This window comes from Lutjanus erythropterus, chromosome 6, assembly GCF_056507025.1.
Source record: "Lutjanus erythropterus isolate fLutEry1 chromosome 6, fLutEry1.hap2, whole genome shotgun sequence".
NCBI lineage: Eukaryota > Metazoa > Chordata > Actinopteri > Lutjaniformes > Lutjanidae > Lutjanus > Lutjanus erythropterus.
The window spans coordinates 9,856,647-9,972,258 of NC_139322.1; the positions used below are offsets into that span (position 1 = coordinate 9,856,647).

General features: G+C 39.2%; 7 protein-coding genes and 1 long non-coding RNA gene across 11 annotated transcripts; 3 read left to right on the forward strand and 5 right to left on the reverse strand.

The window, feature by feature from the left end:
* Positions 1-5,454: 5,454 nt before the first annotated feature.
* LOC146324870 (uncharacterized) lies at positions 5,455-28,369 on the reverse strand. The gene is made up of 3 exons (XR_014770691.1): positions 28,300-28,369; positions 24,739-24,802; positions 5,455-5,767 (listed from the first exon to the last, which is right to left on the reverse strand). It is a non-coding gene; the product is annotated as an uncharacterized LOC146324870 (long non-coding RNA).
* Positions 13,723-19,374, forward strand: opn7d (opsin 7, group member d). The gene is made up of 5 exons (XM_084722020.1): positions 13,723-13,813; positions 13,924-14,086; positions 15,941-16,068; positions 16,193-16,527; positions 18,140-19,374. The coding sequence occupies exons 1-5, from the start codon at positions 13,723-13,725 to the stop codon at positions 18,620-18,622; spliced, it is 1,200 nt and encodes a 399-aa protein (XP_084578146.1). The 3' UTR covers positions 18,623-19,374.
* Positions 28,370-28,789: 420 nt separating the features above from the next.
* On the forward strand, positions 28,790-39,682 carry rad21l1 (RAD21 cohesin complex component like 1). The gene is made up of 13 exons (XM_084720482.1): positions 28,790-28,960; positions 29,088-29,217; positions 30,361-30,460; positions 31,655-31,758; positions 32,444-32,551; positions 33,426-33,527; positions 33,680-33,775; positions 35,076-35,305; positions 35,426-35,507; positions 35,640-35,779; positions 36,985-37,095; positions 37,354-37,440; positions 39,426-39,682. Exons 1-13 carry the CDS (start codon positions 28,814-28,816, stop codon positions 39,600-39,602), a joined length of 1,614 nt encoding a protein of 537 aa, XP_084576608.1. The 5' UTR covers positions 28,790-28,813; the 3' UTR covers positions 39,603-39,682.
* Positions 39,683-42,883: 3,201 nt separating this feature from the next.
* snpha (syntaphilin a) lies at positions 42,884-49,954 on the forward strand. 2 transcript variants are annotated; one of them, XM_084720485.1, is made up of 5 exons: positions 43,037-43,118; positions 45,949-46,064; positions 46,178-46,309; positions 47,398-47,547; positions 48,168-49,954. In XM_084720485.1, the coding sequence occupies exons 2-5, from the start codon at positions 46,021-46,023 to the stop codon at positions 49,411-49,413; spliced, it is 1,572 nt and encodes a 523-aa protein (XP_084576611.1). In that variant the 5' UTR covers positions 43,037-43,118; positions 45,949-46,020; the 3' UTR covers positions 49,414-49,954. The 2 variants fall into 2 exon arrangements, with proteins under 2 accessions (XP_084576610.1, XP_084576611.1); XM_084720484.1 differs by lacking the exon at positions 45,949-46,064 and having other exon boundaries at positions 42,884-43,118.
* A 3,324-nt stretch (positions 49,955-53,278) lies between these two features.
* fkbp1aa (FKBP prolyl isomerase 1Aa) lies at positions 53,279-59,560 on the reverse strand. Its single transcript, XM_084720486.1, has 5 exons — positions 59,410-59,560; positions 59,272-59,319; positions 56,464-56,576; positions 54,995-55,169; positions 53,279-54,193 (listed from the first exon to the last, which is right to left on the reverse strand). The coding sequence occupies exons 1-4, from the start codon at positions 59,444-59,446 to the stop codon at positions 55,038-55,040; spliced, it is 330 nt and encodes a 109-aa protein (XP_084576612.1). The 5' UTR covers positions 59,447-59,560; the 3' UTR covers positions 53,279-54,193; positions 54,995-55,037.
* An 858-nt stretch (positions 59,561-60,418) lies between these two features.
* mfsd2al2 (major facilitator superfamily domain containing 2a-like 2) lies at positions 60,419-69,095 on the reverse strand. The gene is made up of 14 exons (XM_084720487.1): positions 67,762-69,095; positions 67,139-67,258; positions 66,926-67,050; positions 66,696-66,828; positions 65,926-66,004; positions 65,661-65,818; positions 63,865-63,955; positions 63,583-63,704; positions 63,336-63,419; positions 62,262-62,345; positions 62,058-62,170; positions 61,676-61,819; positions 61,424-61,600; positions 60,419-61,029 (listed from the first exon to the last, which is right to left on the reverse strand). Exons 1-14 carry the CDS (start codon positions 67,861-67,863, stop codon positions 60,639-60,641), a joined length of 1,923 nt encoding a protein of 640 aa, XP_084576613.1. The 5' UTR covers positions 67,864-69,095; the 3' UTR covers positions 60,419-60,638.
* A 456-nt stretch (positions 69,096-69,551) lies between these two features.
* fam110a (family with sequence similarity 110 member A) lies at positions 69,552-76,203 on the reverse strand. Of its 3 annotated transcripts, none has more exons than XM_084720488.1 (2): positions 76,042-76,203; positions 69,552-71,386 (listed from the first exon to the last, which is right to left on the reverse strand). In XM_084720488.1, exon 2 carries the CDS (start codon positions 71,196-71,198, stop codon positions 69,918-69,920), a length of 1,281 nt encoding a protein of 426 aa, XP_084576614.1. In that variant the 5' UTR covers positions 71,199-71,386; positions 76,042-76,203; the 3' UTR covers positions 69,552-69,917. The 3 variants fall into 3 exon arrangements, with proteins under 3 accessions (XP_084576614.1, XP_084576616.1, XP_084576615.1); XM_084720490.1 differs by lacking the exon at positions 76,042-76,203 and adding an exon at positions 75,643-75,830; XM_084720489.1 differs by lacking the exon at positions 76,042-76,203 and adding an exon at positions 72,740-72,838.
* Positions 76,204-79,686: 3,483 nt separating this feature from the next.
* Positions 79,687-114,089, reverse strand: prickle3 (prickle homolog 3). The gene is made up of 11 exons (XM_084720492.1): positions 113,901-114,089; positions 104,506-104,588; positions 90,341-90,524; positions 89,958-90,071; positions 88,559-88,696; positions 88,038-88,241; positions 86,729-86,915; positions 84,166-84,504; positions 82,305-82,610; positions 81,516-81,908; positions 79,687-80,433 (listed from the first exon to the last, which is right to left on the reverse strand). The coding sequence occupies exons 1-11, from the start codon at positions 113,940-113,942 to the stop codon at positions 79,973-79,975; spliced, it is 2,451 nt and encodes an 816-aa protein (XP_084576618.1). The 5' UTR covers positions 113,943-114,089; the 3' UTR covers positions 79,687-79,972.
* Positions 114,090-115,612: the final 1,523 nt, after the last annotated feature.

Consider the following 115,612-nt stretch of genomic DNA (forward strand, 5'->3'; position numbering starts at 1 on the left):
GTACGAAGAGTGTGTGAAGCTGCGCGCTGCAGAAGCCCCAGCTGCAAGCCATCCACAACCCGAAAAAGCTCCAGCCCCGAAACAAAGCCCACTGCGAGCCTCATTTCCCGCAGTGTGCCTTATGAAAAGAAAAGTGACAAGTGGTGTACTATAACGAAAGCGGTGTCCTATCACATTGCAAAAGATATGGTCCCTGTTGCAACTGTGGAACAAGTCGGATTCAATTTCAATAAGCCATTTATTGTTGTCAAACTAAAAAAAATGTTTATTGTACTTTTCTCATGAATAGATTTATTTCAGAATAAATTTTATTTGGCCAATTTTATTTTATAGGCTATTTTTATTTAAGATATATTTTTATTTAAATGTGCACGGAGCTTTAATTTCAAAAAAGGTACAGTATTTATGTTTAAATTTTATTATTTGAACAACTGAGCATTTTTTTTCATGAACCAGGTGAAGAAACCTGTTTATTATTTATTCATTTGATTTTGCCACTGTTCACTGAAATAGCCAGTTTCAATAAAACTACTTGTGACATGTCATATTTAGCTTTGACCTTGACTGAACATTTGCTCTCACTTTGCGGAAAAAATATCGGGATATATATCGTATATCGATATTCAGCCTAAATATATCGGGATATGACTTTTGGTCCATATCGCCCAGCCCTATTCGCACCTCTCCTCCCACCCTGCAAAACAGACAGGCAAAGCAAATTTCAAGAGCTGAAAAAGACTTGGTTGTTGTGCCGCCACAAAAATAGAACTTGAAGAGACTTCGTGCCAGCAGCTCTGTGAGGCTGTTATGGTCAGCCTCACAGCCTACCAATATTTAGCGTCTATAATGTTTACCATGTAAAAAGAAAAGCATTCTAGCATCTTAAACTTTGCAGTAAACACAAAGTACAGCTGATGGGAATGTAGTTAGCTATGCGGGTATTTGGTCGTAAAGCCGGGGTTTCCAGCAGATATTTTGTTAGGCCCGGTGTGGGATTTCTAACATTGGGGCTGAACGCCTTTTTAAGTAAGCCACACATGGGATTTTGGCTTTGAGCTTGAGGAGTTGTAACATTAATTCAACATTTATTCATTTATTCACTGCTACTTCACAGCTATCACACACTCGAATTATCTCGACTTCACACTAACACTTATGAGTTATTCCTCAACGGAGTTTAATACTCTATAGCATGATTTAGTTTTAGTCCCCGATGCTTAGGCCCGGTGGGCTGCTGGGTTCACAATACACCGGTGGAAATCTTGTAAGCCAAAGTATATTTTATAGAAATTTGAATTGGTGATGGCGCTAGACAAAAAATGAGGTGATCGCCAGAGTCCTTACAATTCATCTTGACACGAAGGTCTCTACAAAATTACATAGCGATCCATTCAACAGACAATTTTACTCAAAACCATTAATGTCAACCTCAAGGTGCCACTGGAAAGTCAGGGGAAGATGCAAGTTAGGGATTGACTGTCTGGGTTCCACTGATGTCTGTAAACAATGTTATGATAATCCTCCCAGCAGATGTTGAAATATTTCACAGGTTAAAGGGACACTTCATCAAAATCGTATGTAGATATTTTTCCTCTGGCCTATAGTCTTATATATCTGTTTAGATGTTTTTGGTGTGAGTTGTTTTCAAGTGCCATTTGGGTCCATTACACTGGACAGAGGGCAGACATTTCTATGGTGACTCACACCAAATGAACTGCCCCTTTAAGTGAAAATTCTCCTTTTATCCTCTGGGGACTGTGAATATTTTTATAAAATTTTATAGCAATTCATCAAATAGTTGTTGAGATATTTCAGTCTGGGCCAAACTGACTGACGGACTGATGCCATGTCCCAGAGCCAAACTGCAGCATCAAGAAAAATTAACTCACTTATTGACATCCACCGTGTCCTTCTCATCTGATGGAAAGTGATTGGACTCATGTTCAACATGGTCTCTCATAATTTCCTCTCGTTCTGATCATTTCCTGCTTACTGTCATCTCCAATAAGTCACGAAGGGACTCCGTACTACAGCGGACCAGTGGCTGTGACACTAAGTTCATCGAGACTTGTCAGAGCGAGCAGCCTGAGAAGGACCAGGACCCTGCGCCTAAGTATTAATATGACAGCACTGCTCTTTGCAGCTTTCTGACAGCCCTGCAGCCTCGGCACAGCTCAGCGAGCGAACCCACGCTCCCTTAAGCAGCTTTCCATGACAGTCGGTCTGGGAGCAGCACTGCTCCTGGCAAACTGCATGGGAGGGTATGATAAAGTAGGGTGACACAGCGCTTCAGGTACGGTTCAAATGCTGCCTAACAGGACTGGATTTACTGTGTGACCGAGGATGACGCTTTATTTTCTTAAGTGGTTATCGCCTTCATTTTGAATTAAGCACAATCAAGAAATCTCATTCCAGATGCAAATTATGCAGCAAACATTTTGTAATTCTCAATGCATATTAACATAATCATTAATTACCAGTATCCCAACAGGCATTCACGGAGCACAATCACAAACTGTTGACACAGCTTAATTTATTCTCTGAGATCTATTAGGACCATGATGAATGATGGTCATAAACTGTCTAATATCCTCGTCACATGATTAGAAATTACAATCATACTTTTTCTCACTCTGGCTTTGAGCTTAAATTACCAATTCACAAGCACATCCTGCAATATTAATATTCGATTAAAAATCATACTCTATTTTATATTCAGAGTGAAAATCATTCAAATGTTAAACAGGATTTAAATCCACCTCATCGTTATTGTATCCGCACATATAAATTTATTTTCCAGAGCCGGTTTCCTCTTCTCCGGTTTTTGATTACCACCTTTAGAATCACTGGCAGGGTTTCTGCACCTTTTCCAAAGACAAATTCAAGCAGTTTCAAGGTGCATTTTCAAGCTTTATACACTCCAAATGATTATTCCTTCTTCTGCATCACATTAAGTCAGATGTTGCTGTGCAATAATCAACCAAAATTATGTTTCTTGATAGCATTTCACATGTTTCAAAATGGGTTGTCTGTCTGTGAGTATTCCTGGCATCCTATATGTCCTGACTGAATGGATATAAAACAATGATGCTGACAGGACAACAAATAAAGTAAATGAAGCAGAGTTTACATTTCCAAACTTTCTGTAAAGCGAACTCAAAGTTAGCCGCTAGTTGGCTACATATGCTTTGCTACATTTTCTTTTGTGGGAGCTAAAGTTGATGTTAACATTACTAGCTGTGTCATTTAAAGGTGCCATAAATGAAGTACAAAACTAGTACCACCATACTGCATCACCCTTCCTGAAAGTCAACTATCATTTAGCCTACAAACTTTGGTGTAGCCTTAGCCTAACTGGAAATTCTGGCATGGGTCAAGTCAAACTGTGCCACACAAGAAGTGGACTTTCTCCAGAGTAGAGCCAAACTGTGCCCGACAAGCATGTGTTGCAAGACTCAACTCGTGTGTGCAGGAGCGCAGTTCACGTCTCAATACCTTTGTAACTTCTAACTAAATCTCTGTGGCTTGAAGATGTTTCTTTCCTGTTTCGCTGTTTGTAGTTTCATGTATCTGCTTTTTTTTTTTTTTACTGTTTCATGTTCACTTTCAGCTGATAGGTATTGTGTCAAGTTGCTGCTGATGAAAACTGAACATATGCTGATATTGCCGTTTCATCGTAAATCCTTTTAAATAACAAAATAACAAGAGACTTATTTTACAGTCCTGTCCTGTCTTCAGTTAAAAGACGGCCTTCAAGCCGGTAGCCCTGTTATAATGGAGATGCAAATCCCTGCTGGGCTGACATGCCGAGTCAAACCAGGTCTAGCCAAGCCGTCACGTGTACAGAAAAGGGATATAAGGTTTCCCCTTTATGTGGCTCAAATGTGCTTGTTGAAAAGCTGCATGTCCTTTTTGCAGAATTTCCAAGAGGCTGCTCAAGGATTTAGGCCTTGTTTCAACCATGATTTGATTTTTCAATCTCCCGGGACATTATCAAAAAAGACTGATGGATAACACTAAATGTAGCTACACTCACAGACAGAATGACGAGCGAGGCATCTTCATTTTGTGTGAAAGGCAAAAGCAGTTAGGCTCTCTCTCTCTCTTAGACTTATTTTACTTTTTTTTCTAAAAAGCAAACTATTCAGTCAGATAGCAATTTGTTATGAAAGTGATGCAATTACATTTTCAAGCAGTCGGAAGCATTTTATCCAAAGTCCAGCAATTTTCAACCTCTGAAAACATCCCATTAGAATTCAACTCTTGCACTATACTAAATCCTCTACATTTATTTCGTCTTGTTACATATTTTGTTGTTTTTGTCTGGTTATGTCTTTTATGTCATTTTTGTCTCATGTCTTTTATGACAGTTGTCTCTTATTAGATATTTTTCATTATTTTTTTGTTACATCTTTTATGTCATTTTCATCTCGTTAAGTCTGTTGTGCGTGATATACACTGATGGATAGACCAAGGAATTGTCTTTTCTACAGTATGTGTTATTGTCCTGTCCATTTATTTTGACATCAGTCTTGATGTAAAGAAGGCAGCGTGTCTGAAACCAAATCTTTGCCACCGCAGCTGTAAGATCAAATTCACCTCTATGTCTCCTTCCCTGTTTTCATTGCTCTTATGTCACTGAATGGTGAGATAGGAGCAACGAGAAGAAGAAAAGAGAAAAAATCCTCTAAACAGTTTATTTCTGTCAACAAAACTCTTGAATGTTAAAGAGATAAGTTGGACAATTTCATTTTGTTGCATCTTTGTCATTGTTTTTGTTTTGTTACGTCTGTTGTGCTTGATTATGCAGTGAAGGATACACCAAGGAATCGTCTTTTCTATATGTTTTTGTCCCATCCTTTTATTTTGAAATTAGTCTTGATGTTGAGAAAGCAGTGCAAAATGATGCAAAATAAAAAATAATCTATAATTTCCCCCCAAATACATTAAAACTAGGGTCATGAGCCTGTTTTGAAAGTGCAAGGAGTATAAAATAGGGAGTAAATGTAGGGAGTAAAATTTTTAAAAAGTTTTAAATAAATACTCAAGTAAAATACAGATAACTGAAAACGCTACTTAAGTGCAGTAACAAAGTATTTGTACACACTGTGCAGAAATGAGTAGCTGTATGTGTGAATACACTGTGCAGATTGAGGTTGGAAAATCCACCTTACATGCATTATTCAAAAACATGATTCACACGTGTAAAAAGGTGAATAATCTCAACAAAGTGTTGGGAATAAGTAGTGAGTAAGGACGGATGGAGGAAACGGGGTGGGGAGTGGTACTTTGAGTCATCAGTGACACTTAGAGCCTGCCAGTATTATGCTGATCCCTCTCTCCTCTCCCCTCCTCTCCCCTCCTCTCCTCTCCCCTCCTCTCCCTCCTCTCCCTCTCTCTCTCTCTGGCTGACCTGCCGTCACTGTGGGCTTTTCGTTCTACATCAGTGGGGCTCAATGCATCTCCACACTGATGATGATGATGAGCGCACACGCTGTATGAGAGAGTGGGTGCGAATCCGTCCACCTGGCTGTGTGTGTGAAAGTCTTTGTCATTGAAGAGAAGGAAAATACCTTAACCGGACTCCCCTCAGAGTGAGGCTGAAACAGATCCAGGTCCACTCCTCTCTCTGTCTCCGTCTGTCTATCTGTCTGTCTGATTGTCCCTCCTCTCTGTCTCCCCGTCGGTGGCTGGACGAGCTCCTCTCCTCTGTGTCCTGCTCTCCACCTGGCCTCCATGAGTTTAACTGAGGACAAGCCATCCCTCCCTGGAAGGTAAGCAGCAGAGCGTTCAGGGTGTCTTTTCTCTTTATTGGACAAAACAAAAAACAGGAACATTGATGATGACGCACTTGTTTGATCATACAAATTTTGCTGATTCTCTCCTAAATCTTTACCTGCAGTGGACACTCAGAGATATAGAAGCTGACATGCGGTATCTTTCTTTACTTTTATTTTGTCTGCAATGTGACTGTTGGTTTATTCAGACTCTCAGTGGTTGTTATCTCACAGCTCTCCTTCTAAAACGATAACATCTGGTTGTTAGGGGGGCATTTACTGAAGGACGTCCAGTCAAGTTTTAAATACTGTCTCACAACAGATTGTTCTGGCTGTAATTCTGGTGAAATGAAGGCACAGGCGTGACGGCCAATTTGTGGGATCTCCAGCAGGATTAGTGATGAGATCACTGATCATCCCCTCTGTTTAAAAAACGTCTGCTTTTCCTTTATCTTTTAGTCAAAGTTGCTGCAACACTGAACACTTTCGACTTCAGCTGAGGCTTATTTTTCTGAACATGTTTCCCTGCATGCATTGGCTGCCTGTTGTTGTTTCCTGCACATACGTGTGCGAGCGACGATTCATTTGTTTGTGAGGTCTCACTCAGAAAATCAATATGTGCTGACAATGACCGATGATGATGCCACAGTATGATGTCTTTCTTTTGGACATAACATAATGTAATAAAGTGAATGACCTTCAACTGAGGATCAGAGAGTCAAAGGCAAATGACAGATGAAACCAGCTGTCAAGGCAAGATATTTACCCATCATCGACACAGAAATATTTGCTTTCCCATACTGCGGTTATGTAATGTTTGTGTCATGAAGAGGAAGCAGTTGTGGTAGAGTGATGATGACTTAGTAGGGTGGCAGAATTGTACTTATTTATTTATTTCACATTCTTTGCGGCTGATGTCCTTCCCGTAGGCACGGGGAGCTCAGAGTTTCAAAGCCAGATTAACATTAGAAATACTTTATAGCATCTTAGGATATTTCATATTAGAAATTCTGATTGTTTAATGTGAACCCACGTGTGAGATGTAATCAAATTAGGGTTAACGACATGTCAAATTACCAGTGTGTGCATTGTTTGCATCAGACTTTTCATGACAAATTGCCTCTGTACTGATCAGATGATGAAAGTCTCTTTTCTCTCAGACCAAATCTTTGCCACCACAGATCAAATCCTCCTCTAGCTCCATTGCTCTATTTTCCTTGCTCCTATCTCTCTGGCTATAAGAGAGTAAAAGAACAGAGAAAAAAGATCAAATCTGACATTACATACAGTAGGCTATTTAATCCTCATCTCTACATAAATTTGATATATATATGTCTATATATATCAATATATAAATTTGTAAATTGTTTATTTCTGTCAACAAATCTATTGAATGTTAAAGGGATATTTTGGATTAAATGATGTGGGGGTGTATGAGGTTGTACAAACCAATAGTCAGTGTGTTAGACACAGTCGATGCCGATTGATACACCCCCAGTTTGGAGAATATTTTGGCCCCTTTACTTTGCCGTCAGACAGCCTTTTCAACTGGAAACCGCTGTTATATAATCCAGATATTGCTTTTGTTTTACCTCGCAGAACACTGGAGTTGCTGGTCTACTGCTGCCTCCAAACGGTTGGTTTGTTTGGGTAATTGTGTGACTTTACCCGGTCATTTTAAAGCACAATAACACAAACTAACTAACAAATTGAGGCAGTGGCAACCTGTGCTCTGAAAGGTAAAATGACTGATTTTGCCCATAGAATCTGGTTGTTTTGGAGAGAGTGACATTTGGTGTCAATGTCAATCAAACGTGTCCAAACCTCAACACGTCTACCGTCATCAGGTGACAACAGATTCATGGTCAGATGATGCCATGCTGGGGATCCTAAACACATTATGTTCACATCATGTGATCTTGTTTCCACAGTCATTACATAATATATGTCACAGCCTGCCCTGCAAAGTCTGACAGAGTTGCCTCCAACCACTTTTTGTCATGCTGCTAAAACGCTGTGTAAATATTGTACTGTGATGGCATCCGCTTGTCACTGTCAGTCACTCTCAGATGAGGAGGCATTTACACACAGCGAGGGTGAATACAGCCCACTTCAATCTTACAAAGGTCTCACCAGGCCCTCGGGATGTGCCTCACAGCACACCGTGTGCCATATATGCTGAAGTAAATATTGCACAATGAATCACTAGCTCAATAAAATACTAATGATACAAAGAGTTTGCAGACAAAAATGAGGACTGCAGCTGCAAGGATTAATCAATTAAAGGATGACTCCATCTGCATTCTTTTCTGGGGGTTTTAAACGCAAAAGCTGATTCAGCCGTTAGCAAAAAGTGGTGACATAGATTCTCAAAGAAGGCTTGACTTAGACACGGAGAAGGACATTATAAACAATAGGGGGTTTGTATGTACCAACGTCATGCAGAAACCAATGTCAGATCACTGAGGAAAATGTTTTTAGAGAGGATTGAGAAATTAGCATTTTGACAGTAAATCATTAGTTGCAGCTCCTCTGGACATTTGTATTTACTCGTGCTATAAAACAAGTTCTGCCCTGAGAATTTTTAAAAGCCTTCCCAAAAAAAAAAAAAAAAAAGCTTCATGTTGCAAACCAGTAATTGCTAAATCAAAGTGTTCAACATCCACTAAAAAATGAGTAGCTGGGCATTTTATGACCAAAAAAATCTTTGCCTCCAATACGGGCTTGAAATGCACCATTGGAAACATGAATGCACAAGGGACAGGGCAGGTCAATCAAGCATACAAGATACGATGTGACACTTTACATTCACAAACACACAAATAATTCATGATTCATAATGTCAAAGGCACAAACACTGAAGGCTGTGTGCGAGTGTAACATCCTAAAGATGACGCCAAGATAAATTCACTCATACCAATGCCGTAAATATTTTATGTACAAGGTGAAAAAAAGTCTGGGCAAAGGAAATGTCAGGTAATAATGAAGGGAACCATTAAAGGGATAGTTCAGATTATTTTTGAAGTGAGGTTGCATGAGGTACTTTTAGCCATCTAAAAAAACGGGATCAGTTTGAGTTATATTGACATTATATTTAATATTTTCACATCACGTTTTCATCAGTGAGCCTTTTCCAATGGGAAGTGGCTGTTATATGAGCCAAATATCACTCTATCCAACACCATCAGACTCCTCTGGAAAAAAAAAACAGTAGTTTCATCTTGCAGAGCACAGGAGTTTCTCGTTTGTTTGTTTTTGGCAGCTTTACCTGCCATCAAACCGCCTGTTCCAACAGTGAACTGCAATATGTAGACTATTGCCCTCTTTTGCTCGACCGTACTCCTTTGGCAAAATCGGTTATTTTGCCTCACAGAACACAGGAGTTGCTGCTACTGTTGCCTCCATTGGTTAGTTTCTTTGAGTTATTATGCAACTTTTGTGAATCTGAACTAACCTTTAAAACAAAAAGTCACACAATAACACAAAATACCTGATCAAATGGCAACTCCTGTGTTCTGTGAGGTAGAATTATTGATTTTGCCAAAGGAATCTAGTTGGTTTGGAGAGAGTGATATTAAGTAGTGAAAATATTCTAAATATAGCACAAACTTAAACTGATACAGAGCTGATTTCTTTAGGATTTCTTTTTTAAGGTGGCTAAAATACACTTTCCTACAGACCCTCCAAACTGGGGACACGGCAACCGCCTGACTAAGAACCGCATGCAACCCCACTTCAAATAACCCTATCTATCCCTTTAAGATGAAAGAGTATGGCTTAATTCTACTTCCATTATAGCAACAAGTGTCTATTTTCACAGAGTAAGAACCTCAGGAGTTTTGGAAATACTCGTGGTTTCAGTATACTGATGGGTCAGATTTAAACACACGTCAAAGATTCAGCTCTGCCACTGGCTGCCAATCTCTGCAAACCGTGCAGACACAGTGACACTGTAACTGTCGCTGCTCGTGAGCTCATGCATGCGGTCTGTCTTTAGACACCGCGACACGCCTGTCAGCCTTTAAATGGCTGCTTATCTCTGCTATGAGTGACAGTCCTGTTTTCAGCGGCATCGCTTGAATCTCCTAGTTTTGATGACATGCAGCAGTGAAACTTGTCACAAACTTAGAGATTACTTGTCATGCTGACAGCAGCAGTAAACTGCAGACAGATAAAGTCAAATCTTCTCCTGAGTAAATTGCACAGTCAAAATGTCTCCACGGAGACGGCAGACTAGGGCAAATGGGTCAGGGCTGGTGAAGGCGAGGTGCAAATGTGCATCAACTATTAAATAATGGGGTGCATAAAGCCAGGTCAGCTGGCGGAATATGGTTTACACCCTACATCATCATCTGGAGGTCAGAGTCCCCGTCCCCGTCTCAAAGGCGTCCAATTAATCACAGCTGAACAGAGGAGTTATTCAGTCAGGCTCACAGACATGATAACAGTAGTGTCACAGCTCAGCCAGTCTCAAAATACTCAATCTGTCACAGCAGACCAAAGGCACAGTTCAGCTGGTTAAGCTCTCCCCGGCTCTTTCACACTCACGTGGCTGAGGGGCGTCTTTGTTTGTTTTTTTTTCCTCTGGTTACATAAACATGTTCAGATACAGAGATATACTTGATATTAATCTCACATATACCGTCTGTCTGTTATTATTAAAGAGAGGCACTTTAACGCATTCATGTGTTAAATTAAACAATGCAGATTCAACTCAATACTTATTTAAAAAGCTACTCTGCTCTCTAAATTATACAGTATGGGATTTGTTGAAATAAAATCAAAGCAAACACTGCTCACTCAGGCTTGGTGGAGGTGCTGGAGCTTAAAGGCCAGCACACTTGAGAGAGAAGCATCCACGCGCCCAGAAAGTTTACCTGATTAATGCAAGCTTTAAATCCTCCTGACGTGACGGTTCTGTCTAAGGGCTTGCATGAGATAGAGCATCTTTTGCACAGATCCGAGTGTGCAGACGTTTCGCTCTCAAACCTACTTGTACAGGATTGTTAACATCCAGGAAAGATGCACCCACAAGCTGCTTGAGGGAGGTGAACTGTCTCTTGGCATCATTTTAACTACACTTTTGTGACAGAAAAGTGGCTGATAATGTATAAAATCTGAGAGGAGGAACCCACTGTTGAGTGCCATCAATTTTAACTGAGATTTAATAACACAAAATATGGTACTGTTATACACTCTGCTGCCAGTTTATTAGTTAGGTTGTGTGTGTGTGTGTCTCCAGGACTGGAGCTTTTCTGCAGCTAATCTCACATACTACTGGTTCCATCAACCTAAACTTTTTTGTGCTTATTTATGAAAGTTTGCTGACGGACCTCTCATGGTTGCAGTGAATCCCAGTTTTGAAAGAACCTTGAAAAACCTATATAAAACCTATGTATAATCTACACTGAGTCAGCATTAATGACTGCTGACGCTGCAGTCCCTTTAACTTGTCTGTAGGGGCCACAAGTCATCGACACCTGCTGCGCTAAAAACAAGGCTTACTGTTTCTGTTGCAGGTCACATTCTGGCCTTTGTTGTGGCTCAAAAACTGATATCCAGAGAAAAGTTTCATTTCATCAAAAACTGTAGCATCTGCAGATTAATTCCATTCCCGGTATGTTATGATCCACTGAAGTTAGACACGATACAGCATGAATAAATCCCTGAGCGTTTGCGGTCTGCCAGTAAACAAAGGAGAGATGCAGACTTCACTGCAAAAATTGACTGTAACTCATTTAATTCTGAACTGACTTTCATTTAATTTGGTGTATTACAAACATGACAAATCTTGTTGGAATTAAAATCAAATTACTTAGGGAAATATAATCAGTTATATGCCAAAACATTAACCTTCTGAATAAACACAACTTCCACTGGGACATGCAGACTCAAATCTTTAGGTAACAAGTATAAATTATTTAGAATTTCAACTTTTGAGAGTTTCCTCAAAAGTTGATGTAAGCCATACTTGTTGCTTGTTCTAAATAACTAACAATATTTAAAGCTACTACAATAAGTCCAGTTTATTATTGCCTTATTTAGTTTATACAGTCAGATGAACCCAGGACGGCAGGACCATTAAACTACTCTGCACCTTAAACAAAACTGAGACAAAACTATAAAAAAAACACTTACATCAAAGCTTTGCACAAGTCTATATAAGAAAATGTATTCTATACTAAACATAAAATTTATTCAGAACTTTGTAAATCTTCGCTGCTTGCATGTGGCAGTTGTGGTGGCATTGCAGTAGGTGCTTCACCATCTGTCGCCTGTAGGAGAACTACATCCTTCTCCTTGTTTTAGAGAGATGTTGTTTCAAGACTGCAGCTTGTGATGCTGTTCAGTTGTGCTGCATTATGCAGAGAGGTATTTCCAAGTTTATTTCTACCTTCATTAAGGTGAAAGGGGTTGACAAAATAAAAGAAACAGCTGTCAGTACAACCCAGTACAATTTAACATCTCTCTGAAACAGTTTCAACAAAAACATAACATTATAGCCTTCATGACTGAAGGATTTATTGTAGGACTGATGCATTAGACTGCATTAGATTTAGCTAGGTGTACCTAATAAACTGACAACTGAGTGTACACTGGCAGATATTTGTTTTTTTTAACAATATTAAATATTAGAAATAGCAACATAAAAACACAAATTATGCAGTATATACACACACACAGAGCCTACAAAATCTTGTAATCTAGTTTCTTTTTGAATATCTGCCAACTTGATAAATTCCCTTCCTTTGTTGTGCTGACATGACAGTGGACTTCTGGGATTTGAGTGGCACTGAAAGTGGCCATAACTATTTAACTCTGCTGTGTCTCCTCCACTCAGACTGACTGGACATTTCATCATCGACTGGTGTGCTGACTTGCATAGTAATGAGGCTTCATTCTTTACCTCCCCTGTGATTGCCTAAGTCCTTGAGAAGCAATGTTGCCTCTGCATCATCTCCGAGAGCACTCCAAGTATTACTCCAGAATCATCCCCTACACGGTGCTTTCCTCCCCGATTTCCATTTTTATTTTCCATTCTTCTATCGAGCAAAGTGATGCACTGAATAGCAATCATCGTCTTGTTCTCAGATATGTGGGCAACAGGATACTGATCGTCTAGATTAAGAGTCTGACTCATAACGGAGAGCATGAGTGCCTCTGACGTGCTTCAACTGATGCTGAGAAGACGCCATTAAGATTCTTCTAACAATCTATTAGGTTCATTTATTATCTCTGAGCATCTGTCAGCTCTGTGCCGTAGCTGAATGAATACCCACTTACATTTGCTCATTATGTAACTATTTCATCACTTCATGTGTCTGTGTTTGCGTCTGTGACTTATTGAATCATGGGTAAACATGTGTCAGCTTGGGACAACACTGCAAATCTCTTCTCTGTTAAATTTGTGCACGTTATCTTAACTGTGATTGTTTTGTTCTCCAGCTTGCAATCTTGCATCCTCCTGCTGTAAATCCTGAAAGGCACAATCTTTCTAATTCTTTCCATCTGTCAATCCTGCTTTGTATATTTCTGTTCAGTACGAATTGTCCTCATCTTTTGCGCAGGATTATTTTTTATTAAAAAAAAGCTTTTTCATCTATTCCTACATCTGGTCCTGCAGGCTGGAGGTATTGTGCAACACAGACAGTAAGAAAGCACAGCCAGCGTTTAATAAAGAGCATTTTAGATGCATTAGAAACAGAAGCGGAGAAAGGTTTATTGGTTTGAAATACTGACACCAGGCAGTGAGGAAATAGCTTTTAGCTGCGGTTCTTGAACACTTTTTCAACAATACATTTGCTCTCTTTTGGGTGTTTTCAGCCTACAACAACACAACTGGAGTATCAAGTTTGAGTAAATTCTTCAATTATTGCATTATTCACAATTAACTTGTGTGTGTGTGTGTGTGTGTGTGTGTGTGTTAATATTACAAACATTTTAGATGGGAAATGCTTCAGACACATCTCCTGTGTTTGTCTCCACCATCTCCAAGGAGCACGACATCTTCATGGGATCAATCTACAGCGCATTTTGTAAGTTCACGTAAAAAGCAAATCTCTGCTGCAATGATCCATCACAGACTTCATGCATGTATGATGAAAACCCCACAGGCGCTCAGTCTCTTTGTTTATCTTTCTTACAGGTATTTTGTCCCTCTTGGGCAACTGCATTCTGCTACTTGTTGCATATCACAAGCGGTCAACCTTGAAGCCAGCAGAGTTCTTCATCATCAATCTCTCCATCAGTGACCTTGGGATGACAATCTCTTTATTCCCACTGGCAATACCATCAGCTTTTTCACACGGGTATCTCGTATTCCCCCTCGTAGCTCTTTATTTTATTCCTGCCGTCTTGAGAGACATCAAATTAATTTCTTAGTGAAAAATCAATTGACTGTAAATGGCTGCTGGCGATCTGCAACTGTTCTGATAATGAACTAATGATTAAGTCGTTTTTTTGGCGGCAGAAGTGCCAGACATTCCCTGGTTCCAGTCTCTCACTTGTGAGAATTTTCTGCTTTTCGGTTTTAGATCATTATAAACTGAACATCTTTCTGTTTTGACCTGCTGTTCCAACAAAAAAAAACACCTTGGGCTTCACAAGTTGTGACAGGCATTTTACACTATAACCATTTTATCAGAAATGTATGCTACAACTGGCCAATATATCAATATTAAATCAATGTAGTGATATGAGGCTTGATACAGCTCAACCAGAACAAAACCGAGGTCTTAAGTATTGGTTCTGAAGCTCAGAGAGAGAAACTTTGGGCAAAACTGCAACCACTGGCACTAAAACCTGTCAACAAGTGAAAAACCTCCAAGTTATCTTCGATTTGAATCTTAGTTTTGAACCACGTGTTAGAAATATAACTAAAACTGCATTTTATCATCTTAAGAACATCATCAGAGAGCAACCATTTCTCTGTCAAGTCAACACAGAGACAGAATTGACTAATGTAAAGCTCTACTCTCTGGTCTTCCTAAGAAAAACATTGCTCAATAACAATTATTACATAACTCAGCTGCACATGTGCAGAAGAGGACCAGAAATAGAGCCCACATTACACCAACTTTAAAGTCTCTGCTCTGGCTTCCTGTGTTCTTCAGAATTGATTTTAAGATCCTTTATTGGTTTATAAAGCTCTTAATAAATAAATGTCTTAGTCCTAGCAATTTATCAGATTTGCTCTGTGGCTTTTTAAAACAAACATCCTTTCATGACTGTGGTCCACGTCTGTGGACGCCTGCCTGAAGACCTGAGGGCAGCAGAAAGTGTTGGTATTTTTAAAAGCAAACACAAGACCCACCCTTTTAATCTGGCGTTCAATTAAACTTCATCTATTTATTCATTAGATATTATTTACAAGTCATATCAGCCAGCCCTCTATGCTAATATTTTTTAGCACTGGTCCCATGGGTCCATTGCCCCGGCCATGTTTTTCTTTGCCAAAATATAAACATATGTAAAAATGCTTATTTAGTGATAATAAGTCATCTTTTCAAACTGAGCCGGACCACAAAGTCTGCGGGTAAATGACCCACCACACAGTGTGTTTATTATTAGCAGTGCTAGGAGCAGCAGCAGCCTGCTCTCCTTGCAGGTTAACGTCCACGTGTCCACGCTGAATGTGGTTACACATTATTCCGTGGTGGTTATATGGTGAAACTGTCCACATAAAACATTATTGTTGTTTTCTAGATCCAAATAACGACAAACCATGCTGATTTAAGAGCACAGATCTAATCAGCCAGGTTAACTGAAAACACCTGTGTGACCATACAGAGGCTTTAATAAATGACTGGTATTTCTGGTGGCGACTAGCGATGACTAGCGACCCCCGGTAGAAACATGGCGGAGCAACATGGCAGACTCTGTAGGAGACGACCCGTATCCTCTTTAGAAATAAACTGCTCATTCTAAGGTTACAAAAACACAATAATTCTTATTTTCAGGAGATCGGTTTCTGCCATATTCTACTAATAAATCCCTGTAAATCTTAAGCACTGGACCTTTGTCAAACCTTGTCATACAGACCAAGCAATGAATCCATGAATGATAACAATTATCAGCAGAGTAACTGATAATAATGAAACTGATTGTTATTTGGAGCCCAAGTCTTCATCACATTTCCCTTTTCTTTTTGTCTGTGTATACAGGTGGCTGTTTGGAGAGATCACTTGTCAGCTCTATGCTATGTGTGGAGTTCTGTTTGGTCTGTGCAGCTTGACCAACCTCACAGCTCTCTCCTTAGTGTGCTGCCTTAAAGTCTGCTTCCCCAACCATGGTGAGGAGATATTAAACTATGACGAGCATGATTTTATCACAAAGCTGAACAGCATGATTTTTGAGGGGGAAAAAAATGACCGCAATAACTGCAAAGTAACTTTCTCTATCTCCTGTCTGATCAGGTAACAAGTTCTCCTCGTCTCACGCCCGTCTCCTGGTGGTCGGAGTGTGGTGTTATGCATCTGTGTTTGCTGTAGGGCCCTTGGCACAGTGGGGACATTACAGTCCTGAACCTTATGGCACAGCCTGCTGCATTGACTGGCATGCACCCAACCACGAGCTTTCAGCTTTGTCTTACATCGTCTGCCTTTTCCTCTTTTGCTATGCACTGCCCTGCACCATCATCTTCCTCTCCTACACTTTCATTCTGCTGACAGTGCGGGGGTCACGTCAGGCCGTCCAGCAGCATGTGTCACCACAGACCAAGACCACCAATGCACATGCACTCATTGTCAAGGTCAGAGGAATTGAGTTCAGGTTTTGCAGTTGACAGGGTTTTAGTAGGATATGAGACAATAAATTATTGAAAGGTTATAAGATGCTTGCTGATAACTTCCTTTAACTTTAATCTTCTCATGCATATGTAGATATTTGTGCGCGTGTAGCTACCATAGATAGTGAAATAAGTGGACGGAGCTTCTGAAAAGTGACGCCGTTGCAGAATGCATTCTTTCTAATGGCCTGCAGGAGGCGACTCCATTGCTCCAAAAATAATGACCCTACTTCTCACTGGATTTATGACCTCAGTAAACAGTGAATTTAACTGCTAATTTAAGTCTTCTTCAATACAGCACGAAGTTCAATTAGTAAATCAGTGTCCTCTTTAGAGTAAAACAGATGATAAAGCAAGGTATGTTTTTTGGACATGGCTAATATCTTATTGATTAGTCATTCTCAGTGAGTTTGTTCTGTGCAACACACAGGGCTCACTACACTCTGATCAAACTGTCAAACTAGAGAGTGTTGATCAAATATGGATCAAGATTCTGTTAATATGTTGCTTATGTCTCTCTTAAGAAAGTATCAGAAACTTTACTTCATGTTGCACCAAACTTTTGAAATTTAAACCTTTCTTTAAACCTCAGTTTATTCTAAACAGAGATTAAATGTAATTCTGTTGCACCAATTAAAATGTGATGACTTTGAACTTACACTTCGGGAGGTTTAACTTTTAAAATGGCTGTGTTTTCTAGACGGACTGTGCAAAATAATTCTCTGTTAAGCTATCATGAGTAGGCTAACTAGGCTAACCAACTTTTGAGCTGGCTAGCAAACAATGTGATGTGTTTTCCTTGCAACATGCAACATTTTGTAAAAGAATACAGAGGAACCAAAAGTGTGGGTTTCCCCATCTATAGTACTTACTATGTCCCAACAGCACATTTTTTTAAATTCATTTTTTATTTTAATTTGGGTAAGCAAGCTTCTCCACATTGATCAAAATCTTTTCAATCTCAGATCACATCCTTAAACTTGGATTTACTAAACCAAGATTAGTTTTTAATTGTGCAACAGACTTCCGACTAACTTTAAAATTTAGATGTCCTCAGTTTCGCTAAACTCTGATTAGAACTAATCTTAGATTAAATTAATCTTTGTTGGTGCAGCCCAGTGTCAGTGTACTGTGAACAGCTGGCTGCCAGTTTCTAACAGATCCTCCTGAAACTCAGATCAAACTGTAAACTAGGCAGAGCTGAACAAATATTGATCAAGATTTTGTTTCTGCATTGTCTAGTTTTCACCTGAAATGTTTTCAGAAACATATTTTAGTGACTGTTTAGCTGTAATAAGAGAAAGATCGCAACTAGGCAGGCCACCATTATTTCCTGCCAAACGGTGCAGCCAACACCAAACACCACCCAAGTCACTGTAGTCCACAAACCAACAGGTGACATCACAGCTGCTCCATCCACTTAATCGACCGTCTATGATAACTACACCATTGTTTTGTCTGTTATACTTTGCCAATGATATGACACTAAACAAATCTTCATATCATTTTTTTTCGGTGTGTGTATCCATGTATGAGTGTCTGCATGTGTGTATGTGTGTGTGTTTCTTCTCCACAGCTGTCAGTAGCGGTATGTATAGGCTTCCTGGGTGCCTGGAGCCCATACGCTGCCGTGGCCATGTGGGCTGCTTTTGGAGACGCCACCACAGTTCCTCCCGATGCGTTCGCCCTTGCTGCAGTGTTTGCCAAGTCTTCCACCATCTACAACCCCATGGTCTACCTGCTGTGTAAGCCTAACTTTCGCGAGTGTCTCTACAGAGACACGTCTATGTTACGACAGAGGATCTACAGGGGAAGTCCACAGTCGGATCCCAAGGAACGCTTTGGGTCCACCTCGCAGCGCAACAAGGACACGAGCGTCTCCACTCGCTTCTCGAATGGACAGCAGGAGAGCTACGGGGCGTGTCTGCACTGCACTGAGAATGCAGCAGTGTGTCATGTGACCGCTCCCCAAAGGACTGCCTGCATCCTGACTGGATCCAGCTACAGAGAGGTGACAGTTAGCCGGCTCTCAGCCAAGCCACAGACTGATTTACTCTAGTGATACAACCTCCTTCTGTCATGAAGTAAACAAGACAGGACAGGTGCTCAAAAAGACAGATTACTGGGCACAGACAATAAAACAACAAAGAGCCAGGACAAGTTATAATGAGGGTGTGTCACCAAGACTTAACGGTATGACAACACTGCGGTCTTGCAAAGACTTCTGATAACATCCTTCCTCAAAGTCATTCATAAATGGCTCCTTCATTGTGAAAAGATTTGAAAAATACACAGAGGATCTGCCACAGAACTGTATACTTGTAATCCTGTCTTGATGCCTACTTCTGTATCCGCTTGCTCCCTGTTTCATTTTATGTACAGTAACGTCACTGGATTCTGAACGAGGCAAATCTGTGACATTTTAAAGCTGCTCGTCTTTTGCGTACAGCAGCAACATACTTTTTAATGTGAGGATAAACTGTGTTTAATATCTGGCCTGTGCAAAAAAAAAACAAACAAACCACCTCATAGGAAAATAAGGGTCACACTTTATTTTACAGTTCACTAGTAAGACGTATCAACCTGTTGTCTTTATCAAATTAGAGAAAAACTGGAAATATGTTCTTTATTCGTATTAGAACCTTTATTAGACCCTTATAAGACTTCATTAGAGGGTATTTTCGGACACAGTACAACAGAACTGTACTGTAAACTGAAGTGAAATCACATATTTGCTACTTTAAGTTTAAAGATAATATGTAAACCAGATCTACCAAGTAAAAGCCATGTAATGTAATGTGACTTGATCAAAAAAGTTTTGACGACCTGTCTACTTTGTCTTGATAGTGCACAGTAAAATAAAGTGAAACCAAATAAAAGCTGTGATTCAGTATTATTGAAAAGGATTTTAAAGAACAAAAAAAAATATTTATGGTCCTTCCTGTGATAGCAAGACTAACATTCTCATTCGTAATCAAAGGGCATGCGTAACCTCTGTACGTACGCTGACAGACGGGTGGTGAAGATGTTACTCAGCCCCAAACGATCACATATCCACCCCCCTGTAGGCCTGAATGTTTCTAGGGACGTTTCGTCCTTGTCACCAGTGGAATCCATTGTAACTGAGACATAAACTCAAACTGACAGCTGCTGTTTTCTGCAAGGAATCAAACAACCAACTTTTCGCAGCCACTTCAAGCCTACAGGATGGAGTATCTGTCGTACAGTGGAGTATCATTTCAGTGAAGAGAACTTGGTGAGGCCATGTGGCCTGCGGTCGCTCTCCTACAGAAGACTGATGGATAAAATCGACACACTGTAAACTCCGGGGAAAAAAAAATATTTGGACTAGGGCTGTCGCTATCATGAAAGTTGATGACTAAAAGTCACACAAATAATTGCGATCAACAATTTAATTGTCCTTTTCTGTTCATTTTATGCCACCATTATCGCAAAAAACTAATATATTTTTGTTTGCCTTTTAAACTTGGTAAACAAAAATTGCCCAGTGCAGATATGACATAAATAAAAACATAGGCTTTGTATATAAATATACAAAGGCTATGATCAAAATTAGCAATTTACCATGGCTAAAACTGACCACATCCTTGTCATCCACATCATGCAGCAGAAATTTTAAACAAATTCAATGATAATCTGCAAGAGAAAATAAATGCAAAGTAATGTATGTTTCCATCTGTTTAGTTAAGCGCCTCAGGATAAACTGTGGGTTACTCTAATTCTCCTTTTAGATGCCATTAAACCAGAGCAGAAGAGGATGATGCAAAGTCAAACCTCAAATGGTGGATAGTGATGGAAATATGACATTTCTGTTAGTTGTTTTCACACAAGTAAGTGGAAAGGATTCTGATGATTATGTAAAATAATCACGAAGAAGCGATTATGCAATAACTGTGACAGGCATGATTTGGACACCAACAAAAAAATGTGACAAGAGGTCAGTTTCACCTCATGATGAGGCATTAATCTAGGCATTATCAGTAACAGCTAATTAGCTATCATGCATATCCCCCACCTAGCACCTTGTCCAAACTGCATGCAACCTCTTGCCAATCACTAATGAGAATATAACATTATCAAGTTTACTTGGAGTTACTAGGAGCCCTTTAGCAGCTCGTAGTTCACATGCAGCCGGCCGAGTTACCAACACAAAGAACAGAGAAGCTCAGATTACAACACACACAGACACGGTGTGGCTTCTATCTTTACTTGGACGCCATTACTCCTCTATATCTTTACATAGCAAATAGCTGTTTGCTGCTACATTAATGTTCAAAATCCCATATATAGAACCTTTAAGGCCAGAGACATACTTGATGTTTGACTGTACATTCGCCTACGTGTAGTGTTTATTTTTGAGGACGTGCACAACCCGCGCTCCAAATGGGAGGATATGTGAGGCAGCCATGATGTGTAGTGATGCACAGATGTGCAAATGCATAGTTAAAAGCAAGTATATCTCCAGCCTAACTTAAGACTAGGGGAGATCCATTCTGTAAAGAAAACACAGGACTGACTAACAGGAGAGAAACCTGTAACCTGAGACCATTTCACAGGATTGTTTCAGAGCAAGTCTGTCCAGGAAACATGGAACACACACAAAAGTCCAACAATCTCTAATGAATTTTAGTTTACAGATGCTCTTTGTCTTCTAATAGTTACTCTCTTATACTAATTTACATGCATTCACAGTAGAAATGAAGCCATCGATTAAATTAAATTCCTCTTTGGATTTGAATTATAATGATAACCATTTGCAGACATATATCAAAAGACTGTTGATTCATTTCCCCTAAAACAGAAGAATACAAACTGCACTTTGCTATATTAAATTCTGCTTCCCTGTTTCTACGTGGTACTGTGCTGCGTGGCTTCATGTATGCATATAAAGAAAAGCATACTGTACATGTTGATATCATTATCAAAATCAGTTCTTGTGCAGCCTTATTTACTAAAAAATTAAAAACACTCAATAATTGCCGTGGTCCAATTTCTCTAGAAATAGGAACTTGCATCATCTCAAAGGCTCTCAAGCCTCAAATTGTTGAAAAGTAATAATTCCAGACTAAATCCAAGAATCTTCATAAGTGTAAGAAAATGGTAAATACAAAATTCTTTGACACTATAGAATCGTAGCAGATTATGACACAGGAGCTATTAAAATAAGAAACTTTTGAAGGATATTTTCTAACATTTTTGTCTGCCTGACAAAAATGAAGAAAACACACATAAGGTATGAGTCTTGAATTTTGTCCCTCATTTTAATTAACTGTGAGGAAGTGCTGCTTTGGAAACATTAGCATTATTCATTAACTTGAGAGCACACCGGGTTCAAATTCACTGCCAATCTCATTTTCTGCAAAGGAGTGAACTGACATTATTGGCAGCACCTTGGCATGGTCTCTGCTTAAAATTCCTGTGTTGGTGTGCAGCACTTCCAGAGGCTGACACAAATTTGCCCTCACTTTTTAGACAGCGGCAACAGCGTTTCGCAATACACTACAACTGAAAAATTAAGACAGCACTGCTTGTACGGCTGCAACTAACAACTATTTTGAATATCTATTAATCTCTCTATCATTTTCTTGATTAATCAATTAGATATTTGGTCCATAAATTGTCAGATAATGGAAAAAATGATTACTGGTTCCTAAAGCACAGGGTAATGTCCTAAAATTTCCCCTTTTGTCAACAACCCAAAGATATTGGGCTGTATTTATCGATGATTTATGGTACATGGTCTAATGCATGTGTAAGTGCATGATGCACATACATTTAAGGTGTGTCCAACTCTACTTTGCCATTTAATTGGCACATAATCTTGCACAAAGAGGTTGTATTTAGTCTCTTAATTAATCATAGGTGTGTTTTGGGCGTAACATGAATGAAACCAATCTCATCTCCCAGTCCCTTTAAGAGTCAGGTGCCTCTGCTGCATTACTATTTAAATGACAGATTCAGCGAGTTGTAGAAGCAAACAGAAATGCTAAAAGACTGATCGACTTGTAGTGATGCAGTCACTGCACTCAATCTGCAGGTCACGCACGCTGAATCATAAAAATTAACATTACGATTAACAGTGGACGGAGGATGGAGCGTCTCTCCGTGTCCCAAAGTTGGTGTGTGTGCTTTTTACACATGACACTCAGCAGACTGCTGTGACATGGAAATGAAATGAAAGGAGCCTCTCCGATCCTGAAAGTAAACTGTGAAAGAAAACACATTAATACAATACAGTGAGCTGGAAAGCTTGCGCTGCCTGACATCATTTAAAAGATGATTTATTGATTAGAGAGGCTGCTTTCAGTTACATTTTTATGTGCACAGTAAAGTCACTGCAGCAAATATCGTTAATCTTTAAGCCTCAAAACTAATAACTGTAGTTATAAATTTGACAGGACAGATAAACACTCCAGAGGAAAGAGAGGAAATAATTTTTCCGACAGCTCTGATGGAAGGATTTATGTGGCTTAATTAACATTAGATCCTGAACAACCCTGTCAGATTTAAATAATCAATGAAGTTACAGCTGCTGCACCTCGTGCATAAATGCACACAGAGCTTCATCCTATTTCACCCTCCTGCAATCATTCACTATTAATCAGAATGTTGATTTTCAAGCCGCAGGTTACCTGCATTGTCCTAGAAGGTAGGCACATCTTACTGTCTGAATAATGCGCCTGACCACTCCTCATTTTAAGACCAATCCACCTATGGGTGCACAGATGCAAGTGAATTTGCTGCCAACACAATGCAGGCGCTGAGCCAGAAAATGACTACTGCAAAAACCAAAACCAAGACAAATGTATATTTCCTACTACTTCACTTGCAAAATTGTCTTAATTAAAAAAATCTATCCATCATTCTAATTATTTGTCTGCATAAACCATGCCATAGGTTTGTTGAAGGTACAACAGTCTATCTCTAAAAGAAAAATCATCTTTAACAGTTGATGAGATGTTTAAGTAGACCACACAAGCTTAATCTAGGAAGCCACTCTCTTAGGGAGCTGAAAGACTCCTCATTTAATGGAATTTAATACTTTCAATTTGGTGCAGCTTTATCATATCTCTGTTTGCTGCTGAGGCTGCCTTTTGCAGAGGAGTACTGTTGAGCTCGCTGACCAAAATCATGATGACAGCAAAGCTACTGCTGGGGGGTTTCCAGCCCTTTGAAGATAATGCACATGTGCATCCAAAAGCACAAAGAAGAAAGCACATTAGGGCTTAAATCTTAGAAAAACAAAACAGAGATGTGTATATCCATATCTGCTGGAGTGACTGACTTCTATCAGAGCTGAACTGAACTGGAATAAAATGAAAATGAAACACCTTCATACCAGCAGGAAGCCCAAGAAATATGCATGAAGTCTTGACTTAGATGCAAAGTAATTTATTTTCCTTCAAAAAAAAAAAAAAAAAAAAGAGGATAAGCTTTTCACTCGCAACCAACACAGGCAAGCACTGAGATGTAGCCAGAGGAAGAATTAAAAGAAAAAGAAGTGATATAGCACATTTAGAGAAACTGGCAGATTAATGCCACTTGGGCACACACATGTACGGCAGTTAGATATTTTTCAGAAACCATAAACTAAATCTGAAACAATGATTCAACTCGCACAGATTACTGCGACCATTATGTGCAAGGTCCTAATTTTATAGGCTCTTTAAGCTTCTTTTTTCGAGACAGGTGGAAACCTTATGGTTAACAAGATTATAAATACTACCAAGTACTGTTTTGCCCTTGCAGATGGACTGAATTTATCCAGCAGAGCGTCCAAAAGCTTCAATTAGAAGTCACTTCAAAGATAACGAGTGTCCAGTTCACACAGAGAAAGCTTCAAAACATTGTACTGCAACATCTTTATCTTCATCTGATTTTCCTCCCATTCTCAACCTCCTTAGTTTCTCTGTGTCTCTCTCCTGAAATCCAGACCATGACTTGCCATACCAGCTGTCTGTGTGCCGCAATAATCCCCGGGCAACCAGCTAACGCAAAACACAAACTTATTTTGGCATGTTTAATTCTCAGCCTGAGATTGCTGCCGCGGTCGTGACTTCAGGACAATTTTTGTTCTCAGTAGGTGTGTGAGAGAGAAAGTGAGAGAAAGGCAGAAGGAGGGATCGGCTCTGTGTTGAGTTTTCTTCATCCTACCTCTGGGCTCCTGAACCCACAGTCGTGTCTGACAGGCTCATCATGACGGCAGGCTTTCACATCCCTGTATGAATCAAAATGTATATGGTTATGAAATAATCTGAAATAAATAATCAAATAAATAATGAAGTTATCTGTTTAACTACCACCATAGTAATGGTTTTGTATCCTGCATGTACTCGTGGCTCCAGTTTGATAGAGCTGATACATTTAGACAATTAATTAGTCAGTTGACAGAAAAATAATCAGCCTCTACTTTAATAATTGAATTAAGGAATCTTTTATTAACATTTTCCATTTTCAGCTTCTCTCTATCTTTGGGTTTTAGACTTTTGGTGCGACAAAAAAGCAATTTGAAGATACCATCTTCTGGCCAAACAATGAATCAATTAATCGGTAAAATCAGAAAACAATCTGCCATTTAATCAATGATAAAAAGAGCTTTAGTTGCAGCCCTACAATAATGTTCTAAGAATATTTCCAAAGCAGCTTCAGTAGTATCTGTTAATTCGCCAGAACAGGCTGGTAATGTTTGTTTCCTGCAGTACACATAAATAAAAACTTTTTGTATGTGCATCAGTGGTATTTCCAATTGTTCTGTAGAGTTGTACGCCTGACTAGATACTTGTAATTTGGCCATTATGAAAAAGTCCTTAGATTTGGTTAACATGTGTGATTAATTAACTATTTACCCTTACATGTAAAGTGACAAAACAATTTCTTTTTAAACTTTCAACTGTGCAGCTGTTCTTAACTTTCAGTCTTCCAGCGACAGATATTTGTTTGTATGTAAATGTATTATTTACAATCTGCAGTAAATTACTGTGCAAAATCTAACACCAACATTACATTACTTACTATTTGTACAGCAGTGTTCACTGTGTCTCCTCTGCTGAGCTTCCTGCAGATTTTAACCTCCTAGATTCACTCTTTTTATGACAATGCAGGAGTTGTTTCTTCATACTGCTGCTAGATCTGCATTTCTGCATGTGTCAGTGTGTTTAAGTGACAGTGACAGACTACAGCATGTCCTAATACCCTAACGCCCTCTAGTGCATAAAAATAGAAAAACAACTATCAGCCAAAGTAGATGGCCAACAAAATATTTTTATGTATGGGCTGTTTTTGAAAATTTTTAATAAATCCACAATTCTGGCCCCAAAATCCATTTTTGATCATTTGTTGGGGCGGGACACCGTATACCTTTATCATTCTTGTTATTATTAGTAATTAGGGCTGCAACTAATTATTATTTTTAATAATAATTGTCAATTAATGTGTCCATTATTCAATAGCAGCCAACTTTGTTTGTAAATCATGAAAAAACATGTAATTTCTACACATTGCATTAACCAGTACACGTAGTTAGCAGCCACATCAGTTGGTCACGCATCAGCTAATACATCAGTGAAAGTAAAAGCTACAGTTTGTTTTTTTTTAGTTTTTTTCCTCTTTATTTGTGTGCATATAACAAAATAAAAGAAAAGAAATGCACAATAATATAAAAAAGCAGTTGGGATGAGAAAATGAAGATGAAGGCTTGTAAACAAATTAACACTGAAATTATGTCATCATGCGTACTTGCCACAAATTTACAGACACAAGTGATTTAAAAATATCTAAAGGAGATTTGAAAATTGCAGAAAGCCATACTGCAATTTTGGTAAAATTTCAATTAATTGTGCAGCCCTAACAACCAGTGACACGTGCTCACCAGTATTTCCATGGTAACAATCAGTGACATCTGCTCACCAGTATTTCCATGGTAACAACCAGTGACATGTGCTCACCAGTATTTCCATGGTAACAACTAGTGACACGTGCTCACCAGTATTTCCATGGTAACAATCAGTGACACCTGCTCATCAATATTTCCATGGTGACAATCAGTGATATCTGATGACCAGCATTTCCATGGTAACAACCAGTGACACCTGCTGACCTGTCTTTCCATGGGATCGACTTGTAACACCTGCTGACCAGTATCTCCATGGTGACGATCAGTGACCGCGCTGGTTCACTAGATAGCACAAAAGTTCCAAGAAACTTGAACGAAACTGGTTCAAGAACCAGAGCTAATTTGATGGAAAAGGCCCTTGTGTGGCTTCTTTTGGTGTCTGGTAAGAAATCCTCAGCATTAATCCTTGTTCTAAAAATCCTTGATCTAAAAGAAGGCATTACACGTACTTATCTCCTCTTTGGGAGTTTCCTGTTTTGATTGCAGTTCATTGATCTTAATTTGCTCCTGGATCTGTTCGGTACTCTCTGCCTCTTCTCTGGTCTCATTCACCTTCGGCTGGATTTCCATTTTGCAGTTAAGCCGGAGCAGTGAGGGCTTTATGAAGTGCTCTTCAGACTTGTCTATTCAGCTACAGATACTGAACCTGGTTACAGCTCAGATGATATCTGATGTCTTTTATGACTCACTTCTCATTGATAGGGACAGTAGTATCACATTTTTTTAAGTGAAATGTAATGGTAGAAACCAAAAACTACACTGGCGGGAGACTCCAGAGCGCTGCACATGCACAAGGAAGTGTAAAACTTGACAGCTGGTTTTGTCCATATTTTATGGCCCTGTATGCATTTCTCCTGGGAAAGTCCCATAATTTGCATGGATTTGCATGACCATCAAACGTCATTATGAATATTCAGCATCAACAGGGCCATGTATTTTTGTTATATAATATAATATAATATAATATAATATATATGTCATATATATTTGCCATATGTTTTTCAGACACAGGCCCTGTTTAGAGTGCAAAAATATGCACGGCACCTTTAGTTTAATATTTTGCAGGCTCAGTTGAAATATGAATATTCAAATGCCAGGCCCAGGGTGGTAGCTGTGGCTCATGGACTGTGCATCTCCGAAACAGTAAAACCTGATAACCAGAACTCAGCAAACAGAGACATGTACCTCAGGAAATGTCCAACATGTCTGGATGGAACACGCATCACCACAGATCAGCACACAAAGACATATGTGTATGCTTTTCCACCAGCTAATGACGACTAAAGCCTCTGAAACCTTGGCTTGAAATGGTAAAAATGTATATATGACACCAAAGTTTAGTTTCTGATTAAGCATCCACAAAGATCTGAATGAAAACAAACATTCATCGCCATTAGAAAACCTGCTTGCCTGCTTACCTGAGAGCCTGTTGCCTCGCCAGACTGAATCGGGTCTGGAAGGGAATCCCAGACCCGTGAAATATCTCGCGAGAGTCATACTTTTCGCCAAAACCATGATCTTTCCCTAATCCTACCAAAGTGTTTTGTGTCCGTAAACCTATCCAGATTTACACCACATTCACCACGCATTATAAAACACATTTAGTTTGTACAAAGGGCACAAAGAAGAAACAACGCTAAAAATCTCGCGAGGGTTTCGTAAATCATTGGTTCCCTTAAAGACGCGACCTCCAAACTGAAGGCCTCAGTCTATTAAAGTCGATAAAAAACCCACAGCAAATAAATCAGACTGTCACCTTTAATATGTATTCATTTTCTCAAGTTACTGCCTGATATCTACAGTCATAACTTAAGGTTACTTACCTAGAATCTGATGATCTATCGTTCATCCCTTCAGAGGAAGTCGCTGCTTGGTTACCGCATTGGTTACCGCTCGCGCGGACGTGCACGCTCCAAATGTCAGAACGCGGCACTTTCAAACTTAAGGTAGGCTGCTGATGTCTGTCCGGTTCGGTACTGTGGATAATCAATTAAATCAGCAATTTTATGTTACGTAAATGGTGAACTGTAGTGAAACACAGGCCGCCATGATGTTTAGCTAGCATCATCTGAAAAAGTAGCCTGCAGTCGCAATGTAGCTAGGGAGTGGATTTACCTAACGTTACTAGCTAATGCAGCTAGCTAGCCAACTTTGGCCTTAACTTTGCTAAGGTCAAAAGCTCAATTAGCCTTAACATTGCCTTGACTGGCTAAACAGCTAACAACTCATTCTACTACTCTCAGCTAGAGTGCAATTAATATTGTCGCATTTAGCAGACATATGAAGGACGTTTAAAAAATAACTTGTATTTGTCACAGGTAACAGTTAGCTTCCAACATGATGTTCTACACTCAACTCTTCACGTCCAAGCGGGAGTCTCTCGCCAAAATCTGGTTAGCAGCGCACTGGGAAAGAAAGCTCACAAAGGCCCATGTATTTGAATGCAATTTGGAAACAACCATCAGAGATATCATATCCCCAAAGGTAAAAAAAAAAAAAAAAAAAAAAAAAAAAAAAGAACAGTCAAAATGCATCTTCAAGATCCCATATAATGTTCTAGCTTACACTTAAGATATGAAAGTTGTCTGAGGTGTTTGTGCGGTCTTTGTAGATGAAAATTGGTTTGCGGACATGTGGTCATCTGCTCATCGGTGTGGTCAGGATCTACTCCAGGAAAGCCAAGTATCTCCTTGCAGACTGCAATGATGCCCTAGTTAAAATCAGAATGGCATTCAGGCCAGGTAAGTCATCCTGTCCTCCTGTTTACATTGTAGTGATAAATACAAGCACCACAGGGTTTGACAGGGCTGTAGTGTTACACTGGACTGTCTTAAATATCAGTTATATCTGAACATAGGTCGGGAAAGAAAAAAATATATAAATGCAATGAAATTCTTAGTTCATTATGTCTCTACCTGGTGGTGTCAATTATTCAATGTACAAATATATGAAAATATAAATTTGTAAAATAAAGAAGCAATGATGAGATGATTGAGGTAGACAAAGTGATAAACTGTGCTAAAAAAAACACTATGCACAGTAATGTAAAGTGTAATTTTAACCAGAGTGGCTGGTTTTTTAAAATTTATGCAGCAGCTCTTCTTGCATAAGTTATGCAAAAGCCTGTGCACTAAAAAACATGATTGCAGTTTAACCCTGCACAAACTTGGCTTCTTCCACAATCATATTGCAAGTATTGGATGGAATGAGAAATGGAATCGCTGTCATGCTGAAAATATTGTACTCAAATACACTCAGTTGCCTGTTTCCAATGCACACCTAACAAAATGCAGTACAGTTCATCAGCAGAGCAAACTATAGCTTCCAAAGTCAGCAAGGTTGAATGACCACCTCTCTAAAACACTAATAATAAACTGACAACTGAGTGTTAACACAGGTAAAAACATCCCCTAATTAGGAACAACCACCAGAGGGAGACATAAACTTAATTACTCAACAAACCTATTTTAGTTTGGAAGGTGTTCACAGTAAGAATAGTATATGCATTTGTGATTGGTCTTATATACAGTATATCACAGAGGCTATTTAGTCCCACAGGACAGGGACAGAATGTTAGTACACATTTCTGCAGCTCAAAATCTTTTAACACATCCAACTAGAAAGTTAAAACATTAGCATCTCTGAGTTTGTATACTGCTATATTAGCACAGCTGAAAAATACTGATGTGTACGTCTCTGACAACTTTATTTATAAATCTAGTGTCTGCTTGACATGACCTTTTAGTTCCCGAGGAAGTAACACCACACTGACTGGAATTTATATCTTTCTCTTTTGTTTTTGTTTGTTGTTCCAAATAAATGCCTCTTCATTTAAGACACTGGGTTATTATTTGTTTTTCTCTTCTTGTTTCTCAACACATCAGGTCAGACAGATTTGCCTGAGGAAGGACTGAAGGCCACAGTAAAAGCAATTACCTTGATTGAAGATTTCACTACCTTTGATGTGCAGCTGCCAGACCTGAGGTACAGAGCACTTTTCAAGATACATGAAAACGCTTAATATGACAAAAACATGATCAAAATTCAAATTTTCATGTCTGGATTACAAACATTACTGACATTATAAGTAGTGCTGTGCTGAAGAGATTGAAGCTTCCTTCATAATGTTCAAATTCTAAATCAACACACGGTGTCTATTCATTCTGTTTAATATTTGTGCACAGCTACAGATTAAGGTTTGGTTACAGTAATATTAATAGTATTATTTCATTTCTAGAGTTAGATTCCAGTGGCAGCTGTGTAGCATAGGTTCAGACTTGTGTGATCCAAACATTTACAATAACCCCTGAGCGCTGTGATGTCCAAAAGTCAAAATGTGTTGAAAAATGAGAGATGCAATCATTTCCAAAATTCACAACATCTTCTGCTTCAAACCACATTTGTTGACATTCAAGACCTTCAAAAATAACATTTTCACAGTGGGAAAAAACAATTTGCTGTCATGGTTGCTGCACACAAAGTGATGCACATGCCTGTATTAACATGGTGGTTAAGCCGCAAGCTAACAGCACAATTAATTACATTTATGTTGATGAAACTGATGGGTTATGGTAATTAAAGAAAGCTGGTTTAATAGAAAAGACTGAACTCGTTCAATCTGATAAAACACTTAATTCAAATTGGGGATGTTGTTGGAGGATTCAAAAAAACGTTTGAGTCTGATGTCTTAAAATATTAGAGCTATTGATCATTCAGTTTAAGCAATTATGTAAGAAAAAAGCCAAAATTCTCTGATTTCTGCTTCTTAAACCTGAATATTTTTTGGTTATTTTACTCCTCTATGACAGAGGGCTGAATATTTTTGGGTTGTAGACAAAACAAAACATTTGAGGACATCATCTTGTGCTTTTGGAAACACTGTCATTCTTCACTATTTTATGACATTTTAAGACAAACAACTATTAATCGATTAATAAAAAAAATAACAGACTGATTAATCGACTATGAAAATAATCGTTAGTTGCATGTCATCATATGATAACAGACATTCACAGCTTCAGTTGAAAACCTCCATAGAAGCTTCAAATGAAAAAAAGACATTGGGTACAGCCCTAGTTAAGTTATACTTTTGTATTTTTTAATTACATTTGGATCACCCATTAGTTCTAACGAATAATTATTCTGTCTGCGTTTACACTGTGTTCACTGGGACACTAGTGATGTAGATGTCACCGACCACTTTTCACTGAACCAGTGTCGACCAGAGGACATCACTCTCAAAGAGGATTTCGGAAGTGGCTTTCTGAACTTGGCAGATTTTGGTAAGAACCAGTTTTGTCTATAGTGGTACTTTTTGATTTGATGTGACATTAGTCACTTGCCTTGTTATTGTAGAGCCATTTCAATATTTACTAGTATAATTAGACAAATCTGGTGATATTCTGTATTTTTCTTATTATCAACACATCAAACCAGCAATTAATTTTTTTGTACTTACAAGTATTTTCCTCATAGCTTATATACAGACACAGCTTATTCCTCTGTGCCATAGAGCCCTACTGTAGTCCATAGATTATTAAAACACAAAGTTAGCCACACCTTTGCACCGCTGACATGTTTTTTCATCACAATGAATTTAGGTATCACTGCAGTAAATACTCACTAGAGCACCAGATCCACTGCTGAAAATAGTCTCTAACAAGTATGCTACTTAGATCTGATTGAGTTACATTTTCTAGGAGTCCCAGCTGTTTTATAGACAGGAAATTATATATTTGTGACCCGTTTTTAAAGATTTGCATCTGCAGCAGGATTGACTGTGCTTGAGGCTGAGTTCCACAGACAGGCTGTAAAAGACTGATGCACTGTGGTTTTTGGTCTCTTTTTATGGGATTTTTTGACAAAAATAGACGACATCATCAATCTTTTCCTTTAAGGCATGGTTTTCTGTGCAGAGCTGATATCTCATACTGACTGTTCAAATTTTTTCTGTTCTGGGATGTGCAGGAGATGAGTCCCAGAGCCACCAGACTGGACTGCTGGATATGAGCTTCCAGACCCTGACTCAACATGCAGATACTTTTGGGGATGAGGACAGAGGGGTCAACTTACTCGGTAAAGATTGTGAATTGATCCGTTTTGCTGTATTTTAGGCTAAAGAACATCATGCCCTAAAAAAAAACTATATGTTTTTAACGGGTCTTGCTTCTGTTATTAGTGGGCTTTTCACCAAACTAGTACAACAGTTATGAACATCATTTTTACATAGATTGCATAAATTTGAACAAGAGAAAGCAGGTGGATTTCTCATTGTAGGGTTATTGGCCAAAAGATGTTGCTGTAATGTTTATATACATACACTTATCTGAAACCTTGACAGCAATCACTTAAAAACCCAACACAATATCCCATTTCATGGGCTGGATTCTCTGCAGTCAGCCTTTGTAAATCAATTGTGTCATAAAATGTCAAAAAGGATTTTTCCACAGTTAATTCTTGCTGGAACCTAGATATGAAATGGATCACAAGGCATATAAGGAAAATTAATGTTAAATTTTCCAGTCGTCTATATCAATGAAATGTCACAATTCATACTATCAACCAATAATAATAAGGTATCCTGGAATTAGTCCCAGTTTGCCAGTGGTGTTTACACTTTGTCTGCAGTTTAAGAGCAATGTCCTGGTCACAAACTGTGCAAAATCAGCCAACTGTTGAAGTCAAATATTTTCACAAATGCACCATTAAGTTTGGTCTCTGAGGCGAGGACTCACAAGCTCTACCAGCTGAACTACCTGGCCATCCTCTCTGTACTTGTACATAAATCTAACTAACCTTCGCAACAAGAAAATTTGACTTCCGTGACAATTTATTTTCAAATATTTAAACTATTTACTGTAAATCTTTGGCCTTATTACGTCATTGGTGAGTCTTTTGCTGCTTTTTATTAAAAAAAAAGGAGTGAACTAAATTTTTAATGACCCTGCAGACTTTCTGACAGACTCCAGTGATAATGCTGAGTTCACTGAATTCATCCCAGAAGAGCCTCAAAATGAAAATCCAGGGACCTCTGAACCCAGTCATGAACAAGGTGATAATTAATTATGTTGAATATTTTACAGGAAATGATTTGTGCTTTGCCTGTATTTTGTATTTGTGACAGTGGTTGTTTGTGCAGGTGGTGGTTTTGTGTAACGGAGAAGAATAGAGTGTATTTGCATTCAGACTTCACATGTTTTCCAGATGCTGAAAAAATGTGGGAGACCCCCACATTGCATGAGACCACCCTGCTTGCTAATGAGAAGGAAGCCTTTGCCCTTGAACCTGTGGCCATCACTCGTAAGCACAACCAAACAGCTCTCAAGCTGTGTTCCTTCAACTTATTAATGTGCTTTTTTTTATGTAAACATTAATTGAGATGCTGCTGTGAGAGCCGGCATCACCCCCTGAAACCACTACTGTTATAATTATGATCCAAGTGCAAAATTCCTGTACAATTAATCTTTGGTGACATCAAGGAGAGATGAATTTGAATCCTTCTGTTCCCCTGTTACAGTCTTTGAGGCTTTTGCTATTCATGTTTGCAAGCTTTGTCCCCAGGTGAGGTGTATGGAGGAGCTATTTATTAAGTTAACCTGCAAACATACCAGTTTCTGGGGATTTACTTTATCATTTTAACCCTTTCTCCCATGTTTCTGTTTAGTCTTGAATCTCCAGTATTTCAGAGCAGGTCTCATTCTTGTCATTGCACCCATCAGCTTGAACTGGTGATTTGCATCACATGAGACCTCATACATTCCCTATTCAGAATATACATGCAAGGAACGATATTGGCATTATCATGATAATAATGTGTTTATTTAACAAAAAGAGACATTAAAAATTAAATAACCAATTAAAAACAAAATAAACAGAGCAGATTAAGCAAAAGCAAGTCTAAACAAATGGGTCTTGAGTTGCTTTTTAAAGGTGTCAACACTGTCCATAGATCCAACCAAAGCCAAAAGGAGACAGTTCCAAAGTGTAGGAGCTACAACCTCAAAAGCACAGTCTACTTTTGTCATGAGCCGGAAGCGGGCAACAACCAACAAACCTTGATCAGAGCATCTCAGATTCTGACTGGTATTACATGGCTGCAGTCAGTGGCTCTTTAATGTAGACAAGTGCCTGCCCATGCAACTCTCTTAATCTGATTATACATAATGTGAAGGAAACATTGCCTGATAAATAATTGTCCAACTCCACCAATATTTGGGCAAATGATGAGCTGTAAAAGTGGGGTAATCGTCAGTCCAATTTACACAAGAAAGTTGACTAGATTCATCATGACAACAGACTGTCTGTAGGTTATATGAGGCAGTATGGCCTTTACCTATTTATTTAAAACTATAAAACAGAACCATGTTAATAATAATAATAATAATAATAATAATAATAATAATAATACAGGGGTTTTAATGACTTTCAGCATAGAAACTGGCATTCTACCTTGATAGAGCATCATTGACTCTGGCTATATAGTTGCAGTGATTAACATAATTAAGGACTTATTTTCACATTTGACATTTATTTTTATTACTTCTGATGTTCATTCATTGTCACACAAACTCTTAATTACCTTTCATGGCTTCTTTTTCAGCAAACTCAGAGAAGAGGAAGGCTAAAAGGAGACGCAAGTTGATTGTGGACCAGACCAAAGAACTGACCAGTGAATTCATCAGTGAGCAGCTTTCTGACTATTCAGATCTGGTTGCGCCCTTGGACATGGCTCCACCGACCCTGCAGCTCATGCAGTGGAAGGAGGGCGGAGGTGCAGACAAACTCTTTGCACAGCCATGTGTGTCTGTAGTAGCCCCACAGATAAAAGAGGTAAAAAGATGAAAAAAGCCCAGCAATGTTGATCTTTATCATAAAACAATGAATCTATCAGTAGTGAACATTAATGTGAAATTATTGCTTCTACGGTTAAATCTAATGTTGCCTTTGCAGCTCTTTGCCAAGAGTATTTTACAGGTGAAACATTATGGTCTGCACAAGGACGTTGAGGTGATGCGTCAGGATGGACAAGAAGGTAGGAACCTGAATATTCAAACAGTTATAAATATAATTTCGGTAACCTCAGTGTTGTTAATGTATCACTAATGTTGTCCTCTGCTCGCCTCTTTTTTAACAAATCAGATCTGCATTATTATGTCTTGTACAGTTCAGAGGGACATCAGCACCATCACCACGACTGACATCGTAGATTCGTCGCTAGATCCTGAAAAAACACACGACACTGAGCTGACGGACTTCAGTCAGATGAATGAAAGTCAACGCGAGACCAACTCAGAGGTTGTGCAGGTAGGCATTAGCATTAGCGTGTCAGGTGAAGAGAAGGTATACAAGTTAAAAAAAAAAAAGATTAATTGTCATTCTTTTTCATTCTCATCAGTTTTTAAAAAGAGGTAGAACAAGTTCATTACAACCACAGACTTATGTGTAAGTGTAGCTTCCATCAGTACCACCATGAAAGGTCAAACCCCCCTCACCTGTGTGGCCACCAGTGCCCTCCCCTCCCATCCCACATCATTTCATAATACATAAATTCATGAATTTACAATGTTACAGCAAAATGCACTTTCTTACATCATGATTTCTCTCATGTACATAATTCAAGTAAGCAACTACTTGACATCTGCTGCTGCAGAGTCCCATGCCTGGAGAGTCCTATCTGTAGCTCCATGTATTGTTGCTGTAGATTGTTCCATGTGTATTACGTTCAAAAATGGTCATTGTGCACCAGTGAGTGAATGGGGAGGATTCCATCTTAGAGCTAACATGCTTTTTTGCTGCTGTAAGGTCTGGTATCCCAAGTAACGTTTTTTCTGAGCACCATCATTTTTTTTTTTTTTTTTCAGTTGTTCCCTATCAGGAGGAAGCGTCTGAGTATAGTGTCTTTCTTCCAAGCGCTACACCTTTTTTGTGCTGCCACCCCAAGCGTTTAGAAAATCTTTGAACTTTTCAGAAAGGTGCTGGTGTCACCACCGTTGTGTTTCCTTTTTTCTCATGTGTGCCGAAGACCTGACAGTCAACTTGTGTCGGTGCAGGAGCCCAGTGGGAAAAACATTTTGTGTTGTTGTGTTCAACTCTCAGTACTTTTGTAGCTTATTATAAACCTTTCTGTGAATCTCTAGCATCTCCTGATTTAGTTGTTTAATAATGAAAGCTTTTAGATAACAAAACGTTGCAAGACTTCAATTGTGAAGAATTTTTAGGACTTGACATGTTATTAACCAGTGTTCTACAGCCGCTTGACTCCAGATGCAAATCCTCGACGCACTGAGTCAACCCGAGGCAGCCCATCATCCAGTTGCTGCTCAATGTGAAATAAACTCAGACTCAGACTCATGACTCAGACCAGTTAATTACATAGCCTGATAGAGCACTGACTTCTTTGAAAGTGTCTAAAAGTTGGAAGATGGAGGCAGGGGATTTAAGTCTCATTCAAGATGTTCTGGCACCTTTTGTTATCTCAATCTTTATGATCTGTGTTGTGGGTCTGTCAGGATGAGAGCAGGTCAGACTTCACTCATCCAGAACTTCCATCAGAAGACTCCATGTTTGTGCATCCATCTGTTATGGAGCAGGAGACTCAGTCGACTTCCCTCCACACTCAGGTGAACACACACACACACACACACACACACAGGTACAAAGACCAGCACAGGGAGTTGCTCTCTGTCAGATGTTAAATTTTTCTTGCCTTTTCTTTGGAATGAAAGTGAACTAATAATTGATGGTTATGTGCAGAAAACGGGTGGTACAGTAGACAAGCAACAATCTATGTGCATTTACCAGATGGCGTGAGTTAATTTCCCATGCTGCTTTGGAATTGTTCCCGGCATCACTGACTGAAATCCTTTTCTAACTTGCAGTCTGTGTTGGGCAGCCAGCACTTTGAAGACAGGAGGATAACCAGGTGTGCACAGAAGCTTCTGCAGGCTCTAAAAATAGATATTCAGGTATTAGAATCACAGTAACACCAACTACCCCATCATACATACATCTGTTATATGAGATAGTATTTGCAGTGTTTTATAGCATTCTGTTACAGAGCTACCCACTGAGAGAAGTAACTTGTTAGAGTATCTTTGCATTATCAAAAATGAAGACCCCTTAAGCACATTAATTTTGAATGTGTTTATCTACCGCCATTACATAGCCTCATCTACAGCACTTAATCTGTAATTCTCCAGGGTTTAACTATTATGTTTTTATGCATAGAGCCTAACTAGTTCATACAGCACGTACAACTTTATTTTTCTTGCAATCCAACTCCAATGAAAAAAGTTAAATCATTACATGAAAGTAAATACAAACAGAGTGTACCTAACAGGTGGCACCTGTGCAGTCGTTTGGTTGCTAACAATCTGACAGCAAACAGGCTTATTACACATTCCTGTGCAGTATTGAAAGGTATGGAATTTTCCACATCTGGAAAAAAGTATGGAAAAAAGAAAGGAGAGTGTGGAGAGCTATTTGTGTTTCTAGACTGTTGTATCCACTCTGTTTTCTAAAATATAAAATTCAAAATTTCTAAGTATAGATTGATCCTATAAGAGTGTTTTTCATGGCGTCTGGAGCAGGCAGTCAGCACAGCTGAGATGTTTACCACTGTCTGACAGAGAGCTTGATGTCATCGAAAGCACAGCAAGAAGTATTGCGTGGGACTGAACAGACAGCGGGCACAGAGCTGCCTCTACACTGTCTGTCAACTCTGCCCCAAGTGCCTTGTAACTGAACCAAATCCAGACATAAACAAGGCTGCCCAGACTGGGTTTGGTGTCAGTAGATTTCTGTGAGTTACAGTACATATCTACAATCTCCTGGCAATTATTTGGCAACATAATAGCATGCATACAGTTTAGCATTTGTATATTAAAACCACTTATGTAAATTAAACACAGAAACACATGCCTACATACAAAAAAGTGCACAGGTTTTTCAAATCATGTGGACTCACTCAACCAATCTTCTCTTTAGTTTACTCTTCTATAATGCATGAGAAGTTTTTCAAAACATGTCAGATAGTCAGTTCTTCTGATGAGACCTTCAAGTCTAAAAAGCCTCTCCACAGGCGCACAGGACAGTGTTGTAGAATTGACTGCAGGGCTGCATGTAACGATTATTTTCACTATTGATTAATCTGCCAGTTATTCTCACAATTCGCCACTGAAAAGTTTACTCTATAAAATGTTTAAAAATGCTCATAATTTCTCAGAGCACACAGTGATGTCTTCAAATTCTTTCTTCTGTCTCACAAACTAATCAGAACCCAAAGGCTCTTCATTTACTTTACTTTATTTATAAAACAGAAAATCCTGACATTTAAGAAATGGAAATGATTAAACGATAAATTTCTTTCGATCAACTCGATGAACCAACCAATCAGTGCAGCTCTAACTGACTCGAAAGCTTTGATTGTCGGGAATTTATTTAATACGTCCATCTCAAGATCTAACTTGAGAAACTTTGTGATATCAGAGTCCACTGACAGTAGTCTGTGTCTGTCCCTTGTTCAGAATGCACAGTCACTCTCAGTGACTGGTGCAGGTGGAGGTACTTCTTGCAGTGATGGAAATACGGTTAAATTATAACAGTAACAGACTGCTTATTTGAAAATCTAAACTGAGTACTCTAATATCTTACTTTGTGGCACATTACTCCTCAACACTGAGTATTTGTGTATCCTGGATGTTCATTGTGTCTATGTGAGGCAGTGTCTGCTCGATTTAAAAAAAAAAAGTCACAGTGGGCAGGGATTTAAAGATGAGAAGGCCAGGGGAGGATTAAGGAGGAAGCTAGGAAATTAAATTCTTTCTCTCTATCCTGTGTGTGTGTGTGTGTGTGTGTGTGTGTGTGTGTGTGTGTGTGTGTGTGTGTGTGTGTGTGTGTGTGTGTGTGTGTGTGTGTGTGTGTGTGTGTGTGTGTGTGTCCGTTGGTCCAGAGCAACAGTGAAACCACGTTCAGCCTGCAGGCGCTCTGTGAAGGAGCCACTCGTTCGCAGGCTGCTACCACTTTCTTCTGTTTCCTGGTTCTGAAAAAACAAAAAGTGCTTCACCTGCACCAGAGCGCGCACTATGAGGACATCTTTGCCACACCTGGACCCAAGTTTTACGTTTAGTAAAAAAAAAAACAGAGTATCAGCTATGGTTCGTAAATCAGTTGCAGTCCTGGTTCTACTTGATCTGCCTCGCACAGTAGTAGCACGTTTGAGTTACTGTCAGTTTCTCTGACTAAAGGTAAATTTACTTTACTACTTTAAACAAATTTCTGGGCCAAATAGTTAAAAAAAAAAAAAAGATTATATGTTGCACACTTTAGTATGTTTGTGTGTTTATCTCAAAACTTGTACATACTTATTTGTTTGTTCTTGGAATATTTATTGTAAGAAATTGGGACGGGATCAATGAAGGAACATTTTGCATAAAAGTTTTTGTCAGACTGTTTTTATTGGGTGTCCGACACCAGATATGGGTTTCACAACCCCAAAAGTTTTAAGTGATCTGCAAGATCCTTTGCATTTATTTATTTATTTTTTTTTATTTATTACTCTTTAAAATTGGTAAATTTCCTGCATGTTCAGTTGGTTTTACACCAGTTCCTCTGTTTTTATTCTAAACACAGGATTTTAGGACCTGTGTTGTACCAGGTTTCACTTGAATCCCTGTTATGTTGTATCTGTGAGAGAAAAGCAAAATTGAAATTTCATTGCCTTAAAGTGCAGGTATTATCGACAGCTATTAACATTGTTCTGTTGTTTAACAGTTAATGTAAATATTTGGCTTGTATAAGAAACATAAATCTGACAAAGATTAGAAGATTTTGTTATTGATGTTCTTCTGTCGAGTTTTTCGGCAAGAGAGAAAAATGTGTATTTTTTTTTATTTTGGGGAGGCTTGTCTCTTTAAAGCCAGAAAACTGAGTAGTCACTTGTGTACAGCACTGAGCTGTATCTGTACGAACAAATGTGGTGACAGATGTTAAATTATACAGAGTTGTGAAGTTACATTTATTTTTTTGCCTACGGCCTGTCAGAAAAAGAATAATTTTATCACAGGTTCATACTATGATCCTAGGAAATGACAGCTGATACAGACCATATGTCTGGAAAACACAAACTGGAATTCAGTGACAATCCCACTTCACACTTCCCACAAGCTCATTTTGTAAAATGTGAAAGTTTGAGTCATTTTAAATGTGTTTTTCTGAAATTGTAAATATCTGTTATAGCTTATGTAGACTGTATTAAAATATATGCATGAATTAATGTGGTTTATATGTACTTCTGTCGTAAAAGAGCAAACTCACTGTGGCCTGCATTAGTCAGTGTCTGGGGCTCTGCAGTAGGGCTGCAGCTAATGATTATTTTCATTATTGATTAATCTGATTAGAATTTCCCTGATTAATGGATTAGTTGTTTGTACCAGAACCTCTTGAACAATCTTAACCACTGTTTCCCAAACCTGAGGTGATGCCCTCAAATGTCTTGTTTTGTCCACAACCCAAAGATATTCTGGAGCCAGTATTATCGGCCCTGTATTGCCCGAGCACAGTTGTATACTACGTCATCAGTATTGGCTCATATATTGTTGGTTTTTATTAGCTACGACCAGCAGCTCTATAGGTCACTCCATCGGTTGGTCGATTCCTCAGCCTTTGGCGGCTACAGTTTTTGCCCTAGCAGGCTGAGATTTGGCATGAAGGTCAAGAGTGTGTGTAAAGGTGTGAGTTTTTGTTGCCTAAAAGCGGACGTGGCAATGAGAGCTGAGCTGCATTCAGCTGTGCTTTCACAACTTCACAGCTTACTTAAACAAATAGTTGTGTGTTGTGAACGCAAGCACACTAATAAAAAGCGCAATGCCTTTTTAATACAGTGGTGTTTACATACAGATTGCTACTGATTGGATAACACCTCTGAGACACCCACCAAATGAGAGATGATGTATTTCACAATACCTGTTGCACACCGTTTTGAGTAAAACATGTCCTTCAGCCTGGAAACTGTAGCAAAACAGTGCACGTTTTCAGATTGAATGTTCCCCTGGCCTGCGGTCAGACCTGACAAAATGCATCAAGACGTTTGTTTAAATAGAAACGATGCTGCATTGAACTCCCTGTTGTGTATGCAAGCACAAAGCACTGTAACGCTTTTTAATACGACGGTGTTTATGTACATGTCACTGCTAATGGGTAACACCTGTGGCAACCCCACCAAGCAAGAGGAAATGTACCTCACGGCATGTTGCACACCAGTAGGCACCTTTTTGAAGAGACATGTCATTCTATCTGGAAAATGCAGCAAAACGCAGTTCACCGTTTTCAGATTGAATGAAGATTGAAGCAAAAAGAGGGGTGTGGCAGTGGGCGTGGCCTGTAACAAAAAGGCGTATAACTTCTAAATGGATTCACATAACATGACCAAACTCAAACCGTTTCTCTGAGAGTTATGGGAGGCATCGCTGCACTCAGCAGAGGTCCAGACTGCATGAGGTGTTAGTGTGAACTCAAGTTTGAAAATAAAACTGATTTCAATAGTAGAATAGTAGCAGTTAGCCCCGCCCTCTACACATAAGCCACGCCCTTCATGACTGTTCCTTGTAAGCATTTGTGGGAGTTACCATTGGTTTAAGCAGTTCATTTTTAAGTGGTTATGGTTAGCCTGTACTTTCGCCACACTCCCTTTCATTACTTATGAACAGTTTGTCATAGAGCCTTGCGACAGGCGTCATTGGACTGCAGAAAGTATATTTTTCCTTTAACGTGACTTAGTCCCACTCTGTACACTTTATGTATATATGGAGGTCAAGTGGTTGAGTGCGTGTGAATGCATGTACGTGTGTTTTTTCGATAGCTGGTTGCAGTTATTGCAAATTTGCACTCGTTTATTTTTTAGTTTTATAAGCAGCATTTTATTTGATCCTTTTTCTTAATTCAAGTTGCCTCATTCCTTTTTTAAATTTATAGTTATGTATAATTAAAGTAAATAAGTGTTAGTTCTCTTGTGTTATTTTGGATTATAAATATATTTATTTACTCCCTGATATCGCCATTAGTCCTAAAAATCAAGTTTGGGTCTGGCCCTGATTTTTTCCTTAAAAAAATACTGAAAACGATTGATGGATTATCAAGATAGTTGGCGAATAATTTAATTATAAATTGAAAACTAATCGATTAATTGAGTAGTTGTTGCAGCTCTGCACATTGATCCATCTTCAGGAGTTGTACACGGTGTACCAGTCCAGCTGAACACTCTGCCTGCTGTCTGAATGTGGATTCTCTAAACCACCATTCACCTGTCAGACAGCATTATATCGGCGTTATAACCACCGTCAATAGACCACTAATGTGCGGTTAAGCCTTGCTGCCAGATGAAGCGTTATTATTGCTATTATGATCCCCTCCTGTCACTTTAAGAAGCAGCGATGCAGCAGACGCAGTCGCCTCATTTCATCTCCGGGCTTCACGGCTGCAGGATGGACTCTCATCAGCAGCAGCATCAGCAGCATCTTTTCTTCCTGTTGCCTCCAGGGACTCTTCTTCTTCAACCACCATCCTCATCATCACCACCACCATCATCATCATCATCAGGTCCGGCGGGAGCCACCGAGGCGATGCACAACTTCCACCTGCCGACATGGTGAGCGTTTTTCCTTCGTATCTCCGTTGATGTGGGCTTGCGCTGGTCTTTTGTGTGGCTGAAACGATTGTTGTGAGACTGAGACAGCCGGTAACGTCTCTTGTTAAGTAACCGTATGTAGGACACAGCTGGGACTGAATGTGTTAGTCAGCTGTTTGTCTCAGAGAGGACCGGGCTGCGTTTTTCTTCTATGAAAAGTACCTGCCGGGCTGTCAGATGTCCTGTTTCAGGAGCTCTCTGTAGTCAGCTGGATAAGTAACCCAGTGATGACACTTTTTTGGCTTTTATTTAATTTTATTTAATTCATTTGGCTGCTGCAATCATGATGACACCACACCAGAGCCGGCTGCTTATCTAACCGCTTTATTGGAGGCGACAGATGTGAACACGCATCATGATGATGATGATGATGATTCAAGGACAAATTAATCCTTAAACACCAACAGCTGACTGTCTCATCTCCATGTCTAAACGCTGCTGGTTTCTGCGAGTGCAGTTTGATCCACCTCCTGCGCGCTGCCGCTCCTCGCCTCCACAGTAAACACTGATCATACACACACTTACGTAAGATGATTGCGTATTTCTCACCAATAACGTACCGGCCACTTGTTGCGCAGACAGAAGAGCAGAGGGAGGTGAGGTTTCCTGTCTCATTGTCCTAGAATTTAAATATAGGACCAAAATGATTGCGCGTCTGTGTCGTTTAGACTGATTTTCATTGTCAGTAGAGTAGAGGGGTGTTGTGTCTGCAGCCACTACAAAGATTTACCCAACATCAGGTATTTTGGGCCTGGATCAGCAGGTTTACAGAGCTGCATGAAGCAGGGACTTTTAGGAGGGGGAGAACATTTTGTCCTCTTGTTTTTTATTTTAGCTGTGAGACAGAAGTCAGGTGAAAACAATCAGCTGATTTTTTTAAGGGTCTGTAATTAAAATTTTACCTCAACTGCCAGCAGGTCACTGGATTTTTTACTGGCCACTAAATTTTCTGTCTGCCACTCCTGAAGTACGTAGACAGAAATATGGAATATCATTTAACCTTAATCCTGAAATATTCTCAAAAAATGCTTTTAAGATGGTATTAGATAATATTTATTAATAAAAGAAAAAAAACAAGCACTTTATTCGAAAGGGGAGTGCATAGGGCTGCCATTATACTGTCATAACCATGTCATGACACCTGTGAGGAACATGAAAGTCTTTACAAGGATACAAGGTGATTTATTTATAATTTACAAGGTTTTTCCCCATGAGATTTTGATGTAGTTCCCTCCTCTTGGACTGATTGATTGGATTGGTTGAATGTTTATGACTGTTGTCATTAAAGGGGCAGTTCACTCAAAAATGAAAATTCATGGAAAGAAATGTCATCATCTACTCATCCTCATGGCGAATGAGGGTCGGGTTTAATTTTTTAGTCCACAAAACAGGAAAACAGCGTTGCAGAATCTCCCAGACAGTTTAAGTGAACGGTGACCAGTTTTCAAAATGAGAAAAAACAACACTGGAAAAGAAACATAAAATGTCTCCATACTGCTCATCTCCTAAAGCCCCGACATGCCAAGTTGACTTGAAAGACGTCATTTATGCCATGTTTTTAGCTTGGAGCTATGTTCACGTGCACATGTACACCATCTGAAGTGGGTGTTTGTGGTGTGACGGTGTGCACGTGCAAGTGAACGGCATGTTGGGGCTTTAGGAGACTTGGTTAATCCCAGAAAAGCAGTATGGAGATATTTTATTTATTTATTTATTTTTTTCCATATAGCATCGTTCATTTAGACGGTTGATATTTTACAGGCTATTTCCAGTATTTAGACTTGAATTTGACAAGATGTGTGGTAACTGTATAACTAAGGTTACCTATCAATATTGATGCCCATAGGACACACCCAACTTTGGGGAATATAAACATGTTTTGACCCCTTTCTCATTCAATAATATATATCAGACTGCTCACACCTGCCTTTGAGTTTAATACAACAGAAATATTTACCTCAATAAATTATAGTCTAAAAGTCTAAAGTTTAAAATAAAGAAAAAACTGGATAAAGAAATATTGGATGACAGAATAAGTAAACAAGTATAAAAATATGCCCAAGCATTCAATAGCAGCCTTCAGTGCTTTACACTTTTTGATGCTCAGATACATTTTGGTCAGTTTTCAGACTGTATTGAGTTTCAATACCTTGCAGTAAAGTTATTTCCTCACACTCAGTTATTTGCACCATTTTATTCCTTCATGCTGGGAAAACAAATTTCTGACAATGTAGTTAAACGGGTAATTGAATAAATAAAATATTAAAAATCCAAGTAATAAAAAGGATCAAGAACACAATTAGCCTGAATCTTATATGAACTCATCCCCGCCTTATTAACTAACAATAATGAGAAATTCAAAATTCATTATAGGCAGGAAGTGACCACACTGACCATTTTGCCCACCAGCCACCAAATGCCAAATTTTCTTTGTCTTTTCTGTTAGACAGCAGTTAATGTGGAGGTTTATCATGTTTGTGTGCAGCTCTGCAGACAGGGACGACACAGCTCAGATAGAGGCAGCTGCACTCACTGTGAACTCACTGTGTCCCCTTTGTGTCAGCACAGAAAGGAGGCTTTATTTGCTGCTGGCCTAGACTATTTTTTTAAATTACGGTTACGGTTAGACTATTGTCACTGACGTCCAGCGAAGGAGCACATAATGACCAGAATGCCACAAGTTTCTTTTTGCGCCGGGATTCATTTTCCTTCAGTTGTTTTGGTATATTTATAGTTAGTTTATTTGCTGAGTTGCAGGTTTTGCCTCTAATCTGATTATGTAACGTTACAGTCCAGCTGTGAGGGCTCCTAGCGTCCCGCTCTAGAGACAGCAGTGGAGAGGTTGGAGGTCGCTTGAACATCAATGTCTCTCACTCCGAGTCGGAAACCCTCCTCAGGTCAGCGCAGGTACTGTTCGTGTCCCTCTCACAGCATTAGTTTCAGACTGATGCAAACATTGCGACTTACTGTGACGTCTCACAGTGTTGTAAATGAGTGTAATGTTGATCTCTGTCCTCCAGGCGCTCAGTGGGCACCAGTGGCGGCAGCGGGCGATATTCCCACAGCGATACATCCAGTACCCACACCTACCCGGGTCGGGTTAGGGCAGCAGAGGGCAGCCCCACAGCCCGGACGTATCCAAGTACACCCAGGTAAGATATTAATCATAAGAGATTAAGAATTGCCCAAACAACACTGGGCTGCAAAACGAGAGGCAGGATCAAATGACCTCTACGTCACTTGTGAAAATCATAAATTACATACAGTAAAAAATGGGTGTTAGATAAGAAGTTGGAAATAAAATTACCTTACATGGTGAAGCACAGAGGATAAAATGAGAAGTGTTATGGTGTTATGTAATCTGGAGGAATGGTAGTGGATACTTCTGTATCTATTGGCAGATAGCAGCAGGGTGAACAGGCAGTTCACCTCCCTGATATCAGCGCTGTTCAGTAAACGGGTACCAGTGATGTTTTGGGCATTTTTAATGGCCTGCTGTCGAGTTTTCCCATCCTGGGTCGCGCACATCTCATGCCAATTGTTAACCTTCCTTAAGAAGTAAAGCCATTTCTGAGCATGAAATGTGTTCAGCTCATCTGGTTTTATATATGATGGGGCTGCCGCTCCTGCTTTTGTAGCCTGTAACGTTTTGCATCGTTTGCCACATACATTTGGTGTTGTTGGTATATACATAGACAAACAACCATTCATACCCACGGAGCAAGAGTCACCAATTAAGCTCAGCTCCCAACCGGTTGGGGGATTCGAACTCAGAACCTTCTTGCTGTGAGGCAACAGTGCTCTAACCACTGCACCACCATGCCGCCCATGATGAATTTATACAATTAACTATAAACTATAGACTCCAGAATAAGCTGAATCAAGAAATCCCTGACATAATGTTATTAAATACCAACCATTATAAGCTTCTCTAAGGGTTTCTTGAAGGGCTATTAGTTTTGATTGCATGTGATTGCACTGGTGAACCCAATAAATTATTAGTTAAGCAGAATATTTCAGTGATTTCAGCTGATTTAAAAACTTTTTTTGGATACTGTGGCTTTGCTCACAGCCTCCAGGGCCATGTTCAACACCAATTTGATTTGCACAAGGTTAATGTGTTTCTAGTCTACAGACATCTATAAACACAGGGTTTGCAGAATTCAGTGCCGGGTTTCTTTTCTTTCTCAGATGTGATTAAGTGCAGCACTTTATGTAAATGACCTGTTTGTTGATTCAGGCGTCAGGCAAAGCACACGGCCTGCAGCGACAACCATGGCATCAGGCCTCCGACCCCGGAGCAGTACCTCACACCTCTGCAACAGAAGGAGGTGTGTATACGACACCTGCGAGCCAGACTGAGGGACAACGTGGAAAGACTGCAACACAGGTGAGTCTTTTTCACCTTAAGCTCTAATGTTTGGCTGGTTGTTATGCCAACCTTTGTGGTACCCAGTTAAGAAATGTTAATTATTTCAAGTGCCTTAATGTTGATGGTACACTTAAGTTACAAAGTTTTATCTTTGCCCTTTGCCAGGCACAAGCTTGACTTAATTCTTGACATTACAACTTTATTCTTAACATTAAGACTTTGTTCTTGACAGTACAACTTTATTTTCGACATTACGACTTTATTCTCAATAATACAACTTCATTCTCAACATTATGCTTTAATTCTCAACATTACAACCTTGTTCCTGGCATAACGACTTACTTCTTGACATTTCAACTTTATTTTCAATAATACCTTAGTCACAACATTACAACTTTATATAATAGTTTATTCCCAAATTACAACTTCATTCTTGACATTATGACTTCATTCTGAACATTATAACTTCTCAAAATTCCCAAAATGCAAAATTTTAAAAATCTTCCTCCTTTCTGTTTTTGCTTAATGTGACCTTAATACGACATTGTACCGGTTTGCTAAATTACCGTGCTTTGTTCAAAAGATAAAAAACTCTACTAAGTAAATCTACTAATCATTTATTCTTTATACTTCATCAGAGACTGTGAAATAGATGAGTTGAGGACCCAGCTGTACAGGATGCAGGAGGACTGGATAGAGGAGGAATGTCACCGTGTGGAGGCCCAGCTGGCCCTGAAAGAGGCCCGTAAGGAGATCCAGCACCTTCAGGAGGTGGTTGAGTCAGTGAGGTCCAACCTGAGTGTCCGTGAACAAGACCCCCATGACCACAAGCCATTCTCAGGGTTGCAGGGAGCTCGGCCGGGGGGGAAGTCTCGCTCCTGCGGCTGTTCCCCGGCCAGCACTTTGAGCCGCAGCACCGCCCACACCCGGCTGAGCAGCGAGGCCCTGCAGCTGGAGCGCAGCCCAAACGCTCCTGAGTCAAGCAGATCGCCTCGGCCCGCTGGACAAACCCACCTGCTCCTGGAGGCGGCCCTCCTCTCGGAGCAGCTGCCACCGCAGGGCCACATCCCAACTGTGCCACGCTCTTCCACCTACGAGAGGCTGTGCAGCGGGGGGGCAGTGCTGCCCATCTCACACTCCTGCCACACTCTCAGTAGCAGCTGCAAGTGCACTGGCCACACCTACCTCCCCCATCATCACCTGTTCCTGCACTTACCTCAGGAGGAGGCCCCGCTGACAACAGCAACTGCTGCGGTCCCTGCTTCTGATCCCATCCCTGTTCCCTCTCCTGCAGCAGAGAAGAAGCCGGAGGTGCGCTCTCAGGCCTGCAGCCCGACCATGACCTGGCTGTGTGAGGAAACTGCTGCAGAGGAGATCAGCGTCATTTCTTTAGCAGCAGACGTCACCCCCTCAGAGCCACAGCTGTTTCCATCATCTTTACCTCCTCTGTCCACTCCTGAACCTTCATACAGTTTAGACCCACTACCACCCGACAAACCAGAGGAGGTAACAAAGACACCAACAGAGCCTCACACCTGCCAGCCCCACCCTACAGCTCCACCTCCAGTGAAACAAGAGGCTACAGCGCTGGACATAGAAGAAGAGGACAATATGGAGGAAGCTGAAGGCACAAACGAAGACGGGTATTCTCCTCAGCTCTGCCACTGGAGCCGCTACTTCCTCGTAGATCTGTTGGCTTTGGCGATGCCGGTCGTCCCCACCATGGCGTGGCTGTGTCGAGGGGCGCCGCGGGAAGTCATGCCGGTGTATCACATCGGGTCCCTGCTGAGAGGTTGCTGCGCTGTGGCCCTCCACTCACTTCGACGCCGAGGTGCAGGAAGGGGACGCAGACCTGCCAGCATGAATGGAACAACACCAATCTGAGACTCACTGCTCCTTCTGACATTAAAAGTCCAGTGTGTAAAATTTACGTGGATTTATTGCGGAATGTGGCAGAAATGGAATATAATATTCATAAGTGTTTTTATTAGTGTACAGTCACCTGAAAATAAGAGCTGTTGTTTCTCGTTAATTTAGAATGAGCCATTTATATCTACAGAAGGTGCAGGTCTTGTTGCACTGTGTCCACAGTAGGCCAGAATGGACAAACTAGATAAGGTCATTGCGACCGTAGGTTCTCCTAAAGATGCACAGAACAAGCTACAACTGAGTGTCGACATCACAGCCACACTACAACCACTGATTACACGTCATTCACAAACTCCGTGTCTGTCCAAAACCCCTTTCACGACCCCGCAGCAGTCTAGAAATTACCAAGAGGAGCTGTACGTGTGAACACAAATGTCTGCATTTTTTCGGCCTGGACTTAACCCTGCCAGCTTCCTTGTCTTAAGTCCAGGTGAGCTGCATGTCTGAACGGACGCAGTGCACAAGTGGACGTGCTGATGACCACGGTGTAACGCTGCTTGCCCGGAGCCGCAGGTTGCAGATTAGTGTTCTAAAGTAACAAAAACGCAATTATTCTTATTTTCCGGTGATTACACACTAACGGAAACATACTTATGAAAATTATATTCCATTTCTGCCATGTTCTTGCCAATAAACCCCGTAAATGTTACACACTGGACCTTTAAGAATACAACTCCCAACCTCTGCAGGCACAGCCACAACAATGCTGACTTTGCTTCATTACATTTCCGTCATTGCCATGTGTTGGATATCTCCTCTTATAAGATTTTTAGATTTTACTAATGCCCTTGTGATTTTGTGGTCATGCCTTGCCTTAGAGAACAAAGGATTAGTTGTAGATTATTAAATACGTTCATTACTCAGATATACTTACTGCTTTTGCCTGCAGCTTAAGTGGTTTTCTCTTTATTGGAATTTGCATGTAGCCCACAGTTCAGTTGGGCTCTTTTGCTTGAATTAAAAAGGCCTGACATGGATTTAGATGAGACACTTCCTGGGGGGGGGAATATTCAGTTTATTCTATGAAAAGAAGTAGAAGAAAAAATTGTCTGAAGTTGAATGCTACTGTCATCTTTTTTTATAAACTGTTCAGCAATGTCCCAGAAAAATCCACTACACTCAGACACTAATTGACTAGTTCAGAAACTGTTCATAGATTTTCAGAGCACAGTGAAGGCATTCGTTGTTGTACTCCAGTCATTTCCACACATGAAAATACTGAAAAGCTGTAGGGACTTTCACCTTCTGAGAAGTAGAGCATGTGCATCAAATCTAGTACTCAGGTGCAGAACAGACAGATCATTGATCTTTTTTGCCAATAAACAAAACATGGGAGTTTAAAACTGTACAGACTGTATTTCTTTAATCCTGTTGGGACACTTACCCCGAGTATCAACACTATTTTTGTTGTTAAAATCAGTTATAATGTGCGAAAAAATGAAGAAAAAAAATCTTGTTTACATCATTAACTTACATAATGGGGATAATATCAAACTCTAAATCACGTTGAAAGAAAAAAAGCAAGGCAGCGTGCTTATCGCTTTTCAGCAGGACAGACTTTATAGCAGTTTGGATCTAAAAATAAAGCCTCGAGGTGGGTGTGTGAGCAGGGAAATTAATATGCAGCTGACTTCCACTGCTCCAATCTTGAAATGTCTGATCATCTCTGTAAAGGCTACATGAGATCTGTGCAAGAGTTAATTAATACAAAAGATTGTGACCCACACAGCTGAATGAATGAATGAAGGACTTGGATGAGCGGTTTTGTTTACTGAATTTGTGAAGAGATTTTGATACAGTGATATTTTCTAATTTTACATGAAACAAAAGGTCTTTGCACAGCTGCAAGTAAAGATTAACACTTGAAAAGTTATTCTAGGTTGCTTTCATAGCACTGTATTTCAATTTATAGTGATGATGTACAGTTATGTATCATAGTTGTGAATATTCATCTTCCAAGTGGCCCTTTTTTCTGTGTCGACTGACTAAAATGGCTCAATTGTAACCACAAACTATGATGTACAGTGTGTATGGTGACCGATTTCAGCCTTATTATGCAAAAAAAAAGCAATGTTTTAGCTTTCAGGGATCTTTACAACAAGGGTTCACTATAGTGGTTCATTCAGTGATTCAGCTTTAGTAGAAGAATAGCTGAAGAGGCTGCAAATTCAAACTTCACTGAAAAAGAAAAAAAAAAAAAAAAAAAGTTATTCATCTGTGGCTGGAGCAGCGCAGATTGTGTTTGAACTTCTGGTAACACTTTCTATGACACCTATGTCTATAGTGCATTATAATCCATTATAAACATACTTGTAATGTGTTATACTGTGCCGATAGCCATGTATAATTATTGTTATAAGCACTCATAATAAATTGAAAATAAGAAAACAGAAGTTTGGTAGCACTTTCTATGACACCCATGTTTATGATGCATTATAATGTATTATACACATACTTACGCGTTATACTATACTTATGGCAATGAATAATTACAGTCGTAAGAACTTTTGACAAATTGAGAATAGGAATTTAAATTTTAAATTCATGTCTACAATGCATTATAAACATACTTATTATGCATTATACTGTGTTTATAGAAATGTATGACTATAGTTATGTACACTCATAATTTAAATATTCCTAATGCTTTATAACAATAAACATAACACATAAAGCACTTTATAATGACTTAGAAGCTCAAATTGCATAATATTTTATAATTGGTGATCATTCATTGACATTTTTTTTTGCAAAGATAATGTATTATAACCCTTTTATAATAATTTTATAATGTATTGAATCACTGTTACAATGCATTATAATGTGATTATAAGCTACTCTAAGAGGTCATTGAGTATTTTAAGTAATAAAATTAGATGAAGTCATTATTAGTAGAAGTTATAAAACGCTATGTGTTATGTTATATATTATAATATAATATTATAGATTGTCATTATTAGTAGTAGTTATAAAATGCTATGTGTTATGTTTGTTGTTATAAAGAATTTTGAATACATTTGACAGATTATAACTATGCATTATAATAATTATGCGTTGCTGTTAGCTCAGTATAGTGCATTATAAATGTGCTTATTCATATTTCATTATAATGCATTATAGACGTGGGCATCATAGAAAGTTGTACCAAACTTCCATTGTCTTATTTTCAATTTGTCTGACTTTGGTTTCAGAGCAACTACATTCCCTTCATGTTCAAAACTGTTCGATATGTCACTTGTCCTCCTCTTTGTACTTCTTATTGCATAGCCTGGACTCAAATATGTGAAAGTAGACCCTCCATCAGCCTGTACTGCACATGCAAAAGCAATGAAATGTTGATTAAGTGTACTATAACTGCACAAGAAACAACAGAATATTGCAAGATACCCTGGATGTTTCCTCTCTTCTTGGAAAATAAAAGATGCTTCTATCCGTATTCTTTCATCATTGTAGTGTGATGCTGCAACAATTAGTCAACTGACAAAAAATAATCACAAACCGTTTTGATAATTGTTCAAGTTTTCACACAAAAATGTCAGAAAATGGTGTTTTCAGCCTCTTAAATATAGAGATTTCCTGTTTTTCTGTTTTGACCTTGGACTTTGAGAAACTGGGTTGGACATTTTTCACTATTTTCTGACATTTTATAGATTTATTGATAAATCTAGAAAAAAACTGTCATGTTAATTAAAATAATCGTTGCAGTGTGCTGTTACACCATTAAATATATATATATAAAAAATAGAATATTGCGTATCTTAAGGAAATACTGAGGTTAAACAGTGAGATACAATCACCCAAGTAAAAGAAAATAGCAAGATGTGTTAAAATTACTCTTTTAATGTGTTTAGAGTAAAGAACAGACCTTTTACAACATCCACAGCTTGTTACACACAACTCCTTCAAATAAAGAGAATCACAAACCCCAACATGTGCCGACAACTGTGGGGGAACTTACCATGCACATTTAGAAACCTTTTTTTTTTTTTTAAACCAGACGCCAAATATTTTTCCCACAAGACTTTCTTTTGGCAAGAAAAAAAAAAGTTTGTTTTACAAGCAATCAACAAGACAAACGATGTCCAGTTGCGAATGTTTCAGCAATATTCATTTTACTGCAGTATAGACACAGAAAATCCTACATCTGCAGAGACCTGTAGGCTGTTCATGGCATTAATGTGCTTGATTCATGAATCCCTGGTTACAATGTATTATTCCATACGTTTCTTCTTCTAATTTAACCCCAATAACAAGTATCACAAAGGTAATTCATAGAAATCTCATTGTGTCAAACAACAATTTATTCTTATTTTTATTCAAGACAATTCATTACCCGCAATCAATACAATTTTAGTGTAAAGGCCACGGAGCCACAGGAATGAGATTGATTAAATATTCATGACACTTACTGTATCTAAAACCTGGTCCTGATGGCAGACACATTTCGTAAAATTTAAGTCAAAATAAAATAAAAAAAAAAAAAAACATCACCATAAAAATACAAAGCAGAATATGACAAAATACATGATAGGATGGCCTATGACTTATTACTGTATGGAAGCTAAAGTATAGGATGAGGGGTATAAAGTTTCAAAGCAAGTGACAGAACACAATTTGAATCTAAATGGAAAGGAGAGTGAACTAGTGAAGCTTTAGACATAGGTCCTATGCAGGGATCAAGAGCAGGAATCGTCTGTTAGCGTTTTTCCTCCATGTTCCCGAGATAGGAGTCAACCTGCAGCGGAGAGAAGTAGAGTCTTAGTGTTGTGATTAAGGAGGGGAGGCAAGAGGGGATTACAGGATATGGAGGCAAAAGCTCGTTATGTACGTACCATTTAATCCCTAAACAACAGCAGATGAATTACAAAGGCTAAATGTCAACGTATACAGGGTTCCTACAGCTTTCCAAAGACGATTCAAAGCATTTTCAAGGTTTTCCAGCACCTCAGCTGTGGTAAATATCAATCATATTTATACTCAAAATGATTATTTAAGCTTTTTTTTCCACATTAAATCCAAGATTAATGTACTATAAACAACCAAATATATGTTCCGTGATGCATTCTACAGAAGGGTGACAAACTGAAGGAAAACAAAACCAAATTCCACGTTTCAAAATGTGTCACTTGTCTGTAAAAAGACTTGGCACCCTGTGTAACCTGGTTGAGCCAATATAAAAAAAAAATACCTCAGACAATCACAAAACAAATTACTGCAATTTCGATGAAATCTTCCATTTTTTGTTTTCAAGCCAGAGTTCACTGAAAAGTCAACGTCAAGCAAGACTTGAGCAGAGTCGTCTTCATTTTGTACGACAGGGAAAAGCATTTTGACGATTTATTGTGAAATTTATGCATTTACAATTTAATTTCATTAAATGTAAGCACAGAGCTGGAAAAAAAAAAACTTTATGCAATCCAAAAGTCATTCATCACTTGCACTTGATGATGATGGTTTAAAGCCACATTATCACCTTGCCTACACAGTATATGATGCAGTTAATCACGATGATTCATACAAATGATTTTAAACTTACCCTGAAAATTTGAGTGGAATTAAACAAAGCAAGTGCACAAGTTTCAGGCTTCCAGACTGATCAGCTCCACGTCGAAGGTGAGAGTGGCGTTTGGTGGAATGATCCCCGGGTGCCCTTTGCTGCCATAGGCAAAGTCTGGCGAGCAAATCAGCTTTGCCCGCTGGCCTACACTCATCTGTGGAGGACAGGAAAAAGGTACTTATATTGCTATTGCTATTACACTCAGCAGTACACACAGCAGTTAACACATTAACAATTAACTGTATGATAAAGGGAATAGAGAGGCCAAGTCCCTCCACTTACAGTGCGCCCCATGGGACTTAACTTAAAAAAAAAAAAGTAAAAAAAAATCAATGGTTTGTCCAGCGTTCGAAATTAAGGATGTCCTGTTGTCCTGGGAATAATAAAAATAGCACCTGCGACACAAAGATACAGAGTCTGGGACAATACCAGGACAGCGGGGAAGCTTTTTGAATTAAATTATTAGATTAATGCATCATGAAACACATATATAATTATAACTGACAGGTGTTCAAATTTGAAAAACATGAGGTAGCACCAGCATGAACTCACTACTCTATGTCACATGTGCACTTACACAGCCATGGCGTTTGACATAAAATTAAATGCGTACTATGTGACCCATGTTCAAAGTGTGAGTACGGGGATTTCCACTGCCGTATCCCAAACAGAAACAGGTTTGTACTTGCACTGTAGTTTGCAGTGAAGCATTTATTGATCAAGCAATTAGAAATAAACAAGAAACAGTAACACAATCAGTGACTAATTTAGTAATGAAAACTGACTGTGACCCAACATCCAGGGTGACTTCAATTTTTTAAGTGTGAGAAGCGTGTCAGAGCAGAGTGAGTCAATGAAATGACGAGAAACAAAACAACTGACTGAAACAAAGTTTCTCAACCATATTTATGATGTAGAATGAAAAAAGAGAACTTCAATTTGTGACAATGGTTGTTAAATTTGGGATATCTGAAAGTAGAATTCTAACCAATTGGAAAAAAGTTTATTTCGAGCCCTGGGTTCGTCCTGGTTTAGTTTAGTTTAGTGTGAAACCACTCAATGAACTACATCTCTCGTCTCACACAATATACATCATCAAAACTGCCCTTGAAACGTTTTCTTACCTGAAGCGTTTTATCCAGCAACTCCTGTTCCTTTTATCAGCCAGGAAGCGAAAGAACGAGCAAGACCCCACTGCTTGCGAGAACGCATCCCAGTATGAAAACGCACAGGCTTGTAGAAAATGTGTAAAATTATCTTCTAAATTGACAAACATCATGTTATTCGTCGCACACTTCAAACAGGATGAAAAAAAATTGTCTCTTGCTCTTGACTACTGTTGGTGTTTTGCCCGAATTAGATTCCACAGTGGTCCACTGGAAGTTGAGGGACTTTGCCTCTATAATGTCCGCTGTTTGAACTTAAAGTGTTAAAAACAAGCTCCTCACCTGGGCTACTCCTTCTTCCCAACCACGAATTACCTCCTGGCGTCCGATCTTGAATTTGAATGGCTTCCCCCTGGACCTCGAAGAGTCAAACACTTTCCCGTCTGCCAGTGTGCCTGATGAAAACCAAGAGGTGGGAAGCTGGTTAGTTAAAGTTCCTGTAAGTCATTATAATGAGAATATTCCTCAAAATCTAGTTTAGACCACAAGTAGACTCTTTGCACTCTTTTTACGTGGTAAATTAAGGATTTAATTTGACTGAACCAGAGTTGGCGATTACTGGAATAGTGGACAGACAAACAAAGACAGTTTTGGAGAGGTTTACATGTTTTTTGGTCAAGTTTGAATGAAATGTGTTTTCTGTGGAGTTGACAAGCTAATTAAGTTCATCTTATTTTGGCAAAAGAGAGAAACCTTTCAAAATAATAAGCATTTTAAAGTATTGAGTTAGTATCTTAAAATAATAAACACTTTCTCAAAATGAGTTAGCACCTAAAATTAATGAAAAAATTTCTCAAAGTAATGAGACAGAATCTCAAAATAATAAGAAACCTGCAGCTCAGATAACAGGGCTGAAACTAACGATTATTTTCATTATCGATTAATCCTCAAATAGTGAAGACATTCAGTCAACTGTCATAGCAGACTGAAGAAGCCACAAAATATTCATAGCCGAGAAGCTGAAATCAGAGAATTTGGAGATTTTTTTTCTTAAAGAGTGACTCAAGGGACGCCCCTACAGCTCAGCTAGCTGTTAGTCCTCTGCAGCAGCCACGGTTTGACTCCTACCTGTGGCCTTTTGCTGCATGTTATCCCCTCTCTCTACCCCATTTCCTGTCATACCTTCAGTTGTCTCTATCAAAATAAAGGCAAAAAGGCCCAAAAATAATCTTTAACAAAAAAAAAGTGACTCAAATTAGGGTTGTACAATTGCAAGATGGCCAATGGGAGGACCAGAACCAAATCACAATTTTTTGAAAAAGAAGAAATGTGTTTAAAAAAAACAAAACAAAACACTATGATGAGGTACTGTAGTGCTGCATAGAAGCCCTGGCCTAAAATTCTTGTTCTCCAGATGAAAGAAAACACGTTTGTTTGGTACAAACACCAAAGAATGTCACATTATCACAATCTTGATAGTTTTTTCCTGTAAAAAATGAAAATTATAATACAAAAATGATCATTCCCATTAATCATATTGCATATCATAATTTCGCTCAAAATTAGTAATTATTGGTGATTCATTTAATAGTTGATTAATAACCGATTCAATTTTGCAGCTCTACTTAGATATGAAGCCATTATTATAAGATACTAAGTCATTTTAAGAAAGCTTGTGATTAGTTGGAGATATTAACTCATTACTTCTAGAAATCTTTTAATTATTCTGAAATACTAACTCATTACTTTGAGATATTAAAGGAACAGTTCACACAAAAATTAAAATTCAGTCATTATCTACTCACCCTCATGCCGACTGAGGGTTGGGTTTATTTTGTTGGTCCGCAAAACACTGCTGGAGTTTCACGGGAAAACTGTGTTGCAGAATCTCCCAAACAATGGAAATGAATGGTGACCAGTTTTCAAATGTGAAAAAAAACAACTTGAAAAAATATATAAACTGCTTGTCTCCTAAAGTCCTGACATGCCGTCTGCACACCGTCACACCACACACATCCAGTTCAGTCAGTGTGTATGTGTATGAATGTAGCTCCAAGCAAAGGATCTACAGTGAAGATTCAGGCCAAAAACATGCTGTAAATAACATTTATTTTAAGTCAACTTGGCATGTTGGGACTTTAGGAGACTTAGATTACACTGGGGGCATTTTATTTCACTCTGTTGTTGTTGTTTTTTTACATTTGGAAACTGGTCACCGTTCATTTCCATTGGTTTAGGAGATTCTGCAGTGCTGTTTTCCTGTGAAACTCCAGCAGTGTTTAGTGGACTAAAAACCAAAACCTGACCTTCAACTGGCATGAGAGTGAGTAGATAATGACTGAAGTGTTATTTTGGGGTGAGCCATCCCTTTAACTCATTACTGAGAAATTATTTAATTATTTTGAAATTCTAAGTCATTCTTTCTGGAAAGTGTTATTTTGAGACACTAACTCAGTTTTTCCAGAAAGTTTCACATTATTTTGAGATGCTAAGTCATTATTTAAAGAAAGTTCCTCATTATTTGCAATACTAAGTCATTATTTTGGTAAAGTCTCTCATTATAACAACATAGGAATTTTTTCCATCACATTGGAGGATACTATAGGACTTCCATAGATTATCGATCAGTTTGTGCTGTCTGTCCAGCAGCCTCCTAACGGTAACTGAGAGCCAGTAGCTAACGGCTAGCTAACAGTAGCATCATGGGGCCGGTTAGCTTACGGTAGGAGGCTCATTTCAGCAGCTACGGTATCGTTAGCTCGACTATTGTTACGGTCTTACATACGAATAATGATAACATAGGTCCATATTAAACACAGAGTCAGCTCAGTGATAGAAGTCAGCGATCAAATGCGCGGCTTTATCATCACATCAGCTGGCGTTAGCCGAAAAGACACCACAAGCCATTTGTTAAACAGGGCATTGACATTAGCTGCTATGCTAGCCAACTAACACTGTAGCAGCAACAGACAACCAGCCGCGGTTAGCTGAAACAATTTGTTTCTAGTCTCTACTTGGCGCCCCATTTCGAGCCAACAACCGTCTTCCACACTTCTACTGGTTCACGTTGACGAGATGCTTGTAATTAAAGTGAAAACAAATCATTTATCCTTCAGTGTTTCAGCAGCGGCAGCCTCCCCGTTCACTCACCGACATAGTGCACCACGACGCGCTGCCCCTTCTTCGGGAATGTCTGTCCTAGAAATAGGAGAAAACACAGAAAGCGTGTTTAAGGATGAAGCGCACACTCTGTGGATGAAACCTTGTATTACGGACGGTTATTCTCACCATCGCCCGGAGTTATGGTCTCAATCTGTACTCCCATTCTGGCTCTCGACTAACCTTCCTCTCGACCACCCTACAATGCAGCGGAAGCAGGAGGCAGGGGCGGCCTGTTGCCGAGCGGGTGGGCGCAGATCTGCAGGGGGAAGAAACGCACCAGCTCACCATGGAGGCATTATAATAATTATCATAGAAATATGCGGAAATTGTGGGAAACTAAACCTCAGCCCCACCCACAGGTGTTGAAAAGATGTTATACACTGAAGCATTATGACAAAAAAAATTAAATCGACACTTATTTATTGATAACATTGTGAAGGTCTTCATGCCAACATAAGATGCATTTAAAGGGACAGTTTCCCCTTGAATCAAAAACACATATTTTCCTCTTACCTGTAGTGCGATTTATCCACCTAGATTGTTTTGCTGTGAGTTGGATAGTGTTTGAGATTCATTTTGCACAAATACTGAAAACAAATGTACAACTTTCCAGAATAAATAACATTTTAGACAGCATTGTAGAAACAAACAAAATGAAATCAAGCAGAACGACTGAAAGAAGATGTGAAACTGTTTACAAAAGCAGCCTCAGTTCATTTTCATGGTATTTATTTAACTCACATTTCGTTACAGCACCTGTATTCACCAGTAGTCAAAATTTAAAGGTCCACGCCATAGTATTTTTCACCACATTTACTTTCATTTTGTGTGTTTCTCAACTAGTCAGTATTAAAAATATAATCCTCGATACTGGATGAGCACTTTTGATAAGTACTATGGCACAGCTGTTCATTTTCAGAGGGGGCGAGAACCAGAATCTGTTTATTTGGGCCCAAAAATTTAATCACGCTAAAATGGACTGCAGCTGAAAATCCGTTAAGATGCATAAATGAAGGTAGAATTAGTTAGATTAGACTGGAGAAGATGTTTCTGATTTAAGGATAAATATGTATTTCTTTCAATCCAGTAGATTTCGTGAAATGTATGGGAAGAAAATGGAGCCATAAAAGTCACAATGTGCAGGGGTTTCCATTTTTCTGGTCACTCAGTATGTGATTGTGTGTGTGATGAATTAAAGGAACCATTCAGTATTTTTGCAAATTATCTTATTTACTTTCATATCAAGTGTTAAATGAGAGGACTGCTGTGCATCCACATACCTAAACAACGGAGGAGGTTTTTTGGCACGGACTCCCAAAAGAAAATAAAAGGCATATCTCCTAATCTATGTCTGACTATACCCATGACACTTTGGATTTCACATTTGACCTGCTGGAGGAAGTCACAGAATCATTTTCATGATAATTTCTGTCCAGTTTATCTTCTCCTGAGTGCTGGTGTTGGCTGAGTCTTTGCTTATAATGATGACTTATATTTGAGCGGACAACTGATTTAGGCCTGCTGTATTCTCTAGAGGGGCTCCTTGATACACCTGACGGGACAGATGACTTGACTGAGGATTTTTTATCCTGACTGCGACAACCCGATGAGGAATCTGACTTGTACAACGTGTTAGTCTTTGTGTTATAATGTGAATCTGATGTCACACCAGTATGTGGCGGCTGCAGAACTGTCGGCCGCTCTGAGTTTTCTCTCGGGTCTGATGAGGATGAAGTAGCTTCTGGGCTAGATGAAGAATTAAAAAGAAAAATATAAATCAAAACATGTATGCTACTCTGAACTTGTTTTAGATGACATACATTCATCTGATAAACCTGGTGCTGGTTTACATACTGATTTTGGTCACTTTGGGGAAACAAAAAGAAATTGTGAACGCAACACTGTCATATCATCACCTTACATTACATTAATGCTTATTTTATACTTTCATAGTTCATATAGCCTATTTTAGTATTCATACTTTATATTGCTTTTGTACCTTCTCTAGGGTTTATTTTGTACTGTCACTTTAATTACTATTGTTCTTTATTGTATTATACTAAAGTCTTAAATCTTGAATGCGTTGAACTATCAGTGGCTGCCTCTCCTGAGAGTTAAATTCACATTAAAAGCCACTTACTGAACTGTGGTCAGCTCTTCCTGGAGCTGTACAGATTGCCTCTCGTTGATTGGGTAGGAGCGAAAAAACACCATCCCTATCAGCAGAAGTGCGATGGGAACTGGTGAGAACAGCACAATCAGAGCCGTCACCACTCCGTCGCCATGGCTACAGGCCCCCGCTCTGTATCCCACAAACCTGGGGAGAAAACAAAATGTGACGGGCCAGGAGACGTGCGCACTGTAACACATAAAGCGAGTGAGACTGACTCACTGTAATGTCATGGTCGAGATCCCAACAGACAGGCCTCCCGCCAGCTTACTGCAGAAGGCATAGCAGGAGAAAAACAGAGGCTCCAGGTCTTTGCAGGACGGATGTCTCGCAGCAAAGTCGTCCACCACATCTGGGAGCATGGACCTGCGGCAGATAACAAGCTGACATATCACACATCAAAACCACATGTCAGTGCAGATGAGGAGAACTGACCAGTCAACAAAACAGCAGATCAGTGCTAGAATATTCATCAGTGGCCAGGGTCAGGTGGAGGTGATGTGAATGATTCATGTGCACCGCGTTCACTTCTGAGCCTGATTAGATCTGACAGGGGCCTTGGAGAGGACTGAGAACTTTGTGTCCTGGCTGGGAACCGACTCACCAGGGGAGCAGGAATATGGTCGCCACGCTGAGCCCCATCACAACGCACATAATCATGAAGACTGGCAGGTTACTGGGAACACAGGCGACTATAATCGATGCTGGAATGAAGAGCTGAGAGAGACAGAAACAGGCCATAAAGACACTGAAGGTGTGTGAAATAACTTATTCCAATGATTTAACATGGATTTGTGTGGTTTCTTACTGATAGTCCGATGAAAACCGTGGCCTTTTTTCCTAATCTCAGAAGAACTGCTTGCCACAGAGGAACTGCCACTGAGGCTGAGGCCTGTGGAAATATTGAGACAGTTTTATTAAATTCAAAATAACAAGCATCGGTCAATACTCAAGCAGCTTTTACAAAACTCTTCATACAGTCTGGATCTCTAACATGCATCTTGACCAAACGGTTAAAGGGACAGTTCACTTCAAACTCAAAAATACATATTTTTCCTCCAGCCTGCACTGCTACTTATCCATCTAGATTTTTTTGGTGTGAAATGCAGAGTTTTGGAGATATCGTCCGTAGAGATGTCTGCCTTCTCTCCAACATAATGACACCTGGTTCCTCAAGATAATCCACACACCTTCTCGTGAGCAGTTTCATGTAGGAACTACTTTCTTTTCTACCCGAAAGAAAGTAGGATTTGTGGATTATGGATTCGTGGATTCATGGATTATCTTAAGGAACCGGATCATGATTTTGGAAAGAGATGCTGGTTGTGAATTTTTCAAATGCATTTTTTTTTTCAGTTCTTCGAGCACCACAAGCTGAGTGCCATTTAGTCCCATTATACTGGAGAGAAGGCAGACATCTTCACAGCTGATTTTACCTCCAAAACTCACATAAACAAAAACCAAACCACTTCATACATGTCTCAAAATTAACTTGTTCAACCATAAAACTGACAACAATTCTCTCTCATTTCATTTTAACAGTTTTGTATTACATGGCTTACATACTCAGTTCTGATTGGTCAATTACGGCATTCTAAGGTCCATTATTTCTGTATAACAGACTGTTGCTATGAAGAAGAGACCGTTGCTATGGACATGGATTTTATGTGAAGAAAACAGCCTGGTCCACACAGACCTCTGTTTTGCTGACTGTGTCAAGAATATTGACAGTGTGATATCAGTTTTGACCAATCGCATCGTCGCTATCGAAAAAAATAATAATTGTGCACATTGTGTGTGAAATACTTAGAAAGCTGAAAAATGCTGCATTCATAAATATCTTGATCAGTAAAGTGTGTGGTTCAAGTTAGTTGCATCTTACCAGTAGAGCCAGTAGGAGGTGCTGGAACTGGGCTCCCAGCCCAGCTGCATGACTGCAAAAGAGTGCAAAATTACCCAAGGACATCTGAGATTAAAAAAAAAGAAAAAGAAAAATATATTATGCTTTGATAACCACTGACAACCACATTTAAAAGCATAAAACCAAATTATAAAATAGAAAATGCGGATATGCAAAGATAAGTATATTTAGAGGAATGCAACAGAGCCACTATGAGCTCAAACTGTACCTGAAATGCAAGAACACTGAAGACAAAGCCGAGCACCAGGCGTTGGTAAGGAATGTGGCAAATCAGCATCTTCAGCGAGGTCAGGTAGGACGGTTGCACTTTGTCATCAGAGCTGAGAGGAGCTGAAAATAAAACCAAAGAGAGATGTCGAGGAAGGATAGTGAAATATTTGAGAAAGCATTCTGATGAAGTAAATCACGCCCTTCTGCACCGAGCAGCCAAACAACAAACATATCTGTTTATTTATAGTATTTGAATATCGTCCACTTCTGGCTGACTCACCCCGCTGCTCCATCACCCCGAGGAAGAGAACCAGACTGCAGAGGAAAAACAAAGCCCCCATGACCAGAGCTGAGGTCAGGAAAGCCTTTTGCTGAAGGCAAAGATTCACACATTAAACATTTAAAGATAAATAAAGCACAATTATGCTGCCAACAAACACAAGCCCAGAGGCACACAAACACAAGTAAACAGGCTTATCCGCTGCAGTTATGTAATCTTAACACATTTGGGATTACTTTGCCTTTAGATCAAGTTTTTCCACCTCAAGTTTACGCTGTCGTAATTATTAATGATCAACTTGTGCTTAAAGGTGCAATATGTAAGAACTTCGTACTCCAAACAAATAGAGAACAGCATATCATCACAATAACTGCTAACAGCTGCGGACTGTAGCTGCCGTTAGCTAGTTAGCCATACCTGCCAACAAGTAGGATTCAATTTTTTATTTTATTTTATTTTTTTGAAGGGGGCAGGTAGTATTTAAAATTTGTAACTGGAGCACTGTCATTTTGACAACAGCTAACATGCTGATGCACATGTGTGTTTCGTAGACGATCTGACAAAGTGGGTGATACCAGAAAAACATACAAAACTTATTCATGTTTGACAGTTTCCTGGCAGAAACAACAGAATGAGAGATTCTCTTGAAATATGGGAGAAACCTGCATATTCTGCCCAAACTGGGAGCTTGGCGAACCAGGGGATTGTTGGTGTTTAAACTTTATTTTATAAATAATTATTACATTTTATTACTTAACTTGCTTCTATTAACCATTAGGGTTTGTTTTTCTAAATACACTTAGCTTAGTTAATTCCATTAAATCTAGTCTATTTCCCCTCAACACTGTATGTAACAACAAAACGCAGAGAACACACACACAGACGAACACACAACAATGCCGGTGTTGAGCTCAGAACACTTAATTACAGGGTAACAAGATATCCCTGAGACTGTGTGAGTACAATACCAAAGCAATGCTGCTAGTCTGCTAAAGAAATATGAGTATTAATCTCAGTTGGAGCGACCACTTTATGTCACATTTTAAAGCTGCTACACTGGAATTTCATTTTTTGTTGATTTTGGAAGCCCCTCTGGACAAAAGCAGCAGTGTTTCCACCATAATAATCACAAAATATAACGTCAAAAATAGAATTGTCTAAATTAAAATCTCCTCCTGCTCCTTTTATGACTAACTGTCCCTGTGAAAATGGAAACACAGGTTTGTTTCATTAGATTTTATGGAGAATCCGACCCTGTGGCAAACAGTAAGATGTAGGAATTGCTGATCTTCTTGTCTAACCTTTTCTCACTTTTTTAAAATGACAAACAATCATGCCCCAAATCACAACAGGTCTTCACTGCAGTTTGGGAAATTTACTGACATAAATGTGCATAAATGAATATCCCTGAACTTTTTTACTGCCATTTCCACATTACCTTATATTATATTGACACGTGTTATTGAAAACATATACAAATTAAATATTTTATAAATGAGATTATAAATGCATCTCATTGTTTTTATTTCCTCTCGTCTGGAAAACAATATAGAACATTTTAGCCGACTTCATAAATGAGACGATATAAGTTTATTTTGGAGGAATTAACAGGCTCTCATTTTTGTCCTCTCATCAGTAAAACAACGCGGAAATTTTAAATGCTTTATGAAAAGTGTGCTGCAGATATAAATCTTAAATTAAACCCAAAATCTCCTGCGATCCACCTGTGGATGAGTGAATGACTGATATAAAACAGTCAACTCCTTGTAGTGGCTTTAAGTGAAGAGTGCATCTACCGTCTCCTGCAGGGATGCACTCTGTGGTGCAGATGTGCTCTGAGGTGTTTCATGGTCCAGATGCTGACAGGCCTCTTTCTTCTCTGTGTTGTACACAGCTACAACCTGACCCTGAATCACAGACGCCAGCAGCATCGCCAGCATCTCCACACTCATTCCTGCCAAACAAGGACATACAAAAAAAAAAACAGAGCGTGTGGGGGAAGTCCTGTTCTTACATTTAGTTTGTCCTGACCTGAGAATAATGATGAGCTTGTGGTCTTACTGTAGGCTGTGGCAGAGTCTCTGTCTCTGTGATCTCCCCCCAGGAACATGTTGAGGGAGAGGTAGGGCACGTTGTAGCACTGTTAATGGATGACAGGGGGAAAACATGACGCCGGCTGACAGCACATGAGCGGCGTGAAACACAGTAGCCATGGTGACACAGCTTGGAGCAAAATGGCAGCGACACTGACATGAGAATAGTAGGAAATTTGGTCACCATGGTGACATGAAAATATGGAGAAAACTGTAGTGATGCCAAGATGGTGGATAGATGACAAAGATATGTGCACCAGCAGTGGTGATTAAGCACCAAATATTTTACTGAAGTAAAAAATATACATGAATACAACAAGAACAATCCAAGTATGAGCACCTTAAGTCTGTACTTGAATGCAACATTTGTCCGTTGCTGCTTGTAAACACACCAGAAAGATGTTTGATTGTTGAGTCTCATTTCCAGGATGTTGAATACAGTCATTTTGGGTTGGTAAAGCATCCTGAGCACAGCAAAATAATGAGAAAATAAGAGTTGCGGTCAAACTGGTTGTGGCAGATGGTTGTAGAGTCTGGTTCTGTTCAACATTTCTGCCTGTTAAAAGGAAGTTTTTAGTGCTTGCTCTTGGTGGGAAATACTGGGTCTCTGTAAATAATATTATTAAAGGACGGTGTAGACCTGCTCTATATGAAAAGTGCCCTGAGATAACTTTGTGCACTTTTCCACCACCGGGTACCAGCTGTGGTGAGGGATCAAGAAGTGTCTGTAACACTTACACTCATGAGGGTCTCGAACAGGCAGGCCGCTGTGAGGAACCACAGCACACTGACAGCCGGAGACATCGAGCCTCCCGGCACGAACCACAGCAGCAGATAGGACAGGACACCAAACGGGGTGGAAAGAACCAGCCTGTGAGACAAACATCATTGGCTCTGTTATCGCCAGAGGAGGCACTGTAGATTAATTCAAGATGAAGTGTGTTAAACATGCGACTCCGCCAACCAACCATGGAGTGAGTTTGCCGATGGGCGTCCAGTTACTGCGGCCCACCAGATACCCAACCAGAGGGTCGGTCACCGCATCCCAGGCCCGACTCACAAATAAAATCATGGAAACATAGAAGGCCTCCATCTGTGAAACAATGAGATGCTTTATTTTGAAAGCACACGGGACGATACAGCAAGGACAAAACAGATGTATGCAGCTGTTGGGGTTTCACCTGCACAACATCCAGAAGAAAGATCTGCAGGGAAACGCCCATAGCTACTGTGGTCATCTGATACGGGACCCCACCCACAGCATAACACAACTTCCTGGCCAGAGGAATCCCCCCCGACCCCTGTGAGGGCCAGAGACAAGAGGAGACAGGGAGGTGAAGGGAATACTTCTGTTTTCGTCCAGTGATTTGATGCATCAGTCAACTATTCCTATTATAATTTAAGTAAGAAAAACTCCACTCTTCCACCATAGATGACAGAAAATATTCAAAGGCAAACTGCACAGTTTGGCTTGTGGTCACCACCACTGACAGGACTCATCTACTCTTGGTCTGTATTTGGACGGCTTCTCTCTTTTTAAAGGTGGACTTGAGCTAAAGGTATTTGTCAGCATTAAAGCACAAAACAAACAAACAAACAAACAAACAAACAAACCAACTGGAGCCAAAATAGTTTATCTGTGGTCAACATCTGAGAGAGAAATACATGAAATAAAACTTCTAACTCAGGAATTACGAATGACGCTTACAAAATCTGTACTGAAAAGATGAAAAGAATATTTTACTCTGTTTATGTGATTGCAAAAGTAGAAGAAGAGGAGAAATATTTCATTTGTTAAACTTACCTTCTGCAGACCTTCTCTGCAGGCGTTTCTGTCTGCGGTCTGTTTTAATAACCGGCTCTTTAATGTCTGCACTTGACTTGTAAAATCCTTCAGACAGCTCATCCTTTGAAGTTCAGGAAGAATAATAATTCCACCGGTGGACCGTCAGTTAAAATCGTCCACTGCGTGTATCAGACAACACAAGGACACACTGGAGTCCCACTTGTTTGACGCTGGAATCCGGTCGAACAACTTCTTTGAAAGCGAGGTGCTCTTATATCCAGCCCACCTGCTCATATTTACAGCAAGGATGAATGAATTAGCTCAACAACAAATCTTATGTATGTGGTCCCATTTTATTAATGTGGAAGAGTAACTATAATTATTGCTGTATAAATTGCAGATATTTTAATTGACTTTGGCTGCAGTTAACTTTTTAATGGCAGATATTACAGATACTTTAGATAAGTTTAGATAGGCTCTAATTATAATGAAGCAGTCTGCACGTGTGTTTCCATTTTTAAATCTGGTTTGGTTTTGGCTTTTCAAAGTCTGTTTAAAGCAAAATATACAATATTTTCACGTTTTTGTTCCACCACCTCCAAAGGCAAAAAAGTGCACAATGAAAAAGCAAAACACACTAATTAACTAAGTACTTAAAATAAAACAAGCGTTAATATTTTCTGGATTCTTCAGAGAAAGAACGTGGTAAGAGATCAGAGATATTCCTGCACTGATACTGCAGAGCTAATTGTGTGACTTTGAGCTGCTCTGACCTCTTGTGGAACGGCAGTGAAACTTTCCTCCATCAGATGAAGCCTGCTGATCCTGTTCTTCTTCTTCTTCTCCTCCCTGATAATCTTATAATCACCTGTTTAATGGCAGGTAAAATAAACAGTTTCATAGCAACTTCATATCAAACCTGAACGTGCATGATGCATGCAGGATGCAAAAATAGTAGCAGCAACAGCAGAAGAGCACTTGGAAATATTGCACTAAAAATCCAACAGTGACAGTCAGAATCATGTTGCTGTTATGTAATGATAATCAACTGAATGTTCTCTTTGTAAATATACACTCATGCACACAACATGTTACAAAAACACTGGCTCCAGGACACGTTTACCCCTGTGATACATCCTCTTTTCTTTTAACAACACTCAGCAAGTATTAGGGAACTGAGGACGCTAATTGTATAAGTTTTAAAAATTAAATTCTTTCCAATTCTTGCCTGATATATGACTTAAAGTGTTCAACAGTTCAGGGTCTCCGTTGTTGTATTTTGTGCCTCATAATGCACCACATATTTTCAGTAGGAGTCAGGTCTGGACCGCAGGCAGGTCAGTCTGGTACCTGAACTCCTGCAGGACATGTTATATGTTTATCCCAAGTTTTTTGAAAGGTGTCACGGGCATCAAATTCAGAATGAGTGTACATTACCAAAAAAAAACAAAGTTTATCAGTTTGAACATTAAATATCTTTGTACTATATATGCAAGTCAAACACTATTAGCAAATCACTGCATTCTGTTTGTATTTATGTTTTATACAATGTCCCAACTTGGATTTGAGGTTTGACTAATTAATTGTCAGAGATTCAACCCTACGGATCTTAATTATATGACATTTCTGTCTGACACAAAGCAGCCTGATTCCTCATGTGGCTCCATAAAAAATAACTGCCAAGAGTACATAAATTTATATGGACTTAAGAGGTTGTATAATTTAACAAAAACACCTTAAGGAAATGTGTCACAGCTGAGTTAAATTCTGTGATTCTCTAAAACAAATCACTGAGTAACAAAACAAGATGCTTGCATCATTCAGTCTTTAATGACGTCCATTTACAGCCAGTAAAGACAATTTTCAAGGTCCCTGTTGTGAGACACATAACCACAAAAACATTTGAAAAGTCAAAATGAAAAATTAATTTCTCAGAGTAAAAATAGCCATTTCTGTTTTTTGAAAACAAAATTTTAATCAAAATCCTAATTTTGTAAAATAAAATTAAAAACATAACAACAAAAAAGTCAAAACAAAGACCAGGGGAGGTGAATTACTTGACGGACAAATTTCATCCGTCAGTTTACAGCCAGTTTAATCCCATCACTTCAAGTGTTTTTGATTTTTTTTTACTGTTTTTAAGCTTATTTCAGACCATTTCACACCCTGACATCCTACAGGTTGGTGCTCTTGCTTGCACTGTCCTTTGACTGACGGACTCCATACAACCACTTGATGACTCTTGCGTTCCTCTCAATGACAGAAACACCGTAGGGAACTCGCTCTGCAGCATTTCCTGCACCCTCCTCCTCATCTTCCTCCTCTCTGCCGGAGCCCGCACACTCCGACCCTGGAGCGCTCACACTGCGGAAACGGGCCATGGACACAATGTCAGAGCTGGATCCTGTCCACTCCTGCAGGTCCGCTGGGTCCAGACCACACAGGTTGAAGAAGCGCTCCAGTTCTGTCCCGGCTCGGGAGCACCGGTCGCTCATGTCCGATTTGGACCGGGTCAGAGAGGGACGCTTCCTGGAGCTGGTGGAGGACAAACGGGTGATCGCCGGGGAGGGAGGAGGGAAAAGAGGGAGGGTGGGTGGAGAAGCAGGGACAGAGGCTCCAGCTGGAGGTGCAGGGACTGGGGCTCCAGCTGGAGGTGCAGGGAGAGGGGCTCCAGCTGGAGGGTTGTCAGGTTTCAATAGAGCGACAACAGGTTTGAGAGGAGACGGAGGACCTGCTGTTGTTCTGGTGTGGAAGAGACGCAGGTGAGACACAGCCGGACGGAGTGGAAACTGGGAATGTAAAGGTTGGAGGGGCTGCCGGATGTACTGAGGGGGTCTGCAGGTCGTCCTCACAGGGCTGGCCTGAGGCATGACGTCCACTCTGCGCACCGTCCCTGCAGCTGGAGACCCAGGAGAGCTGGGGGCCTCCACCCTGGAAGGTCCCGAGGCTTTTAACCTCACCTTAGCGGGACTGGACCAGTCAGGACGGGGAGGTGGACACGGCCTCTCCTTCGTCTGCTGTGGAGAGCTGTCTGAGGTGGTGGTGGCAGCACCATCAGGAGCGTTGCTGTCCTCTGATCGGGGTCCATCGCTCACATTACTGATCAGATTCGTCAGATGCTCCAGGTCCAGCTGGACTCCCTCTGTTTTCATCTTCATTGGGATCGGCGTCTTCCTGGTGGGCTGCAGAGCAGCGTTGGGGTTCATCAGAGGCTTCCTCACGTCCGGAGGCCTGACCGGCTGCTGTTTGGACAGAGCCACCTGACTCTTGACATATTTAGCCTTGTCTGCCTCCAGCCTCTCCACCGCGCTCTGCTTCGGCCTCCCAGCAGCTGTCGGGAACTGTCGGTAGAAGTCCGGCCCCACCGGCCCTTTGGGTCGCAGGCGTGGAGGTGCAGCTGCTGTAGCCGCCCTCGCCGGCTGCCTCGCTTGGCGTTGGAGCGTCTCCAGTGGCATTTTGTCAAACTAGTAGTACCTGTCCTCTTGTACTCTCTGTTCACAGCTTCCTCCTTGGACACGTTGAGAAAAATGTCCTTGTAGAAACAACAGTTATCCAGTATTTGTGCTTCTGTATCGCTGTGTCATGATGATTTTGAAGAGATGTAACCTCGGCACCTCAGCTGAACTCTTGACATTTGGACATCCTGTGGAAAAGAGACACATCAGTGAAAAAAAGCTCAATAACCAAAGTTGGATAGTAACCAGAGATGGGAAGTAACAAAGTACAAATAATTCATTAGTGTACTTATAGGAAGAATCAGTACCAGAAAGACGTTTTGCATTGGTAAAGCATCCCAAGCACACCAAACTAATGACAAATACAGGCAGAGAGCTGCGTCCCTGCAGATTCAGTCACCACCACACACTTCTACTGGATCAGAACTGATGATTGACTATACTTTTCTTTTTTATTTGGTGGGAAAAAGTTGCATATTATGCCTTTAAGTAGAGTTTTCAGTCCATTTTATTTTTCTGACAACATTTTACTTACTCCCTACTTTTACTCCCTGCATTTTAAGACAAACACCTGTACTTTCTAATCCTTACATTTTGTTTTAATGCATTTGAGGACAATTATTGATTATTTTTATTTTGCATGATTGTGCACCACCTTCCAAACATACAAACTGATTTCAAACTAAATGGATGAAACAATAACACATAGAAAAGATGATTCCTTGGTGTGTCCATCAGTGCGTATCATGTTTGACAGACGTAACAAGACAAGCTGATACAAATGTCCTTAAGAGGGTGACTTTTCTACTTTTACATTTTGAGTACATGTCAGTTGGTTTTTTTTTACTGAACTTGGAACATCCAGTTTTTCTCACCGTGCTCCTGCAACATGGAATAACATGCAGAACAATTTAAAGTTGATCTCTGAAAGCGGAGGTCTTGTCCTCAGGGCAATTTTAATCTTCAACTGTCGCACATTTCACCCTCAGATGTTCTTGTTTTAATTCATTCATTTGCTTTGAAGTTTTAGTCATTAGTAATGTTTTTATTTATTCTTAAGATTTTATTGTCGCTTTTATTGCTTGCACTTTTTCTTGCCAGTTTTATCTAAGTTTCCTATTGGTGTTTCTTTGTGCAGCAATCCAAATACTAATGCGAGAACAATGCATGTCTCTATTTATAGCAAAGTATAAAATAAGGTAGAAAATGTGAAAAAAAGCATATAAGTGCAAATGACATTATGCATAAGGTCTGAAATGTGCAAAAATATGCAAAAAACAAACAGAGTCCACATGGATACGTATGAAATGTGATATATATATATATTAAAAACAGTATGAGGTGCAATATTTTTAACATTTGATTCTGAAGTAGGTCTAATCTAAAAGTAATAATAAAAATTATGATTAGATGACTTTTCTGGATTATGTTACTTGTTAGAAATACTGCAATGTAATCTGTATTCAATGTATTCAAAGTAATCTGACCCAACGCTTTCAATAACTCAGTAGCTCAAATGAACAGTCAATAAAGACATTTACCTCAGAGGACAGGCGAGCGTCTCTTTTTCAGACACTTGTACTTCTCTAACACAGACAGGACACACAGTCAACTCCACAATACACCCATGAACCCTCCCCATTTGACCTGCAGCCAATCCTCTCGAAGCGTTCACCACCTTACGAGTTCATTGGCTGCCGGCGCAGACGGATTTGAACAATCACTCGCAGTCACCAACAAACACACAATAAACCTGACACTTCATTTTCAGTCAGTAGACGGCCTGGGAAAAGAGTGGCAGGAGTGTGTGTGTGTGTGAGGGGTGATGGGAGGTGCACGAGGACAGCTGTCAACAAGCTATTGTCTGGAGGCGATACAGAGCAGATCTCTCTCTAACACACACACCAACAGCTGCTATGGGAACAATGGCTCCTCATCTTTAAATAAAGCAGCCGGTTGCCAGGAGTTTGTAGTCGGCTTCTTCCTGAACTACAAACCTCTGTAGGTTCAGTAAAGTCACGACAAAGAGGTTCGACTTCTGTTAACTCGTCCCTCTGTGTGGACGCTTAAGGCTGCGTTCACACCGCAGGCAAAACCGCCCCGAATCTGATTTTTCTTTGCTCATATGAGAGTCAGATCTGTTGTTTTCTAATGACAGTGTGAACAGCACCAATCACACAGAACCTGATCTTTTCAATTCTGATTCGGGCCACTTTCATATGTGGTCCTGAATCAGATACAGGTTTGATATTTGATGATATTTTGGATTTTTCTGTGGTTCCCCGCCTCACGAGGAGAATAATTTATGAGTAGTTTATTGATGAATAATTTATTAATTGTAGGTTGATCTCATATCCATGCTACATCTCATAGCCCCTCCTGTTCTCCATGCCTTTTTGTTTTTCTGTTGTTTATTACCAAGTGAACTTTTGTATTAATTTGCTTTGGCAACGTTGTATTTTATGCAGTTATGTGAATAAAGCCAATGAATTGAATTTAATATTTTGCAATGCGACCTCAGTGTGAAGAGTCATATCAGAATTAATGAACTCTTGTGTCTGAAGTGTCTTACCTCAAGACTCTTGGAGACAGGTGTATTAAAACTACCTGACATCCTGACATTTTGGATGAAATCAGTTTAGAGCTGGGAATCGTTTAAAAATTTAAATATCAATACCAATACTAGTGCTCTTAAAGTGATACCGATACCAGTGGAGTGCTTCATTCAACACCTCTTTTCAAAGATTTGTCTTTTCGAGGAGCGCACGCTGTGATTTGCTGCAAGCAAAACCACATGTTCATTTTCTTTCTAGATCTGGGTACCACAAGGTATCATTAGACTGGAGAAGTTTTCAGCCCTAAATTCCCATTACAATCCAAACACTCCTCGCTCTGAGTCTACATCCACACAAACCTCAGTACAGAAGCAGCAGCCATTGCTTCACAAAAACCCATAATTAAAAATTTAGGTCTTTTTTTTCCTCGTCCACGTCATCATCATGAATTCGCTGGCTTCCACCGCACATCAATTTACAAGTGAAACCGTGAACGCTGACTTCAGTGGCCCCCATGTTTACTTTTGTACGACACCATGGTTCTTTTGCTCATGTCAGTTCAGGACTGCGACCGGTTCACACTGGAATCTGTCTGATCTCAGCAATAAATCAGAATTTGAGGACTGCAATGTGAGCATAGTCTAACTGTGGTGACTGAACTGCAGGCGGTTTTGTTGTAAAGGTCATAATAATGAACTTGATAAATGCAGCTTGGGTAGTAATAGATTACATTACAACCAATCCAGACTACATGTGAAAAAAATGTGCAGTTACATAGATTATAGTTACATTGTAAAGGATTACTTGACTAGATTTTTGAATACGTAGGCTACATACTGAATATGTTCTGCAGTTTCTCAGGTTGCAGGTTTGTGGTGACTCTAATAACTGTTTTTGTTTTGTAGTGATGATTTATGGATGATGGAAATATTATTCATTTTTATTTACATTAAAAATGGAGGATAATCCTTTCACATAAGTGCTGCTCTTGAGTTACAAGAGCAAAGTCCTCCATGTGGCCTTTGATTAAAAAAACAGCTGCAATAAAAACTAACATGAAAAGAAACGGCAACCATATACCTCTAGTTTGTGCCAGGGAAGTTTTTGTGAGGATAAGATGATTTCAGCAACTGTAAATGCCAAAATATGCGAAATGCAAACATGGAAGATGTTTTGAGAAAATAAAAAGAACTCAACTTTTGTGGCTGCATCCATTTTATTAGCAACAGTGCAAAATCAAGAATATATGTTTTTCCCTGGCCTGTAGTGCTATTTATCCATCTAGATTTTTCTTGGTGTGAGTTGCAGAGTTTTGGAGATATCGGCCGTGGAGGTGTCTCTCTTCTCTCCAATATAATGGGACTAAATGGCACTTGGCATGTGGCGCTCAAAGCACCAAAAAAATGGATTTGAAAAATTCAAAACCAGTGTCTCTTTCCAAAAATCATGACCTGATTACTCAACATAATACACACAGAACTTGCAGTGAGCTGTTTCATGAAGGAATTACTTTCACTTTAGTAGACAGTATGTACTTCCAGTAGATTCTACCACAGAAAGAAAGTAGTTCCTCCAGTAAACTGCTCACAACTGTCGATTATGTTGAGCAACCAGGTTTTTTGTAATCGTACATTATAAATCACAAAAATTGCCACAGAATTTGTATTCAGCAGCTGACTATGTTTCACAGTAATCTGACCCAACCCTGCTGATAAGGACAAACACTCTTTCTGCATTATATACTTAAGATACTGAGTGTGTTTGAAAGATGCCGCCTGAACAATCTGCATCTGCCAGCCACATTCTCCACATATTTGCCATTCCAGTCTGGGCCAGGCCAAACTCCTGCTGACAGAGCTGATAGACACTTTCTGGACCTCCAGTCTTACCTGCCTCAAAGTCTCCCCGGTTTACAAAAACACCTCTGATGTCCCCTTACCGGTAAACGCAGCCAGCGGCAGCACTATGATGTGTGTCATTAGAGGTGGCAGCAGGCTGGTGTGATTACAAACCAACAAGGAATGTCAAGAGGTGGGTCACACAAACAAAAATAGAGCAGCAGCCACTAATTTGTTTCTGAGTCAAGTGCTGGCATGTTCAGCTACTGAGAGAAAATGACAAACACAGAGAGAAACAGAAACACAAAGGAGAGGCAGGTAAACAACAGAAAATGTCCCTCATGTACTCAAGGCCTACATACTAGTCCTGCCCTGACATGCTCAGTCTGCCTGCATGAAGCTGTAGGTTGTCAGGTCTTGTTTTTTAAGTATTTCTACACGATAACTCACCCCGTCTGTCCTCTGTTGGTGTCCTGACTCTTCCTGGTGTCGTTTTTTTTTTTTTTTTGTCTCAGCGAGCACACCGTCCTGTCCTCTTGAAGAGAGTGTGTTTGAGAGCACTTAGCAGCAGCTCAAGACAAACCTGTTTGACAACTCATGTGTGCTCCTCCTGAGCCCGCCCCCTCCTGCTGATTGGTCCAGCCACTCTCCTACAAGGATATAAGCTGACTTCCTTGATCACATGACCCTGCCTTTGTTTTATGTTGCAAGATGGATGATAAGCACTTTGTTTGCTGGCATCATAATTCATCTACACCCCAAGGCGACACGCTTTCAGCTGTTCAAAGGTCTGTGTTGAGTGTGTGTGAAGTGTGTAATGAAGTTCACAATAAGACAAACAATCTAGACAAATTTAATTTTACCATAAAATTGTCTCACACAATCAAGAGAAACTGAAACAGACATCATGATCTCTTTCTTTCACCCAAAAATAAAAGAAAACAAAACAAAACAGAGACCCACACCAAGTATATAAAAATAAATGACCTCAAGTGTTTTTTTTTTTGATTAAAGACATGAATGTACACAAAATTTACAGGATTTCATTTGGACTATAAACACACATAGAGGGACAGTTCACTCCCAAATCAAAAAATAGATATGTTTCCTCCAACCTGTAGTGCTTTTAATCAGTCTAGACTGTTTTGGCGTGAGATGTTGAGTTGTAGAGATATCAGCTGTTGAACTGCCTTCTCTCCAATATAATGGGACTAAAAGGCTGTCAGCTTGTTGCGCCAAAGAAATAAATTTGGAAAACTTAACAGCAGTGCCTCTTTCCAGAGATCATGACCCGGATACTCAAGATAATCCACAGACCTTGTTGTGAGTAGTTTCACGTGAACACTGAACTACACCCACCAACTGTATCAGAGGAAACCGTGCATCTTCTCATGGACAAGAGGCTTGTGTTGGTTTCAGTGCAGGAGGTAAACATTAATAGCGTCCCTCTCAGCTGAGCTGTAACGTTAGAACCACTGAGACAGATAGGGAGGTTGGGTGAGTGGGGCTGTTAGTGGTAAGTGAATGACATGAACCGGATTACTTAAAGAAAGGGTCGCTTCTCATCACTGCAAAGTTTTCTGCAGCTATGTTCTATATCACCCTGGGCTTGTTCTCCCCCTGTGAGGCCTTTTCCACCAACATGGAACCAGCCCTGTTCCAGTCCAAGTACCTTGAACTGTTATCAGCATTTCCACCAAAAAAAAAGTTGGTTCCCAGCTGGAACTAACTACATGAAAAAATGGCCCGACACACTAGATGGCACCACGGTTCAAAGAATCCTGACTGGAACTGTTCCCAAAAACCAGAGCTAAATTAGTAAAAAAGTTTTTTTGTTTTCACAAAGTTTCAGAGCGACACAAACACAGAGTGTCCCCACAACCACAGTAAAAGCTCACTCTTCTGTCTGAGGCGCACAGTGTGAGGGGAGAGAGAGGGACGCTGCCCTGCTGCCAAGAGGAGTGCTGACTAAGACACAGCACACATGGGAATAAATGACAAAATAACTGATTTTGATTTTGATGTATTTCTCACTATTCCCTGATGATCTGAATAACACTAGTTTATTGCTAGTTCTCTTAATTTATATATTAAATATTCTGCAAGTAGATTCAAAAATATTCAATAGTGGAACTGATACGGTTTCCTGAATGAAATGAATACTATTAATAATACTATAAAATTAATTTTAACTAAAAGAAAATTACATTACACATTAAAATGACTCACTTTAAAGGAAAAAGCTGTTCAAACATTTTTTTACTCTGTACACTGCACTACACTATTGAAGAATACCGAATCTCACCATCGCTGAACATGCACTGACAAGAATGGCTCCATTTTTAGGTTTTTTGATCTAAATTATTTCTAGGGACAATTCAGTAGTGGCCCTTGATTAATTACAGTCAACTTGTCACCTCACGCCAAAACAATCTAGATGGATGAATAACTCTACATGTGAGCAAAAAAAAAAAAGTATTTTTGGATTTTGGGGTGAACTGTCCCTTTAACCTCCAAAATCCACTTAAACTCTTGACAATCTTTTTGATTTTCAAAGCGTAAAACTACCACAGTTTGCTGAAGTCATCACACTCCATACCATAATATTTGGCCATTTAGTATTCATAACTGTAAAAAAAAAAATTACAGTCACATAAAAATTGCACATAAGAGCACAGAGAAATGGTTACAGTAGAGTTAAAACAACAAATATTTAATATTCCTTTTACAGACCAGCGATGCAGGAGTGTGCGGTCAGTTCCTGGTCATATGTGCTACTGGAAGTTTGCATAAATGTAAATGACGGTGAGGTGAAAAAGCTGTAACATTCACTTCAGAGTGACGGCAGTTTGTATCCAAACAAACTGCAGCACGGGTGGGTGTCATCGCCTGGATGTTAAAGGGATAGTTCAGATTGTTTTAAGTGGGCTGGTATGATGGCATGGTGAGTGTATTACCTACAGCAGCGGTCTGAACGGCCCCAGTTTGGAGAAGCAGCAAGAGCATCAGGACAGAATTTAAACAATGTGTTGCTGTGGACAGAGTCAGCAGTAGTGCTATCAATAATATTGATTTATATACACATATCAGTTCGGAATTTAAATGGTTTCAGTCCTCCTCCTCTGCAGTATTGATACCAGCTGGTTTCTCATTTTCTCTTCTCTCCATTGACACTATTAACTTTACTCAATTTCTAGTTACTGTAATAATTAGATCATTAAGTTATTTTTAAAGGCCTGATCTGATGAGAAAAAAATGTTTTGTTGACATGTTATCTTAAAAAATGAAGGAAAATGATGGGAAATATTGATATTTTTCAAGGTATTGTATGTTAACAGTCCAAAATGTATTTTAGCCACTTAAAAAAATCTGTATCAGTTTAACTGTACTCTATACTTAGAATATTTTCACCTCTTTACCCTGCCATCAGATAGCCTTTTTAAATGTGAAAGCACTCTGTTCAAAGCCACCAGACTCCAGTGGCAAAATCAGTAACTTTACCTCACAGATCACACGAGTTGCTGGTGTACCGCTGCCTTGACTGGTTAGTTAATTCGTCCTATCATGTGACTATGATGAATTCAAACTATCCTTTTAAAACACTGAAGTCACACAAACAAACTAACAAATCGAAACAGTTCCACAGAAGCAACTCCTGTGTTCAGCAAAGTTTAATTACTGGTTTTACCAGCAGAGTCTGGTTGAGTGATACAGAGCAATGTTTGGTTTATATAATAGCAGTTTTCCTTCAAAAAGCCTGGCTGATGGCAAAGTAAGGCTGTGAAAATATTCTAAATATAGCACACACTTAACATGATGTAGATTTTTTTTAAGATGGTGGTGCTTTTTTTAATTGGCTAAATATGTTTTTGTTGCTGACTCTGTTCACAGCAGTACATTGCTTAGCTTCTGTAATGGTAGTCCTGTGGCTTCTCCAGACTGGCAGCGTGCTGACTGGCATCTTCTTTATGAAATACTCTGATTACCTCATACAACCCCACTTTAAAAAAAATCCAAACTATCTCTTCATAATAGAAATGAAACATAAATGTTACCAATAATCAGTCCACCTTCATCACTAGTCACGAGAGTCAGACATCATTTTCCACACTGTAACATCTCAAAGTCCAACAATGTGAAGTAAATACCATAAAGTTAGAGTAGAGCCTTCTGTGAGGTTCACTGTGCTTCCCTTTGCTAAGTCGTGTGTCAGGGACCGCGGCTGTGGTTCACCTTTGGAAAAGTCTGCAGGCGGGCGCTGGATTTAACTCAACATCTCCGTCATTAAACAGTTTGAACTCCAGAGAAATAAAGGGCGATTTGTTCTTCTTGTGCAGTATAATTTAGAAAACAACATGCTGTGTTTTGATGTTGCTGGCTGTTAGGAGATAGCGCAGTTTTTATCTTTGTCCTTTGCACCGAGGCTGTGAGCTCTCCTCCGCCGTATGCTGCCTCTCAGTCCCCGGTCCCTCTGCACCTCCCTCTCCTCCTCCCCCTCAGTGTCCTTGTCCCCTTCGGGCGGCTGCTTTCGGAGCTGCGGGGGCAGAGGTATGCGCTGTCCCAGGAAGAAGCCCTCTTCCTCTGAGTCTGAGGATGAAGAGCATGTAGAACAGGAGTCTTCATGTTTGTACTGGCCCGGCTGGAGGGTCAGTGAGCAGGCCCTCGCAGAGCCCCGTTTGTCCCTGTCTTTTTCTCCTCTCCATTCCAGGGCGTCCAGCCGAGGTCGGTCGGGCCGCGAGCGTCGGGAGCGCCTCTCTGCTTCCTGGTGGAGAGCGGGGTCGGAGGGGATACGGCACCGGCTCCACCCTCGCCGCAAACTCCGCTGGTGGTAAGAAGATCCATCTGGTTGGAAATAGAAATCACGATAAAAACAAAACTGACAAACAAATAACAAGTGAAGTTAAAGACTATAACCAGTGAATACAGCTCGTCTTCGCCTACAGTGGATGCTAACCTCATGGAAAAAGTGAAAGACCGTGACTAGAGCCAGTGTTGGATTTGTCCTTTCCAGTGGAAATTTTGACAAGAATTTTTAATTTAATTTTAGTCTTAGTTGCTAACTGAAAAATGAGACCAAAACTTCTGTCTTTGACCAGGATTTTGTCAGTGGAACTCAGTTTTTCTGTTTTTCAGTTCTTTAATTTTATAGGACAGATGAAGACATGACAGGAAAGCAGGAGAGATGGCGGGGGAATGACAGTCAGCTATGAGCCATGGGGAGGAAATCGAACCCATGACCACTTCAGAGGACTCAGTACATGTGGCGAACGCTCAACCAACCAACTGGCCACCAGAACTCAGTTTTAGTTTTAGTGTAATTTTAGTCAGTGTCTTCATCATAACTTTCTCAGACAGTTTAATGATACTGTCATGGATTCTGCTGAGGGATATTTCCCCAGGCTGTATAAATTCCAGTGGGTTTAGTCATCTCGGCTGAGAATGTGTTATTGACATGTTCTTTCATATCGTACAAAAATGAATGCAGAAGTCATTCTCGATGACACCAATAATATTTTACTACCTGACAAAACAAACTTTTTATATATTACTTAGGTCTTCTGCTATATTTTATAATTCTGTGTTTTTCAGGTGTCTTGTTAAATTGGTTGTGGTTTTTTTTGGCACATCTTAAATACACAAGGAACTTCTTTCTAATTGGGAACAATGCACTTAGTCTATATAAGACAAGTGTGTGTCCACAGGTCATCTCTCCTGTGTTTTCCTCACCTGACAGGCCATTAGCGAACACACACTGTTTGAAGAAGCTTATTAGTGCTTTGAGATGGCTCATTACAGTGATCGAACTTATGCTGTCCACTGGAACGACGCCAACTATTTTGTCTTGTCTTTACTTGTCAGACCATAATGAACAGAGATTTCAATGTCAACAAATACTGATCAACTTTCTCTCAGCCTTTTCTTACCCAGCAGATCCATCTGTGGTGGGATGCCTTTCTGTAGATTTAACCTGCTTCCAAACCCTCCTTCCACCTCATCTTCTTCCTGCTGGTTTTCCTCGCCCTCTTGCAGCTCCTCCTCATTCTCGTCTTCATCCTCGTCCTCGTCGACAGAGTAGCTGCTGCTGATCGGTTCTCTGAAGCTGACCCTCGCTGTGCCGCTGCGAGTCAGCGGGGGAGGAGAATCGGAGGGTCCGTCCTCTGGTGGGGGCAGGTTTGGCGGGGGTGACTCCCGGGCCGTCAGGTCGCGTGACTTAATGGGCAGAGGAGGTGGGAGGATGGACGGGTTGTCGGGCGGGAGGGGAGGCGAGTCGGGTGAGATGAGGTGGTTCACATGAGAGTTTTTCTGAGGAGGAAACACTGCAGAGAGAAAATCATGATGTCAAATTATAGTTAAAACAGTGAGGTGAGATTTTACTGTATATAATATTATTAATATTGCATTATCGACTTGTTATTGATTAATGCATTTTTAATTGGTTAAATTAACAGTGATTAATTATTAATCATTAACATCCCTAGATATATTCCCTACAGGGGTTTATTTCACAATAATGACCTGCTCACTGTTCATTATACTTACTAAAATACAAACAAACTATAATTTAACACAAAATATTATGATCAGAACGGCGTCCATAGCAACAGGCTATTCTTCATATCAATGGTCTACTATTCAGAAAAAATAGGCAATATAATATAATATACATTATATAGATAGCAGGTTTTTTAGTTCTACGCTCTTGTTTTTGATACCTTGCATAACTTGATTGGTCCTCTCCACCCAGTTCCTGCAGTCTTTGGCAGCAGAGGTTCCTCTTGAATTGAGACCAGTTCGTCCAGCGTTCCCATTCAGTTCTCCGTGAAACTGAGAACCACTGACGGGAGGTTTGACACCACAGTCCTCTGGCAGTAAACTGTAATGTGGAAGGTCGCTGGGCCACGATGGACCCAAGCCATTTCCTAGATGAATGTGGGGAAGAGGTGAGTAGGAGCCTCTCGAATGTGGATGACCACCGGGTGAAGGAAGTCCGTTTTGAACTGGAGCTGTGCAGTGGACACCTGAGAGAGACAGAGTGAATAAATGTGTCAGAATAGTCTTTATAAGATGTTCTATATTTAACCACAGCGCCTGGGAGTGCCTGTCATTTTAAATCATCACCTTCAGTGAAGGTTCTGTTGTCTGTCAGGAAGCAAACAGACAACAGAAATGTTGTTTATCACATATTGATTATAATGTTGACCTAAAGTTACTTTCTCTTCTTTTAGGCAGACTGAGATTCATTTCATCAGAATTATTTACAGCAGTTTTAGTGTTACTTGTTTTTTTGTCTGAAACATATTGAATCAAACTTTGACTAAAAGCCACACGTCACATATTTGGTATCAAATTAAAATGAAATGAAAATGAAAAAAGAAAGAAAATGACTTGTGATTGCCAGTTTCTCTCTGATTTTAAGGCAGAGCTGTTTGTTTCCATGAATAGGAAAAAGCTCAGTTATGTGAGGACTCTCAGTGAACTGCAGCAACATCCTACAGTTCTACTCTGAATGAAATACCTCCAACTTTCCAGCATTTTACAGTATAATTATAGAACATGAAACTAGATCACGGCATGTTTTTTATTTGAGCTAATGAAGCAGTCCTCTATTGATGGGTTTCTGACTTAAGCCATTTCCTTGTAATTGCTTTTCTATCAGCTACACTTAGAATTTCCAGGCAAGTATTTTATTTAAATATTTTTAGAATTCAGATGTAAAAGCCCCAAAATGGGTTTGCCCCAATTAAAAATATATTTTGGGCTAAATATAGTCACTAATTCTGTGTAAATCTTCTGTGTAAATCCTTTGCCAAAAAGTGCTTGTGCTTGAATTCCTTCTTGGGAGCAACAGTTACTCCAGCAGCTGAAGGACGACTTCTGAGGAAGTGTTTTCTTCTGAGACGTTCTTGAAAGTCACATTATTTTGATTAGGCTTCCTCTGGAATGCAACTATTAGTTTCCTTTTCCCTTTTTTTTTTTTTTTACTTACTTACTGCTTCAACCTCCTGTAGCCCCATAAAATACTTTGTAACATAGAACTGTTAATGTGATAGCGTACTTGAAGAAATCTAAAAAAGTCATTTGACCTGTGTAGTCTTTTTGATGTCCGAAAATTGTACAATGTCTCCTGATTTAAAAACATACAGCATGAGGAGAAGCTTTGATTAGCCCATCCCTTATAGCTCACATCTCATTTGTTTAAACCAAAGTCAAGGTCATGAAAGCAACACCTCAGAATCTTTCTCTTTAAACAAGAAGCCACTTTTAGTTATAATATTTAACCATGTTTTCAGAGGTAAGTTGATCCACTTATTACCCATTTCCATTAAGTTTTTAATTAGTCTTTTAACCCATTTATCTGTGCCTGATTTGGAACTGACCTGGAAATGTTCTCCTCAATTTCTTTCTATCTCGCTTAGTAATCAAAATTGTACCAGCAAAATACAATAGATACGTCTTTTAGGCAGGGGGGTGCTCTATCAGAAGTCCCCTACAAGATGTTTTAACTCCCAAGTTCATTTCTTGGCAATGTGACCTACATAACATCTGAGTATCACACCAGTGTGCTATAATCACCTCTGTTTTCCACTGCAGCATGAATGCAGTCTTTTGCAGGAGTTATAGGAGGTTTGACGCCCTCTGGTGGCTGCAGCGGAGAACCGCACTGTGTCTGCTGGAGTTTCTCTGCTGTCCCACAGCGTCTGTGCTGAGGCGGCCTGCTCTGCAGCGCCGAGTCACAGGAGTCGGAGTTGTCGGGGTCCTCGCCCAGCGAGCAGGGCCTGGAGCAGAAGATGAGCCCCCCTCGAGGGAGGAAGGGGCGCCCCAGCAGAGGCAGCCGACAGCGGGCGCAGCAGAAACACGACTCCACGGCGTGCCAATGCTGACCCTCGTATGTCATCTGGCCCTGGTCGATACCTGAGAGGAAATGATTTCATGATTACACATGACCACACAATCTATCTGTATTACCTCAGGGTGTGTGCACAGTATGTATACAGTACAGAACAAGTTAACTTCACCTCAAAATCAAAAATATGTATTTTCCTCTTACTTATAGTGCTACTTATCCATCTAGGTTGTTTTAGTGTGAGCTGCTGAGTTTTGGCAGCTGTAGAGATGTCTGCCTTCTCTCAAATATAATGGAACTAGATGAAACTCGGCTTGTGGTGCCCACAGCGCTAAAAAAATACATTTGTAAAATTCAACAGCAATGTGCCTTTCCAGAAATCATGACCCAGTTACTCAAGATAATCCACAGACCTCGTTGTTTCAAGTAGGAAGCAGGTTTTCTCTCTACTGAACACCAACTGAAAAACCATACAGAAGGAAGCATGTGGCTACTCATGAATGAGAGGCTCATGCTTGTGACAGCATGGGATGTAAACATTATTGGTGTCCTCCTCGGCTAAACTATAACCTCTCATCCATGAGTAGGTGCATACTTTCTTCTGTACGGTGACATAGTTGGCATTAAGTAGAAAGAACATAGTTCCTACATGAAATTGTTGAAAACAAGGTCTGTGGATTATCTTGAGTAGCTGTGTCATGATTTCTGAAGAGAGACATTGCTGTTGAGTTTTACAAAAGTATTTTTTGGCACTCTGAGTCATTATATTCTAGAGAAGGCAGACATCTCTTGGGCGATAGCTCCAAAACTCTGCAACTCACACCAAAACAATCGAGATGGATAAACAGCACTGCAGGTAAGAGGGAAAATCACCAAATAAATCTTTCATCACTTTCACCATTAGAGAATTCCCCTGTCTGTAAGACCAGGCATCATGTCAGCACTCTCGTGTCCTCACAGGCTCTTTGTAAGAGGTTTTGCTGGGATATTTATAATTACATCTATGCAGCTGGCATGAAACAAACTTTAAAAAACAAGGAGGGAGACAACTGGTCCAAATATTATTGTGGTTGTATGCAGGCTTTTTTGCAGAGAAACACCACCATAAGTCATTTTCATAGACTGATCTGACATAAATTAAACATTAAATGAGCTTGTTCTCAATGTTCCCTGGTTGTAAACTGCTAATACTTCTAATTGTGCAAAAGAGATGATAATGAGTGATGCATTTATTATATAGTGATAGAATAAATCTTAATAAATCACAAGACATGTTTAAATTCTCTCTGTGCATGTTTAATCTTGCACTGCTGCAGTCTTTATGTTAATCTGACAGCATACAGTTCAGACTTGTGCCGCATTGGACGTTTTACAGAAATGTCACATAGATCTTACTAAGTCAGATGAAGGAAGATTACTGTTGTGGCTTTTATGTAAAAGTGACTCAGATGCTTAATCAGACATTAGAACATGTTAAATTGTCATCAAGTTTACATAACGATATCTGAAAGGGGTTTATATTACTGATTAAAATGAAATATTTCTGAATCTTTTTTTTAAACAAATGGTTACACTTTAGTCCCCTTAATTAGCATTTATAAGCAGTATATAAACAAACAACAATTTCTAACACACTACAATGTAGCAGAGAGCTGATTTAAGTGTTTATATATTTGTCAATAACTATAACTCAAGCGGAAAAAGATGTATAAACAGATAAGTTATATGAATAAAGTATATGTCTTCACTGGAGAAGTTGTTATAGACAAATACTTTACATTAATAAACACTTTAAAATGTCCTCGTATCTGCTTACAACTGCATTATAGTGTGTTATAAACAATGAATTAAATGTTTTGTAGACTGATTATAAATGTTTAACATAAAATCAGTGTTTCTGCATGTTTCAGCAAGTTAAATAAAACATTTTACAGACTTTAAAAGACCTTTTTAGACCATTATGAAGGCAATTTAGAGTTAATGTTGTTAGTGTAGAGTGATTCCATGTTGGTTTCATTTTGTAGTCGTTATAGCCTGATTAACAAATATTTTTCTCCAAAACACATTTAGAAGCAAGAGAAGTTAATGTAACTTTATTAAAATAACGTTAACTTCATAACACCATATAAGACAAAATTAATAATAATTAATAAATAATAATAATTAATTAAAAAAATTTAAGACATATTAAGGCCTAAAATTCTGATTTTTAAGGTCCTGAGAAAACCTTGAAAACATTACTAAAGCCCTTAACTGTGTAGGAAATGAGTTTCTTTAGACTTAATTCAGTACCTATGTGTTCTCCGCAGGTATCGCAGTACTCTGCATACAGGGACTCGTAGCAGGAGCAGCAGTACGGTCGACTCTCTCTCATGATGTAACGCTGGCCGCCCAGCGCAGCCTCACACTCAAAACAACAGAAATGCTTCATGTGCCAGTATCTTCCCTCTGCCTCCGTACATTCATCTGCCAGAATAATCTGGGATTGTAAAAGAGAGGGAGACAGAGAGGTCACTCGGCACAGCAGTGGTGATTTCATGGGTACAGAAGTAAACAAATCACAGTCATAAAAATGAGTACTGAGGATTTGGGTTAACAAGATGGGAGGAAAAAAAGATGCTATCGGCGGCCTGTTGCAGGCTTTGCCATCCTCTGGGTCTAAAGAACACTCGTAGGTCAGTTGTGCCAGATCCATTAGTCTAAGTCAACTAATCTCTTAAGTCATACTGAGAAGTCATTCAAAAAAAGAAGAGAGAAAAATCTGCAAATACCCCTCCATGCACTAAAATCAGCAATAGTAAAACATTTGACAGGGCCTGATGATTCATTAGAGGATCTTTCTACACAGGATACCTTTGAAGAAAAGCCTCACGTTACACAACTCACTGATTTTAGCTTTTGCTTAGTTTTTCAAAAAATGTTGCCTAAAGCGAACAGTTCACAGAGACAGACAGAGCAAGGAAACATGGGGTGCAAGAGATTTGAACTTAATACAATGGTGTTACGTTTGCCATTTAAACCAATGGGATACTCAGTGTCTTGTTTTCTGGCACCCACTGCGCTTAACTTTTAGTGACCAGGAACCGTATACAGAAAGTTCCTTCGTTTTTTATTTAATTTATTATTTTTCTGTGTTTTATATTTTCTATCTGTTGCTTTAGCATTTTACTTTATATTTTGCCATTTATCATGTTCTATTACTTAATTTTTTTTATTTTACTGTATAGCACTTTGGTCTACTTTGGTTGTTTTTACATGCACTTTATAAATAGAAAAATGATCTGATTTGATGTTAACAACGCCTCTAACTCATCTGTCTTGAAGTTACATGCCCATCATTGTTTTTGCTCCATGTTTTGTACGTTTCAACAGTTAAGTTATTTAGCTTAGCGATATAAAAAAGGAATATCAGTTGCTTGGTAACAGACATTAAAGTTGATAAGCAATACTGGTTTGAGTATTCAGGACTTCCTAACCTGAAATAAGATGGGAAGAAGAAAGATAACTAAAGTTAGTTAGGGTTTGCTTCTGTAATATCAAATTGGAAAAACCTTAAGACTCTTCCTAACTTAAGACTTGAGGATTTTGGTGAGACAGTCACCTCATCACAGGCCTGGCAGCGTGGCTTGAGCCTCTCAGCGTGGTGACGGCCGCAGTAGATCTGTCCATCCTGGTAGAAGTAGATCAGATCGACGAGCAGCTCACTGCAGGAGGCGCACTGGAAACACTGAGGGTGCCAGCAGCTGCCGTGTCCCGCCCGACTGGCAAACACCGCTATGTCTCCACCGCAGATCTGTCTGCCACACTGGAAAAATAAATTTGGTTGGGGTGGGGCAGAGGGAAGGAAGTTAGAGCCTTTAACAAATGATGAACGCTGCAGGTTGCACTGCAGTTTGCTTATACAGCCCTGTAATCATTAAAACCCAGAGTGCTGTGGCCCCTGAGCGATGCCTGCATCTACTCGCACCTGAACTTGCTTCAGTCTTATAAAAAGAAATTCTTCTTCTGCGTGGCTCTGATGTGTTTTAATAGGCCTTCCCTAGTTGTTTTTGATTTTTATATTGGCCCGTCTCCTAAGGGAATCTGCCACGTTTTCCAAACAAAATAAAAATGCTCCTCTACCTGCTGGCAGATGGCTCCCGTCATTGTTACTGGGAAGAGTCTGACGACGCCTCTGCCCAAGTTTTCTCTTTTCCTCTGCTGACTGAACAAACGCAGCTCCTTCTTCTCCTCGTCGTCCAGAGAGTTGCAGTACTGCGGCTGCAAGAAACACAAAGATACTCTTGTTAATGTGTGCATACAGATCTGATTTATAAAACTCATTTACCTCCTAGATTCAGACAAAACAGGAGAGACCAAAAAACCCACCACAAATAATGAAATAACAGAAACACTGTCATGACATTAATTCAGGATTATAAAAGTGAACATTAGAAGTCAGGGATTTACTTTTAAGTAAGAAGAAAGACCATCTGTGAATAATCCAAAAAATGTTACAGATTTAATATGCAATGGTAAATTCTTTTGCCTTTGTGTTTAAACCTGGTGTTTTTTTTATGCATTCTGATTATCCTCATTAAGATCACATCTCTGTCCTCCAGAGAAAAAACTGCCCGAGAGTATTTTGTGGTGGCGTCAAATCAGCAACAGACTTTCTTTAAAAAGTCCGTTTTGTGAGTTGTTGAGTTACAGGAAGCTTTATGCTACATATTCTTTATTATTTGTCCCCTGTTTTAAATTCGGCAAATGTAATACATCAAGTTATTGCTTTCATTGCGTAAAAAGTTTTGAGTCAGTTTGTTGTGGTGTGCAGTACCAGCATGTAGGCTACTCTATGACTAGAATAAGTATATGCCTTGTTAACAGCAGATCAGCAGCACAAATAAGTGCAGCACAGTTATTTCTTACCGTACTTCATTTTTCAAATTGTTCTGTTGAATAAATCATCTTTTGCCACTTTCATGGCACAGAATAGACGATAATAAATAATTACAGGTTGCTTGCTCTCAAAATCTGGACAACCCTCCTTTTATGCTAGCTCTGTATTTATGTTATGTTGTGTGAGTGCCAGCAGGTTGTACAGATTGCGTTTTTAACTACCTGAGATCCAACAGAATGCAAATTAGACTACCACCATATATGATTCATCAGATCTGACTATGACACATTTACACTTTACATAACATGCATTTTTCCATATCTGGATAACGTGCCTCACACATGTCAGTGATGGGTACAGTGCAGACATTTCAAAAGAAAGCACCATAAACAATTGTACATAATAAAGGTAGAAGGTAGGACATAATAGTGGGTGGTCACAATTGGGTGAAAAGAAATATAATGAACTCCCTGACTTAGTTTATTGCTCAATAAAAGCGTGGAATGACAAAGTACTATTGTATTGTGACTTAGCAAACTTATTAGACTTAAGGATTGCGTGTATGTGGCATGTCACCACACTATTACTCTACACTAGGAGTGAAGCCAAAGACTAGAACATCCAGAACCACAGTGATGTTACCTCACTATCGTGGGCTGGAAGCTGGTGCAGCAGCTGTTTGATTCGGTATCTCTCTCCTGGACTGTTCACGTAAGGCACCCTGTCCTCTGGCAAGCAGCTAAAATATTGGTAAACCTGTGCGGGGAGACAAGTGAGTTCACATAAAGGCGTAAATGACAGAAGACAGAGCGCAACCTGCTAAATGACAGAAGACAGAGCGCAACCTATCTAATTACAGAGCAATTTATTCAACCACAGTCGTAAATCAAAAACAAGTTAGGAATATTTTTTCCCATGGTTATAAAATTGTTCGAGTATGTATGAACATGTCCGTATGACAGCGTGCTTTATGTCTATGTAGCATAAATTCAGATTCTGCGTCTGCTCTGCTCCCATCTTGTTACCTGTTCAGGCTTGAGCCCAGGTGGAACCCATGAGTACTCCTCGGAGGCGCAGCCCGAGTCGTCGTCGGAGATGGAGTGTCTCTGGAAGTCTGAAACCAGCTTCGTCATCATCTTTTCCAGCTGGCCCGGCACGGGTCGCACAGCGTGCTCCTCTCGCACACACTTGCAGTGCACACAGATCTTCCTGTGGAGACAAAGACAGCTCTGGGCTTCATCCACGGGGAGTTTTTGACTGATTTACAACACAAGCTACAGCAGATCAAATGTCAAATTCTTTAAAATATATAGACAGGTGGGTTCGCCTGGTGCTGCAGGTACTAAGGTCTCAAGTCTTTGCACTCAAGTCAGTCAGATCCTGAGTTAGAACAGGCAAGCCCTGAGTCACATCCCAAGACAAGACTGACAAGTCCCAAGTCATGTACTAAACTTTGAGTTTTGAGTCCTAAACAGTTTCCAGCCTCATTTACTAACAAAATTACTTTGCTGTTCAGCTAAGATTAGCAGAGCATTAGCTTGCTAACTATGTAAACATTAGTCTTGACATAACATCCTCTGTGCAACTTCAAATGTTGAATACAGTTGAAAGTTGTTTCATCTAGGCCTTTAATTTTTGAGCCATATGCTTCGCATGCTGTGATTTGTTTTTTGTTGACCACCTCATAGGCTTTGTATGTGAGCAAAATTACCATTAGGACAATTTTATCCAACTGGCGCTCAGTAATGTAACGTTTATCTTTGGGCTTGGTGTGAGGCAGAGGCCATCAACTACTTTTCTAAGCAGCCAATGTGGGGTTGATTGTAGTTCACTGACAAATACATTGTATTTCTTGTGACTGCTTCAAAATAAAAATTAACCCTGTATATTTTGCCAGTTAAAAGTTTTAAAAGCAGCAGTAGGAAATGTGCAGTTTGCATTAGCAGTAGTGTAATATAGCAGATTTTCTGTGAATTTTGCCAGTTCATGACACTGTAAATATATAAATACTGCAGTATTTTCATCAGTGGCCATTCTGAGGATGTGCTGACGATCACTGGTATAAGGTATCAAGTATTTTCAAATGTCTAACGTCCAAGTGAAGTTAGTCTTAAGTTATCAAATTTGTGACTCAAGTCTGTCTTGAGTCCAAGTCATGTGACTCAAGTCCAGACCTTTGATATCAGTCTCTATTTTCTGGTATCATCTGATGAAGTAGAAATAAAAAGAAGGTATTTTAAAAATTCAAATTTAATTATTAATTAATTAACAGCAAGTTTAGTTGATTTTTTGATCCTACTATTAATCCAGTAGAAAAACTGACTCTTATTAAGCTAAGGCAATAAGATTAACTCCTACAACAAACCAAAACAACTTCTATTGTAGTAACTCTGTCTTAACACCACATTCATTAGGGCACTCCCACAGGTTCTAACCATATTAATTATGAACACACTTTGCGTTGGAGATATGATGTCACAAACCAGCCCACACACATTCTTGAGGTTGACTCAACTAGACTACTTGTAGCCAAAATTTCTGATACAACAGTTGTCACACCAGCACACAAAACACAATCTCCAGATGATTCAAAACAAACTCAAAACTTCACAAAAAATTCAGATCTAAAAACAGTGTGCAGGTCTATGTATATTGTGTAGCACAGGTGGGAGGTAAAAAAGCACAAATACTTTGTTGTCCATCAGTGCATACTAAGAACAGACAAGAAAGGGAGACTCAACAGTGGAGAGAAGGTGAAGTTCAGTTACCTTTGCACAGAAACAGAAGGTAGAACTGTCCTTCAGACTTTTTACTGTAATACTTTTTAAATAAATTTCAGAGCCTGTACTTTATATAACTTCTATAATCCCTATTCCAAAAAAGTTGGGACGTTGTGTAAAGTGTAAGTGCAATGATGCAGAATGCAATGATTTGCAAAAACCTTTGACCTATAATCAATTGCATAGAGTAGAAAGACAAGATATTTAAAGTTCAAAGTGATTAATTATTGTTTTTTGTAAATATAGACTTTGTAGATATAGACTTTGATTTACCACTGTGACACATCACAACACTCAGTAAGCATTTGGGAACTGAGGACACTAGTTGTTAAAGTTTTGAAGGTGAAATTCTCTCTCTTTCTTGCTTGATATACGACTTCAGGTGCTCAACAGTCCGGGCTCTCCATTGTCGTAATTTTCATTTGGGAGACAGGTCTGGACTGCAGGCAGGTCAGTCTAGTACATGAACTCTTTTACTATGAAGCCACGCTGTTGTAACACGTGCAGAATGTGTCTTGGCATTGTCTTACTGAAATAACCAGAAATATCTGTTTGAACATTAAATATCTTGTGTACTGTTTTCAGTACACAAGAAGTTTGAATACAAGTCAAAAAATATTTGAAAATCATTGTATTCTGTTTTTATTTTACCAAACTTTTGCACTTTAGTAAAGAAGTTGAATCAGCATGTCTTTTTTACACAAGTATCTGTATTTCTACTTGAGTAAAGAATGTGTGCTTTTGTCACCTCCTGTGGAGTAAACTCATCATATCACAGATGTTATTGAGGATTAAACAATCCAGTTAATGCCCACATTACACCAACATCTCATCGGATCTGCATCAGGACCACCGCATCCCAAACAAGCTACTACAAAACAAGAAGGAAATGAGGTCACTGCCGTAAGCCTGGCTGTCAATCCCGGTACAGTTAAGAGAGGGAGGTGAAGATGGGAGCAATAATCTCCCTCAGCCTCGTATTACACCCCATCTTGTCTCTCCCTCCTCACCACATTCAATCTGGCGGTGGGTGTGCTGCCTCCGTGTGTGGGAGCGGTGGAGTCAGACTAAAGCGCCCTGGGCTGAAAGTGAGGTGTGGGCGTGGGTGTCGCATATGTGCGTGGATGGGACAATGTGGCTGTACACGGTATGCATTGCATGTGTACATCTCTGTCACGATTGCATAACAGGACTGCCAGCTGGCACTTGTGGCTCAAGTTCACAAGGCACAAAGCTGCTTTATTCCAGCACCCAACCCCCACACAAACCAAAAAGCTCGCACACAAACACACACGACTGCTTATAAACTGCGTGAGAACTCCTCTTCTAATCAATCGTCCCATAAAAAGCTGCCTCCTCAGAAATTCTTAGCAACGGCCGGTAATTGCTGCATGTCAGCGTGTATTGGCACCACTCTGTCAACTCCTTAACAATTCTCTTGTGGTGAGTAAACAAAGGAGAGAATGCTACTACTGGATCCCAGTACCTTTCCTCAGGCCCAGGCCAGTATATGCTTGTAATATGCAGCTGGCGCCTTATATGGCCATGGTCGCCAAGCAGGTAGAACCAATAAAAATAATAGTAAACACAGCAAGTCAGCTTAGCCTAAGCCATGTTGGCATGAATTTGACCCCAGCTGTATTTATGTGTGTGTCTGTGCTAGCAGGGGGATGGGGAAACTGTAGCACACATGCCTATGTAAGTGGGTAGGAGGACACAGACGGAGACCTGGCATGGTGGGACAGATGGCAGATGGACCACGTCTCACCCTATCTCACCCCACCAGTACCCACCCCTCCACCACCACCACCACCACCACCAGCCTCCACATGAAAGCATTTGTAACAGGGATATAATCACCAGCGGGTGCCAACCCTCACATGCAACCTGCAGTAATTGGGAGATGACAAAGTGCCAATTTGAGTGAATTTGGGGTTTGAAAGAATGCAGGAGAGTCTCAAATCATGTCCCTCTTTGTGCAGGCTGCTCTCCAGGTATCTTGCCATTAGTGCAGAGCTTAACCAAAGAAACCTAAACTATGAGGTCTTACTACATAAACCCAAGACAAAATACTGAATCCACATATGAGCAAATCAGCACGGCTTAAGTATAGTGTTTCGTGACCTGTTTTATTTTTCTTTTGCTTAGCAAGTGGTTGTTTAATCAAAACCGCAGTAAACTTAAAAGCAGCACATTTCTAAAGGGCATTTCAACACTGCAATTTACTAACCCCAGCTGGGCTGAGTTCTGTCCTGTTCAATTATTTGAGTCACAAGTCTCTGATGTAATCCAGCTTGGCTGTATCCCCTCTGGCTAGGTATCACATTTGGTGCTGATAGGTCAAGAAAATTAATAGGAAAGTTCCAAATGAAGGAAAATCCAATTAAATATACTTTTATTGCCCTAGTAGAAATGTATAGAGCAAGAACAGCTGTGACCAAGATGAGACAGTTGTCACTGTTTTCAACTTTGTAATTGTTAAATGCATCATTCACCAAACTGCTGCTGTCAAACTTAGAGCTGAAACGACTGAGTCAAGTCAAGTGAAATTTTATTTATATGGCCCAAAATCTAAAACCAACAGTTTCCTCATGGGGGTTTACAACCTGTACAGTTGTAATTGGAAAATTAACAAAAATCTGCAGCTATATTTATAACAGATTAATGATTTAAGGGACCAATAGTCCACTGTGTAGGATTTAGAGGCAGCTGTGAGCTTGCAGATTGAAAACGCTTCACCTAACTCCCCCCTTGCAATGCAATGCAAAATGTGAAAGGCCCTATCTAGAGCCAGTGTTTGGTTTGTCTGTTCTGGGCTACCGTAGAAACATGGCAGTGTAACGTGGCGGCCTCCATGGAAGATAAGATAAGATAAACTTTTATCAATCCCTGGAGAGGAGGGCCGACGCCTTCTGTAGATACAAACAGCTCATACTAAGGTGACAAAAACAAAGCAATTCTTATTTTCAGGTGATTATACACTAATATAACATAACATGCTTATGAATATTATGTTCCATTCCTGTCATATTATGTGAATAAATCCAAGTAAATCAAACACACTGGACCTGTAAGTCATTGTGTTGTGATACAACACATTTGCTCATCCCACCTCTTCACATGGAAGCATTTACTGCTTTTTTGGTATAAACTGATTATCTTTGGGTCATGAACTGTTGATTGGACAAAACAAAGTGCATGAAAACATCACCTTGATGTTGCTCTGGGAACAGACAAAACAATCAGCTGAGAAAAGAATTGTCAGATTAAATGACTAAAAATATTCATTGTGAGGAAAGACACCAACTTTTAGCTCCCCAAGCGGTCTAAATAAAAATGCACAGACAAACGTAATTAATTAAGGAATACTATGTTTCTAAACAACATCTGTGTATATCCAAATTGGGCTGCCTGGAAAATAAAAACCAAAAGAGAGCTGCACTAAACTGAATCCACAACCAGCCGTGTGTGTTAGTAACCAGGAGACACAGCAGATGCTGCTTTGGACAAAAATCAACAATCTGCCCCTAAATTTGCTTTGCTTGTTACTGAGACTGCTGGTACAGCTGGTGCTGTTATTGTTGTTAATGATGTATCTGTTGTCTGTTTACCAGCTATAGATAATCCACTCAGATAACAAACTAAATAATTACAAATCAGGGCTGCAACTATACATTGGTTATTTTCACAATGAATTGTTTAGTTTATAAAAATGTCATAAAATTGTGTTAAAAAGGGTCATCACAATTTCCCAGAGCATAAAACCCAAAGACTCTTAATTTACTATAAAGTGAAGTAAGTTGTTACATTAAGGAACCTGCAAATGTTCTCTCTAAATTAAATATAATGAAACAGTCTACTCCTGTTGGTGGATAATAAAGCATCTAGCTTCAGAGTTTACAGTTCTGTCATGTTGAAGGAGGAGTAAATAGAAAATAAATACTGACACTATATAGAGCTGAAACAAATTCATTTTAAATGATTTAATTAGCTGTGGTTGCTGGAGGGATTTTTTTTAAAAATTATTTTAATAATATATATATAGTGTCAATATTTAATTTCTATTATCTCCTCCATCTAATAGTCCATCAGCATGACAGGCCTGTTGGCAGATAATTAAGCACCTAGCTTAAGAGTTCAGACTATTTTGTTTTTTTTTTATTTAGTTTTGTTAGTTATTTAGTTAGCCACAATTACTATTATTTAGTTAGCCACAACAATTAGTCGATTTATCAATCTGTCAATCAAAAGAAAATAAGTTGCCAACTGCTTTGATAATCGATTAGCTGAAGTAAATTTCTTTTAAAAGCGCTAATTAGCTGTGGCTGCTGTTGGGATTTTTTTTTTTAATGAATTTAGTTATTCACTTTTTCTTTTAAACAGGGCTGGGCGATATAGACAAAATAAAATATCACAATATTTTTCACCATGTACCACGACATTGCCTCAATCAATATTTATCAATGTTGTGACAACATTGTCGGGATGACTAATGGATTGTTTTCTTCATTAATCAATTAGTTTGATCCATAAAATATCAAAAATTGTGACTTTTTTTAATCAAAAAATTACTCAAATTATCAATTATCAAAATAGTTGATGATTAATTTAATAATTGATCATAATCAATTAATTGTTGCAGCTCTAGTGGATAATGACTAAGTGGGTAAAGGTAAGTAAGAGAACAGCTAGAACAGTCTGTTAAGTTCAGAAAATTACATAACTTTATGTAACGCAGCCTTTCAAAGCAGGAAAATGACAAAACTTAAACCATATCATAATAAAACGATATCCAAAACTAAGACGATATATAGAGCTTCCTATCACTATGTCTACTTCTAAATGTGTTTTTCTTCGACATCTTTAAAAAGATTACATCTCCATGAAGATGCAATACAGTCTTTTTGTTAAGATTCATTACAGGCAGCAAACTGTTCAGAGGGGAGGTGAGTAACAGCACTAATTGTACTTTACGTCATGTTCTGCTCCTAAAGTCTCCACAGATGTGTGTACAAAACAACTTAAAGTCAGGCTACTAAACACAAGAAGAATCATCTTTTACACACACACAGGCACAAAACCTTCAATTTACTCACATCTCCCAACTTAATGACTGTTTGAGTTTCTAGTCCCTCTTATCCTGTCACACAGTAAAATACGGTTTGTTCGGTACCTGCTGTAATCATGACAAATTAGTCCAGGTTGGCTTGTTGACGCTGTCCCATCCAGACTTGTGTTAGTAGATCCGATAGGTGCTGACTACTGCCTGCCTGTCAGCGTGTCTGTCAGTGAGAGCAGGATGCTCTATGGCAGCTCCTTTCCATGTGATAATGTCTCTGTCCGCTCGGCTCTTTTTAATGTCCCCGCCACCCCCGACTCCCACCCTCCTCCGTGCTGTCAGTGGGCTCAAACAAAAGGGCTTGAACACCACCATATAATACAAACACGGTTCTCAAGGTACACACATGCTCATGTGATTTTTTAATTTACTTAAAAAGATAAGCCAAAGTACACACGCAGCAGGCTTTTCTGTTACACATTTCAATTAAGACCAACTATTTACTCACGCCGCCTTTGAAGATATGAAGTCCAAATGACAATAATGAAGAGTAAACTCACTGTGTCTTTTCTCCTCTGACCAGACTGCTGTAACTGATTCATACCAGATGGACGATTGTTGCTCTCATGCAGTTATTAATCATAGTGGAGCAGATTTTGATCCTATGAGCAACGCTGTGCTGTGCAGTATTTGTCATATTATGGGATCAAGATGGGCATGCATGACAACAAAGTGTCTGTGGTGAAATATTGAGCAGGCGGCGTGATATTAAATCTTAGTGAAGTCACGACATATATCTCTGAAATCATACCAGCTCATTGGAATTTCACCACAAATCAGGATACATCTGTTAGAGAAGAGCCAGTATTACTCACTTCTCTTTCTTTTATCAAAATGGCAGATTTTTTCATGTTATTTTACACCCAAAACATTTTTAAAATAACAGTTCATTCAAATATCCAGCAGATAACAGATTAATTCATCAGTCAGCTGCAGAGGTGGGAAGTAACTAAGTACAAATACTTTTGTGGAGTTTTCAGGTATCCGTACTTTACTTGACTTTTTTACTTTTACTCTTTACATTTTAACACAAATATCTGTACTTTCTGCTCTTTAAACAGGCTTGTTACTTTAGTTTTAATGCTTGTGAGGGGAATTAATGATTATTTTTATTTTGCATCATTGCCTGCAGGCCTCCCAACATCAAGAACGATTTCAGTGTAAAGGGGCGGGGCATTCACACATAGAATAGAATGATTTGTTGGTGTCCATCAGTGCATGTCACGCACAATGGACTAACATGTCGAAAACGATGTCTAAGATATAACAAGATTAAAAACTACGAAAGAGATGTAACAAACATGAGAGGGAGACTCGAGTCCAAAAAAGGTGAGGTGAGGTTAGTTTTGCACATAAAACAGCCAGTAGAAATCTCCTTCAGACGGCAACCTTTTCCTTTTATATTTTATTTACACTACGCAATACACACTTTGTACTTTATCTACACAAGTATCTGTACTTCTACTTGAGTAACGTAATGTGTGTACTATTGCCACCTCTGGTCAACTGACAAAAAATCAACTATTTTGACAGTTTCAGATTTTTCAAGCACAAATGTCAAATGTTCACTCCTGCAAGCTTCTAAAATGTTTTCTGTTTTCTTTGTCTTATGTGATAGTTAACTAAATATATTTTAATTTTGGACTGTGAATATGCCACCTTCCGCTCTGGAAATTTTTTTACTGACAAAATGAATGATCACTGATGAAAATAACTGTTACTTGCAGCTCTACCATAATGCAGTTTTTAGAGAGCTAACCTCCAAACAGCCAATTGAGACCACAATTTTTAGTTTTACAGATCTGGCTTTGACATTAACCATGGTCCAAAGGCCCGTGGCCACAAAAAGTCACTCTGTGGCCACCAAATATTGCATGTATGTGGTTTTATCCCCAAAGTGCAACATTATGGCATGGGTTTACTAAGCTTACTCAAACCGCTAACATGATCCTTGCAGAAGAAGCAGAAAAACAAATGGCGGACTATGAAAAAACACAACTACAACAACAATTTAAGAGTGAATGGAAGCAGAAGTTTAAGTGGTTAGAAACATTTAAGGACATAAAGTACTGTGGTGTGTGCTGCCAGATTCCTCAACTAGCTGAGAAGACTAGCTCATTTTTTCATCTGAAACAATGCCTTGAGGAAACAACATACCACAATTCATGGGAAAAGAGGAAAACGCAAATGTCACAGTTAAGCAGGGCTGTGTTAAGTTGCATTTAATTGCTTTTTCTGTATTGTTTTCACATAAGTTTACATTTGGACCACCAAAACTGTACTTTGGCCACCAGATTTAGAGGATTTAGGGTTAAAAATATTGGAGTCTATCCCTGCAGAGATATTCTAGGTCGGTATATAGTTAATAAAACTCTAGCAGCCATTTGATAATCCTCTTCTCTAAATGTGTGCTGCCAGTGTGAAAATCTATAGCTGAGACATACTGCAGTGGGGTATAGTGTGGCCCTCCTTAGATCTGATTTTAAGAAACAGATGGTCCTTGTCCTATAACTCTCTGCCACTAATTAGTGACTGAGTAATTGCCGCATGGCCACCCAGACTAATAGTGCTGGCGACTTTGAACATTTTTGAAGCGTGGCGGGGACCTGTAGGTCAAAAGTAACTCAATTCGCTTGCTGCTGGGCGGCGGAAGCACCATCTGCCCCCCACCCCAGTTTGAGCTCTGTCTGAGAGAGCTCAGGATGAAGATGGATCACTTCCCTCTCAGCGAGCATCAGCAGCTAAGCCTGTGGTTACTTGGATGATCTTCTCCACCGGGGAAGGTGTGACTCTAAATTGGTTATTAAGGGAGATGCAATTAGTTGCAGACTCTGGGGGGCTTAAAAAGTGACCCCCATAAATCTCAATCATTGAATCACTTTCACGTTCCTCATTCTCCTGGATCAAATGTCTAAACAAGACGTTTCCTTTTGTGACCTCACCCAAAAAGTCCTATCAGATCTGTCTTGTAGCCAAATGCATAACTGAAAATCTTCCATAAACCACAGCAGCATGTTAATGCCACACATACTGTAAACAGATCGATACAGGGACTAGACTTACAGCAGAGTGTAGCTGGAGGTAGAGAGCAGCACACGTGTTTTAGATTACATCCTAACTTCTAAGCTTTTGTCTTGACCTGAATAGAGGGAGCAGAACTGAAAAAGCTGAAAGATACAATTACAGTCTTTTGGTTACATGAAGTACGCATTCCTGTGCCTTTTGTTTTATTCTCTCCATCATGGAGCCACAGCCATGCAGCACCCATCTGGGATTGTGAATGCAGCCTTCGTAACCAGAAATAAATCTTCATCCTTTTTTTTTTCATTCATCTAGCTGTGTGTCAAACTTGGTGATTGTACTCTACAGTCTTAGAGTCTGGAACCACTAAACACAACACAATGCATAATCTGGATCATACAGCATCTTTCAAAGAAACCGACTCTTTGCTTCTTCAACATCTGTGGAAATAATTACTATTAAATAAGCAGTTAATGTATATTTACATTTAACACTTGATGAAATACAAATATAACATTTGAAAAGGGAAAGCAGCAGAGGAAGGGGGAGACAATGGGGAAGACAGAGGGAGGTATGAAGTGGTCGAGAGGGTTACTATCACAGCAGTAAGGCCTAATCTTATTAGTGAGATTGACAGGATTAGACTAACCAAGAGACCCAACCAGCTGGATATTCACTAAAGGACTAAAGGAGAGAGAGAAAAGAAAAGGGGGCTCAAATGAAAGCACGCAAGAACCTGCTTAACACAATAAAATAAATTGTTGTTTAGGAGGGCCTTTGACACTGGTTAACAATTCCTAAACAAAGAAGTGTAAAAGGTGTGTAGGCTAGGGCTATAATGAATAGTTTGAAGGTTCACTCATTGTAAACAAAGTAGATGTATTGAAACAACCAAATATCTATAGGAAGTGCTCAGTTCATCTGTGTTCAGTGTCTTTTTCTGTACCAGCACTGTGTGCAGGTTGTTAATTCAAAAATAAAATAAAACCTATTTAGTGTGTTAAGGACTTTTCTCTTTTTGCCATGGTATCAAAAGTGGTATTGAGAATAGTTTCTTTTATACTAGTACTGTATCAAAGTTTAGAATTCTGGTATCATGACAACTCTAGTACACAAAGTTGACATTCAAACTTTAAATCAACATTTGAATTCTGCGCATCTTTTTTCTGGCATGTCTACTTGTTATTTCTGCTCAGTTGCAGATAAAGATTAGGATACAGTACTATTATTAGCATTATACTATCTGTGGTTGCAGTGGTGCTGTGAAGGATTGCTTCCAATTGGGGTGACTTGAACATTTCCAGTAACTCCAGAGTGTTTCAAAGTCCAAAAGTCAAAATTTATTGAAAAAAAAATTCACGATATGTTTATAGTTATAGTTCTTGGTGTTGACAGCCCTTAAGGTGCCCTGTAGGGTGGTGTGAGTCGATTTGCTTGTGGCAGGTGAACAAAACAAACCAGGTTACTTATAAGAACCGGTCCTGTCATCACTTGCACTGCTAATGCTAAATGCTATTATGCTACTATGCTATTAGTTTATACAGTGTCAGGACACGTACAGCTCCAGTATGTCACTGAGTCATATTTCAGGTCCACCCTAAAAAATCCTGAACACAGGAACAGTTTAATAGTCTAACTCCACAAGTCATTTCACGTGTTTAGCAGCTACTTTCTAACATATATTATGTGTTTAGAGGAAAATCTCCATTTCCATAAGACAGACTTTAACAGATCCCTGTGTGTTTTTATGACAACAGTGTAGTAGTTGTACTTTAAATCACATTATAAAATCCTTTTAATAAACCATGGATAGGAACTGTTTCACCATGAATGCATCCCGACTTTCAGCGTCCTGGTGCCCCTTTTATTTTTTTCGCCCCTGTCCCTCAGACAGCCTGATTTTGCCACTGAACAGCATCATTAAATATTTTATCTTAACGAAATTTGATTTAATACAAAAATATACTAACTAATTTAATCTGATGAATCAGTTCATTCAAATTGAGGCTTTTGTTTGAGGATTTTTAATTTTTTTTTCTTAGGGTGTTGACGACATGAAGTATGACGACACACATTTGAAACTTCATTCAAAAACTTAAAACAGAAGCTCTAAATGAAAAAGAAAATGACATTTGGTACAGCCTGAATGCACACTGACATTTCAAGTGACTTGTTCTTAAGTTTAAAAAGCAGGAATTACAAGACCTGAAAGTTCTTCTGCTGCAGTTGCAAAAACTCTCCAAACGCTCAAAAACACAGTATGGACATCCTACGAAACACTCATCCATCTGCTGAGTAGAGCTCGCCTTGTGTCCATAAAAACTTGTTCCAGATGAACAGTCAGCTGATCTGGACTGAAGAACACGATCTTCTGTATCAAGCAACACAGTGCTTTTCACCTTAAAAGCCTCCTAGTGAGCGAATCCACCATATGGCCCTATTTTCAGTAGAATAAATGACATAATACTACCATGACATAGGAACAGGTCTTAAGTTTAAATCGCTCAGACATAAAGCACATGTTGCAGGATGACTCTCGGTAATCCCGCTGCTCTGTAGTGCTTCTGTTTTCACATGAAGATGAAGTCGACTCAAACTAAATACAGCTGCTTCTGTTGCAGATGTCAGGGCTTAATGGCATTTACCCTATAGTCCTGATTCTTTAGGAGCACAGGGTCAGGAAAGGTTGATCGGCTCTGTGAATATCATGTGGTGCCCTGACTGGGTCATGTTTGTTGTCTTTTAATGTATATCTGCACTCATCGTGTACACAGATCATGGTTAAGCTGATTTCTGTTGGTACCAGTGTTGCTGTACTTCCTAAGACGTGCAAATACACACACACATACACACACAAACACATGCACACATTTGACTCCTGAACTACAGAATATAGATCTCCTCTCAAGCTGGAACAATTAGTTGATTACAGGGTTTCTGCATGCTTCAACTTCATAAATTTTGGGACCATTATGAATGGAATTTCCAATGTACTTCATGTTCATACTGGGAAAACGTATGAAGGATATGAAGAATGCCAGAATTCCTTGCAAAGTCAATGAATTTATCCACATTTATCTGAACATAACTATATGGATCTGTGTGAATGTAAAAAAATAAGTAATTACAGCGCTGTCTTGCACAAGCTGCAATTTGTTATTTTCAACAGGCTTCAACCAATCACGCTGTTTTCAAGCCAGATCTTGCTGTACTTACACTTACACATATCCAGTGAAAGTAACAGTAAAAGAAACTATTTTAACCTAGTACATAACATATTTCTGTGCAGGGAACAACAGCAGATTTTCCATGGCGGACCAGAGAGAGTCGATGAAGTGTTTCGTTTCATTTTGTAGAATGAAAAAAAAAAAAAAAAAACAAGCTTCAATTTGGGACAATGGTTGTTAAGTCTGGAACAGCTGAAAGAAGGATTTGAGAGAGTGGCTTCAGAGCCCTGACTTCAACAAGTAGCTAATGTTTCTATGACAGAAGACACCACGTTAGCCCACAAACCAGAAACATGGAACCGATTAGGCCTAGTTGTTATTGGTTTTGTTTTGTGGATCTTTTTTTTTTTTAACAATATATTCAATACAAAATGTTCCCAAAAGCACATTTAACTTCACAACCCAATCATTTTTTAAGACCTGTAAAAATCTGAAGTTGGACAGTTAACATTTGAGGGCCTAAAATTCAGATTATTGTATTACTTTTTAAGGACCCACTTAAACCCTGGATCAGCTCCTCAAATGAGAGTATCCTTTGGCTTCTTTAGTTTAGTGTGACTGTAAACTGAATGTCTTTGTGTTGTAGACAAAACTAGACATTTAAGCAAGTTGCCTTGGGCTTTGGGAAACATTTCTCACTATTTTCTTACAATTTATTGACCAAAACAATTACTCGATCAGTTGCCAAAAAAAAAGATCAACAGATTAATCAATAATTAATATATTCATTAGTTGCAGCCCTAACCTATTCATTACACTGTTATGTACCCGCAAAGCAGAAAAAATGTCTTAATGTTGAGTGAATAAATCATAAACAGTTAAATCTTTTCCTTGCTTATAACTGAACAGCTGTTGGTTGGATCTTAACTGGCCTCATATCAACAGAAATAGTATAGCTGACTATTATCAGAGGCTGCATAAGATGCAAAAAGCAGCAAGAGAAAGTGTAACTCTACCAAAGGCAAATATAAAGTATGAGACAAACATTTCCTGCTAAGGTAACAGGCAGCGCTGACAATGTTTAAGAGCCCCACAGTTCATACCTCCAGCCATGGACACGGAAGCCGGGGCACTGGTCTCCACAGCGCATACACGGCTGGCCTCTGTCTGGGTCCTCTTCCTCCTGCTGAAAACAAAACACAAACTCTCTTCAGCTCACATCATTTCCCATGGAGCACCAGTCCTACTGTTTGACACAAGACAGTCAGGTTAAAACAACATACGGTGTTCGACACACATGGCCGCAGCAACTTCAACATCATACTGGAGGGCGTGAGGAGTGTTTCCAGTTAAGCCACGAGCAGAATGCACTTAGAGTCGGTCGCTTCAGCCTTTAAATCAGCAGCGTATGGGCTGTTTATAGACTTCCCATGTATTACTGAGTGACGTCAATTTATGAAAATCTTGTGTGCTTGAACTGGCAGAGATATAAGCCATTAGAGTGGCTGCACGATACGGTAACAGGCACGTGTAACATCTGTATAGAGGAGTTGTATTTGACACAGTTACATTCCACCATTGGCTGTCAGTCACAAGCTAAGTACATTCACTCAAGTACTGCAATTTGTACTGCACAGGTACAGCTTTACTTGAGTAAAGTAGTACCTTTTCGTGCCACTTTCTACTTGTACTCCAGTACATCTCAGAGGGGAAGATTTTTAGACACAAAAGACAGTAATAGTTTATAAAATATAATGTTTTGTTATAAATTAAACTACTATGTAAATCCATTTTATGGTTCCAGCTTCCCAAATGTGACAATTTGCTGCTTTTCCTCTGAATTATTTAAATATTTTTAATGTATTTGTAATAGGGATGTTAATGATTAATCAGTAATCAAGTAATAGCTGTTAATAATTTAACTGATTAAGAAATGGTCTTATTGATAATTAATTGATAGTGCAGAAATGGCAGTAATTGCACCTCATTTAAATTGTTTAGTCTGGTGGAGCCATTTGTTGAATAAGGAAACTTAAACTTAGACTTAAAATTAGGGGAAAAAAAGAAAAAAGATCTTATCTTATTAATTATTAATGATAAGTCAATTAATCCATTGTTACTGTTTCTAGCTATCGGTTAAGGAAAAAGCATTCCAACCCTAATTTGTAATAACGCTGAAGTTTTGGCAGCTGGTTTGACATGACAAACACTGTGAAGATGTCACTTTGTAACAGAGTATTTTTTACAGTGTGGTATTTGTACTTTCACTTGAAGTAAAGGATCTGAATATTTTCTCCATCGCTGCACTGGTGGTCAGGGTGAATACACCTCTGTGCTCAAATGTGTTTTCATGCTTTTACATAACTTGATTTTCTTACTGCTGTAAGTACATAACTGTAATCTCTCCTGGATTCTGGTGTGACATCAACACGGCGGCTCCTGATCAGCGTGTACAATCACTCAGTGCAATGAGGAACGAGGACTAGGCATAAATCTTGCAGATGGCGTTAAACCTGCTAGCTGCCTGCAGACACAAAAAAGTAACTGATATCCAGAATTTGACATAATTGGCCTGCAGGTAAACCTGTTTGCATGAGACCAGTCCTCGCATTTAGTTATATCCAAGTGTGAGTTTTAGGAATGCTATACTGCATGATTTGTACGTGCTGGAATATACAGGCAGTACTTGAGGGGAGTAACATCTTAACAATGCCTTTTGCTAAAAGTGCTGAGCAGTGCATCTGACTTTGCCAACAGCAGCCGAACAGCTTAGCACTAAACCAACTACCTCATATCTCACTTCTGATTCAATTCCTGCAGCCTAGTGTGTGTGTGTGTGTGTGTGTGTGTGTGTGTGTGTGTGTGTGTGTGTGTGTGTGTGTGTGTGTGTAGGTATACACTGCAGACATAGGCCTCTTTTTAGAGATGAGAGGAAGGAAGCAGCCACAGGATGAGAGCTGCACCCTTTCCCTCTCCATGCAGTCACTTTGTCTCCACTTTCTTTTTCTCTGACGCCTTAATGCTGGGGGACCTCTCCTGTCTACTGTGATAAGAACTTAATGTCGACAGAGAAAATTTGTCTGTATTATTAGCTCTGTATCAGCTAGTTTTCCCTTCTGATTAGATTCTGTGACATGGTTGTTTTCAACTTCACCATGGGACAAAGAATGTGCTCTTCTGTCTGTAAAAAAACAGCTGCAGTGATTAATTGATTAGGTGTCAACTATCAGTTTTATTAACTACTAATCACCAACTATTTTGATAATAGAGTAATCAGTTTGACCCATTTTCTAAAGGAAAAAAAGCCAAAATGATTTGATTCCAGCTTCTTAAATGTGAATATTTTCTGGTTTCTTTGGTTTTCTGTGACAGTAAACGGAATATCTTTGGGCTGTAGACAAAACAAGACATCTGTGGCTTTGAGAAACAGTAATCAACATTTTTCACCATTTTCTGAAATTCTATAGACCAAACAACTAATTGAATAATTGAGAAAGTTATCAACAATGAAAATAATCATTAGATGCAGCCCTAAAAAATAAAATAAAAGAGCAAGACTACATTATCTAAAAAATATTTGCTTTTTCTCAGAACACACTAACAAACTGCACATAAGCATGTATAATACTGGCATGTGCACAGAGGCTAACAGAGTTTAATGAGCAAAGTAATAAAATGCAGATACGTGATGCAGTACCTGTGCATACCTGTTCAGCTGTGTTTTGATCTTTCTTTTTCCAACCACACACACCTCATAAGGTTCAACAGAAGCTCTAACCACCAAACCATCAGTATTCATGTCGAGCCTGTTTTCCCATGCAGAGTTCTGTATGAGAAAAAACTGCAGCAATGCGCTACTTTGATTAACACAGAGTTTGCTTAGCTTATCTCACTGATATCTGAGGACTGTCAGAGTTATTGTATGGGTTGTAAGAGCTTCACTAATGCAGTGAGAAACCACAGATACATGATCTGGGAGCAATTAGCAGCTTGCTGCCTTGTACTTTTGAACACAAAATCATTATTTATGTGGGGTTTTTTTTAATCAGAGATTTTTTAGTAGTTTTGTACATGGTTCCGGGGCGGAGATACTCAGCTGTCAGACACTTATGATTATATTCAGCTCTGTAGGAACATGAACTTGTTAGTCCAGAATAGTCCTACATGGCAGTGAACTATAATTTACGGGTTGTTTTTAAATGCCTCACTGTGTGTTGTGTGCGCTGGGATCTGTCAGGCTCCATGCTGCCTTATTAATTGTCACTTTGATCGTTGTTAACAGAGCCAGGTATGAAAGGTGACAAGACGGGCTAAATGAAGCGTACAGATGATTTCTGGGTGACTGGACCTTTCACTTGTTATTTCCTCAGGAAAGAGTTCCTGAGCTGTCACACTGACATGGTGACAAAGCAAGGGAGGCACACATTATGAAACACTTGTAGATTTAACACTAGATTAAAGCTACTACATTTATTAAGGTTACAGAGAGTGAGAGTAAATAGCTGCAGGATAAAAACGCTGTTGGAAATTGTAGCCGACCAGAGGTGATGACTCTTCAGGATACAACAGGGTGTTACTGACTTTCCATTCATAGAGAGAAGAAATGAAATGACACTTTATATGTCCATCCTTTCAGTGTCATTTTTCTCCACTCAGGCACTGTCTGACCTGCTTTCTGCAGGAAAGCCTCACTGCGCAGCATTTAACAGTTCATCTTGACTGAAGTGGGATCAGCACTAACTACTTCACAGCATCATTTATGAACACAAAACAGATACAGAAATAATGATTTCGTCCTCCTTCTTGTGATAAAAGATTTGGTAATAAGAGATATAAATGTAGCTAATATTGAAGGCTTGTTGCCTTTCAACTTGTCTCAGATAAACAGTCGGCCAAAACAAATCGCTGCAGTTTTTCAATTTGCTCAAGTTAAGATGGTTATGTTACATATGAAATGTTTTAGGTATTAAGTCAGACATTATGCTTGGTAAAATTTACAAGTAACACTTTCCATGAAGGTCATGTCTATGCATTATAAGCACAATCGTAAGAAACTGTAATGCATAAAGGGTTTATAATCATGCATAACAACTTATAACAAGGTTTATAAAGTATTTAAAGTGGTGGAAATTTTACCATAACTTTAGCCAGTTACAAAGACATGTACAAAAGTGCTTTAATGTGTCATAACAGATTACATCTCTATATCTCTGGATCTCCTGACTTCTGGAAATCCAGAGATAGTAAGGATGTAATGATACCAAAAACCCACAATATGACATTTATCACAATGTTAAAAAACAAAGAAAAAAATACAACTTGAAAAAACTTTCTCTAGTGAAAATAAATCTCATGGGTACAGCATTTTTTTGTTCATACAAATTCATAATAATTTTCAGCACTTCTGGTTTCCTTCCTTAATAAAATACAATAAAATAAGTAGCCAGCCGTGACGTAAGCATGCAAAAATAAATTGTGTTTGGCGATGAATGCTTGAATTATATATGTACAAATTGCAATACAAAAACAATGCAGAGTCACTAGCTGTCCTTTTATGAAATATGCAAAACTGCAATGTCACAATATTTGATATATTGTTACATCCCTAAGAGACAGCCAACTGATCAGATGTGAGAGGACTCAGAAGTTATTCTGAGTGTAATATTATTTGTCTGGTTTAGTATTACAGCCCACTGTGTCTGTGTTCTTCTTCTGTGAGGTTAATGAGAAGGAGGTCTGTCTGCATTAGATTAAACTCTACATAATGACTTGGACTAATTCTAAAACAGTCTGATGTTAAAGTGGTAAAGGATTCAACATCGTAGCATGGACGCTCACTCACTTAAGGACAGATAGTAATTAAGAGTTAAGCACGGGTGCAATCATGATGTAATGAATAATTACAGATTAAGAATCCTGAGAAAAGTCTTAAATTTACTTGAAATATTTATTCTCCTTATGTGCTGACAGACAACAAGAGAATGTCTTAAAGAGTTTCCACAACATTCAATGCAAGCTTGACGAGGTCACACTCAATCTAATAAGGTTAATTTTAGAGAACAAAATAACCAGGACCTGTTAATTTGGTTCTAATTAACACTGCATGTGATCACAAAATCAAACTAGATTATGGGGTGGAAAAAACATCATCATCTTGTGTCCTCCCAGCTGTTGTTTGTTAAAAACAGAGGTTCATTTGAAAAGGCAGGAACCTTTAATTTACTCCTTAATGACTATGTTTTGATGAAAACAGAAAGGTCAACCTTGAACATTAGCCGCTGCCAGTTAGCTTTACGTTTCCTTGAATGTTTCTTATCAAGATGACAGTGTCCTATATGTCAAGGCTACATAGACTTGAAGGTTTCATGTGTGTTTCCTTCCAGTTTTCCACAAAAGATAATACGTCAAGTTTGTGGCCAACAATGAGCTTCAGCCTATTGTGCTGCAAGTGAAGGATGTGATGGGAGGGGTGGGAGGAAGTTTCTTCCAAACTAAGTGTGGGTAAAGTAAATAATACATTCACAAGTTCACATCAGCTCACATGCTCACACACAGACCGGCGTCAGACTTTTCATATCAGCTCCTTTGTTTTCACTAAGTGGGTATAAGGTTTAATCACATGGTGCTGCCTTGGTTTGCTTGGGCTCTTTCTTGCTACCAAGTAACCGTGTAACCAGGTAATGGACAAACTGAAAGCCTGCCAGCTTTGTTATCTGACATCAGAAAAGCAACTGCATCAGCTCAGCCAGTGATTACTTACAATTATATAAGAGAATGGATAATTAATATACCTAAAGGATGTCATTAGGCCCATGCTAAATGCTAAATGAGTGGTTCTCTTCAGGTAGGGGGAAAGCACTTCAAACCCTTTAACCTGACCAGTTTATTAACCTAAGTAAGAGAAACGAACGAGACAGGAGACAATGACTGCTCCTCTCTTCTACGTTGTGGTGTAGGAGGGGTTAAACATTAACAGAGGGGGTCAGAGGTCAGGGGCCTTTGCTGCCTCGGCACGCTGGGTAGATGCACCTCTCCTCACTGGACAGGATCAAACAAGACAGGCTGCAGCTGTCTCCAAGCCCTCCTTTCTGAGGCACAACACTTCTTGTTGCTCTTATGGTTTATGCATCGCTGCTTCCTGCTGCCGAGGTCAACTCAAACAACGGAGGTTAACAAGTGGACGGGTTTAGGGTCGAAGAGAAATATAATCTATGGTAGTGCTGCTGTGAGTGGGGATTGGAACACTGAGACATGTTTTAATAGACCTTTTTTTACCTATAATACCTCTGTTCTATGACAGTACGGCTGTGAACCAGCATGAATGTGGATCCTGAAGCAGCTAAAAGGAATTTAGCCATCGTCAAATTTATTATTTAAACCTGTGCTTCTACTACAGTGACATGTCAGACTATCTGCTGTAAAACACCAAGTGCTACTCAGCGAGTCACTATCTAAAGTAGTGAATTTCAATGGGGGTGGGGGGGTGGGTACTTGTACAATACATCTACAGTTGCCAGGAGGAATGTGAATAGCTCAACAAATTTGAAAAAAGTAAATTGGGCAAGTGGGTCAGAAATCTGTTCGGCCAAAGTAAATTTTTACTTGCCCCTGTACAACCTAGCTTATTTATTACCAAATAATTATGTTATTTTTAAAATGAGAACAAAGACGAAAGTTAATTGTCATGTTTGATCTTGGGCTGCAATATTTATAAAATGATATTTTGTCTCTACACCTGTGCATCTATACAACAGACATATTTGAAAATTTGACTCTGATTAGGCTAGTGGGAGTCTAAAATTGTGCTTGAAGGTTTGTGTAACAGAAATGGACTTTAAGGAAAGATCTTCTGTTCTCTGATCCTGTATTATTATTAAATTTACAAAACAGGTTAAAGCAAACGTTGAAGTAATATTTGTTAGAACTGCTCTGGCTATAGACAGCTATACAGATCATTTGTCATTCAATGCAGATTACATCATGTTTATAATCTGACTGGTCATGTTTAGGCTATTAAAACTGAATAATGGTGGATTAACAAAATTAGATTTAATCTAGGCATAATATTGCATAATATTGGAGGTCTAAAATAGTATTATATCTAAACTAGGGATATGTAACCCAGTCCCAGAGATAAGAGAGCCAAGGAGGTAATGTATAGACATTCGTTGTTTATTTCTTTTGGTCACAACAATCAGATTAATAGTCAAAATGGTATTACTTAATTGCAATGGCATTGTTGGCAAAGGAAGACATTTCATTTATATCATAATAAATGAAATCCCAGATTATATCTAATCTCATGATATTATACCACAGACTGTAAATTGATGTATTTCCTACTCGGATAATCTACAAATATTTTAAAATTTGTAAAAGAAATACAGATGGAATACATGCATCTTACACAAGTGTTAAGATGCACGTTGCCCGTGAAAACATATGTGTTGTAAGTGCTGATGTAATGGAGTGTTGCATAAAATATTGATGACATTCATGAATACTTGAGTGTAGTTATTGTATGTGTCAGGTGGGAACAGGTGTCCTGAGTGTTTAAGTATTATTAAAGCACTCACACAAACAATGTGTTACATGTACACAACTGCAAGATCTAGCTACATAAAATAACAAGTTTATATATGAACTTAGTAAAACAGAGCTGAGCTAAGTTCAGAAATAAGGATACATGACTGATAAACAGATAATGGGAAAATTATATTATCATTTATTACTACAATAATATCTAATCTGACATATTATGTCAAAGCAAATCATTTCAATTCTTAGGCAAAATGCTGTTTTTTAAATATATTTTGCTGTAAGAAATAAATGAACATTTATCGAGTCAGAACTGCTCTCTGTTATTGACGTAATACTTATGTCAGTTAGACTTGGGTTAGGGTTAGGTCAGAGCTATGGCATATTAAATCATTCATCTTTGCTCACTGCATCTCGCTTACATCTTCACTCTGCTGCTGTCTGGAAAGACACACAGAAGTACCTGCTGCCGTACCACCAGACTACAGAGCAGCTTCTTCCCTCAGGCTGTGAGACTGTTTAATTCATCCTCAGCACTCCACCATGTAAGACAGTTCATTTTATTTTCATTTATTCAACCAATCTACTGTATATTACAGGGTTTCTGCAGGTTTCAACAAGTCGCAGCCATTATGAATGCAATTTAAGACCTATTTCACAACCACACGCTCAAAAAGTACAAAGGATATTAAGGACAACTGGAGTCCCAGGTTATTGGTTCCATGCTGGTTTTTGTTTTGCAGATGTTGCAGTTGATTAATTAAATATTTTCCCAAAAACACATTTTAAAGTACAACTGGAGTTAATGCAACTTTATAAAAGTGATTCCAACTTCAAATCCAATCAGTTTTTAAGACCTTTTAAAATCACTTTAAAGCCTAAATTCAGATTATTGGATTTTTATACTTTTTAAGACTTTTTAAGGACCCACAGAAACTCTGAATAAATTTAACACCCCTTTTATGATTAGCAAAAAGTGAACCACAACTGCATCTTGCTCTCCAACCCTGTGTTGTATAATGACAAATAAATCTAACTTGCACCTTTCTGACACTCTGGTGTGCAAAAAAAACAAACAAACAAACAAAAAACTACAGATTGTATGAACTTCTTTTCATAATACAAAATATGTTAAATGATCAGTTTCTGGTATAGGCCATGACAAACAGTTATCAGAATCAGCTGAAAATAATCTATATCCTGCAGCCTTATTCAGAAAAGTGTATTATGGTCTGGTTTGCTCTTAAACTAGTCCACTCTGAATGTAGGATGATTGTAGCAGCCTGGATTCACAGTCACTATCTGGATATTTTCCAAGTGTGCTGCAGCAGAGCCAGATGTTTCGTGGTCACCACACAGCTGTTAGTCTGGTCCGAAAACAAGCTTCATTTGTTCAGTAACCTGACCATATATGCTGTGTTTTGGGCAAAAAGCAAACCAGAGTATAATTTAACAGAGCACCAATTGTTGTCCCGATGAAAAACCAAACAAAGGCAATAAACATGTTCAGGTTACAGCAGCTACCACCTCATCCCAACCTGCTCAGGTAAAAATCTATGACGTAGTCTGACCCCTCCTGACTACACCTGGGGCGCCCGAAAAATTACTCAAGAAACAAAGAATGTTGGACTTTCTGGTTCACAGTATAACACATTTACATAAGATTACTTATTATACATGTGGGAAAGGAGTGGTGCATTATTACAACAAAGTATTTACCGACACAAAAGCCAGGTGGAGGTGGGACAAAGTTCCGCCTGAGCTGTTTTCTGTGTTTGACTTGAATAGTCTAACTACAAGTTCATTCAAGTGTACTATTACAGCAAAGCGGAGAAAGGCTTACAAATAACCCAGAAGTGTGTTTTTTGTAAAAAGAGGCTGGTAAAAACAGGTTATTAAAAGTGTTTAGAGTTGTGAAAGTCACTGAGATATAAATGTAAGGTAAAAAATAATCACTTACCGAGCGGTTGGACCGTCGCTTTTTAGACCCGCGCAGGAACATGATGTCGGTTGGACGTTGAAAAAAAAAATCAAATGAATTCCCAAGTGAACAAACGGAGGGAAGAATCACCGAGATCTAAATGTTTAAAGTCTCACAGTCTGTGTTAAACTACATGATGTCCCCCTTCGGACTGCCTCAGACTCCTCCTTCTGCCTGAGCTAACTACTTTGCTAACTCAACTGACAAGCTAGCCCAACTGAAAAACATTACTTCCTGCCCGGCTTTCAAAGTAAAACACTCATTAACAACACTGTTCTTCATTTCATGAGGAGACACAAAATTCAAACCAAATTAAGAACTACGCTTTTATTAAATACACACAACACTATTTTATTCGTCAGGAAATGCATTAGCAAACTCACTGAATTCAAACTGATAGCGTCCCTGCTTTTATCTTGAAGGTGAGAGTGGAAACCGCCATCCTGACTTTACCAAGCTAACTTGACATAGCTACAACTTCAACCCTGCTGTCCATAAAGGTGAACACAGGCAACCAACTGTTTGACTTTAACTTCTACAATATTATGTGCAGTATTACTTTTTCAACATCCTGTGCAACATTATTATTCATTATTATTATCATGTACAGTATAATGTGCAATATTATAGTGATTATCAGATGTAATATTTCATTTTATTACTTTCAGTGTCATTGCCAATATCACTTTTTAGTTTACTTTTGCAATATTATGTTGATTATAAGATGTAATATTTCATTTTATTACTTTCAGTGTCATTGCCAATATCACTTTTTAGTTTACTTTTTTTTTTACTTATCTTACTTTATTGTTATTCTGTTAGCCACTGGTTTCTGCATTTATACACTTCATATTTTATATTTTACTTTATATATAATACTTTTATTCTTCTGGCAAAAGACTTTCCTTATGACTCACCATTAGGTTTAGATTTATTTTTTATTTCATTTGTTTACTTACTCATATTGTATGCGATTGATATGCACTCTTTACACACTGAATCTGTATAATAGCAATGTCACAATTTATTGAAATTAATTGATTTTGGTGGCATTACATCCCTAGTAGTAGTGTATATCGACATTTGTTAATCTCATTATTTATTATTATGAACAGATACTTTATTTTTGATACATAATTTAGTTACTTTTTGTCATATTTTATTTGATTGATTGGTACACTTTACATATTTAATCTGTAAAAACATCCATTTCATGTCCACCAGCTGATTATCTGTTTACAATGTTCACTAAAGAAAGAAAAAAAGACTCCATTAATCTAAAACACACGCACACAAAAATGCCCCTATTTTATTCTGAAGGTGAGCAAACCTGACAAAGTTCCAAACTGACCTCTCTTGGACATAAACACAGACAGTCTGTGTCACAAAGTCTGGCTTATTCTTCACTCAGGCTACGATGAACTTTACTGCTGTACATACAAAGCCTTGTCTCTCAACTCTCAAACTATTTGATTCATACCATATTTAGTCTTTATTTATCCATCTGCAGAGTCTGGTTCAAATAGGGGGAACATTCAGAGTTTGGGAGGAGTCCCTTTAACTTCTGGATAAATATTCCTAAATAAATATTTTGACGAGGAGATATGAGCACAGATGTGTTTGGGGGAACAGTTATTATTACACTCAGGCTGCTGCTGCGGCAGCAACGTGAGGAATTAGTTTGATAACAG

Bases quoted from the DNA above. Each gene is read 5' to 3' on its own strand.
- opn7d (XM_084722020.1), top strand. From the start codon at position 13,723: ATGGGAAATGCTTCAGACACATCTCCTGTGTTTGTCTCCACCATCTCC. The intron at 13,814-13,923 runs GTAAGTTCACGT...TCTTTCTTACAG, and splicing joins ATCAATCTACAGCGCATTTT to GTATTTTGTCCCTCTTGGGC. The intron at 16,069-16,192 runs GTGAGGAGATAT...CTGTCTGATCAG, and splicing joins AGTCTGCTTCCCCAACCATG to GTAACAAGTTCTCCTCGTCT.
- rad21l1 (XM_084720482.1), top strand. From the start codon at position 28,814: ATGATGTTCTACACTCAACTCTTCACGTCCAAGCGGGAGTCTCTCGCC. The intron at 35,306-35,425 runs GTAAAAAGATGA...TTGCCTTTGCAG, and splicing joins TAGCCCCACAGATAAAAGAG to CTCTTTGCCAAGAGTATTTT. The intron at 37,441-39,425 runs GTATTAGAATCA...CCGTTGGTCCAG, and splicing joins CTCTAAAAATAGATATTCAG to AGCAACAGTGAAACCACGTT.
- snpha (XM_084720484.1), top strand. From the start codon at position 42,904: ATGCAGCAGACGCAGTCGCCTCATTTCATCTCCGGGCTTCACGGCTGC. The intron at 43,119-46,177 runs GTGAGCGTTTTT...TCTGTCCTCCAG, and splicing joins AACTTCCACCTGCCGACATG to GCGCTCAGTGGGCACCAGTG. The intron at 46,310-47,397 runs GTAAGATATTAA...TTGTTGATTCAG, and splicing joins ACGTATCCAAGTACACCCAG to GCGTCAGGCAAAGCACACGG.
- fkbp1aa (XM_084720486.1), bottom strand. From the start codon at position 59,446: ATGGGAGTACAGATTGAGACCATAACTCCGGGCGATG. The intron at 59,320-59,409 runs GTGAGAATAACC...TCCTATTTCTAG, and splicing joins GACCATAACTCCGGGCGATG to GACAGACATTCCCGAAGAAG. The intron at 56,577-59,271 runs GTGAGTGAACGG...GGTTTTCATCAG, and splicing joins CGTCGTGGTGCACTATGTCG to GCACACTGGCAGACGGGAAA.
- mfsd2al2 (XM_084720487.1), bottom strand. From the start codon at position 67,863: ATGAGCTGTCTGAAGGATTTTACAAGTCAAGTGCAGACATTAAAGAGC. The intron at 66,829-66,925 runs GTTGGTTGGCGG...TTTGTCTCACAG, and splicing joins ATCGGCAAACTCACTCCATG to GCTGGTTCTTTCCACCCCGT. The intron at 65,819-65,925 runs GTAAGACCACAA...CTTGTTTGGCAG, and splicing joins AGACTCTGCCACAGCCTACA to GAATGAGTGTGGAGATGCTG.
- fam110a (XM_084720488.1), bottom strand. From the start codon at position 71,198: ATGCCACTGGAGACGCTCCAACGCCAAGCGAGGCAGCCGGCGAGGGCG.
- prickle3 (XM_084720492.1), bottom strand. From the start codon at position 113,942: ATGTTCCTGCGCGGGTCTAAAAAGCGACGGTCCAACCGCTCG. The intron at 104,589-113,900 runs GTAAGTGATTAT...TTTTGTTTTCAG, and splicing joins AGCGACGGTCCAACCGCTCG to CAGGAGGAAGAGGACCCAGA. The intron at 90,072-90,340 runs GTAACAAGATGG...CTCCCCGCACAG, and splicing joins CTGGGCTCAAGCCTGAACAG to GTTTACCAATATTTTAGCTG.